General features: G+C 42.8%; 2 protein-coding genes across 3 annotated transcripts; one reads left to right on the plus strand and one right to left on the minus strand.

The window, feature by feature from the left end:
• Positions 1 to 21140: 21140 nt before the first annotated feature.
• Positions 21141 to 44755, plus strand: FBXL20 (F-box and leucine rich repeat protein 20). 2 transcript variants are annotated; one of them, XM_063459102.1, is made up of 15 exons: positions 21141 to 21457; positions 32235 to 32296; positions 32512 to 32566; positions 32653 to 32727; positions 32902 to 32996; positions 33925 to 33993; positions 34180 to 34275; positions 34610 to 34736; positions 37184 to 37258; positions 39037 to 39170; positions 43086 to 43146; positions 43238 to 43282; positions 43477 to 43533; positions 43877 to 44089; positions 44237 to 44755. In XM_063459102.1, the coding sequence occupies exons 1-15, from the start codon at positions 21416 to 21418 to the stop codon at positions 44342 to 44344; spliced, it is 1314 nt and encodes a 437-aa protein (XP_063315172.1). In that variant the 5' UTR covers positions 21141 to 21415; the 3' UTR covers positions 44345 to 44755. The 2 variants fall into 2 exon arrangements, with proteins under 2 accessions (XP_063315172.1, XP_063315171.1); XM_063459101.1 differs by having other exon boundaries at positions 21342 to 21457; positions 39040 to 39170.
• Positions 44756 to 49853: 5098 nt separating this feature from the next.
• LOC134565804 (transcription factor CP2-like protein 1) lies at positions 49854 to 79703 on the minus strand. The gene is made up of 15 exons (XM_063425461.1): positions 79544 to 79703; positions 74564 to 74706; positions 72575 to 72651; positions 72079 to 72184; positions 71374 to 71480; positions 71009 to 71161; positions 70756 to 70866; positions 60309 to 60400; positions 58869 to 58923; positions 58134 to 58227; positions 57145 to 57235; positions 55977 to 56056; positions 55442 to 55587; positions 54269 to 54320; positions 49854 to 50403 (listed from the first exon to the last, which is right to left on the minus strand). Exons 1-15 carry the CDS (start codon positions 79624 to 79626, stop codon positions 50366 to 50368), a joined length of 1428 nt encoding a protein of 475 aa, XP_063281531.1. The 5' UTR covers positions 79627 to 79703; the 3' UTR covers positions 49854 to 50365.
• Positions 79704 to 144179: the final 64476 nt, after the last annotated feature.

Raw genomic sequence — 144179 nt, forward strand, 5'->3', positions numbered from 1 at the left:
TGAAATTGACAATAACACCTCTACCAGGCAGCCAGTTCATATATGCACGAACATAACTTTTGTTTTACTGAACCGATCTGAGCGCTTTTTGGATATGTTGTGCGCTCAGTTCAAATTTTTGTGCGGTTCTGATGCTGTTGTCACGTATTTTGTGATATGTATAAATAGTATGTAAGTTTTCCTATTTGAGAGATAATTGGATTAGCGTAATTGGAGCTCAATTATCTCTCAAACACAATGGCTTGTGGGAAGGAAACCCCTGTGATTTTGTATTAGAAACCTCATGCTAGGTGGTAGACCGCATCATGGCAGCGGCAGAGAGAGAACGAGCCGACGAATTGGCCATTAGCAGAGTCACAGCTACGGCCAGCATACCAGATTAGGTGTGATCCCGCAGAAGTTCCGGCTCCCACAGCAGCATCAAGGTCACACAACAGTCCTTTAAGACCTTCAACGACCAAGCGGGGGACATCGATGGGTTCGTACAGGACTTCGAACAGCAATGCCAGCTACACCAAGTGGAGCTTCATGAATGGGTCCCCATCCTGGTAGGGAAACTGACTGGCAGAACGGCAGAGACATACCGGGCAATACCAGAGGAATGGAGCCGAGATTACCTGGAGGTAAAGTGACGACTACTGGCACGGTATACCATCACCCCAGACACGTATCGCCAAAGTTCTTAGAAGCCAGGCTAGGGCCAAGAGACACTCACACTGAATGGGCTCACCGAATGAACTGAGCCGCCCACAATTGGCTCCAGGGGTGCGAGGCAAAGACCCTGGAAGACAGGCACCAGCAAATACTACTGGAACAATTTTTTGCCAACAACGCCCAGGATGTACGGGACTGGGTAAGAGATCACGAACCCCGCACCCTAGAAGCCGCTGCTCAACTTGCAGACCGGTTTGTAGATACCAGGCGACCCACAAACATCCACTCAGGAGCACCACCCGCCTATTCTCCCTGAACCATTCCGTTGGTTACCCAGCCACTGCGTCAATCTGCAGGACCCCCAGCCAGAGCACCACACACCAGTGGCGTACTAAGGGAAGGGTGGGGGGCGGTCCGCCCTGGGTGCCACTCACAAGGGTTGTGCCACGACCAGGGCCGACTTTAGGATGTGTGAGCTGTGTCGGCCACACAGGTTGCCATGGCAGCCGACACAGCTCACACACACAGAGGGGCCGCCGAACTTTAAAACCAGCCAGCCGCACGTAAGAAAAGTGGGGGCGGAGCTAATCAGCATGTATTGGAAACCCCATGCTAGGGGCACTGTGTAATAAATTCTGCTTCTTTCTGTGTCTTTTTCCAGTTGCTTGAAATTATTTTATGTATATTTCTTCTTGGGTACAATGCTCGCCATGTTAATATATGTCTATATTAACCAAAAATACCAATATGCAATCTAACTTACGGTTTCTTCAGGTTTATTCTAAGAGTTACTGATACTTAATAAAACAACAAAGGATGTTACAGGTTGATGGATGTTCAACAGCAGATGGTAATTGCTGGACTCCTGAAGGGAGAGTTAGTCTCTACATAGTTAGACAGCTGGGCAAGAAGAACAACCTCGTGCAGCAAGCAACAGCAAGACCTCATGGTCCTTTGTAACCTATTAGATATGACCATAACGACGTCAGAGTATAACCCTAGCCATTTAAGGACAAGACCCCCAATCTACATTCCAGAGTTCTCAGATAAAGAAAGCCTTGTTACTGTAAAACCATGTTACTTATGTCAATCCAGACATCCATACATAATCATGACATTTGCACCGTCGTTATTCAGCATGTGCTATAAACTTTAAATTTAAATAATACACGGACACGTTTTATACTGTTGGAGTATAAAGTCCACAGCTTTATTAATTATTAAATATATGAATAAATTAACATATTTAGGGTCATTGTCATAACTGACATTATTTTACTATCCCCCTGCACAATACCCCTGACAATGACCCTACCACATGAACAATAAAGAACATCCAATTAACAATAAACTTGAAACACCCGGCCTACCAAAGAGGCCCCATATCATAATGATAACTGTAGGGGTGTACCCAGACACCCCTACACCCCCAGGTTCGTCGCCACCGAAGAGCTAGAACCTACCAACACTTGATTCCGTCCGGCCTACTCCAGCCTAGACCCTGGCCTGTCCAGTTCCAATTCCACGAGATCTTCCAACTTAACTACGCACTGTTCCGCAACAGCACCTGGCTTGACTCCCTTAAGACCATGTGCGACCCCCACCACACTGAAACAGGGCTTGGGCTATGCCCTCCTGAAACCCTAAGTTCAGTAGGTCACTTCCTACATCCGATAAATGCACTCCGTCCCTGCTAAAGTAACCTGGCAACATGCCCTCCAACTCCCAGTGCCTCACCACTAACCCCCCTCAACCGTCTGATAAAAACTGCCATTGTCCTATTGACTTTACCCCTACATCGGGCTACTGCAGTAAAACGAGGCATCATCTCCGACCATGCCAGGGACCAGCTCCCGCAGCCGATCCACGGCCCTCTTCATTCTCCGTACCAGTTCTCGTTGGGGGATCAACCTGAGGTCGTTCCCCCCGCCGTGAACTAAAACTACATCTGGGACTGGTCCGTCCACTACCTTTCTAAACAACATACTACTTAAACTCTGCCAACTAAACCATGATAAGGCCACCCGCTCCAGAGGAAAGCCCAGCTGTGCTCCTTTATTCCGAACTGCAGCCCTCTTCTGTGCCCAGTAAACGTACGATCAGCCAAACCTTGCAACCTGAAAAGAGACAAAATTAGTTACACAGCAGTGCCAACTTCCACCTTTCCTGGCCCCCTGTCCCTTCCAAGTTCCACCAACACGTCGGGCCTCATGTACGAGCGGAATCGCATGGATTCCCACTTCCCAATTCTCTTAATCCGCTCGTCCCCCAAACCTAAATGTGCTGCCTCCGTTGCCGCCCCGATACGGAACGAGTGCGACCCAAACTGCATGGGCTGCAAACCCAGCCTCACTAAACCTAAACGAAAAATCCGAATGAACTGAAACCAGGACAGCGCCGTGCCGTCGGCGTGTAAGAAAAAACAACCGTTGACGCTTGGACGGATGCCCAAGTACCCCGCGCCGCAAGCCACCGGGCACGTCCCTGACCCCGGTAACTCGTACAGCCCCACTGAGCAGCCTTTGCCAAAAACATCCGTTTTAGATCGGCCCAGCCTGATCCGCACGCTGTCGCTACCTACCTCCACATCGTCGAGCTGTAAGCCGCCAACCCCTGCCTTGTTAGCACTGACCAACTCCCCAATCCTAAACACCCCAAAAAACGCCCATACAAATGCTCCCGAAAACAGTGCCACCTCAAAAGGTGAAGTACATAACCCAAGCAACGTTCCCACTAACCCTTGTAGTACCGCGAACGACACCGGTCTCCTAGTGTTCGCCGACTTCTTCCCCCTCCGAAAACCCCGTACCGCTTGTCGTACCAAGAAATGCTTTGTTATGTCTTCCCACCCATGAAACTTAAACAAAAAGGCCAAGGCGGACATATGTCTGTCCACCATAGCCGGTGATGCACGTTTTGCAAACAAACGGTACAGTAACCACAAAAACACGTCCAACCTACGACCCGCCGAAAGATCACCACCAACCTGCTCTACGGTTTCCTCCCACTCCTTCCAAACCTTAACATAAGATGACCAAGTGCTCGGCACCAACAAATTCCTTATATATTCCCCAAGCACGACGTCCCGAGTTGCCACATCTCATCCAGGCAGGCCTGCCCCGGTTCCCGTGCGTCTGGTGCTGCTTCCCAAAAACGTTCCCACTGAAAACGAGAGAGCGCATCAGCCACCACATTCAAAAATCCCGGGATGTGCCTAGCCCTGAATACTAAATTGAAAGACATGCATAGAAGTACCAACTGCCGTAGTAAGCATAAGACCGGGAGTGAAGATGCCGACAAACTGTTGATTGCCTGCACCACAGCCATGTTTTCCGAATAGAACACGACTTGTTAGTTCACCAACTCCGATCCCCATAACGCCACCGCAACCACAACAGGGAAGAATTCTAAAAACGCCAGATTTTTGATCAATGGGCTCACTTTCCATGCCTCAGGCCACGCCTCAGCGCAACATTGACCCGACAAATATGCCCCGAATCCGACGCTGCCAGAAGCGTCCGTAAACAATCCTACGGTTTCCGAAGACACTACCCGCTCCCGGAAAAACACCCTGCCATTGAAGTCCATCAGAAACCGATCCCACACCACTAAGTCCGCCCTCATGTCTGCCGAAACCCTGATGTAATGCGACGGCACCCGCACCCCGCTCGTTGCTTGCGCCAACCGTCTGCAGAAAACCCTCCCCATGGGTATAACCCGACATGCAAAGTTCAAGCTCCCCACCAAAGACTGTAGCCCCCGCAGTGTCATTTTCTTAGCCCTCCCGACTGTGGCTACCAGCTCCCTCAAAGTCTGCAATTTGTCCATCGGTAATCTACATTCCCCGTTCTCGGAATCTATTTCTAAACCCAAAAAGCTGAGGCACGTGGTGGGCCCCACGGTCTTGTCCTCAGCTAAGGGAACCCCTATAGACTGCGCCACCCATTGGAATACCTCCAATATCTGCTTGCATCGGTCCGAGTCCCGTGGGCCAACGCATAGAAAATCGTCCAGGTAGTGCACTACCGCGCCCCCTACCGATTCCCGCCGTACTACCCATTTCAAAAATGTGCTAAACTTTTCAAAATAAGCGCATGATATGGAACAGCCCATTGGTAAGCACAGGTCCACGAAGAATCCCCCCTCAAAACGACACCCCAAGAGGTGATAACACTTCGGGTGTATGAGAAGCAGCCGGAAATCTGCTTCCACATCTACCTTTGCCATCAACGCCCCTCGCCCCGTTCTCCGGACCAACTCGACTGCTCTGTCGAATGATGTATAGGATACCGAGCATAGGGCCGCGTCAATGTCATCGTTTACCGAGGCCCCTTTAGGGTACGATAAGTGATGTATCAACCTAAATTTACCCGCCTCCTTTTTGGGGACCACTCAGAGCATGGATATCCGCAAATCCGCCAGTGGCGGGGATGGGAAAGGTCCCGCCATCCTCCCCAGTTGGACTTCTTTGTTTAGCTTTTCCCGCACCACCTCTGGGCGTTCCAGGACGGACTTAAAGGACCACTCTAGGCACCCAGACCACTTCAGCTTAATGAGGTGGTCTGGGTGCCAGGTCCTTCTAGGGTTAACCCATTTTTTCATAAACATAGCAGTTTCAGAGAAACTGCTATGTTTATGAATGGGTTAAGCCTTCCCCCTATGTCCTCTAGTGGCTGTCTCATTGACAGCCGCTAGAGGCGCTTGCGTGCTTCTCACTGTGATTTTCACAGTGAGAGCACGCCAGCGTCCATAGGAAAGCATTATGAATGCTTTCCTATGTGACCGGCTGAATGCGCGCGCAGCTCTTGCCGCGCGTGCGCATTCAGCCGACGGGGAGGAGAAGAGGAGGATCGGAGGAGGAGAGCAGGAGGAGATCTCTCCGCCCAGCGCTGGAAAAAGGTAAGATTTAACCCCTTTCCCCTTTCCAGAGCCGGGCGGGAGGGGGTCCCTGAGGGTGGGGGCACCCTCAGGGCACTCTAGTGCCAGGAAAACGAGTATGCTTTCCTGGCACTAGAGTGGTCCTTTAAGGTTAGCGCACATCGCACCCGGTTTCTCTGGCTATAAAGGGGATCGTGAAGCCCTCCCTAAACCCCCGCCATAAGAATGCCGCATCGTCCTGGTTAGCGTATTGCCTTAGCCAAGGCAACATCGCGCCTATTTTCACTGGGGACACCCACAGCTGCAACCGTGGTGGCCGTAGCCCCTGCATTTCCCCCACCGGCATTAGGCTTACCTTTCTTGAAGCATCTGCTGGCGCCGTGATTTCCCTCGCAGCCTGAACATTTGTGCCGAAATCGGCATGAATTTCCCCACTTGCATTGGCCTTCGTTATACATCCAACAGAAGCCCTTCTTTTGTCCCGCCGGCACAGCACCTCCTGAGACTGTCCCGGCTGTCCCAGAAAGGGCGCAGCTTTCTGTGCCATCATAATCCTCATCCATAGCGGCAGGTGCATCTGGTCCTGTTATGGTACTTTTTGAAAGTAAACCAAAATGTTCAAAGTCTATCTGTTCCTGTCCAAATCAATAAAATTAAATTGCGTATATACGCTGAAGTAATTAAGTCTGACACACGAGGTTCAGGTTAAAATAACTTCGAGAAAGTTTATTGGCAAGTGAAGAAAAAGCGGGCGCGCAGGCCCTTTTAAGAGGCATTTTGCGTCATCATTGATTATTAGAATATCAGCAAATAAACATCATCAATTGGATTAATTGTTAAGTGACGGAGTTAGTGTCTTACCTATTGGTTAGTAAAATTAAGAGGTTAGTCCCGTGCCCACCCATCAGAGGTGGGATTATTCTGGACACGGGTGGGGGACAAGGGGGTCCTAAGCGTCATTTTACACGGTCAGTGATATCAGGCTTTATGTCCAGGTGCAAGGTCTCTTATGAATAGAACATTTCATTACTACTGTGTTCTGTGGCCTTCAAACTGTACTATCTTACAAGCTCTTAAGGAGTAGCCAGCAAGTCTTGAGGAGTAGCCAGCACCTCCTGGTACTTGTCCTTGAAGGAAACACGGTCTTTGTCTACTGTATTAATTGGGTTGAGAAGTTCAGTCACGTAATGTAGTTTTAAAATGAACAAGTTAAGTCATGAGGACAAAATGGAGGATTGAAGAAGTCAGGTTAGGAGGACAAAATGGAGGACGAAGTCACAGTATAAAGTTAAAATGGAGTTAGTACAATAATTCAATACAAGTACAATAAAGATTTTTAATAATTCCACATCAGTCCCCCCTATGAAATGTTAGATTCTAAGAGATAAAACTTTATTATGTTAGTATCAGAAGACGTGTTAACCCAAAGGCACAGAAACCCCGTGGCTGCTAGCTAGATGTTAATGCAAAGTGCAAGGCTGTCCCTAGATCTGACCCTAATAGGCTAACCATCCGTCAGTATGGCTCTCGAACGCTTCACACCCAAGGGTATCCCATGGCAGCTAACCCACCACTTCTCCACATGGGGCCTTTACCATTCACTGACAGATGCTGTCCCTAATCTAGTCCCTTCCTAGAATTCCTGCACTTTATCAACAAAGGGGATAATTTGCAGCGGCAGACAGGGTGAGTTGATGTCTTGGAATTCTTGGTCATCAACTTCGAGATGGGTCAAAGTGGGTGCTGCTTGGTCAACAGTCTTCATGAGGGATTTTCTCAGACATGGGAGGACACAACAAAAGAGAAGAGCAAAAATAAAAAGAAAAATTAGTATAGCCATACCAATCTGCATTAAAGCCTTTTGCCATCCTGTCATCCAACCAAACCATCTTTCCCAGGGATCTTTTATCCCAGAATTCCTTTTTAACTCTTCAGACAGGTCATTTAATTTTTCTATAGCTAGTGTGACTTTACCATTAGGGCCTGTGTTTTCTGGGATGTAGGTACAACATGTCATAGTGTCGGGCAAAATCTTACAAACCCCTCCTTTTTCGGCTAAGATCATATCTAGGGCCATTCTATTCTGGAAAGTCATTTGGGATGTGGCCTGCAACTGTTCGGCCAACCCCTGGAGGGCGTCTCTGGTGTAATTGACAAAACGCTGTTGATTATAATAAATGTAATTTATCCAATTTAGATTCTTGTTTGCGGTAACTATGGTAAAAATTGATTCAAATCCTGCAGCAACTTCATCCCTAGCTTTAAACTCATTGGGCACCCCCCTGGGCACTCCAATGGCATCAATATATACATGAGGATCAAAACTTCCTTTCACTGGGGCATCACGTTTAACCTTAGTGTGGCTGAACTCATGGGTGTTGAGGTGTGTGTCAGAAATAATATGTATAGGCATAATGGCCTTAGTCAAAGTACACTCTCCCCACCATTCTGTGTCCATTCTGGATCTTAGCTGTAAATCCCCACACAACCAATAAATGTCCCCTAGTGACCTAGTGTGATGTTGCAACAAACGTACAGGGACAGTTCTATATGTAGCACAATAGCCTTTGGAAAAGTTACCTACAAATTTACCAATACCATCGTACATGGCATAGCAAGTGTAATTACCTTTATATACGGTAATACCATCAGGGGGTTTGACGTCTTTGGCTAGAAGAGGATACTCCTTTGTCCATGCAATACATATGGACCTGTTAAAATTATAGTGATAGGCAAAAAGGCTTAAAACACATTCTTCTATATCTACGGGTAGGATTAAAGGTACGGTACCCAGGTGAGGCCGGGCACCTCCACACACATAACATGCGGTTCTATTATGCTTATTAGCATTATATTTCATCCATTCTAACCATAAATTTACATCATTAAAACCTGTTTCAGCGGCCATGGTATCTTCAAAAGTGGGGTTAGCAATGGCCATCATGTCCTGAAAGGTCTGGATATGGGGTTTTAATGGGTTAGGGACCATATGGGTGGCCCCTTGCCACTCAGAAGAGTTGCACATATCTTTGAGGTAGAAATGCCCTAATTTCTGGTAGGAACCCTTTTTCCAGTACATTCCCATCACATACTGGTCTGCATCTGTTGGGCTTGGGCGCTCAATGTTAAGGATTAATTTCATTGGTGTGCTCCCCCCAGGCTTTCTCAAAGTCATTCTCTGGAGAAGCGATCTACCATGATCATCTACTTTAGCTACGGCACTTTTTGGTTTGTAACCCCAGGCAGGCCCAGCATTCCATCCTGCCGCCCCCCAGTGATCACAATTGTGCCCCCATTGTTTGTCAACTACACAAACATATGGGTCTTTCGAATGAGGGATATCTCTATAGATGCTCTGGATTTGTGGTGTGGGAAAAGGGCATTCTACAATATCACAGTAGTCAAAGGTATAAGTAGCCACCTGGGTGCATGATGAATTATACCAGAAGGTGTACCCACTAATGTCTTTGGTAATGGCTACTTGCTGGGCCTTCATAAGGCTAATTAAGGAGAAGATGTACCAGAGATACATGTTTGTGCGATATTCGCTTCCTCTGGGGCAGGAGATTTCTTGCAGTGGGAAGCGTGGATCCAATTTGGCCTACCGGCCAATTTGACGGAGGTTGCGGTAATCAGGAGAACTTGGAATGGACCGTCAAATCTTGGTTCCAGGGTATTTTTCCGCACAAACTTCTTGACCAGGACCCAATCTCCGGGAAGTAGGTTATGGGAACCTGTATCCAATTCGGGATCTGGAATTGAAGAGAAAACTTGGGCATGTATTTTGTTTAGGACATTTGCAAGTTCAGTTACATAGTCTACTAAAACATCTGATTGGAGTTGCAACTGCTGCGGATAATAACAACCTAACCTGGGTGCTGTCCCAAATAGAACTTCATATGGGGACAGTGAATGCTTCCCTCTAGGTGTGTGCCTAACACTAAATAAAGCTATTGGCAGGCTTTCTGGCCAGGGCATCTTTGTTTCTTGTGACATTTTTAACATTCTGGTTTTTAGGGTGCCATTCATGCGCTCCACTTTACCACTACTTTGTGGGTGGTAAGGGGTATGGAAGGCCAGAGTCACCCCTAGAGCAGTCCAAATTTCTTTAGTCACAGTTGCTGTAAAGGCTGGGCCTTGATCACTCTCAATGACTTCTGGGAGTCCGAATCTGCATACAATATCTGTAATTAGGCGCTTTGCAGTTGTCTTTGCAGTGATATTGGCCACTGGGTAGGCTTCTGGCCAGCCTGAGAACATGTCCACTATTACTAGTGCATATTCATGGGGCCCACTCTTGGGCATTTGGATGTGGTCAATTTGAATTCGCTGGAAGGGGTACATGGGCTTTGCCAGGTGTTTCGCAGGCACCTTAATTGGTCTTCCTGGATTGCATTTTGCACAGATGACACAGGCCTTGCAAAAGCTATTGATCAATGTTGTGATTCCAGGTGCTTCATAATACTTCTGTATGAGGGCGGCCATCAATTCTTTTGACAGGTGCGCAGGCCCATGTGCCCATTGGACCACTGCTGGGTATAAATTTCTGGGAAGACAAAATTTGAAGTTGTTGTAATATATTCCGTCCTTTTGGACAGCTCCTTTCTTTTTCCATTTCTGGATTTCCTCAGGAGTGACTGCAGCTTGTTGTTCTTGTAAGATTCGCAAATCAGTAGGAAGAGTTTGCAAAGCAAAAATAGGGACTTCTTCTTCTTCTTCTTGTCCGGACACTTCTTCATCCACTTCCTGCAGATCCCTGGCCGCTAACTTAGCAGCTTGATCAGCCAAATGGTTGCCCTTTGCTTCATCTGTATCCAATTTCCCATGGGCTTTGACTTTCAAAACGGCCACCTCTTTGGGGAGTAGGAGGGCATCCATTAGCTCCTTGATTGCAGTGCTGTGTTTGACTGGTGTACCGGCGGTGGTAAGAAATCCTCTAGTCTTCCAAATGAGGCCGAAGTCATGTGCCACACCCAGAGCATATCTTGAATCTGTATAGATGTTGGCACGTTTTCCTTCGGAAATTTTGCATGCTGAAGTCAGAGCCTGTAATTCAGCTTCTTGCGCAGACATTGCTGGCGGTAAGGATGATGATTTAATGACTTCATCTGTTGTGGTTACGGCATATCCTGTGTGATATGTTCCTCCTTCATCGGCATATCTCGATCCGTCCACAAACAGGGTAAAATCCGGATCTGGTAATGGGTTCTCATGCACAGTTGGTAAGTGCACTGTTTCCATTTTCATCTGTTCAAAACAGTCATGAGGTGTTTCTGGGTCATAATCATTCTTTATGACCAGGTCTTGAAATTCCTTTTCCAGGAAATGGCGTGGCCATGCTTCTAGAAGGTCAGTTGTTGGGTATTTGGCAATACCGTTTTCCTGTAGCTGTTCTTCATTCATGGTGGCCCATAGTTTTGCCATGGGCCCAAGGTCATTCCATGACTTTGTCTTCAACTTGGTAACAGGAATATGTGGGATAGCGGTATCCCAATGGCGGTAGAGGTAGTTAAGTTGTTGAGGTAGTTGGACCAAGACCATGCTATTACCTTCAGAGTCGCAATAAAAGTCTTGTGCAGTGAGCTTTACATCGGTCCAGTGGTAAAGCTCATCTTCATAGCAAGGTTCGGGAGTAATATTTGGCTTGTACCACATGGTACAGAAGGCGTAATCCGGGCCTTCACAAAGAGGTGTCTCATCTTCATGAAATGACAAATGTGGATGCATGACTTTCTTGATACATCCACAGAGCAGGTAGATGTAGGTTTCATCTGTGATAAATCCATAATAGATACCCCCCTCAGGGAGTGGAAGAAGAGTGGACGGATTAAGCACTTGACATCTTTGGATGGAAATGTTGTCAGGCAAAAGAAGATGACACTGTAGGCGCAGGTGTCTGGCTGGAGACACGTGCTTGAGCTGGACTTGGTTGACGATGGCAGAGATGTCATGAGGGGCCAAAACAACCAGAGGGTGGCCAAGGACCAGGTCTGAGGTCCTCTCTATGAGTTCTCTTGCAGCAAAAACAGCCCTGAGACAGGAAGGAGTCCCTCTGGCCACAATGTCCAGTTGACATGAGAAATATCCAATAGGCCTCTGGCGGCCTCTTAAGTCATTAGTTTGGGTGAGTACTCCTGTTGCGTGGCCTTGTCTTTCAGAGACAAACAATTTAAAGGGTTTGGAGTAGTCAGGTAGGCCCAAGGCAGGAGCAGAAGCAATGGCCCGTTTTAAAGCATCGAAATTGGCCAGGGCTTCATTGGTCAGACAGAACGGGTCAGACTTAAGAGCATCATAGAGAGGTTGCATAAGCAGAGAGGCTTCTGGGATCCATGCTCTGCAGTAGGAAATGAGGCCTAGGAAGGCATGAAGAGACTTTGAAGTCCTTGGAGGTGGAATGTCCAAAACAGCTCTTACCCGGTCCCGAGTAAGATGTCTGGTACCTTGAGATAGGCAATGTCCAAGGAAGATCACTGAAGATTGACAGAATTGTAGCTTGATGAGTGAAGCTTTGCATCCTTGTTCTGCCAAATAGCAAAGGAGACTAAGTGAACACCTTTTAGTAGTGGGTACATCATCTCCACATAGCAATAGATCATCCACATACTGAAGCAGGACAACTTCTGGGTGCTCAGCTTGCCATGGGTCAAGGATGGTGCCCATGGCCTTAGCAAATTGACTTGGAGAATTTTGTGCCCCTTGGGGCATGACAGTCCAGGTATACTGTTGCATTTCATGAGTGAAAGCAAACAGGTATTGACAGGATGGGTCCAGTGGGACACTGAAAAAGGCATTGGCCAAGTCAATAACTGTAAAGAATTTTGCAGATGGTGGGACTCCAGAGAGCAGAGTATGAGGATTTGGTACAAGAGGGGTGTCCAGGACGGTAGCTTCATTAACAGCACGGAGGTCCTGGACCATCCTGTACTTCTCTGGTTCACCCTTTGGAGTTTTCTTTTTCACAGGAAATAACGGGGTATTGCATTCAGATTTACATTTTACCAGGGCACCCTTCTCCAAGAGTGCCTTGATGTGGACAGAAATTGCAGCGGACTGTGCTGGTTTTAATGGATATTGTGGTTTTCTTGGTAACTTAGCTCCTGGAATAAGCTTTACCACCACAGGGGGAACATTTAGGTGACCTATGTCCTCTGGGCCTGAGGACCATAACTTAGCGGGCACCTGTGTTTTTAATTCCTCTGGGAAATTGGACCTTAATTCTGCTGCCCCCTCACGGGGCTTTTCTAAATGCAGCATCAGAGGCAAAGAGCATAGGGCTGAAGTGTCTGATACAGACAGAGGTGTAAACATTTCTACCTGCCCATCCGGGGTAAAAGTGATGGATGCTTGCAGGCGTGAGAGGACATCAGCACCTAACAGGTTAATGGGGCATGTGGAGGATACTACAAAGCGAGCGAGCAGGCTAGAACCAACTCGCAGCGGAGTTGTTAAAGGGCTACGTCTTGGCTGGCCATCCACTCCAACACAAGAGACATCAATACTGGACAGGAAGGATGGGTCTGGCAGGTCTTGTTCTCGTAGAACACTACGGGCTGCACCTGTGTCAACTAGAAATGTGGTGGGGTGGCCTTCAATGGGTAAAGTCACTGTGGCAAGTGGCCCCCCTTTGTCCCCTGTAGACACTGCCATGACAGGGGTCACAGACACAGGCTTGCCAATTTCCTATTCATCGGGTTCCTCAACTATTGGAACCTGTTTGGTGGCTTTGGGAGCCGGGGCAGGCTTGGGTAGTTTTCTGGGTTCCCTTTGCTCCCTTTTAGGTTCTGGACAGTCATTCCTAAAGTGACCCTTTGCTCCACAATTAAAGCAATGTCCCCCCTCCTCCGGTCTGGGACCTCTTGGGGCTGGAGCGGAGCGGGATACCATGAGAGGAGCTGAAGTAGGTCTCCTTGGGGTCTGAACGGATTCCAAACCTCTAGCAACTAAAAGCAGGGTATCCAGGGGAACAACCTTATATTCAGGGCGTGCGGCAATGATTCCCTTGCGTATAGAGTCTTTAACACCTTGGACAAACGCACCTGACAGCATTTGTGAATGAATCTTATCTGTAAGATCAAACCCCAAATCTGTGAACATTTGATACAGTCTTGCATGAAACCTTTCCACTGATTCTCCTTTATCTTGAATAACATCAGTAAGGCCAGCAGCCTGATCCGCAAGTTTGTCCTTAGCCCATTCTCTTAATTGGGTGCAAAAAGTTACTCCAGAGGGGTAATCAACATCACTGCTGAGCAAATCTGTACTGAGGTGTCGGGCCATACTTGGCCAATATGCATCCCCTGCTTTGATAGCACAAATGCTCAGCAAATCACGCCATGCGGCGGAATAAGTCTTTTGAATTTGAACTATCCCTCGGTAGAAGGGCATAGGCTGTTTTTCTGGGTCAGGGAGTGATTTCATTAGAGCACTAGCTTGAGTGGGATTGAAAGCAACATATTTAGGAGGGGCCTGTTCTCCCCGACCCTTGTGGCCAAAAGGGTCATCGATAGAACGGTGAGTTGGGGCTCCCGCGGCAAGCTCCGATGAGACATGGGACACCCTGTCCATCTCGTCATCATCGAATTCTATGATATTGGCTCTTTTGCGTGGTGCAGGGCCCGAATGAGGTGAAAGGATCGGTGGTTGGGAACGAGCCCCAGATGCAGGGGTGGCTAGTGAGTCATAACCTGGGGATAGGTAGTCACCGGGGATTACCGGCATCAGGGCCGAACTGGGGGCCGCCATATTGGTGGCCGGAAAAGGTGTTACATTAGGGGTAAGGGAAGGGGTGGCGGCCATGTTAGATGTGGGCACACCCGGAGCAACCTGTGCCGGACTGGGCATAACCGGAACCTGGGGAGTGGCTTGGGGAAGGGGTAGTGGATATCCGGGATAGGGCAGGGCCATGGGATATGGGAAGGGGTAGGGCCAGGCTGGGGAGGGAAAGGAGGTGGGGTATTGGACTGGGGCGGAGATGGGAGGGGACGGAGAGGGATTGGTAGGGGTGGGTGTAGAGGGAGGAGCCGGGGTGAGTGTGGAAGAGGTGGTTAGCTGGGCGGATGAAGAGGGGAGGGGATCACTAATGGAGAGGGAGTGTGGGGAAGGAATGGCAGATGAAATGTTAGGGGAAGGTATAGCAGGTAGCGTAGGGATGGATGAGGATGATGGGAATGTTAAAGATGGGGCAGGGGAAAAGAAAGATCCATCAGAATTCAGGACCGGGCAGACAGGGGAGGTAATGGGATGGGTATTGGGAGTGGGGAACATAGTCAGCTGGCTATCACTTATTGCTGACTGAACCTTGGGGATAGACATTCCCTGGGCGCCGGTTTTGGGCGCTGGCTGGGGGTAGACCCCAGCAACACAATTATTATGATACACAAACAATTTCACACCTTTGTGATTTATCTCTTCCTCAACCCAACCTTCTAGCTGAATAGCCTTCGCTACTCTATACCATGCTTCAGCAGTCTTTAATAAACCATTATCTGTAAGCTTGCCTTTCTTTTCTGTCAGTAACCTACGCCAACTTTCTGGTTGCAATCTTCCACATGTCGGTACAGCAATTCTACATACTTTTGCAATTTTTTCAACACCTTTAACCATTTCCTCACCCTCTCTGTCTTCGACTAAATCACATGCTAACCAGCCCTTACTGGGCTTGCTTAAATCCTGTCCCATAATCCCTTTACCCCTATACCAGCGTCCTAGATATAGGGAGAGAGAGGGAAAACTGAACAAGAACGTCTACAATGCTCGACTGCCACCCGAGAATCGTGGGATTTTCTCAGCTGCGTCTTCCCAAAACGTAGACTAGTCACTGAATCCGCCTACCCGGGGTGGTAGACACGGATTGGAGCGAAGTGAGAAGTGTGTGACCAATCACTTCTCTTTTTAAGAGGAATGGGAGTGGATAGTATAATAATATAGGAAGTATAGAAAAGATGAAAGACAAGGAAAATCCTTAGAGACAGACACAGGAGTTCATGAGACTCCTAATTAGACAAACAAGACAACAATACAATTGAAATACAGTGCATGCATCACAGTTCAAATGAAATCAACAATAATCCCTTTCCTTTACTCGTGTGCTTACTCCAAAGTCACCTCCCTCAACCCCGTAGTGTCTCCGCTCGGAGAACGACTTTCGTAAGTCTCACTACCAGCGGCCACGGAAAACAACTGACACCGGTCCGAGTTCCGTCAGCCTCTCTCTACTCTGCAGTCCACAAGAATGTGGCCACGTCTATCCTCACTCCCGTAGTGCCCCTATAAAACCCACTTATAAGTCTCACTACCACGTGATGCGGAAAACAAGCAATGCCTACTTGAATCCCCCCAGGAAACAAAGTCCTCTGCCACAAGACTAAGCCCCCTCACAAATAAACCGAAATACCATGTGCACAAAGAAGCTAGCTAGGCTCTCAAAGTGACACAAGAAGGATCACAGGAAATTATGAGTCTACACAAAATCCACAGTTCCAACACCCCTCTTTTTCCTTACAGCCACAGCCACGAGGCTCCTAAAAGAGGTAAACAGGTAAAGAAGACCCCCAGGAACGCATCCGCAGGTCAACCCCTCTTTTTCCTTACAACCACAATACCGTGGTTCCTAAAAGAGGTGAAACAGGCAACAGAGACCCCCAGGAACGCATCCGCAGGTCACCCCCCTTTTTCCTTACAGCCACAGCCACGAGGCTCCTAAAAGAGGTAAACAGGCAAAGAAGACCCCCAGGAACGCATCCGCAGGTCAACCCCCCTTTTTCCTTACAACCACAACACCGTGGTTCCTAAAAGAGGTAAAACAGGCAACAGAAGACCCCCAGGAACGAATCCGCAGGTCCACCCCCCTTTATCCCAAAAGGGGTAAAATACAAACAGATAGACACACACACTGAAGACCCAGGCAAGTCCCCTCAGGTCCACCCCCCTTTATCCCAAAAAGGGGAAAACAAGCAAGACAGAACCCCAGGCAAATCCCCTGTAGGTCCACCCCCCCTTTATCTCAAAATGGGGAAACAGGCAAACGATTCAAACACACCCAGGCAACAGATAGACTAAAATGCAGGTAAACAAGTGAGTAACGAGACACCGGGCAAGATATTACCTGTCTTTGATGTCCTCCCGGGAAGCAGTCACAGACACGTGGACGGGTCAATCAAAGGGGCCGGAACGTACCGGTGGCTCTGCAGAAGTCTCTACCGTGTATCTGGAGGTGATCAGTCTCCCTTCCTTCCCCCTGGATTCCTCCGTCCACCCTTGTCTTCCTTAGGACGGCTCACCGGCCGGACATAGCCCGATGCCCCACGTTGGGCGCCAAGTTGTTATGGTACTTTTTGAAAGTAAACCAAAATGTTCAAAGTCTATCTGTTCCTGTCCAAATCAATAAAATTAAATTGCGTATATACGCTGAAGTAATTAAGTCTGACACACGAGGTTCAGGTTAAAATAACTTCGAGAAAGTTTATTGGCAAGTGAAGAAAAAGCGGGCGCGCAGGCCCTTTTAAGAGGCATTTTGCGTCATCATTGATTATTAGAATATCAGCAAATAAACATCATCAATTGGATTAATTGTTAAGTGACGGAGTTAGTGTCTTACCTATTGGTTAGTAAAATTAAGAGGTTAGTCCCGTGCCCACCCATCAGAGGTGGGATTATTCTGGACACGGGTGGGGGACAAGGGGGTCCTAAGCGTCATTTTACACGGTCAGTGATATCAGGCTTTATGTCCAGGTGCAAGGTCTCTTATGAATAGAACATTTCATTACTACTGTGTTCTGTGGCCTTCAAACTGTACTATCTTACAAGCTCTTAAGGAGTAGCCAGCAAGTCTTGAGGAGTAGCCAGCACCTCCTGGTACTTGTCCTTGAAGGAAACACGGTCTTTGTCTACTGTATTAATTGGGTTGAGAAGTTCAGTCACGTAATGTAGTTTTAAAATGAACAAGTTAAGTCATGAGGACAAAATGGAGGATTGAAGAAGTCAGGTTAGGAGGACAAAATGGAGGACGAAGTCACAGTATAAAGTTAAAATGGAGTTAGTACAATAATTCAATACAAGTACAATAAAGATTTTTAATAATTCCACATCAGTCCCACCGCATGCTAGTGTAAGCCGCTAAGCGTTGACGAAACTGCTTGTCATACCTCCACCATGCCAAGCCCCCATATGTCCAATACGCATCCCCTATCCCTTCTAAGTAGCAGAAAAGCTGCGAATAGCTCCCTGGGCTCCTTTCCCCGATTACGCTAGCTAGGATACAAAATGCCCTCAGCCAATTCCCAAAGGTCTTTGGTATCTTACGATACCTCCACCGTTTCTCCTCTTCCTCCTTCTTGGCGTCTTTCTTGTCCTCTTCCTTTAAGTCTAGGAATTCCTCCAGGGGAAGCAGGGAAAAGATTTCCCCCCCCAACCATGACTCCAAAAGTGTTTTTAAATAGCCTAGCAATTGTCCAGAGTGTTGTGTAGACATGGACTCACCGCTGGAGACCCCGGCCCCGCCAGGCCGCGGGGTTGCTGACCTTCCGTCCACCTTTTCAGGCCCTGGAGTATCCCGTTGACGCCGACTCCCATCCGCCTGATCCCGCCTCAGGACCGCAGGGGTATTGCTCCGTGACCTGTAGGGAGAAGACAACCTGGATAGTCTGTTCAGTTGCGTCCCTACCCGCCCTTCCTCCCTACACTCCTTTCCGCTGCCCCAATCTTCGCTTCGCCGTGCTGGCCTAATATCCCTGCCCCTTGTGGTCTGCTGCTGTCCCTGCAAACTCCCTCCTGATGACCCAGATGCGCTGCGCCGACTCCTCATCCTCCTGTCCGTCGAACTGGACCTCCTCCTCCTCACCCTGTAACTGGACCTGGAACCGCTGCGCCTGCTGTGGGATGGGCTCCTGTCCCTGCTCCACTGCCTCTCCGTCGTCCTCCTGACGCTGCTGAGCCTGGCGCCAACACTGCACCACTCACTTCTGTAATCCCTCCTGTCCGCATTCCTGCTTCTGTGCCCCCCGTGAGAGAAGCCTGAGGGGCCCTCCCTCCCGCTGCTGCCGCTCCTATCATCCCCTTCCTGTGCTGCACCCTGTGTCTCACCCCTGTCCGCTGCGCCTGGCCTGCCTCTGGCCGCCTTGCCTGGCCATAGTTCCTCCAGCACCCCCTAGCAGCTTGTGTGTACACCTGCCGTCCCACGTATGTCCCTGCTGCCCTTGCCTCGCCCGTCTGTCCCCTCCCTGGCAGTATCTCCATTCCCGGACACTTGCAAGGCCGCCTCAGAACTAGTCCTGCTGCCTGGGCCACCCCTAAGTGGCTGGGGGGCCGCCTGCGCGGAGCCGCTCCTTGTCCCACCACTCCCCTGTCCCACAGTGTCATCAACGGACTCACCGGGATGCCTCATGGTACTGCCGCCATCCACGTGTTCCGCCGCCTTCCCGTCCGCCATCCCTGCCGTGCCGGATTCCGCCTCATGCGCCGGTTCCCATCTTGCGTGGGGCGCTCTTTACAGCAGGCACCCGCTTTGTGGCCGTCCGCGCCCGACCGGCACCGCGTCGCACTCCGCCGGTCGCACTCCTGCTACACAGAAAGGAATACTTTCACTATATTCAGCACATCTGGAATTAGGACTAGTGGATGATTGAAGGAATAACAGCAATAGACGAACCCGTGACACTAACAATAATCCCATCCCTAGTGTGCTTTATATATGAAGACTCCTTTCTAATAATAATAATTAATATTAATCCCACCCCTAGTCTGTTTCCAATATAAAGACTCCTGTTTTATAATAAATAATAATCCCACCCTTAGTCTGCTTCCTATATAAAGAATCCTGTCTAACAATAGCAATTAATAATAATAATTACACCCCTAGTCTGCTATCTATATAAAGACACCTTTCTAATAATAATAATCCCACCCCCCATTCTGCTTCCTATATGAAGGCTCCTGCCTAATAATAATTAATATTAATAATCCCATCCCTAGTCTGCTTCCTATATGAAGGCTCCTGTCTAATAAAAATAATAATAATAATAATGGGTGCCCAGTCTGCTTCCTATATGAAGACTCATGTCTAATAATAAAAATAATAATAATACTGGGTACCCAGTTTGATTCCTATATGAAGACTCATGTCTAATAATAAAAATAATAATAATAATAATAATGAGTGCCCAGTCTGCTTCCTATATGAAGACTCCTGTCTAATAATAATAATAATAATACTGGGTGCCCAGTTTGATTCCTATATGAAGACTCCTGTCTAATAATACTGGGTGCCCAGTTTGATTCCTATATGAAGGCTCCTGTCTAATAATAATAATAATAATACTGGGTGCCCAGTTTGCTTGCTATAGGAGGGTTCCTGTCTAATAATAATAATAATAATAATAATAATAATACTGGGTGCCCAGTTTGATTCCTATATGAAGGCTCCTGTTTAATAATAATAATACTGGGTGCCCAGTCTGCTTGCTATATGAAGGCTCCTGTTTAATAATAATAATAATAATAATAATAATAATAATAATAATACTGGGTGCCCAGTCTGCTTGCTATATGAAGGCTCCTGTTTAATAATAATAATAATACTGGGTGCCCAGTCTGCTTCCTATATGAAGGCTCCTGTCTAATAATAATAATACTGGGTGCCCAGTCTGCTTCCTATATGAAGGCTCCTGTCTAATAATAATAATACACCCAGTATTATTATTTAGCCCAGTTTGCTTGCTATAGGAGGGCTCCTGTCTAATAATAATAATAATAATACTGGGTGCCCAGTCTGCTTCCTATATGAAGGCTCCTGTTTAATAATAATAATAATAATAATAATAATAATAATAATACTGGGTGCCCAGTCTGCTTCCTATATGAAGACTCCTGTTTAATAATAATAATAATAATAATACTGGGTGCCCAGTCTGCTTCCTATATGAAGGCTCCTGTTTAATAATAATAATAATAATAATACTGGGTGCCCAGTCTGCTTCCTATATGAAGACTCCTGTTTAATAATAATAATAATAATAATACTGGGTGCCCAGTCTGCTTCCTATATGAAGACTCCTGTTTAATAATAATAATAATAATAATAATACTGGGTGCCCAGTCTGCTTCCTATATGAAGACTCCTGTCTAATAATAATAATAATACTGGGTGCGCAGCCTGCTTCCTATATAAAGATCTCCTGTCTATGTACTAACCCTCCCTCCCCTCTCACAGTGTTTTATCCAGCAGGTGACTGTTTTCCCTGTTAAATCCCTCATTGATCCCCTTGGTGACGTGCTGAGCGGATTACCCCGTTATACCGCCCTGCTCGCTGGCCGGCTGACTGTCACTGGCCCTTTAAATCCCTGGCTGGCCCTTTTCTAAGGTTTCCCGCGGTAGTGACGTCACGTTTAAATGCCCCAAGCGGCGCGCTGATTTGCCAGGCTCCTGAACAAAAGGGGGAGGGGCGTGCCGGGGGGGGCCCCTGAGGGCCCCGTGGTCGGCGCCTGCGCGCGCTCAGTGGGAGGAGCCGGGTGCAGGGGGATCCCGGACTGGCTCGCGGGCTCCGGTGTCGGCTCCCAGCGGCTCCCACGGGCCCCGATCAGCTGTCAGGCTGCAAGCCCCGCCCCCTCCCGCCCCCTCCAGCCCCGGCCGGCCAATCGCAGGCGTCGATGCTGGCAGGTGCGGGTGTTATTGTTTTGGGCTAAAGTTAAAGGCCCCGAGACGGGAGAAGGAGTCCCGGTGTGTCCGGTGATCAGAGCCCGAGAGACAGCGCGGCAGCCGGGGCCTCCCTCCCCCTCCCCCCGCTCACAGCAGCCCGATCTACTGACACCACCCGGGGCCAGCGGGGACCCCCCCGGCCAGTCCGTGTCACCCGGGATACACAGGGGGACCTCGCCCCCAGCCGCCCCCATGAGGAGAGAGATGAACGGGGTGACCAAGGGCCGGTTTGAGGTGAGTGATTGGGGGGGCGGGATGGAGGGTCTGCATCCGGGGAGAGGGGCGCAGGGTATCCCCCCCTATAATGGCTCTAGTCTAGGTTTATGGGGGGGTATATTGACAGGCAGGGCGAGGACCCCCATAGTATACCCCACACCATGAGGACCCTCAGTGTATCCCCCCTATATGTCTATAGTTCTGTTAGGGGGCTGTATTAAAAGGAGTGAGTGCCCCTTAGTTGATCCCCCCCCCCTCCCCTATGTATATCTTGTTATAGATAATCCCCCCCCCCCTATATATGTCTATAGTTGTGTTGGGGGGCTGTATTACAAGGAGTGAGTACCCTTTAGTGTCATTGCTCCCCCCCCTCCCTATACATGTCTAGTTATGATCTGGGTTTATTTTGGTGGGGAGCTGGGGAGAATTATTTATATTATTGAAGTTGAGCTTCTTTAGGTGTTTGGGTAGAGAGAGGGTGGTCTGTTTTTTTTTAAGGGTGTCTGTGACCATCAGCTGTTGTGAGTGGAAGGGTAATCTCTTTGTGCTTGTATGTCTGACTTGTTAGGAAGGGGGGGCGGCTGTGTGTCTTTGTGCTGAAAAAAAGCTTCGTGCCACAAACTCATTAAGGAATAGGGGGGGGAATCTGTGTGTGACAATCAACAGGTATCTGGGAAGCGTGCTACTGGTGTGTATGTGTCTGACTTCCATTTTTGTTTTCCTTTTTTTAGAAGGGGGAATTATGTTTTATGTCTGACTGTTGTTCTTTTTGTGTCTGACAATCATCTGTTGGAGAGGAGGTTGCTATGTGAGTCTTTGTGTTCATGGGGAGTGTCTGTGATATTCGGGGGGAGGGGGATGTTTTCATACTGAGCTGTTTTTGTAGGGAGTTGTGTGTCTTTGTGCTAAAGTTGTTAGTGACACTCAGCTGTTAAGGAGGAGGAGTTTCTGTATGTGTATGTCACACTCAGCTGGTATGGATGTGAGTTATGTGGATCTTTGTGCAGATGAGGAAGTTGAAAATGACACTCAGCTGTTAACGAGAAGAGGATGTTTTGTGTGATTGTGACACTTAGCTGTTCTGGATCAGTGGGTAGACAGGCACAGGCTAGTCTTAGAATAGAAGCTGGATTATTTTCAACAGGGCCTGCAGTATAAAATTTACTCATCCTATAGAACAAAGTTATGTTAAGCAAGCTTTCAATTTATTGCTCAAACTCTGAGTTGTCAGTGGAGAATTGTGACAATCCGTTATTCACTAAAGGCCAATTTTTAATTTTTTTTTGTACATTTAAACATGAAAAAATTTTTTAGCATAAAGTAGTAAATATAGCTTAGTTGGAGAATTTTACAATTTTTGCCTATATTTTTTGGGCACGCCGCTTTAATTTACGAAAATGCAGTGTTTTGTGAATAACCCTGAATATGAACTACATTTAAGGTTTTTGTATTCTCTGTGTGACCATTAGCTGATGTATGCGATAGCGTTTAGTAATCTATAATTATTTTTTATTTTGAGGGTGGACCAGGTTGACATTTGGCTATTAAATGCTGGGAGTGTATGTCTGACACAGAGCTATTATATGCATGAATCTGATGTCTTAACACGGAGCTATTTATAAAAGTTCAGTGATGTACATTTACAGTCTTCCATAGAGATGGTCTGGAAATGTGGCACTACTACAAACCAGTAGATAAAGATCTTTAAAGGGACACTGTAGGAACTATAACAATTTTATCTCATGGTATTCTGTCTGCTATCCTCTGCCGCTGTCCTTCCTTCATTCAATGCTAAGCCATTTCCAAGCAGGGACCCTGGTCACCAACCACTCATCACTATTCAAGGAATGGCTAATACACTCTTCCAGCTATATTAAGTAATACAAGCAATGGGGTTCTGTGAAAGGATGAAAGCAATCTGTTCATAGTCTCAGCCAATCACGGCCACTCATTGCTGCTTAGGCTAAAGCTTCCTCATTAGTCCTTGCATCGCAAAAGGGGTAGGCCGCCAGAGACTCTTGTTAAACAATAAAGGAAAACTAGAAACAGGAATACATACATGAATTCCTGTCACTATAGCTGTGAAAACCTAGTTTAGGTTACTGGCCCCCTGTCAACAAAGTAAAAGGTGTGTTACTCTCTTTTATTACAGCGTCTCTTTGCGGCTGGTCCCTCCCCTGCTCCGCCTCCTTGGCTGAGGTCATGAAACTTGACCATGTCAGCCAATCCAACGCTTTTTATAGCAAACTATTGGGAGGGTATTGCAAAGGTGTCAAAATGCTGTGCCAATCAACATCTCCTCATTTCTATGAGGAACGTAAAGGCCACTAGAGGTGTTACTCGGCAGTAATATTAAAAAGCCTGCAGGGATATACTATATACAAACTCTTCGGCTATGGAATCAGCAAAACATTGGCAACTTCTACGCACCATGTGCCTCAACACTCGCTAACCCCACTCTTTGACTTTATGTGGTCTTCCGCTTCCCAGCTGAATTGCTGCTCTTCCTAAACTCTCTCCCTTTCTAATATTACTACTTACAGTTGATTGCGGAATACATAGCAGGGATGAAATATCACAAACGGATTTATTCCAAAGGTGGCATCCCATCACAGTACCACACTTAAATTCAATGAGCTCTTACCTGAACCTGTCCCTCGTGGGTGCCACCATCCTTTTTCAGGCAGTTCTCTTCTGCTCTTAGTGCATGCGTGAGAATACAGTAGGTTTATGGAGGGTCCTGCAAGTCTACGGGATCTTCCATAGAAAGACATAAAACACATGCAGGGAAGGGTGACAGGAGAAATAGAAATATTCAGGATTATTCATCAAAGTGAGAATTGCTGGCAATTCAAAGTGAATTTCAAATTTAAGACCAAAATAGCTGAACTAAATACAGAATTATCATGGCGAATTTTTTTATTTGGCACTTTTGACTTAAGTGAATGTTTGATTTTTTAATTTTTTTTTTAATGCCAACAGTTATGTGCAAAGAGCATAGCTGATAACAATGAAAGAAAGGGAGCTAACACGGAGGCACCCATTGCCAGGATAGAAAATTAAAGCAACACTATCGAACTAGGAATGCAAACCTGTATTCCTAACACTATAGTGTCACTGTTCCTAACTTTAAATGTCCGATGATGACCATGGCGTGTTTTTTTTTCTCCTCTTTCCAGTGTTGAGGCTCCATAGGCGATGGCCAGGTCTCTTCCTCCAGCGACATCACGCTCATAGTGGTATCTAATATGAATGTTTTGCACTTGATGTGCACACATTAAGCCCCCCACCCATAGGGAATCCATTGAATCTGTGCTTTCCTGTGTTAAATATGTACATTTTTAGAGATCCTCTTGAAAAGCGTTAGTATGTCCAGTGTGGTTTAGAGGAAATAAACAGCCACAAGAGGTGGAGTAAAACAAAGACTTTTATGATAGTTTCTAAAAAAACGGCAATAGTTTACATTGCAGGGTTAAACAGACATCGATGAAGTGATCTGGGTGCCCATTGTGTCCCTTTAATTGCTCAAATTAACACACGTATTGGTTAAATATAGGGATACATAAACAGAATATTAAAAAATACAAAACCTGGGAAGTTGCAGTTCTCCTTTAATATTGTTGTCCACGTGCTTGCAGTTTCTCTTAAGGTCATGACACATTATTTCAGTGTGATATCATTTTAATTAAAACGTGTGTCAAAGTGCAACAAGCAAAATTCAGTTATGTGCTTGATAGTGTGTTCATGACGAGGGGGCGCTCACGAAACCACTGTGATTCGAGTGAAAGTTTATGGATGCCAAGGGTGGAGAGTGCTGTGCTTGTGATGTGTCAGCAACTGTTATGCACTGCAATATGTCCCAGACAGGAACTGCTGTTCTAATAATTGCTAATACTCACTTCTGTCTAATGCACAATCTGCTTTGACAGCAGCAGGAAGCTTCAAATTGCCTTAAACACAAAACCTGAAACTGTTGTATTAAGCTGTTTAATGCATTTTTTTTTTATTTATAAAATATATATTTTCAATTTCTACAGCAATATTGGTGCCAAATAACAAGGGTGTTGCAGTATGCGGTGATACCCTTTTCATTCCTGAAAGTAGTAGGGTGTTTTTTCTTTTTTTGTTTTTTTTTGTTTTGTTCTGGTTAATATAAATATATGTAATTGTTCATTAAAAGAATAGTTACTAGAAATTGCAGGGCCCCACTGCAAGAATCAATGCACCCTCCATATCATTCATGCCACACAGTCGCCTTATGTGTGGTGGTTGATTGTGTGTGTGCTTATAATTAAACTCCCCATTTTGCTTATCTTTATGCAGGTAGGGAGTCTAATACCTGGTGATCCAGTGGGTTCTGCAAGGATACACAAAGAGGTAAAGCCCCTCTAAAGTGAATGTCAAAATAGTGAATAATACATCTGTGCTTAAAGGGACACTAAAGTCACCCAGACCACTTCAGCTCAATGAAGTGGTCTGGGTGCCAGGCCCCTCGGGTTTTAACCCTTCAGATGTAAACATAGCAGTTTCAGAGAAACTGCTGTGTTTACATTGCAGCGTTAAGCCAGCTTCTAGTGGCTGTGTTCCGGACAGCCACTAGAGGCGCATCTGCGACGCTGGAGGCATATTATGCCTACATCGTGCAGAGCTTCCATAGGAAAGCATTGAGAAATGCTTTCCTATGGACACTTTGAATGCGCGCGCGGCACTTGCCGCGCATGCGCATTCGGTTCTGCGGGGAGGAGAGGTCACCAGCGCTGAGGGAGCCCGGCGCTGGAATAAGGTAAGTGACTGAAGGTGACTTAAGCTCTACATAAAAATACTTTTATACACTCTACCTAGAAGTAAGGGAAAGCATTAAAAAGAAGTGCCACTTTAACTCAACCAATGCTATAATATTTGGGAAAGATTCCTTTATTAGTTGCTTGGATAGGTACAAAGTGGTGTATCTCCTAAATGTTTACCATAATCCAGGGAACATCAACTGGATACCTAAAGTGGAAAGGATCAAGATGTGTCTAGGGTAATATAGGGATCTAGAGGATAATTCTTTGCTGTGTCCTTTTTAGAGGGGCTGTACCTCTTTCTTTGTGTGTATATATTTACCACGGTTAAGCCCTAGGGGAGAATTATCCTTAGGGGGACCTCTCTATTTTTTTTGGTGCTGCAAGGATCTCCGGTGGTCTAGTGGAGTGGGTGCAGACTACTGTACATGCTCCTTCTAGTTGACACTCATTCAGTGTATAAGGGCTTTCCCGTGGCAACCTGGTGGTAACGCTCTGATTTATTGAATCCGTGTTGGGATTGCAAGGGAGCGCTTACCTAACGCTCCCGCACAAACTTTAAAAGATATTGAACATGTTGCCAAGATGGCAGTATATTAAATGACTGATTTTACATAAGGCCCAAGCCAACATATGGAACTCCAGGGCCCGGTTGCCATAGTGACCCTGGTAGTTCTGCCACTGCTCTATGACAATGTCTCCTATGAATGGAAATGTTAGGGGCTTTGCTTGTTTGTATTTTACTGCCCAACACGCCACATGTTTAAGAAAGGGGGGAACCATTCTGGTGGTCTAAATATTGCTGTTAATCAAACCACTGCCAATAATGCCAAAATGTTCTAATGGCAGGTTACGGTCCGCTTTAAAATGCAGATGTTGTGGGACAATAAACAAAACATTTTGTAAACTACACTAAATTTGATGTATTAGGGCTTAGGCCTACTTCAAAAAGGCTAAAAAGCTCATTTAAAAAGTCTGCATGCATTTTGCTTTTTTCCAGTAAGTGAAAGCCAGTGACATAACGGAGATACTCCTCAAACCAGACAATGTTTTGCAGTCTTCTACTGTTCTGTTTAATGTGTGTTTGTGTAAGCCTCCATTTCATGTTCTCATTTGACTAGAGTGGAGATCAGTTTGAAGTGGACTGAATACAAAAGCAGAAGACCAGAGTTTGACTTTCAGAGTTTCTTCCCTGTGCCACTGTTTTAAATTGTGGTTACTTCTGTTCGTCTTAATCTGGTCAGCGAGAACCAGTCTAGCCTTTCTGTCTGACCTGACCTTTTTGCCCACAAGTTGCTCATTGGGTTTGCCTTTATTTATTTTTTTTGGACTGTTTCCTGTAAACTGTAGATACTATTGTGAAAATCCCAGGAGTTAAGCAGATTCTGCGACACTCAAACCATCACATCTGGTACTGTCATTCCACGGTCAAAGTAACTTAGATAAACAACCAAACATCTTGACCATGTCTGCATGCTTTTATCCACTGAATAGCTGCCACATTATTTAACTTTTCAGAGCACAATGATTTTTATACATAACTTTACATTTTTCTGCTACTTGAAACCTCTTAAGCCAAGCGGTCACATGTGGTTTTACGTAAAGATCTTAAAGGAACACTCCAGGCACAATAACAACTTTATCTAAATTATGTTATGGTGCCTTCAGGGGAATCATCCGTTCTTCCATGGGGGGGAATGAGATTGGTGCTGGAGGCAACCTTGAAGTTAAAATATTTGAGAACGGTTCAACCCCTGACGGTAAAAATGTGTCTGGGGCACCTTCGGGCACCATAACTTAATTTAGATTAAGTTGTTTTGGTGCATGGAGTGTTCCTTTAAAATCTTATTGTAAAACCACAAGTGAATGCTAGGATTAAGAGGTTTCTCGTAGCGGAAAAATGCAATGTAGGAAAGTTGTATAACTTGTATATTTTGTATTGTTTTTTTTTTCCCACTTTTTTTTGTTTCATGGAAAAAATACATGTATCTTTAGGCATTATTGACCTCTTTAATTAGGCATCTAAATTCTGGCCCTCAGATGTTGCTAATCAAGCACATGATTATGTGGCTGTCTACTGCAAACAATTTTGAGAGTCGTAGGCCATCAATATGTGCGGGTCAGTGCTTGAAGACCCTGTCTTAAAAAGACAGCATTTGTGTGTACACATTGCCAATCTCTTTAGATTTGTATAGCTCGGAAGAGACCAGCATTAACAACGATTACATATACCTTTTTACCATAAACATCCGTGATTATTACTTGGACAATGACTTGAGATCCCTCCCTGTAAAAATGTTGCCCAACCACATACCTCCCTACATTCCACATTTTAGGATCTGTCTTGCAGCATCCTAGGCTCTTATTATCTTTGGTGTCCTGCTTTTGGAACACTTGGAAATGCAGAATGAACTCATGCACATGACTTCTGGAACTCTGTTCATGCTCAGGACAACTGGCCAGGTGCATGATGGATCAGTGAGTACGTATACTCGAACACCCTTTTAGTTGTTTTCCACTGTTACATTAGTGATGTTTGCTGCATCATTGGTACCCTAACTTTTTATGCTGCTTCCTCATCTTGGTTTTGTAATCTTTGATTTATACCTCCCAATACTAGGAGAGTTGCAACCAGATTTTGGATGACAATGGTAGTGTGCCACCTCTTGAACCACCCTTAATTAGAGTAAGTAAGTGCTATTCTATTATAATACCTTTTATTCTTTCTCATTAATCAGCATCTAAGAATTTGGGAGAGCATTGACACCTGTAGCATATTTTACATAAGGCCCAAGCCAACATATGGAACTCCAGGGCCCGGTTGCCATAGTGACCCTGGTAGTTCTGCCACTGCTCTATGAAAATGTCTCCTATGAATGGAAATGTTAGGGGCTTTGCTTGTTTGTATTTTACTGCCCAACAAGCCATATGTTTAAGAAAGGGGGAAACCATTCTGGTGGTCTAAATATTGCTGTTAATCAAACCACTGCCAATAATGCCAAAATGTTCTAATGGCCGGTTACGGTCCGCTTTAAAATGCAGATGTTGTGGGACAATAAACAGAACATTTTGTAAACTACACTAAATTTGAAGTATTAGGGCTTAGGCCCTTGGCAGCACTTGGGTTAACTATATCCTCTGGTGTGTCAGCTGATTGCGCTCAGCCAGTGAGCTAAGGCATGAACTGCAGAGAATAGCTGAGGACTTTGGCTGGTAGTGTAGGCGAGAGCAGACTCTGGTTGAGGGCTACAACATGCTTGGAGCATTCTTTTAACTGGATGTTGCAGACATTTCTATGACTATACCCAAGTCCCCATTTAAGTGATCAATTGTTGGCATATATAAACACATTATTGCATTCACATCTGCACACTGGATAGATCAGTCCTATATAAGCCGGTCAGCACGTGATGTCTTTAGTGTTGTTTTGCTGCTCTGTCTAGCCAGGTTTATTCACCCTTCCTCCCACATACAATAGGGAGTGGATTCAATATACTGCAAAATATAGAGCATTGAAACTTAAATGGGAAAATGTTGGGTAACCACTTCTGAGTAGTCATTGCTTGGCTACTTTAGTCTAAAATTTGCAATTTCAGTTTGCCACAGCTTGGTGGTCCAGAACTTAACACGACCTCTGAACATGTCCTGTGGTATCTTGCACCAAGACATTAGCAGGAGATTCTTTAAGTCCTGCAAGTTACAAGGACCTCCATAGATCGGATTTGTTGTTCCAGCAAATCCCACAGATGATCAATCAGATTGAGATATAGGGGAATTTGAGGCCATTTGTCATGTTCCTCAAACCTTTCCTAAACAATTTTTGCAGTGTTCATTATCCTGCTGAAAGAGGCCACTGCCATCAGAAAACACTGTTGCCATGAAGGGATGTACGTGGTCTGCAACAGTCTCTAGATAGTTGGCACGTGTCAGAGTAACATCCATGTTAATGCCTGGACACAAGGTTTTCCAGCAAAAGATTGCCCAGAGCATAACACTCCCTCCGCCTGCCTTCTTCACATAGTGCATCCTGCTGCTATCTCTACAGGGGTCACCAGGAGCACTGTAACTGGTCTTCAGCAACGCAAACCTGTAGGCCACAAACTGCTATGCACTGCGTGTTCTGACACATTTTTATCATGGACAGCATTAACTTTTTCAGCAATTTAAGCTATGTGAGCAGACCAGACAGGCTAGGCTTCGTGCCCCACTGGGCGTTCGTGATCCTGATGCAGATTGACTGGTTGTGCTTCCTTGCACCACTTTTGGTAAAAACGTATCTCTACATTCTGGGAATACCCCACAAGACTTGCCACTTTTCAGATGTAATATCCCAGTACACCCTGCACACTACTGGGGGCTCTGTAGTGTCCCTGCACACTACTGGGGGGCAGTGTGGGGGTAGTGAGTTTATTTTTCTTGCTGACTGTAGAAGAGCAGTGTGTGAGATTGTGACAGTGTGGGGGTGTGCAAGGTAACACTATATAAAAGGGTTGCGGGGTGGGGGTGGAGGGGGTTGTGTGAAAAGGCTGGGCACTAAAAGTCATTCCCTGGTGGACAGCTTTCCAGTCTCTCTGCTGGGTGCAGAGCTGCAGGCCATGTGATAGAGGTCTTGCGAGCTCCCGGTGCGTTGCCGCGGGTTACTGGGAGTCTGCAAGCTGCATGGTGGCAGTTTCCACGGGCAGACTGATCTGAGGGGCCCCCTCCTGTTGTCAGCCCACGGTCATGGACCTGACTGGACAGTCTGCAGCCACCTCGGGGCCTATTTTATGATGGCAGGGGCGGCAAAACACCGCCCATGTCAGAGTGCCTGGGCTTGCCCTGTTAACAAAAGCAAGTTATGATGTATTTGTCTCAGCTTGTCACCCAATACAGTTACTTTGTCTTCCAACTCTCATCATACTCAGTCAGATTCAGACTTCGCATGATGACCGTTGTAGATCACAGTGGGGGGGCCTAAAATGTTAAAGTGGAGGGGAAATGTAGTGTGTAATAGTTATTTTCCCAACTTACCATGGGGTATCTGTATGACTCCTCCATGCAGCCTCATTCTTAAAAGCGCTCAGATTGGCTGCATAGCAAAGACCGAAAGGATTGGTGGCACACCAAAGCATGCATTATGCAGGAATGGTGCTGCCGCAGTGACCAATATTCACACATAATACAAATTAAGAAACCTAAAAATACAATTATCAAACTGCCTATCTAAGAAAACAAATATGGGCATTCAGTTCTACCATATGGCCATATTGTGTTAAGCTCACCACTACTTTACAGTACCCCAATAACTGTGGGTCCTATAACAATTCTAAATGTAAGAGACAAATTAAATAGTGCTAATAAGCTGATTGGCTGCATACCTGCACTTTTGTACCTAGGACTTGTCCTGGCACACGTGGTTTAGGCAGCCTTGAACTCTGTTTCGTGTTGCCTATTGTTAAAGCGGCACTGTCATGCCGAACTTACCTTTCTTTAATCGATTCCTCTTCTCTCCCTCTCTCAGGATCTGTTCTTCATCTCTTCTTATCTGCTCTAGTTTTCTTAAAAACATAAGACAAAGTAGGGACTACTTTGTATTATGGAGGTTTCCTACACTTGACCAACGGAGGAACAAAAGTGTGCCCGGTTTCCTGTGGTCAAAGCAATTTTAATACAATTCTTACCTTTCCTCTGTGATCTTACGATGCTTCCTGTCAGTATTCCCGAATGGCCTGTCATTTAGACAGGACGCCGGCGAAACTACCGAATTTCGTCCTAACAGAATGAGCGGCGGGTGGGGGCCCTAAATTATAGTGTGTGTGTGTGTGTGTGTGTGTGTGTGTATATGTATATATGTATGTGTATATATATATATATATATTTATTTATTTCAAGAATATGCACAGTGACTATAGCATGTAATCTTTTATTTTGGAAAATAATTAAAAACAAGAAATCCTGCCAATATGGGCAGGGGGAGGGGGGGTAACAATGTACAAGAATTGATTCATTCAAAGCTTTCTGTTCCTATTTAGATGTTCTCAAACAATGATGAGGCTCAGATTAATAAGAAGCTTCCCAAGGAGCTTTTGCTAAGGTAAATACACGGTAGAGATGTACATGTGTTTAAAAAAAAAAAAAAATGAAAAGCACACCAACATTCAACTGTCTCTCCAAAAGCATGGTAATTGGTGACTCTCTTTAAATGAAGACAAGCCTTTAATACCAGGAGGAATGTGTTGAAAAGGCCTTCGTGTCTGCGGTTGCTAACCTGACTTCTTTTTCTTTGTGTGTTTTTTATTTTTTTTGCAGGATTTTCTCCTTCTTAGATGTTGTGACCTTATGTCGGTGTGCTCAAGTGTCAAGGGTAAGTGAAGAGGATGGAATGGTGTGTGTAGGATGTGTATGTTGCTTTCAAGGAGCATACTACTAATGCCATTGATTTGGTTTCAGGCTTGGAATGTCCTGGCTCTTGATGGCAGCAACTGGCAGCGAATTGACTTGTTTGATTTTCAGAGAGACATTGAGGTACTGTTGGGGCTGGCAACTTCCTCTCCCTTTCTCCACTACCCTAGCAACATCCCCGTCAATTGTCCTTGATATATATTCTTCTCATGTGCTTGCATTTTTTATTTTCCTTTTTTCTTTTGTGTATTATCTCTATAATTTTTTTTGTCATCTTTTTTTCGTTTGGTATTGCAGGGTCGTGTAGTAGAAAATATCTCTAAGCGTTGTGGGGGTTTTCTACGCAAACTTAGCTTGCGGGGATGCCTTGGTGTGGGAGATAATGCACTCAGGTAAGAAGTAGAAGAAATCCTACTTGTTTCAGCGATACTCCCCCTCCTTATTTCCTTGCCTTTAAAAGAATAAAAAAAAAAATTGTTTTCAAATCTGTTGTGTGACGGGCTAACCGCCAAAGAGCGCTCTCTCCGGTGCTACCCAAGTGGAGATATCCACCGGAGAGACGCGAGCTGCCTGGAAGGCTTTGCCAGCCAATAGATGGGCTACCATTCAAACTGGTTTTGCGCCCTTTCTCCCGACTGGCTGGCAAAACACCTCCCTGAGCGCCGATTACTGCAAATTGGTTTGCCCCCTTTTTCCTGATTGGCGGGAAATTTGAATCACTGGCCGAAACAAAGTGTTTCTGTGGAGCTATTTTCGGGTATGTACAGAGCCTCCAGCCCAAACGACGATTTCTCGAGCTCTGAACATCTGATGGCTCTGCAATTTGCTGGGACCAAGAGCTATTTGGGATGTATGGCATGTGTGGTTACGTTACTGTATTGTGTGTAATTTTGTGGTTTTTGTGTGTTCGGCTTCCTGTGTCCGGAATATGCCATTATCTCCCAGACACAGCGGCGTCGAGGTGGGCTGATGTTTTGTATTGCTGTAAATGGAGTCCCCCTGTGGGGGTCTGGGCATAAATACTGTATATCTTGATGCAATAAACCGTTCTTGTTCACCCTTCACAAAGACTCAACTAGTGTTTGGGTGATAACATGATTGCCCTTCTGAAAGCGGCTGTAATCACTCTAGGGGCTGGGCACAACTAAGAAGGGGCGACCACAGGTGGTAGTAACCCATCCTTGAGATGGAATACCGCCACATGTTGTCATACATTTACTGCAGAAATAGTTTATTTCTGATAAAAGCTCTGACTCTAAAAATAAGTCTGTGTAATATTTTTTTCCTATTTGCATACTAACTTTTCTTTCTCTCTAACAGAACCTTTGCGCAGAACTGTAGGAACATAGAGGTTTTAAATTTGAATGGCTGCACCAAGATTACAGATACGTGAGTGAGCTTTAGATGTCTGATCTTTATATGCGAGTGAGTGATCAGAGCAAGTACTTGAGTGAAATATTTCCTCTACAGATCATATAAAATGTAATGACTTAATGGATTATTGTATTGTGCACTAGGAGGTGTGAGCGATGGCTTTGACTTTTTTTTTTTTGTCTTTTGTGATCTTCCTTGTAGAACCTCCTCGAGTCTCAGTAAATTTTGCTGTAAACTGAGGCACCTGGATCTGGCGTCTTGCACATCCATCACTAACCTGTCCCTCAAGGCACTCAGGTGAGGGAGGAGTTAAATGGAAATACGGGTAGTTGATGAGCACACACAGGGGAGATGGAGAGGGAAATGTAGTAGAACCATGAGGAGATTGTCAACTTTCTAGTTGTAGGAAGACCTAGATGATTGAATCCCATTATTTGTCTCCTTGCATAACTAGAGGAGAGTTTGTAGTTACAAAAACTAGTGTTTTAACAGGCAAAGTTATACACGGGACATGTTAATATTTTTATTTATATATATATATATATATATATATACATATATATATTTATTCTCCATCTATCCTGACATCTGCAAGTTTCTCACTTTTTTTTTCATTTTTTATTTTTTTTAGCGAGGGCTGCCCCCTCCTGGAGCAGTTGAACATATCTTGGTGTGATCAGATAAGCAAAGATGGGATCCAGGCTTTGGTGAAAGGCTGTGGTGGGCTACGATTCTTATCGCTTAAGGGTTGCACCCAGGTATTCAGCCGTATTCTATTTTTGGTTTCAGTCTACCTAGTTTGATTTCAAAATAGCTATCGTTTCGTTGGATTGTATGGGGGTGAAAACACAAGATTAAAAGATACCGATTTGTTGTAAAAACAAGGCTTTTCTTGTTTTTGTTTTGTTTTTTGCTTTTTTGTTTATACTTGGCTTTTGCAGGGTGTTTGTTTGTGTATCTGTGTGTATAAAGCCATTTATCTCAAAAGTCATCATTTAACCAAAACATTAAACACACAGTAAACAGTAAGTCATTCTGAGAACTTGTTTTGCTGTGTCACAGCAAAGTTTGTACATATAAAATTTGTAGGGACACCCTTTTTTCACTTTTTTAATGTATTTTTTTTTTTTTCTTTCTGAACTAGATTTATGAAATGCTAATGTATGTCCTAAACTTGACTATTTACAAGCTCATACAATCTGTCCAAATATGCTACTAAACTCCCTTCAAACATCACTCACTCGCACACACCTACCTCCCAGGCATTACACACACCACACTTTTTCATGTCCTTTCACTTCCCCCACTTCCAACCAACTCTGCTTTTGGCCTCAGGCCGATCTCTTCTTGACTTTAATAGCGCCCTTCATTTGCTGTATGTAGGATTGAATACTTTTATTCAGGCAGCAACTTGAAGGTCTGGGATTCATGAATGTAATCGAAGAGGAGCCTGGGGGTTCTCTGCCTCTTCTGGAACAGATCTCCCTCTGCTCCATAACAAAGTGCAATGTAGTTAGGTAACCTCTTGTCTGTACACTGGCTGCAATATAATATTGATACTGTACAGCAAGATAGCCGTGTCTGGCCTGATCAGGAAGATCTTAACCACATGATCCCTAGCAATATGGCTTAGCACCACAAGGTGATATTACACAGTTGGCTTAGGATATGCATGTATATAACATATTTAAAAATACATATTAAAAGATAACCATTAATTAGCTCTGTGAGGGTGTCTGTTCCCCTGCCCATGGAATGTCATGCATATACAATAATCTAATATGATATCAAGCTATAAATTAGCATTGTTTAGAAGAGGGACATGTCTGTTTTATATTGATGCATTGATTCTGTGTTTTTATCTTCTGTAGATTAAACTAAAAACAAAGATTTTGTGACACTACATCTTAAAACCTAGTAGTTTTTTTTTTTGTTTTTTTTGTTTTTTTTTTTATTTATTTTATATATATATATATATAAGTTTAAATTTGCTCCTTGCTCTGCATGCCTAATTATATAATGTTGGGATCAATTTTGTTTAGGTAAGATCATTTTAATACTAAACTGATCAATGTAAAGGAAATTGCAGGGTCAAAGCTCCGTAAACCTAAAATGCCATTAAATAATCTGGCATGAAAGCGGAGGACAATTTAAATGTGGTAATCCTACCTATTTGCTTGTCCTAAAAATGATTTGTTGTTATATATTTCATAGGACATTATTGTATTTGTTTAAAACAAGGCTGAGCGAAATTGGAATGTGTTGCCCCCTATGTGATGATCAAAAACACAAAACAACCTATAACCCTGTGTGATATGGCAAATACAAACCATGTTTGTATATCCATGGAAACTGATTGGTGCAGACCAGGCAGCCGTTGGCACTTTAGATGTTATGGGCTACTTATCCCCTGATGCTCTGCCAGCATTATTGCTGTAAGAGCATTATGGGAGATGTAGTCTACATTATTTGGCGTGCCTAAGGTTGCCTTCCCCTAATATAGATGCTCAAAAGGCAAAGTTTTGGAAGGCAGGTTTTACGTCTATAAGAACACATGGTTACATGGACCCGGTGCGAAAATTGCCCTGGGCTTCCCCTCACTTGCTATCTCATTCCCTTTCCCTCCCCAGCCCCTCCATGTGTCTCATTCCCTTCCCCTCCATGTGTCTCATTCCCTTCCCCTCCATGTGTCTCATTCCCTTCCCCTCCATGTGTCTCATTCCCTTCCCCTCCATGTGTCTCATTCCCTTCCCCTCCATGTGTCTCATTCCCTTCCCCTCCATGTGTCTCATTCCCTTCCCCTCCATGTGTCTCATTCCCTTCCCCTCCATGTGTCTCATTCCCTTCCCCTCCATGTGTCTCATTCCCTTCCCCTCCCCTCAGTAAATAATTGCACTGTGATGTATGTAAAATTGGAAGAAACAAACTTGAGCCAGCAAGCGTTTTCTTACATAATAAGAAATACTAAAACATAATGTTATAATTCAAAGTAGGAACAAACTAGAAAAATGTAATGAAAGTCAATTTCAGACTGGGCAATAGATGCTTGTGGTGGTCTTCAAGTGGAAAGCTAAATCAAACCATACACAAATTCCTTGGTTGTATATGTAAACAGGCTTGATGGCATATTCATTACTTGTCACATATAATCTTTCTGTGTTTGTCATTCTGTCCCTAACATGCTCTTGATTTTGTCTTTCTGTAGTTGGAAGATGAGGCTCTTAAATTTATTGGGTCCCATTGTCCAGAGCTTGTAACGTTAAATCTACAGGCGTGTTCAGTAAGTTCCCACTGGATCATGTATGTATTAAGTAAACTTTATATATTTATGAAAGCTGGGTTTCCAGTGCTTTGAGTTAATTCTGTAAACACAGAGTTGTGCTAATTATCTGGAAGCCAGACTCTTCTCAACTGGGGATTTAAGCAAAACAATACCAGAACCAACCCGTGAGGATTCTTGTTAAATACTGATACTTTAAGAGTGTGATGTAGAATGCGTTGGCACATCCCCAGAGCTACTCTTCTCTGTTAAACTAGCAATCACTTTAACAAAGTAAATGAGGTTTTACAATTAAAACGTACACTTGGAAATTCTAACACTGGAAATTTTTATTCTCTCCTGGACCGGAGTGTCTCCATATGTGCTCCCTCGATAGGTCTGCTTATTGTACCTGTCATTCAGGAGGATGAACTGAAAAAATGTTTTTGGCTTTCCTTCTCCAGTGCAAGCCTGGTTGTGCCAAGACTGAACCGGATTGTTGTACCAATTGCTTAATTTTTAAAGTAACATTCAGACGTTCTAAACCTATTTCTGCCCACTTCTTAAATTCAGATTCAGGGGGGGGGGGGGGAGGGGAGGGGAGGATAAGAGCTACCTGCTCTGCTCTCCCTGCCTGCACCCTGTCTTATCAGAAAGTCCAGGAGTCAGCCTGGAGCAGAAGCGGCACAGTGATACACACATGGTGTCCTATTCCCTGTGTCTCTACCACTGCACTTCTTCTGCATAAGTATGAGCCTCGCTGAGGAGACCAGGAACAGAGAGCAGAGCAAAGGCGACAAAGCACAGGGCCAGTGGAGTACTCTCGGTACAGAAGTCTTGCAACCTCTGATCCTGTTAAAACGCTGGCTAGCTGCCTGTCTTCCCCCTTAACCAACCTCCAAGGTACAGGGCCACAAGGCCTGTGTGTTCCTGTATGTTCAGTGTGATGGTACCTGCTTGCGTGACTGTCAGTAAGCAACTAAATACTGATTAAGGAACAACACACACAAAAGTACAGTTTTACATTTTACAAAACTACTTTAGATTACATATTTTGGCAAACAAATATGGGGATTCAGTTCCACCATGTGGCTATAGTGTGTTAATCTCACCACTGTCACAGAACCCAATATTTGGGTTCAATGATGTAGTGTTGGGCTTCACAATAGTCACAAAGCCACTACGTTAAGATGTGTTATTGATGCCTAGTGTCCCTTTAATGTACATTTAAAAAAAAAAAAAACTTAGCGTAACATCAAATAGGTGATTTTCTGTATTTTTCTGAAATAGTGTAACTTCCATAAAGATGACTATTCCTCTTTAAAGGAACACTACAGTGTTAGAAATACAATATTTAATTCTTGTTGTTGGATCATGCTCCTCCTTCTCCGCCATCAGCGCACATTTGGCCTTCCTTATAGGAACGCATTGAGCCAATGCTATCCCATGGGGTGTGTATGTGTGTGTGTATATATATATATATATATATATATAATGTTTAACACCGTGAAAGTGACTATCTGGTAGAAAACAGTATCTATTAAACTGCAATGTTTTACATGGACACAGGGACACAGCACCCTGACCACTTCAATTAGATGAAGTGGTCTTCGTATCTGTAATGTCCATTTAAAGGTAAAGTGGTTTCTGCATTAGCACATTGCACTAGACTTTACACAAGTTCTTAGAACCTAACTAATTCCATTCTGTTCAGTTTTATGAATGTTTCTTTACTTTTGTCCCAGCCCTGATGGGCACAGCTGTCGCTTCTGTCCCAGCTTTCATTGCCTCTGTCTTAGCAGCAGATCACGGACGATGGTCTCATTACGATTTGCCGTGGATGTCACAAACTCCAATCTCTCTGTGCCTCCGGTTGTTCCAATATCACAGACTCCATTCTCAATGCACTGGGGCAAAACTGCCCCCGTCTCAGGTAACTGCCCATGTCCTAGTACCGTATAGAATGTAGTCTTACAGGCAAATATTCAAGTTTTTTTTTTTTTTTTTTTAAACTTTACTTACAGTAGTGCAATAGACCTGTGTATATAAAAATCTCCCTCCCCTGTATTGGTCCTCATTTTATGTATTCAATGCATTTTGATATTTTAATTGACTTTTGTGGTGTCGCTCGCTCTCGCACTCTCTCCCCCTCCCTCCCCCCCCTTCTCTCCTCTTTATCAGTCGCCACACCCTCCTAGTGTTATGATTAAGTCATTTTAAATGTTTGTAAACTTTAGGTATGTTAAGCTAGTTTTCAATAGGTTGATCTATATTCCTAGTTTGAGTTCTGTATGAAAAGACCGCTCTTTGTTTTATCAAGAATAGTCAGTTCCAGTGTTGGCTATAGACCAGACTTTAATAGGGTTTTGGGGAGGTTTGGAAAATGGGGTATTTTGTTTGTGAAAACACAAACTATTGGACCTTCTCAAGGGTCACTGTAAGCACCATAACCGGTTCAGGCTGCCATCTCCTTGCACCTTCCCACTGCGAAGTCACTTATTTTTCAAAACATTTTTTTTTAAAAATACTTTAATGCCATTTGAATGTCATGAAATTGATCTCTAATGCAGAAGTTAGAGCTTCCACTCTAGTAATACCTGTATTGGGGCACCGGATCGTAGAGCATAGAATCATCCGGTATGAAGTCTCCATTTACTACAATGTCAATAGTGGTGTACAGTTGTCCTAAAATGTTACCGTGTGCACTAGAAACCATTTTTAAAATGCTACTGCTTTCAATGACTGAGACACTTGATCTAACAAATGGATTTACCCATACCCAGTATACTAAACCGATTAAAGAGTTATTTAAAATCTTGTGCAAGATCCCAAAAGTGAAGCTATTTTCATAGGAGTAGGGGAAACGTGAAAGGCTCTTGTTGTTCCCTCAAGTTTTAGAACTTTGCATTTTATAAATGTTCCCATTGTTCTAGCTTTTTGTACATGGTACCATACGATCAGATAGTCTGCCTGATAATGATCATTCAGCTGTGGTGGTTTTTGTTTTAGTGCAAATTATCCACTGTGTGTTCAAACAATATATCTGTCTGCTCGGACAGGCTGTATACTATGTGCTTAAAATCAAGACAGCAAGGTACAAATCACTCAAACTGTAAAATATTTTTCAGAGAAAGCTGCTAACTACATTTCCAATTATTACTTTGGCACGGATTTTGACAGTACTGGAAAGTCTAGGAAAATTCACTACAACCCATTTCATTTTCTTATGCCAATAAGTTATTTCTGTGTGTGGGGGTGTGTTTTTTTTTTTTATTTTTTTTTTTTTTATTCATTTATTTTTATTTGGATTTTAATAGTCTTGTTTGTTCTGTGTTTTTGGTTTTTTTTTTTTTCCTATGTGCAACACATTTTTCTGAGTTTAAACTCAGTAAGTAAGCACTGGCTCTTATAAAATTGTTTATTCAAGTCTTTTGTCCATATAGTGTGTGTGTGTGTGTGTGTGTGTGTGTGTGTGTATATACGCATAGCCTTTTGAATGTAATGTGTATTATTATTTTATTTTTTTTCAATTTAATTTTTTATTATACTTTGGAAGATTAAACCAGTATTAAACAGTTATAGTCGTTTAATCATAAGATAAACATCAAAATATGAATATTACATTACAGTGCATACAAAGCTACATAAAAAGACATACAACATAAAAAAGATATCGGGTTAGCCATCGGGATCTGGGAGGTGGACAGAGTCAGTGTCGCTTCTTTAAAATAATCATTTAGAGCTAGAGCCACTTTCGGAATGGTATTATCTGTGTTTTATCTTACAAATGCATCTATGCCAGGGTTATTAATTTAAATAAGGCATAGATAGTTTATTCTTTGTAGTAGTCAAACCATTTCCCCCAAATCTTACTGTAGGAACTGATATTGTTATCCTTAAAATACACCGCCTTTTACATTAGACCATGATATTAAATCTGGGTTTTGATCTCTGTTATAAGAGGGAGATATATTTTGTTTCCATTTTCTGGCAATGCTCAGTTTGACAGCCATCAAGACATGTATAGTCAAATATTGGGAGAATTTATCAATTTTTGGGGAAGTCTAAATGGAATAAGAATCTTTCTGGAGATAGCGTAATATTCAATTTTAAATCAATAAAAAGTTTAGATATTTCCAATTTAAGAATATCTATCTAATCCTGTCCCAGCACACATGTTTGAATGAGCCACATTCCCTATTACAACACCAACAGATATTTGAGGAGTTGGCTTGGAACTTACATATTTTCGTAAGGACCATATACCCTCTATGGATAAGTTTAAGGTATGTTTCCTGAATGTAAAGTATCTTAAATAGAAAAGCAATGGGAAAAAAAAAACCTCACCCCCTTTCTACCCCCCCCCCCCCTTTCATCACAATAATTCTTATCTACCTCCTTCCTTCACACTGATTGTTAACCACCCTGATTGCATGTGTCCTAATGCCTATTGTAAAAGCAGTATGTCCCTCTCGGTAGGTTAACTAATTCTGGTTTGGTGATCACTGGTCTGTGGAATATATGAAAGGTCAGCCTCTCACATGCCCATACTTAATAAGCCACACACACCTACTCTTAACCACTCACACAAAAATATGTAGCTAAATAAATGCATATGGAATCCCAAATAAGCAGTGTTTTTGAAATACAAACTTATAGCAGCCAAGTGTACCCTCAAGTTCATTACTCCCTCCTCTTGTCTCCTTACCCCACATTTCATTGCCCTGCCCAGCCATCTCTTTTCACACATAGATTACACCTTTCTCTTGCCCCCTTACCCTGGTAACGTAATAAAATGAGGGTTCCGTGTGCGAGCCTTTTTAGATATTTCATTTATTCTTTGTATTTTTAAAAACTCTCTGGTTGAGGGAAGAGGAGTGGATATCTTGTCCTATCCTCTTGGCTTCCTTTAGTTGGTACTACAAAGTAGAAGTCAGAGCTGTATATGGTGATAGATGCTTCTGTTCCTATGCTGACTGCGCATCCAGTTCTCCGGCTAGAAATGGAACTGTACAAAATACACACTCGTTGCTTTTCAGGAGCCCACTTGGGGCTATAACCAGGGTAAAGCTCCCCAAGTGATATGCCCTGTCTCTGAGTGCTGACACATTGTGTGTGTTAAATTGCTTTTTCTTATGCACATTGGGGAAGTGCATTGTTTTCACTGCTCTACACTGATATGGTTTTTAAGGTGATTGTAACCTATTTTGGTTTTATTTCTACACTATCTTTTTGCTTTGTAAATGCAATTTTGTTATTTACTTTAGAGATTGATTAATTACAGGAAACCTTTGTTGTAGACCGGATTAGGCAGGTTACAGAGCGAAGCTTACATTTTGTTTCACTGGATTTGTACATTTATGAGTTAACAGAATTTGAAACCCTTCTCTGCTTTTTCTGTAGGACAAGGATAACTGATTTTCCTGTGCTGTCTTCACTATTGCTTCTTAGGAAGTCTGGTACTTTCTTCTTATCAAAAGTAATGGAGTGCAGAGGGAAAATTGCTCTGCCTCTGGCTTGCTGAAATAGGCCATGTGTGCTTTCACTATCTTCTATGTTTTTCTGATGGGTTCTAATGACCATCATTTAACTCCACTGAAAGAGTCAGGGCTACATTGTAAAGGGTGCTTTCAATTTAAAAGCTATAGTATAGACATTGTGTAGTTCAGATGTATAAACTAGTTTCCCAGAGATCTGATCAGGTCCTGCATCGTGAAAGAGAATGAGTGCTATATACCAGTGAAAGCTCGTCTTGTGAATGCCGAGATTATTATTTAAATAGTGCCAGGTTTTTTTTTCTCTTCTGAAAAAAAGTTATTTAAAGTGAAAATATTTACTCTTATAACAGAATACTTGAAGTGGCACGATGTTCACAACTGACAGATCTGGGATTCACCACTCTAGCCAAAGTAAGACTTGTGCTTCTTTTTTTTTTTTTATTTTCTTTCTAAATACCCCCTCCAACTCCATTCCAGATCATCATTCTCATTTTTCCTGTAGAATTGCCATGAGCTGGAGAAAATGGATCTTGAAGAGTGTGTCCAGGTGAGATGGGCTGAATTAGATAATGGAGGGTTTACTCAAGGTAAAATATTGACCACTCCCCTGCCCCCCCACCCCCCCTGCCTATGTAGTAGACCCTGGATATACTTGATAACTGGCTTTTGACATCCCAGTTGTAGTATATGGAGATGGTGGTGGGTTGTCTCTTTTGTTCTTAACCAGTTCTTCTATTGTAGATCACAGACAGCACTCTCATCCAGCTCTCCATACACTGTCCCAGACTGCAGGTCTTGGTGAGTATCGATCTGTGGATGGAGCATGAGGCTGGTGAGGTGCATGAGGATGAGTGAGAAGAGTGGCAATGCCACAGAGGACTAGATACTGTGATTGCCTTGATTACATGGGTTTTATGAAGCTGGGAAGGACACAGGAGATAACTGGCATCAAATTGTTGGTAAGGGTGACACTAATACAGTGGAAGAATTGAAGGGAGGTTGGGGACGACACAAGGTAAAAGGGACGCTTGGTGAATGTTTGGTAGAGTAGGCTAAGATGAAGAACAGATGGTTATTGTAGGCTCAAGGAGGGTCAAATGTGTTGGCACAGTATTTTATTGTTTCCCTTTTATGCCTACAGAGTCTCTCGCACTGTGAGTTGATCACGGATGATGGAATCCGCCACCTGGGCAATGGAGCATGTGCCCATGATCGACTGGAGGTCATAGAGCTAGATAATTGCCCTCTAATTACCGATGCATCCCTGGAACACCTAAAGAGTTGCCAGAGCCTCGAACGAATTGAGTTATATGATTGCCAACAGATAACACGAGCTGGAATCAAGAGGCTACGGGTAAGGGGGGAATAAATTGCTTGTCAAATGCTCCCACTTAGTGTTGGGTGCTAGGAGATGTTTGTGTTTTTTGTTTGGTGTTTCTATTTGGGGGGAGGAGGGGGGGGACTCTTTTAAATCTCATCCTTACAACCATTTCTCTTTCAGACACATCTACCAAATATTAAAGTTCATGCCTACTTTGCTCCAGTCACTCCTCCTCCCTCAGTAGGAGGCAGCAGGCAGCGGTTTTGCAGATGCTGTGCCATCCTATGAGAGACAAATCTTGGGAACCTTCTCCCATCCCTTCCCATTTGGGATTCCAGGTGGACTCATTCACAAGAGAATGCGCCAGCTGTTGTGGCTGGGGAGGGGAGCGAAAAAAGCATTCCCTCCAGAAAATACCCACCACCCCGATGAGATGAGGTGGTGTCAAGCAAACCCCCCTGGGTTTTTTTATTTTTTTCTTTTTTTTTATTTTTTTATTTTCTGGTGGAATAGTAACTTGAGTCCTGAACAGCTGGAGAATCCCACAGCACTCCGGGAGTAAAGTCCTCATCAAAGCAAGGGATCAGCTGCTACATTTAGGAGAAGTGAGAGATTATCAATGTTGCTGTTTAGGGCTCTGTCCCGACCTCTTTGTTGCCCGTTCAAATCAGGCGTATTTATAAAGAGGAGGCAAGCTGTGTTCTGTTGTACTTTTTTGAAGGGGCAGGTATCCTGTTTCTGTGCTCCTAAATATGACCAGGGTGAGATGGTACACGGTAACCCTTTTTGGTGTGGTTCAACTGGAGAAAGGGATGGACGCAGGAAATCACATTTCTCTGCTATCGAAGGACCTGATACACACCACCCCTTTTGACATCCCATGTCCCTGTCACCTCTGGCTATGTAAGAGGCAGTATCGGGGGCCCACTCATCTACTCTTGTAATCCAGGGTTGTACATCTCTGTACACTCTCCAAATTCACATAACGCATTCCCAGCAAATAGAAAAAAAACCCACAAAATAAAAAAATTATATATTATATAAATATATATAAATATAGACTTTGTACAATATAATTTTAATGATATTGCGGGTTGCTGCCTCCTCAAACTCGCGTGGATGTGATAATGATGCCAATTATATGAGTAAAAAATTAAAAAAAAACCTACAAATGCTGTGTATCAGGATATAACTGAACGCTGGGCTAAGTATTGTTTACACAGTGTGTTTAGATGTCTGAGAATGTGTGGGTGTGCTTGTTGATAACTTAAAGGTGTGTATCTGTCAAAGGGCATGTAAACCAATAAGAACACCATTGCTGTTGATGTATGCATTTCCGATCTTTTAATCTATATTGGCAAAGTAACCAAACTAAATGGCTCCGGCATCAGAAATCTTGCTTTGCACGGTTATGTAGCACTTAAAAAAAACAAAACAAAAAAAAACTGCCTATGCCTTGTGTGATGATTTTTAAATCTGTTCAACAGCTTCTTATAAAAACTGAATAAAAGATTTCTAGATAACTAGACATCTTATGGGCACACTGGGCATTCTGTTTCATGGCTTTCCTCTTTTCTGCACAGTGGAATGGTGGGAACCAAGTGGCTTAACTGTGAGAGAACCAGTTTGATTGGCAGCTGTCATCACATGACCTCAGTATATGTATTTGCCACATGCAGTGTGAAGATTGTACGTTGTTGTTCTGTATAACGTCATAAGCATCGTCCTCTGTACACTGTGCTTGCCAAATTGATGCAGTTTAATGCTACCTCTGTCATTCGTATAGAGTTAAGACTGCATTCACCTATGGTTGCCAACATTTGTAGACATCTGCCCATCTCACAAATAATGCTCATTGTGTCTTGGAGCTGGAAGAAGAAGAACTTCATATGGGTATATCTGTTAATCTATGCAGTTGTTGATCTTTTTTTAATAGGGCAGTGTATAGATAGATCATGGGTAGACAACCTTTGGCACTCTAGATGTTGTGGGCTAGATCAGCCATAATTCTGGCAAAGGATTGGTGGAGATGTAGTTCTACAACAGGCGTGCCAAAGGTTCCCTACCCCTGATATAGATTAATTGTAGATGTGCCTAAAACCAAATTTGTCTGTGCAGTTTGTATAACTTTAAACCATTTTTATTTTAATAGGCCTTCCTTAAACTTTTTTTTTTTTGGGGGGAGATCTTGCCACTATAGGCACCCAGACCACTTCATCTCAACGAAGTGGTCTGGGTGCCAGGTCCATCTAGGGTTAACCCTGCGGCTGTAAACATAACGGTTTCAGAGACAGCCACTAGAGGCGCTTCTCACTGTGAAAATCTGTGAGAAGACGCTGCCGTCCATAGGAAAGCATTGAGAAATGCTTTCATATGGACTGATTGAATGCGCGCGTGGCTCTTGCTGCGCATGCACAGTCAGCGGATGACTTCGGAAGAGGGAGGAGAGTCCCCAGCGCCAAGGGAGCCTGGCGCTGGAGAAAGGCTAGTGTTTGTTTAACCTCTTCAGCTCCTTAGAACCCAGCGGGACCCTGAGGGTGGGGGGAACCTAAAGATCCTATAGTGCCAGGAAAACGAGTTTGTTTTTTTGGTACTATAGTGGTCCTTTAACATTCTATATCACTGCTGACCTATAAGCAGAACTTTATGGCCACGGGAGCGTTTCTGGGAGCTGTAGATCAATTTGTTTGATTTCTACTATTGAAAGCTTAGTCATGCCATCCTGTAGAGCAGTACCTTTTGGTACAGAAAGGAAAAAAATGCACTTTAGGGTTCCAAGGGGGAGAAAAGTAGTGTGAGATCATGGAGCAACACACATTTACAATCTGTAACCTAATCTACATGTGGAACCTCTATTACCCCTTTAATTTAGCATTGATATGCTGCAGATTCTTAGTTTAAAATAGAGGGGGGGGGGGGGGGGGGGAGAAGGGAAATAATTAATCCTGTTACATTTTAGAAAAGATATACAGCAAACAATGGCAATCTAGCTGTAACCCCGTGGGAAACAAAGATGGTTGCCTCCACGCTACCGTGCCTATTCTTGACAATTTTTATTTAGATCATAAGGTTATCCGTGATTGCTCCTTACAAATGTGCAATTTATATAAAAGCCCTCCATTTTCCACTGTTTATAAAGAGTTTTTTTTTTTCTTTTCTTTTTTACGTTGAAATATTTTAAGTAGCATGTTGCTTGTCTGGTACCGCTTCGAAGTCTATTTGGGTTAATGGCAGAAGGAGGAAAAAAGTATTGCCAATTCTATGCTCCATTCCTTTCTCTTGTGCTTGAAATTGTACTAATTCTTAATAATTACATACAAATTTACACAACCCCATCTCTACATTTCTTTTCTTCTCATGGTGAAAACAACCAACCAAGTTGGTTAAATTCCACTGTTAAGGCATTGTGGCAAGGAAACAACTATCTGTAGAGTAGTGTGCAAAACATTTTTACACAGATGTAGGGTACTTAAGTTTCAATTTGTTCGTAGCAACATGGTTTTCAGGTCGTATTAAGATTGAATTTTTCTTAAATTTAATATGCACTGTACAATGCTATGGAATTTGCTGGCACTATATAAATATAAAAAAAAAAATAATAGTATGCAACTCTTTTCCTAATACAGCAAGTCGTGAGCGCCCTCTAGTGAAGTTACTCTAGTACAGGGACATAGGAAGAGAGAGGTTTTAAATACCGATACATTTTTCCCCTCTCTCCACATTCAGAAACCAAATTATTATGCTCGTGTTCTATTGCACAGACATCATTACATACGATAGAGTTGCAATATGACCTATTCATATTGGATCCATTGCTAAATTAAACTTATTAACTTTTTATTTATTATAATAAAAAAAGGTTGTGTAATTGTGTCCTGTCCAGTTAAACACTTGCTTTATGCAAATCTGTTTGTTCAGGCAATAATGGCTGCAGCTACAAAACCAATCTCACCTCTATAATATCTACAACAACCTTCAGATATGAAGTGCTGACTACATGGTTAAAACAATAAAATAAACATGTGATATCTGATGAGTAAGTACAGTTCAAGGTAGGTGCCAAAGAACCTATTTGCTTGGCCGGTGCGATTGGACTGTTCTTTATTTCAAGTGTTTACGTCTATCAGAATATACTCTGTAAAATGAAGCTGACATAGAAAAATAGCAGGTTGGAAGAATAAAGACCAAGAAAAATATGGATCATTGGGTTCTAAAAATACAGATGAATTGGCCAATACGAAGTTGAATTTCTTATTCGAAAAGGCAAGGTGTGAGCAGGTTTTTTATGAGAGGAAAAGCACATTAACATAATACCAGTCCTATCCCCTATGTAAGTGAGAAAATAAATGCAATCTGAGAAGAAGGGTATTATTCTCAGACAATACAGCAGCATTGCATGACTGTTCCGGGTTCTCTCCAAATGTTTGTTTTGGCTTGACCTATTTTAGGTGTACTGTGGATGACTGGTAAGTGCTCATGGCCAATCAAGATTGTTGTAGAAGTCTATTATCTGCAAATTCAAAAACCCTCTAGATTTGCCTGACTATGACACAATTTTCTTGTTAGGGAGTTGTTCACAAAATTGGAAAGAATTGTGCAGTAAATTGAAAATGTAGGGTCAAATTAGTAAGGCTGTAACTTTAGTCATGTTTAGCAATTCAAGTGAATTTCAAATTTTAAGGCCAAAGTAGCTGAAGTTGAAGGACGGCTGAGTTAAAAAGGTTTGGCTATTTTGACCTTAAATTTTAATATGTCACAATTGTGTTTAGTTTTACTATGTGTGTTTAACTTACTGGGTTGTTAAAGGGACACTATATTCACCAAAACAACTTAAGCTTAATGAAGTAGTTTTGGTGTAATAGAGCATGCCCCTGCAGTCTCACTGTTCAATTCTTTGCCATATAGGAGTTACATCATTTTATTTATGCAACCCTAGTCACACCTTCCTGCATGTGACTTGCACAGCCTTTCTAAACACTTCCTGTAAAGAGTCATCTAATGTTTACACTTCCTTGATTGCGAATTCTGTTTAATTTACAATTTCTTATCTCCTGCTTTGGTCCTAGCTTGCAGAAGCCTCCTGTATGTAATTGAAGTTCAATTTACAGAGCAGGAGATAAGAACTTTAAATAAGTTACATCTGATTAAAATGAAACCATTTTGTTTTCATGCAGGATGTGTCAGTCACTGTTAGAGGAGGTGTAGCTAGAAACTAAAGTTATTTAACACCTAAATGGCAGTGAATTAAACCGTTACATTTCAGAGGCATGATCTATAAACTAAAACCGCTTCATAATGCTAAAGTTGTTTTTGTGACAATATTTTCACTTTCATATTAAGGCCAAGGTTGGTAGGCATCCTCTGGGCCAGAGATCACTCCCCTAAGTTGTTTATGCCTCCTCCCACCACTGTTATCTCATATTATATAGGTTAGGTGGTGGAGAGTAGGCTAGGGCTCATTGCCCATACCTTGTATCTTCTTTCATCCTCACACAGGTTAGAGCAAAGTTAATGGTACATATGCCATTGGTTTGATGTCAGGGAGAGACCTTTTAAAGAAACTGTCCATGTATGTACGTGGATGTAAAAGTTTGAAGTGCAATAGCTGAACATATGTAGGTTTTCATAGAAAATACTTTAATTTATTGTAATTGTATATACAGAAATATAAAAATACAAAGCATTACTGCATTATAAGCTGGCTGACACTCGCCCCATTAGTGGATTATACAGGTTTGTAAAAGCAGCTGTGTATATCTTTTGAATCCGTCTTGCCTCATTATACAGATAGACTGCTTAAGGCTTTACTACTGTACTAGATAGGCTGCTACATTGTTTTGAAATAATTTTAGATCTCATGCATTGCAATGGAGCTATCCAAGCAACAACAAAAAAATAAGGTGAGTAGAAAAACGTGAAGCCCCTGTTCCAATGAGCTTACAATCTAGAATTGGAAATCGGTCAGAGAAATATTAATACTAGGAAATGTAAACGCTCCTTTATAGCAAAATATTATAAAGAATATGGACTTTGCACAGGGCCAGATTAGTCGCCTACATTTCACTTTCCTTGTTTACAAAAAAAAGATTATTTGTAGTGTGCGCACGTTTTGTACAAGTAGGCTGGGGTACCCCAGAAATACAATATCAGAATATGTTGCAGGCCGATAGTTTTTCTAAGGATGTTGAAATGCCTGTTTCGTACAATAGGTATCCGTATCAGTGCGATTTTGCAGGTTTCCCCCTCTTTGGGTTCGCAGTGACCCTCTAAGGAGGATCTAGAAAAGCACAGTAGTGTAGAATATGCAGGTTACCGCAGGATGCAGTGATAGCCATCTTGATTTTGCACTAGGGGAGGAAGAAAGAGATAGGATGTCAGATGCTTTGCGGAGACCAGCACTATAAATAGTACCTCTCTGGATTAAATCCAAAACAGTGCATATTCAACTCTATTATAGTCCAACTCCAGTACCAGATCTCCACCTATAAGTTAGTTTTGGTATAGGCTGGCTGAGATTGTGCAGTCATTAGAGACCATTATGAATCTACCTATTTAAGTAGGACAGTCCTGATTTTCATCTCCTAGTCAGACTTGGTTCCCTGGTTTCCTGATTTTGGGGACAGTGGGAAACTGTCCCCATCAAGCATAGCGCAAGTGATTCATTAGATGTTCAGGGCACTAGGACCCCCAAATAGAGAAATAGTGCTCTGTGTAGGGTCTTCCCTCAGTGGGTCGGCCTGTCCTGCCCTTATTTCAGATTGTGTCACTAGCACTAAACCTCCACCAGCATCCTCATTATCTGGACACTGGAGTAGGACAATATGGATGTGTGCTAAGTCAAATTCCCTTGGCCCACATTTAAAGGGACACTTAAAACTTCTAAAGCATTTTAGCTTGTTGTGCTTAGAGGGTTAACAAGAATTTCCCCTTGTCACAATTCATACATTTAGAACTCCCCTGGCAGTCGAACTGACAATTAGGAGGGGTTTCTGAAAGTGTTTTAGGGTTGTGCTTTATGTCTGGATGGTTTGAATGGTGGTGTGTTTCTTTAATAAAGGCCTGCTAAATCTGTTAAAAAAAAAAAAAAAAGGTCTTGGATCAGAGGCGTAACTAGAAACCACAGGGACACAGTGCAAAACAAAAAGTGCCCTGGGCCCCCCCCCCCCACGCATCTTCCCCAACACCCCCCTCTCTTTGTATAACACATAGAGATACATACACGGACACACATGCTTATACACAGAATGACACTTCTACAGATTCAAACACTGACATACAGACACACTGACACATACGAATACACAGACACACATGCAGATGCAAATACACAGAATGGCACTCATACAGATATAAACATTGACATACAGATACATAAGGGCACACTACCAGTAAACTGTAAACGGAGCACTCCTTAGGAAATGTTTAAGCCGTGTATTTTACAAATAATCAACGTTTGGACCCTCCTGGGTCTTTATCAAAATGGTCTTGATAAAGACCCAGGAGGGTCGAAACGTTGATTATTTGTAAAATACACGGCTGAAGCATTTCCTAAGGAGAGCTCCGTTTACGGTTTATCTATCTATATATCTATCTATAAAATTCTCTCTCTCACACCCCCCAGGAAATCCGGTTTCCATCGGGTGGAGCATGTGCCACCCGATGGGCTCCTTCAATGTGGCCCCGGCGTTTTTTCCACGTGGTCGGGGCTGCACCAAAATGCTGGCGGGCCCCCCAGTTTCTGGGGTCAGCAGGACACATGCGACCGCGGTAGTTCCTGCCAGTGTCTTGGATAGTTTATTTTCTGAGCTGATGAGCAGTGTTTGCATTTTCAGGCAGGCTGGAAATCATTGAAATAATGCATTCTAGATGAAATCCTTAATGGACCAATGACTGACTGTGCCACCACAACAATCTGATTCTGCGAGGAATGACTCCATCACAAAGCCCTGCAGCCATTAACTTACAATGCAAAATCAATGGAACATTCCATACTGCCATAACCTATTTATGGACCAGTTTGTGATAAAGGCTAAGTATAAAATTTGGTCCTTCAAGGGTCAATGAATGTATTTCCTTCTTGCATATCGGTTCTGCATTCTACATGCCAGCAAATTTAATAGATTGTGTGATAGCTGAAAATGGCTTTCAAAACATGTCAAGAATCCTAGGTTGAATATTAGTTTAGTTCCTTTTATAGAAGTTTCTCTTAACGGGATTCTATAGTGTTAGAAATATAAATCTGTATTCTTAACCCTATAGTGCTGTCGTGGCCTAATGCGCCTGTGTGAACGCATTAGGTCCTTCCCATAGGAAAGTATTGCAGCAATACCTCAATGCTTTCCTGTCAGTTTTTTTTTACTGACGCAGAATGTCCTCATGCAGAGCGTGAGGATCTCCAGTATCATTTAACGAAGTCAAAAGCAGCAGGGACGGACTGACAGCCTTCTGGGCCCCTGGTCAAAATTATATCATGGGCCCTTTAAAGACCAAATATTAAGTATTAAATGCGACTCTATAGTCACCAGAACAACTGAAGCTTAATTTTTAGAGAAAAGGCAGTGTTCACATTACTGCCTAGGAACACCTTTAGTGGGAGGCACTGATGTTCAACGTCTCCACGCTCTGCCTGTAGACTTGAACACTTCCCATAGTTTCATTTATTTAATGCAACTCTATGAGGAGATGCTGATTAGTGTAGCGTGGTGTTTTGCTGTGCATGCGCAATAGCCTCTCAATGCTTTCCTGTAGTAAAGCATTGGATTGGCCGATATCCTCAAATATGGATGGAACCAGCTGCAACGAGATTGGCACGGCACTGGAATCAAGGTGAGTAAAAACACCTTTTACTTCCCTGACAGGGGGCTGGCAACCGAAAAAAAATGCTTTCAAAACTAGTGTGAACACAGGGGAGTGTTGGTGTGTGAATGCCAGTGTGTTTGAGCAGTGTTTATGTGAATGCTGGAGTGTATTTGTGCAGCGTTTAAGCGCGCGCGCGCGTGCGTGTGTGTGTGTGTGTGTGTGTATGTGTGAATGAGAGGTGTATCTAAAATCTGTGTCAGAGTGTGTGAATGAAAGTTGCTTTTGAAACTTGAATCAGTGTGTATGTGAATGAGGAGTACATCTGAAATCAGTGTCAGCATGTGTGTAATGAGGTATATTGATATGCTACACGTGTTTTTGTGACTCTCCACCTTCTTCTGAGTTTGTCTCTCTCGATCTTCATCAATCTGTATGTGTGTCTTCCCATTGACTTCCTCTTTTATGTGTCACTACTTGTGACTCTGTTGTTACTCTCTAACACCACTTGTCACCCACTTTGTCCCCCTCATAACCCACTCAGTTGTGCCTGTGCTGCACCTCACACTTCTCCTACCCAAATAACCCACATTTGTCTTCCATCTCACTTAAAGGGACCCAGACCGCTTCAGCTTATTGAAGTGGTCGGGGTGCACTGTCCCAGGTCCCTTAAAGGGACACTATAGTCACCTGAACAACCTTAGCTTAATGAAGCAGTTTTGGTGTATAGAATATGCCCCTGCAGCCTCACTGCTCAATCCCCTGCCATTTAGGAGTTAAATCCCTTTGTTTATGAATCCTAGTCACACCTCCCTGCATGTGACTTGCACAGCCTTCCATAAACACTTCCTGTAAAGAGAGCCTTTATTGCAAGTTCTGTTTTATTAAGATTTTCTTATCCCCTGCTATGTTAATAGCTTGCTAGACCCTGCAAGAGCCTCCTGTATGTGATTAAAGTTCAATTTAGAGATTGAGATACAATTATTTAAGGTAAATTACATCTGATTGAAAGTGAAACCAGTTTTTTTTTTCATGCAGGCTCTGTCAGTCATAGCCAGGGGAGGTGTGGCTAGGGCTGCATAAACAGAAACAAAGTGATTTAACTCCTAAATGACAGTGAATTGAGCAGTGAAATTGCAGGGGAATGATCTATACACTAAAACGGCTTTATTTAGCTAAAGTAATTTAGGTGACTATAGTGTTCCTTTAACCCTGCAAAGGTAATTATTGCAGTATTTAAGAACAATTACCTTGATCTCTCGATCAAAAACTGCAATGTTTTACATTGCATGCCTAATGGACAGTGCGCCCATATGAGATGAAGTGGTCTGGGTGCCTGTAGTGTCATGTTAAGCTGTCATGCTGTTAATGACTGGTCTACACTCCTTCCATTAATTCAACAATAATGGCACTCACATTTCTGTAACGTTGCTGTGAAGCAGGATTCATCTTCCATATTTCTGACCATCTGTGGAGAGAGCAAGACACATTGTGATCTATGATTGAAGAAAAGAATTATACCTTTGTAAATACAGCATCAAAAGAGGTTGTTATTTCTACCAGAGGGGCTACATCAATTTAAATGGAAATTAAATGTACAGTGTACATCAATGGCAGCTGTCATCAGAAGGATGCATGCCTTCCTCTTGCATGTGGGGTCTGGCTGGGGACAATTGAACCCCCTCCCTCCCCCTCCAACCAGGGGAAGATTAGTAAGATGAGTGTGGACTACAGCCTTGAGCCATTCTTATGAGAAGTGTGGGAGGTGTGTTGGGATGTCTGTTTACACAATACTAGGAGTTGTGCAGGGCTGTGGCTAGCTTGGCACTGTGTGCGTTAGTTCATGGGCTGGCATGCCTCCCAACTTTTCAAATGACACTTTTATTTTAGGGGTGTGAGTGGGGGGTGTCCTGTCCAGAGGCAGGGGAGGGCTGTTCTGAGAAATGTTAGGCGACTTACTAATAACAATTTATACAACGAAAATATTATTTAGAACAAGAACAGTGTATTTTATTCACACAGTCTGATTTCTGAACACATTTATTGTAATTTAAAGACACATTACTCGGAGTATTATTGCTGCGAAGCTCTGTTATACACTCAGACACACCAACAATATGGAGCTCATAGAAAAGAGGGACAGAGGTTTTGTGACAAATGTAGGGAATGTCCATCCTAAATAGGGACACTTGGGAGGTATGCACTGGTGGTCACTAATCTATGTGCTCCGCAGGCCTTGACTGTCCCACTGGGATATTTCTCAATGATTGCAGTATCTGAGGCTGACCCAGCTGCCAGCGTACAATGAGTATGTATGGTGGTGAAATTTTGGCCAATGACCGCAGGGAGGGATAAGACCATGATCATGACATTCAAAACACACTGTTTGTCATTGATGGCACTAAATTTCATAAACAGAGTCTGAATGCAAAGATCTCTGTACTTGTACTTGTCCCAGGGCAAATGTGTGTGTGTGTGTGTGTGTGTGTGTGTGAGAGAGTGTTTTCCAGCTTTTTAACACCGGCCTAAGACTCCCTTTAGTGGACTGGCCTGAGTAATGAACAGGCAGCTTGGGTTGTATTCACTCACCGTGTCACTGAGTACAACGTGGATCCCATGTGGGCCGCTTCTGGAGATCTGCTGTATGTGGTTAGCTGGGACACTGAGCAAATCCGCCAGTTTGTTTGTCAGCTCAGCTGCAGACACCTCCTCTAGATAAACCTCTTGATAAAGACCTACTTTGGAAGACAACATTAAGATGATTGACACTTCTTCATTGTAACAGATCCACATTATTAAACTGAGCAGAACTGGATGATTAGATATATATATATATATATACATATACTGTAAACATTTGCTTGTATTATCCTTGTCTCCTTCCCTGTAACTGGCCCATAGCAATATAGTTTATTAAAATTGAACCGACCATTTTCACGAACACCTTGTTGGCCACTGTCGCATGATCATAAACTTTCTACAGTCTTTGCATAAGGTTGCCTAGCTCTTAAACTTTCTCATGAATTATCTGCTTAGTTCTACTATCATTTGACTATAAAATAATATCTTTCTGTATTGTATTTGACTTCCAAGTTCTAAGACTGGAACACTCAAGAAATCCCACCTGTTTGATCAGAGTCAGCAGTAGCCTTTTTCACTGGAGATTCCGTGGTGATGTACAGCGTGAGACGTGGACGTACAGACCTGTGTGTGAAGGAGGAGCATACAAATATATTAGTCTCACATACGTGTCTTCTTCCACTATTGTTATAGCTAAATATACACTATATGTACACTGATCAGCCATAACATTAAAACCACTGACAAGTAAAGCAAATAACATTGATTATATCGTTCAAGGGGTGGAGTGAACAGTCAGTTCTTGAATTTCATGTGCGGGAAGCAGGGTACATGGGCAAGCGAACAAATCTGAGTGACTTTGACAAGTGCCAAATAATCATTGCTAGAAGACTGGGTCAGAGCATCTCCAAAACGACGAGTATTGTGGGGTGTTCCTGGGTACTTTGTAATTGTACCAGTGGTTAGTACTTATGAAAGGTGATGCTAGGAAGGATAAACGGTGAACTGGCATCAGGATTGCTAGGGCTGATGAATCATGTTTTCTTTTAGATTAGGTGGATGGCTTGGTTCGTGTGCATCGTTTACCTAGGAAAGAGATGGCCGTAGGATGTACTACGCAGAGGAGGCAGTATGAGCGATGTTCTGTTGGGAAACCTTGGGTCCTGCAGTCATGTGGATGTAACTTTGACATGTACCAACTAGGTAGAGACTTTTCCAGACCACGTACATCGCTTGTGGGCAATGGTGTTCCCTGATGGTAGTGGACTCTTTTAGCAGGATAATGCACCCTGCCACACTTCAAAAATTGGTCAGAAACGGTTTAAGGAACAATGTTGCATTGGCCTCCAAACTCCCCAGATCTCAGTCCGATTGCGCATCTGTGAGATATGCCCGACAAATCAGATCTTTGGAAGTCCAACCTCGCAACTTGCAGGACTTAAAAGATCTGTTGCTCATGTCATGGTGCCAGATACAACAGGACACATTCAGAGGTCTTGTGGAGTCCATCACAAGTGTGACCTACATGATATTGGGCATGATATATATGTACAGAGGTAAGTCTATGTGATACTCTGAACAGTTGGAAACAGGAGAGGAAGGGTTACTCAAACGCCAAAGCAGTGGTTTTTTTTTTTTTTAAAAACACAGTTTTTTGATTGGAGTAATATTTTAATTATAAGTCTGTTTGCTTACACCCTCAATAGACATACCTTGCTTTCAGTGCATGAGTCAGACGGATGCCATCGGCCACTCCACAGATCTGAGTGAGGTCCTTCCTTGTCATCTTAAGAAGGTCTGCTCCTGGTGGACAAACATAGCCTCATTAAATCTGTAACCAATACAAAGCATCAAAGTATCAAAGTATCTCAAGGCAAGGATTTTGATTATATCTTCAAAGTAGGACTAGATAGGGCTCTCAAAATTCTGTTTGATTATATGAATTAGGAAACATATACCATTCATTCTGTTGATTGCTAGTATTTGAATGGTGTACTGGGTGGTCTTTGATCCAAGTTTAAGATCCTAATCCAATAAATAGAACTGGTATGGGCTATACATGGGACTAGGCACTTGGCCAGAAAGACATCAACAGTTTCACTTGGTTGAGCTACATGTATTTTGATATTACGACTCAGAGTACGGGGTCCTAATATGGGGTACAAGTATATACACAACATTTCCAACTGCGGTGCAGGAGAGGCCACAGAAGCAAAGTCTTTTTGCAAGCAGGCTAGGCAAATTGTAGTCCTTAGAATACAAAAAACACAAATTTAAATATTGTATTTAGGCCCATTGACAATTTCAGCTCCAGACATGAAGCCTCTAATCCAGTACTGGCTATAAATTATGTAATTCGTCATAAGAAAACTCTGATTTTGCTAATTTATTTGGGCATTCCATCAGGGTTTTTCCGCAAGCCGTGAATTGTAAAGAATTCAAAAATTAATCTAAAATTTTACAACAGAATAGTCAAGCTGGAAAAATGATTCAGTGTTGACTTAATACTTACAGTGATATTGTCACTGCTCTGAAATTCCCAGCTAAGTAAATAAACACCACTTATCTCCTGGTAAGTAATTGTGTTCATTACATCTCAGAACAGAGCCTCAAATGACATGATTAAGGTGTTACATCTTGTCTTCTCAAAAGAAAAAGGAGCTTACAAAATCAATTAACCCTATCCGTCAGGCTTCATTACCTGTAAAATTAGAGAACATTCGGCAGTAATTGGAGAAGCGGTTTCTCGACAGCCACTGCCGGGTATCCAAGATGGAGGCAGAAGGACTTAGACCCTGGGGGTAGAGAACATGAAAATAAGACTCGTATATGGAATGCATATATTATCTGTCATGGTAATAAATAATATCTATTTTATTAAAACAGAATTTGATTGTGTTGTACTTTTCATTCTCTGGTGGGATGGTGTGATCACTAGAAACAATATCTCAAAGAGCCTTGTTCTAAGTGTATTATCACTTATATGCATCTGACTAAATAAATTCAGTATATTTATTTATTACTGGCATTTCTAAAGCGCCAACATATTCCGCAGCGGTGTACAATTGGGAAAAATAAAAATTGTGCAATATACACAGATCAATACAAAAGATAAACAGGGCCATGCCCCTTAGCCGAGGTATAGTTACTGAAGCTCTTTTATATAAAGTCCCCACTTAGATAGATTTGAGTTTATAATCTAAAGAATATAATGGGGATTTGAGACAAAAGGAAGTAAAGGGAATTTGCAAGTGATGGTCAGAGAAAATTAAAGGAAAGTTGCAGTTAGAGTTAATTTGTAAAGAGAATGAGGGGCTGTTTGACAGTGACAGGATGAACATCGATAAGACATTCCACATAGGATATATTTCTGTTGCGGATATACAGAGGTTTCCTTGATAGCGAGCTCTTGAGTCTATCGGTAACTCACACTTACCTCCCCAGCACATTCTGTAGAGCTATCTGAGGCACAAACAGGAGAAGCACAGATCCTGGGAGTAAACAAAAAAGTATATACCGTAGTTTAATGTTTATCATAAAGTCTGTATATTTAGTTTCAGCATTTCCATTTAGCACTGTGGGTTTTTTTGTGTTTTTTTTTTTTTTATGTTCAAGGGTCCATACGCTATACACTAAATGGCAGAAAATTAAAATCCAGCTGCAAAATGTAGCCTAAAATAGTTTAGCTGTAACTATAGCTGGTTTGGAGAAATTTCTCAAATCAGCTATTTTTGGCCCAAGATTACAATCGAATAAACCTCTCATTTACACAGCAGCTGGGGATGGAACTTCTGGATATCCCCGATGATACTATATCGCCGTTTTAGTTAATAAGGCTTATGAAGAAAAATACGTAAATATTTCAGGGCTCCTTAGATACAATATTGTCTGTTTAAAGGGACACTCCACACACCTAAAGCACTTTGAAGGGTGTCCTCTTTTTTTTTCATTTGACACAAAGTGCAGATTTCAGTAGAAATTAGCATTTTTTTTTTTATGAAATTCACCTTGGTAAACCCTTTTCTTGTCAGTCAGACAACTGATCCTCTTACTTCCAGGTTTGTTTAGCTTAGTGCAGATGAACTCAAGAGGCAGGCAGTTGCTGAGAGCACGGGCTTTGCAAAGATTTCTCATGGAGTTGCTTTGGGTAGTCTGTGATTAGACAGCCGAAGAAAGTCTAAAGTCTAGAAGGGGAGTTCTTGCAAACACTGCAGACAAGAGATCTACAGCTTTTGCAAACTGTTTTTAGATATACCCCGATGAAAAAATGCAAATAAATGCTACATGTCTTCATTTATATCAAGTAAATAGTTTATATATATATATATATATATATATACTGGAATCCCTTGCACTCAGGCTGCATATAGACAAGGTGGCCGGGTGCACTACCAGGGCTCCAACATCCAATCTGTATGTCTATGATCCTGAGGAAAGTCCCTATTTGGGACTGAAACGTTCATCCTGTTTTTAACCATTGTGGAATAAAAGTTTTTTTTTTTATATAGTTATTAATTTGTGAATAACACTCTCTGATATATATATATATATATATATATATATATATATATATATATATATATATAAGCAGGGCTACCAATACTTGGGCCTCTTTACACAGTTCGAAGCCTGGGCCCCCATGGCTTGCCCCCGAGTGCGCCCACAAGGATAAGTAAAGTTGATGCAGTGTGTCTTTATAGTGGATGCAAGGTGTGTGTGCGTGTATAGTGGATATAGAGAGAGTGTGCGAGGAAAGTGAATGCAGTGTGTGTAGTGGATGCAGTGTCTGTGTTTGTGTAGTGGATGCATCTGCCAATCACACTAAAAATCTGGACATATCACAAGTCGTTGATAACTTCTCTCAATTTTGACTTACCTCTCTGGGGTAATTTTGAAGTTATTTGGGGAGTTCAGTCCAGGGGTACTGCAGGGACTCCTAGATGTATCAATTTCTGGCCAAGGAGTACACTGCAAAAGGTAGGAGTTTGCCTTAGAACACGTCAAGTGGAATTTGTGTCATATGAACGGCAGCCATTTTGGAGATATGTCCATCTTCCCTACTGTATGTTCAGCAAAAATATTATTACTCTTTCCTGTCATCAGGTTGGTTTTCCAAGCCTAGATAGTTAAGCATGTCTAAGGGACAGCCACTTGTGGAAAAGAATTGTGGCTGAACAAAACACAATATAAAAGACAGCATTTGTAGTGCTTGGTCAGATCGAAAGAAAAGATAGGAAAGCGTGTGATTTAATGTGCGTCGTTTAAATAAAAATTTGCTATGTATTTTTAAATCTGGCCTTTAACCAAGCATCGATGAACTCTCGATAAACTGGAAAATAGGTACAATTCAAGATGTGATATTTTCCCTGTTAATGTTGATTGCGTCAGTGGATATGTCACATTTAACACCGTAAGGAACAATGGTATTCTGTGTTGCTATATGGATTTTTACTATCCAGACACAAAGTCAAGATGAAATACCGTGTTTATCCACCATTAGCAGCTCTGTAGAGTCTTGTTGATACCAACATGTGAGACATTCCATAACAGAGTAGAATCATGGAAGCAAGATAGAACCAGATTGTTCAGGAACTAAAATGTGATTGTTTTGCTTAAGGGGTTAAAATAAAAGCTGTCTAATTGCAAGGACTTTCTATAGGGCAAGGGAAAAGGCTGCCAAACCAGCATTTTTTTTATAACATAAGACCACCAGGCAGGCTGTTATTATTAGTATTATTATTATTATTGCCATTTATATAGCGCCAACAGATTCCGTAGCGCTTTACAATATTAGAAGAGGGGGGATTTAACTATAAATAGGACAATTACAAGAAAACTTACAGGAACGATAGTTTGAAGAGGGCCCTGCTCAAATGAGCTTACAGTCTACAGGTTATCAACCGAAAAGTGTTGCTCAACAGAATATAGACAGCCTATGTTGCTTGAGGGAAATTAAATAAATCTAATTTAATATTTATGCAATCTAAAATTCCAAGATTAATTAATTGATAGTTCTTCAGCAACAAAGGGATTTTTACATATTTTGATGTTACACCTGACTGCAAAGTGAACTGACATGTAGAAGGAAAAAAAACAAAACAAAAATAGCTGACTTGGCAATCCTGCCTGATGCAGCCATTTTAAAGATGTTTCAAAGAGGATCATGGGAAATGAATTGTCGGTAACCTGGGGGGGGGTCACAGGCAGCCCTCACAATTACAATTATTTATAAAGCGCCAACAAATTTCGCAGCACTGTACAAAAGATAAACCAAGACAAACAATTAATTCTGACAAAACACATTTGACATACGGGAAGCGTAGGTGAAGAGGTCCTTGCCCAAATGAGCTTGCAATCTAAACTATGCTCTTATTAGTGTATCGCATTCAATTGTATTTTTTTTTTGTATCCTCTTATTTGCACTTGAACTGCAAAGTTTTAACTGATGTGAATTTTTGGGGGAAATCAAAGTCAATTTTTTTTTTTTCTAAATTAGGGCCCCAGTACCTGAACCGGTAGTATTGTTTAGATTGGACGTTTGTTTGGGCAGAATCCTCTTCACCTGCTGTTTCCCATATTTCAGACATGTTTTTTTAAATGTTTGTCTTGTTTACTTATTGTACAGCACTGTGGAATATGTTGCCGCTATATAATAATTGTAATAATAGTCAACATTGATCATTTTTCCCTGCTTCTTTTGTTTTGTCCTTTAAAGTAAAACCCCTTTAAATTCTCTTCAAAATCCCTACGCTCCCCTTAGTAAATAACTATGGCAGAGTTGAACTTTCATGATGAGAGTTATTCCTTGTATTATTGTCTGGCACAACAGAGACTTTTTTTTTTTTTACATTCAAATGAACATTGTCAGCCTACATCAAAAGGTAAATTAAATAAACATCTCTGCTGTGCATGACAAAAAAAAGACTAAACTCAGACAATGAATAGGTTTGAAATACTAAAGGTAAATAATGCCCCAATAGTGGGGAAATCTGTACAATTGGGATTTTACATGAATAGTGTTGTTTTAACGCTTTTGGCTGTTTTTCTAGTCCTTTTCCTCTTTGTTCATATTTATTCACTTTTTTATTCCTTACTGCACCTCATTTTATTTTCCGGTATAATTTTGTTTCTTTTTTGGTTCAATCGAAGTTACAAATATGAAGCTTCCATTGCATAAAAAAATAAATGCAAATATGTGCCTGTTGTTTCTAACCAATTTTGCCACCAATGTCAGAATGGCAGATTTTGGCAGAGGTAAAAAAAAAAAATATTACGTTATTTTTTTTTGTCTAGACTAGAAATGATCCTTCAAATTGCGAAATCTTATTTTTTCCCTTACTAATCATAGGCGTGTGCACAGGGTGTGCCTGGGATCTCAGGATCTCCCCTGTCCGCTCATGCAGAGGCGGCGCTATCCGAGTGCCGGCTCTGCTCTAAGCCTCCCCTCACCGACCCACAGGCAGTGAGGGAGGCAGGAGAGGACCAGGGGAGCTATTGCCGGCAGCTCCGCCGGGTTCCTCTCGCGAGATCTGAGGGTTGCCGCGGCAACGCTCAGATTTTGCGAGAGTGAACTCTAGCCCCGCAGGCTAGAGTTCACTCACCACTGGACCACCAAGGAAGGCAGAAAGGATCCCCCCTCCCTACATAATGTAAGAAGGGAGGGGGGATCTTTATTAACTAATCTGACCCCACCTCCACCTCCACAAATCACCCAAACATACAGCACACACACACGTACATCACACAAACAGCACACACATACAGCACCCCCACACACAGCACACACACACACAGCACCCCCACACACACACATCACCCTCACACATACATCACACACATACATCACACACAGCACCCTCACACACACAGCACCCACCCACACACATACGTCACACAAACAGCACACACATACAGCACCCCCCCCACACACAGCACTCTTACACACACAGCACCCCACACACAGCACCCCCCCCACACACACACATACAGCACACAAACAGCACACACACACACTCCACCCACACACACATACAGCACCCCCCACACACAGCACCCACACATACACAGCACCCACACACACACACAGTACACTAACAGCACCCTCACACACACAGCACACAAACAGCACACTCACAAACAAACACACAACACTCACACACAGCACACTAACAGTACCCTCACAAACACACAACACCCACACACAGCACACATACAGCACCCATCACAAACACAGAACACCCACACACAGCACACAAACAGCACCCACACACAGCACACTAACAGGACCCTAACAAACACACACACAGCACACTACCAGTACCCTTACACACAGCACACACACACACGCACACACACACAGCACACACACACACACACAGCACCCACACACAGCGCACACACACACAGCACCCACACACACACACAGCACCCACATACACACACACAGTACACTAACAGCACCCCCCCACAGACAGTACACTAACAGCACCCTCACACACACAGCACAAAAACAGCACCCTCACACACAGCACACTAACAGTACCCTCACAAACACACAACACCCACACACAGCACACTAACAGTACCATCACAAACACACAACACCCACACACATTACAATAACAGGACCCTAACAACACACACACACAGCACATTACCAGTACCCTCACACACAGCACACAAACAGCACTCTCACACACAAACAGCACCCTCAAACACAGTACACTAACATCACCCTCACAAACACACACAAGCACCCTCACACACAAATCACACTACCAGCACCCTCACACCACCCTCACACAGCACACACAGCAGTGTATGTATGTGTGTGTGTGTATATATATACAGGGGCGTATTACCCGCGAGGCAAACAAGGCATTTGCCTTGGGCGGCATTTTCCAGGGGGCGGCAAAAAAAGCCGCCCCCCAAATGCCCAAGGCAAATGTCTTGTTAGCCTTGCGGCTAACAGACATGCTGGGCTGCTGCTTGGCGGTCGGGCGGCGCTGCTGGGCGGGCGGCGAGGGAGCACTTCCTTTGAGCTGTCTGCTCAGCTCCCTCGCGCGCCGCACAGTGAGGCTGGGAGCCGGAATATGACGTCATATTCCGGCTCCGCCTCCCAGCCTCACTGTGCGGCGCGCGAGGGAGCTGAGCAGACAGCTCAAAGGAAGTGCTCCCTCGCCGCCCGCCCAGCAGCGCCGCCCGACCGCCCAGCAGCCACTGGACCACCAGGGAAAAAAGAAGGTCCCCCCCCCAGCATTCCCAAAGGTAAGGAGGCTGGGGGGGTTAAAGTAAAAAAAAAAAGCCACTGGACCACCAGGGAAAAAAGAAGCCCCCCCCCCCCAGCATTCCCAAAGGTAAGGAGGCTGGGGGGTTAAAGTAAAAAAAAAAAAAGTGTTAATGTGAGTGTCTGTGAGTGTGTGTGTGTGTCTGTTAGTGAGTGTGAGTGTGTGAGTGTGTGTGTCTGTTAGTGAGTGTGAGTGTGTGTGTCTGTTAGTGAGTGTGTGTGTGTCTGTTAGTGTGTGTGTGTGTGTCTGTTAGTGTGTGTCTGTTAGTGTGTTTGCCTGTGAGTGTGTGTGTGTCTGACTGTGTGTGTGTGTTTGCCTGTGAGTGTGTGTGTATGTTAGTGAGTGTGTGTGTCTGCTAGTTTGTGTCTGCTAGTGAGTGAGTGTGTGTCTGTTAGTGTGTGTCTGTTAGTGAGTGTCTGTTAGTGAGTGAGTTTGTCTGTTACTGAGTGTGAGTTTGTCTATTAGTGTGTGTGTTTCTGTTAGCAAGTGTGTGTTTCTGTTAGCTAGTGTATGCGTATCTGTCAGTGAATGTGTGTGTGTGTATTTAGAATGCGGGGCGGGGTAAAGGTTGGGTGGGGGTGGCGCGCGGGGGGGGGGGGGGGCGCCTGAGTTTTGTTCTGCCTAGGGCAGCACAAAACCAGGATACACCACTGTATATATATATATATATATAGAAGGCGTTATGCCTGAAATTGTGGGAGGGATTTCATGCCTATTTAAACCCTGCGTTCCCCCCACTCACCTGTCTGCGACGATTTCGGAAATTCGCTTTCATTTCCGTTTTCACAGACCTCCGACGTCATTCTGCCGCGACGCGCGTGCACGGGCCGCCGGGTTTTTCGTGAGTATCTTTTCACACGTGCGGAAGCCATTCGTCGATCTCATACAAACCGTAAGTCTATTCGAAATATCTTCCTTTTGCGCATACGTTCCGTTACAACCGCTAACTGTTTCCAGTTAATACTCGGCAGCATCGTGCAACTACCATTACGCTCAGCCAGCATCGTGCACCTATCGTTACACTCAGCCAGCGTTGTGCAACTATCATCACACTCACATGTACATATAGTTATGTATATATTTGGCTTCATGTATTTCTATTAGCAGAGATTGTATGCCTGAATGGGATAAGAGTGTTGTATTTTCCGGCCACTTTCTCGCGAGTGCCATAAAGTTTAATGTTCGGGTCATGTAGTGGCAAATATTTTTCAAAGAATATTCTCCATTTCATCTGCCTTTTTCCCGTTGTGATAACGTGACACACCTGTGGCTTGAACCCCGGGGGAACAGCAGAAGCAGTATACGTTACCCATTAACGTCTGAGTCCCCTCCTGTTTGCACTACAGCCCAAACTTTTTCAGCAATTATTTCATGGTCTCTCAAAGCTAATTTATTCGGTATTCATTTGTAATAAATGCCTTATGTTTCCCTTTCTGAAGCGCGCACATTTAAATACTTATACTGTTTGTCTGGTAATCTGTGGGCTATAAGATTGCAAATGAGGAAGGCCGTTCTGCTTCTATGTCTCTCTCACTGTTTTTGATACATCCCATGTCTCTCTCTCGCTATTTTCGATCCCCCCCCCCCCCCCCCAATCCATCGTCTGTTAGGTTTTTCATTATCCAACAGCTGGATATGTTGATACATTCATTTGAACTCGGGCAGTCATACAGCGCTCTTCTACTTGGCAGAGTTTATGGCTGTTCTCTTCCCGTCGAGATACTTTTATGGACACGTGTTTTTATTTCTGGTTATCGCAAATGTGGATGTGTATATATATATATATATATATGATTCTTACGAATCACAGCAGTTCTAGACCGCTTTCTGACCCGAGTACAACCTAATGTTGCTCTGAGCACATCACTAGTTCTGGATTCACGGTGGAATTATTTGTATCCCAGCTGCATGAAAGAATATCAGCAGAACGGGTAACAATAATGACTGTGAGGCCTCAAGTAAAATGAGTTGCAAAGTTATGATGGTGCGTGGGATGGGCCGTCTAGGTCATTACTACCACGTTACATAGCCAACAGGGCTGCAGGTAATTTGTCAAGTTCGGTTTTTCAGCCCATCTGCTGTCCTTTCGCAGGATATATATTAACCCTTGCAGTGCTGGTACTGTTTCCACAGTTGTTTCCATGAAGCTGATATGTTGAATCCTGTGCAGCGTTTTTTTTTTTTTTTTTTGTTTTTTTTATAGGGACTAAGTCACTATGCTCTTAAGGTCCGAATACGTTTGGAGAATTCAAGTGAGTTTGAGTTGGTGTGAAAGTCAGATCTCTTTCAAATGAATGGGTAGGGCACTCTCAGGGTCATCTTTGTTGTTGGTCGTCCTCAGTATAATCGCAGATGCTCTGACTGTCATGCACGCCTTACACTCATCAACACGCACTTGTAGACGCACAGCTTTGCATACTCGACAGTTATGCCGCGCATTATATTACTTCCCTATTTATTGATCCTTTCACATTCAGCGTTGCATTAAGTCCTATCATTGTCTGATTACCCTGCCTTGTTCACCTACGCTGGCGGGCACACATGTTACTAGACGAGTGAGTTTAGGTTGGTATAGCAGTTCTGGCGAACAGGCCTCAGCACAGGCAGGTTCGCGTTTTACTGGTACCATGACCATGATCCGCGCCCCAAAAAAAAAAAAAAAAATCTATATAAATATATGTATACTTGAATGATCTCGTATCGCATTGCACTACAAGGCCACGACATGGCACCACGAGCCCCGAGGGCCATACCTACGTTTATACGCACATTCTAGTTTAAACGTCCCGACCGTCTGGACTCTGTCACGCTCACAGGGCGCTCCAGTATCGGGCAAGCAGTACGATCCTAACTCATTACCACCCACGTTTCGTTCACTGGTATGTCCTCTCTCCCTGTCTTCCCATCCGTCTTAGTTAGCAACCGCTGGCCGTTAGGTTCCTAGATGCCCACTAGTCGTTATTTCCCCTGGCTTCTTTGCCATAGGTTAGTGGTCCCGCGAGGCCAACACCCATCCTCATACTCGGAGGTACTTTGCCCCCCGGGCCAAATCATAGTTAGTCGCCTCGCATTGTGGCATAGAGAGGGCCTCATCTGTCACTCCCATTCTATCTTGTGTTTAACTGTCACCGAGAGGCCGTCACCCCGCCACCTCATTCAGTGGCCACGCTACCCCCTCACGCCAACGCATAGATAGAGCCTCTCAAGCCGCTTGGCAACTAGCAGGGCCTCACCTGTCACCAACCTAGTGTAATCGTTTCGCCGCATCGCGGCACTAGCTAGTCGGCCAGCACACACACGCGCTTGCGCTCCTAGTCAGCTGGGAGGGGGGCGGCACACCCCGGACCCGTCAAGCATACTCACTGTTCTAGATCCCATAACCACTTCAGGTATCCTAGCGCTTTTTTCCCGCCTTAGTTTCGTTCGCGCATGTCATTCTCCTACATTGATGCAAACGGTATTTCTGAACTATCGTACTCGGCTACTCCGACGCTTTCAATGCGTTATCTCTTACGGGCAATGGGTCTGCTAGATGCTTAGTTCTTGCAGTACGTGGATACCTACACGTATTTTACCCAACCTATCGCTCACTGGCGATCCTTAGGTACCACGTACGCTACGCGTCCAAACCAAGCTAGGAGACTCCAAGTCCAGCGGTTCCTCCAACAACTTGTTTCAGGCATTTCTTTCTTATATTTAGTCGACTTGGTTTGTTGGGTCTCACGTTGCCCTCCACTTTGCACGTTGTTCGGATTTGGCCTCGTATTGGGCCATCGTCGGGTCCTCCAGGCGCTGACGTGACGCACAGTGTCTGCTTCCGGTCTCATGTATTACGGATTTACCGTTTATTTCTTCACGACGTTTTGGGGGGCACTTTGGTATATTGAGTTCTGATTTACCGTTTATCGATTCATACTATCACTCAATTTCCACGTCGGCGTCGCTTATACAAGCAATGCAGGATAAGCTCTAGCGATCTGATGGGACCGGGTGCTCAGTATTCCCACTTGTTTCATGTCGAACATCGAGGCATCACCCAGCCTCCATTTTTGGCCAGACAAATACCTTTCGAATCCTTAATCTACTAATTGGGACTTGTCTGCACGCCTGACATTCACAGGGTCCTCCATGCGCAACCAATTCACTTGTCACGCATTTGTCGTTGTTCACGCTTCTCTTTATGTAGGCTTAAGCAGTCCATCGGGAGTTACTTTCGGTCATGCTGGATGTTTTAATTTAAGGCGTCACACCTCATGCATCCTGTTGTACAATCTTTCACGATCTCATGCCTACCAAGTAACTGCTATAGGGTACTCGCTATACGAACACATATCGTCTTCAAATCTCGTCAAAGCTCCTCTTCAGGTTCCTCTCTCGTGCAAACATTTCCCTACGGTGGGTCACGGCTTTGCACTCTATTCTTCGATTCACGTCACGGCAGTTTCATCAGGCGCCCGTTACAGTCCTTTTTCGCTATGGTTTAATGCAGGCAATCGCACGTGTTCGGTTAGGTTAACGCTTCTCCACAAGAGGTTAATACCCTGCCGCGCTTAGATGGTACAAGTCCACATGGCCTAAGTCGTAGGTAGGGCTTCTCTCAAACACAGGGCTACCGGCACGGCCTCAACTCTTACGGGATAGTCCTTATCTTCACCTATTGGTTCCCATTAGCTAGCAGCTCTACTACACGAGAAAGCTCAATGAGCCTCTGAGTTTTGCATTATTTCAAACTTATTACGTTTCCTTCATCCTCACAGCATGCTACAAGAACTAGCTCCAGGTATCGTATTTTCTTTAATAAACGCTAACCCTGACGTCCCAAGTTCCCCTGCAGTTTCCTCCGCTTTAGCCACTTCCGAAGTCCTGAAGTCGGACCTTGCTTAAACGTAACGGTTGAGATAAAAGAACTCGCAGTCCAGATTGCCTCTGCCGGTCAAAAAAGGTATCAATCATGCCTGAAGTTAGAGTCTATGCAGGTAAGATTTGTCCACTAATACTAAGCAAACGTACTCTACGGCTTACGATATGTGTAAGTATTGTATGCGGTTCAAGATGCTAAATGCGTTCCGATTATAATGGTTGCTCGTACAATTTTGCCACATCTCTCAAACAGTTCATGCCATACATTCGCTCCTCGTTTGTTAGTCTTGGCCTCAATCCAAAATTCCTTCTCGATACATTCATTCCGTGTTAGGGCCGCCACAGCAGCCTCAAGTTATCCAGTTCCAACTCGTCTCGTAGAGAAGATAGGTCGCTGGAAGTCCTCGGCATACAACCGGTACATTCCAAATCCAGAAAGAAATCAGGCTCGCTTTCTATAATATGTCTAAGTGATTTGTTATGTCTAATAAATGTCACACACTTTTTGGCCCTCTTTTGCAGGCCTAACCTCACGTCGGTTTCGGCACACCTCAACCGACTCTCATATATTAAAATTACACACAGTTTTAATGTGCGCCCCTTCCATAATCCCGTACACAAATAGAAGGCGTTATGCCTGAAATTGTGGGAGGGATTTCATGCCTATTTAAACCCTGCGTTCCCCCCACTCACCTGTCTGCGACGATTTCGGAAATTCCCTCCCACCACACCCTTTTCATATATCATTATACCTGGGTGGGCCCTCTTTTGCAGGCCTAACCTCACGTCGGTTTCGGCACACCTCAACCGACTCTCATATATTAAAATTACACACAGTTTTAATGTGCGCCCCTTCCATAATCCCGTACACAAATATATATATATATATACATACACACACACACACACATATATATACATATACAATAGGCTGCGCACGCCTATGTTACTAATATTAGTATTTTTTCCTTGTTTTGTGAATGCAATCAATGGTAAAATCATCAGGGAAAAAAGGAGCAAAAAATTCAAAAGATGAATACTTGACATAAGTGGCAGGAAGACAGATTATTTTGGAACACTACAAAAAGGGCAGAAAAAAGGCACCAGTGTTTAATGTGTGAAAAATCAGTGTTACATGCAAGAAAATGGCGTATGCTTGAAATGTCCCCCATGTACCTCAGTCATAATGGTAGTTTCACAAGGTGTTTGGTACTTCTCGCGATCTAGAGCAGAGCGCTTCTCCACCTTCTCACGGTCTGTCTTCAGCTTGCGATCTGCACCCTTTGGCTAGCAAAGAAAAGAGAGAGAGTTAATAGGTGGAGAGGGCTGTATAATAGGACAGTTAGATGGGAGAGAAGAAGAAATATAAATGGAAATGATGTGAGTGAGGTTTCGAAAAATATATAATATCACTTTATCATTAACATACCGTAAACACTTTGACTTGGCAGCTTGCTGAATAGAGATGTTCTGTAAAGCTACCCTCGGACTCTCCCCTGAAGGTGTCCAACTGGATCCGGAAAGGGGCCCCTTTTTCACCTCCATTCTTTTTCTGTGTAAACTCTGTGCTGATGCAGTTAACCTGAAGTAGAGAGAGTGATAGATGCCCACTATCACATATATATCGAGATCCCAACAAACACAGGGTTCTAACAATACAATTCTAACTATGGCATTCTGGTCTACTTTCTTCTTGAGAAAGCTTTTTTTTTTTACACCTTTGGGTGTTTTCAAAGACTTCTACCACCCTCCACAACACATGTCACTTCCTACCAAAGCTTTGCCCCAAGTTACCTGGATAAATACAGATGTTCTTTTGCTTGGGTCCCACAGGAACTCAATGGTGTTCAGGGTACTTGGATTTACCAGTGGATCTATCACACCTACCGACAGCGGGACATCTGCAAGAAACAACAAAGTGTAAAGCTCAGTATGCCATAAATATGGAAACTAGTCATTAGCCATTATTCTTTGCATGCTGAAATCTTTATGGTTTTTGCATTAGATAAATAAATGTTTTGCATAATGCTGCATGATAAGTCTGCCTCTTTAGCCACGCCCCCTCACTCCAGAAAAAGACTTCCTTATCAAGTGTATGTACACAGCTCAGCTAATGACAGTATTGAATAATCTAAACTACAAAGGAACCTGCATTAGAAGGAGAGGACACCCAGAAATACATATAGTTAGGCGATCACTACCTGTTTCCAAGTTTCTCTGACTGTCTGCAACCAGGTTGTGAATTAAAAGCAGTTCACTCAGTGCTGTTGGTGCTAAGGAATAAAAGGTTAAAAAAGGGGGGGGGGGACCGGATGCCCAAGCAATATATTGGGGGGACATTGAGGCCTCAGAGACTTGGGGAATAGTGGAAAAATATGTAGTTGCATTTTAAGTGGTCATTTTCTCTTTAATAAACTGGTGTAAATAGCAGTCACAGGATGATATAGGTGTCACTCTCTTTTCTTAAATCTGTTTTTCATCGAAGCACTATATATGTACCTATGTCCAAGATTCGATCCCCTGGATGACTCCACTGCCATCTCTCCAGCTGCTGTTTCTCACTATATTGTAGGCGTCTGTCATGAAAAATCACTCGAGCCACAGTCTGTGAAGTGGAAAAAGAGGTGAGAGAGTTACACAGGTAGTTTTCTATGAAATCCAAATTGTTTTAATAACATTATGCACGGCAATGACAGCGTTTACCAGGTATGTGAATTGTTTTATTCATTTAGAACCTTCTTCTACTGATAATAGCTGTACAGCATTGAAAGGGACATGAGGTCTGCCCTTTGCTTGCTCCCTCTCTCTAGAACATGGTAAGGGCAACGAGGTAGGATGGCACTGCCCATTATTTGATTAACTCTGATCATCTATATTGATACATTACAGCTATATGCCTTAAAAATAAACATGGCCAGAAACCCCATGCCTGTAAATAATGTTAAATGAACACATCTAAGTAAAACACAGTATAAATAATACATGAAGTCCTCACCTTGAGAAACCTACGGCTCTCTGGCATATCTCCAACTCCTTTCCAGTTACTTAACATGCGGATCTCATACGACTGACCTGCAGCCAATCAAAGCAAAGCAAAATGATTGGTCAGTACAATATGTAAACATGTAAAAATTAAAGCCGGCACAAAACGTCTGTCCTACTACCATGATAAATCCAAATGCCACATATACTTGAGCATTATTGTGTGTACTAACGTAGGGCTGATTTCTGGGTAAAGTGTGCCCACAATGTTTGCTTTAATACACTACCTTGACTCTAACAACAAATGGCTCCCCCCCACCCCCCCTTTCTTATTTAACCATCATAATCATAAGTCAATGTAGCCTGTTTTGTTCCACCGCGCCTATATTACTTTTGAATGGGATGCTTCCGCCATTTTGAGAAAGTTGATCAACAGTGACCTAAGAGATATGAGTCCAGTTCTCCACCTCAAATGTTTTGGTACAGACAAAGACTTGTGAGATATTGAGTCTGTTTCTCCCTCTGATGTTTGACACAGACAGAAACAGTTTGACGATAAACACAATCTATTTAGGTAATCCAGATTTTTTTTTCTTTTGATGTCTGATCCTAAAACCTATTATGAAATAGGACCCTGTTTTACCCCCTAAGGGTCACAACACCAGAACTGATCTAAGGCACAGTATTACTGAGGATATTCATTTTTGTTTTTCAAAAGCTTTAGAATACAGATTTGTGTTTTTAGGTAATGGTGTAAAATGAAGTACTGTACTTGAAATTAGGTAATAGTGTAACATGATTTTTGTGTAAAATGCAGAATATCAAGATTGGAGTTCATTGGCAATATGTTGTGTAAACATAGAGCTAATGCATATCAATGTTTATCTAGTGTATACAAAACTTTAGAATGTTTGTACTAACGCTGGCTCCGGTAAGGACCGGTCACAAAATCTAGATGGTGTTTTCATTCACTTAATTTAGAGCATGATAGCATTGCAATTTTATTTATTAGAATTCAAATCTGTTTATTATACAGGTATAAATGGCTGGCACCAACATATGTATCAGATACATTAATAGGTCTTTATTTAACCCTTTTAGTACATTGCACACGTGTTACACTCTGTTAATGTGTAACTTCTTCCAAAATCGACAAGGAGATTGCTATGCATGTTTTGGAGAATCTATTGTGAAAGTTCCTTAATTAAAATTTAGCATAACTTTAACCCCTTAAGGACACATGACATGTCTGACACGTCATGATTCCCTTTTATTCCAGAAGTTTGGTCCTTAAGGGGTTAATAACACTCCATAAATAGGGACAAGATGGAGTCCAAGTTTAATGGCATCCATTTATCCACTTCAGTTTGCGATAGACTGACCCATAATTCTCCCATGTCTGTGTTGACTTTCAGAGGCAACGATAGCACCCATCTTTGTATCTTTGAGTCTATCCGGAGTGATTATGATGGATTGACTTCCATGTTTTGACAGTATGGAAGCTTTTTATATAAATATATATATATATATTACTGACTAAAGTTATGGAATATACCTGTTGAATATGTTACAGCTGCTGAAAGCCTTACTTTTCTGAGATAAAGTAAGCTAATATTCTGATTGGTGGAAAATGCAAAGCAGCCAATCAGAACACAGATATTTCATATCGTAATCAAAGGCCTCAAAACGCACAGGTTACAGTGAAATAATGGCAGCCCCTGGTCTGCTGTAAAATGCACACACTGCATGGAACCTTTATATTTAGACTTAATAATGCTATTTTAGTTTAATGCAATGTACATTAGCATTACGGTGTAAATATATTTATTATATTTGACAGATTATATAAAGTGGGGGAAAAAAATATCAAAATGTAAACTTCACAGCGTTGAGGTTTCATTACTAAGCTTGTAATAACTTGTTTAAATTTCCTGCCAGTGTGCTTTATCAATAGATATTATAATTACATGACTGTCAAGACAGATGACAAAATGTAAGTTACCCTGGTTGAGGTAGGTGAGTGTCTCCTCATGTATTTTGACAGCAGGAGAGCTGGGTGCACAGAGGACACATTGAAATGCTGGGAACACTGGAGTACTTTGTGCTTGCTCTTCCTGCTTCAGAAATGGGAGCTGCAGTGAATCCCTGCGACGGAAAAGACAATAATTAGTATTATTAATAATATATATATAATGTATCTATAGTATAATGCAGCTCACGGAAGGAGCCACATACCTCTAAACTTATCAAATGGACAAAAACGTACACTTCAATTTTAGGGGTGTGGCTGGGGTATGGCTGTAGGGGCTGTTCTAAATTTTTTTAGGTCACTTAGTGATAACAATTTATGCAACTAAAATGTTAATTATAACAAGAACAATGTATCGTATTTACACAGACTGATTTTGAAACCCATTTATTGTAGTTGAAAGACACATTACTGTGACGTGTGGAGTTCATAGAATCATAGAATCATAGAAACATAGAATGTGACGGCAGATAAGAACCATTCGGCCCATCTAGTCTGCCCAGTTTTATAAATACTTTCATTAGTCCCTGGCCTTATCTTATAGTTAGGATAGCCTTATGCCTATCCCACGCATGCTTAAACTCCTTTACTGTGTTAACCTCTACCACTTCAGCTGGAAGGCTATTCCATGCATCCACTACCCTCTCAGTAAAGTAATACTTCCTGATATTATTTTTAAACCTTTGTCCCTCTAATTTAAGACTATGTCCTCTTGTTGTGGTAGTTTTTCTTCTTTTAAATATAGTCTCCTCCTTTACTGTGTTGATTCCCTTTATGTATTTAAATGTTTCTATCATATCCCCCCTGTCTCGTCTTTCCTCCAAGCTATACATGTTAAGATCCTTTAACCTTTCCTGGTAAGTTTTATCCTGCAATCCATGAACCAGTTTAGTAGCCCTTCTTTGAACTCTCTCTAAGGTATCAATATCCTTCTGACGATAGGGTCTCCAGTACTGTGTACAGTACTCCAAGTGAGGTCTCACCAGTGTTCTGTACAATGGCATGAGCACTTCCCTCTTTCTACTGCTAATACCTCTCCCTATACAACCCAGCATTCTGCTAGCATTTCCTGCTGCTCTATTACATTGTCTCCCTACCTTTAAGTCATCAGAAATAATCACCCCTAAATCCCTTTCCTCAGATGTTGAGGTTAGGACTCTATCAAATATTCTGTACTCTGCCCTTGGGTTTTTACGTCCAAGATGCATTATTGTGTTATACAATACACTCACACACCAACAACATGGAAATCCTAAAAAAGAGGAACAATACGAGAAAAAAGAGGGACAGAAGGTTTTTTTTTTTGTCCAAAATAAGGACTTTTCCTCCTTAATAGAGATACTTGGGAGGTATGGAGCCATGCAGTGGAGGCTCGTCCATAGGGAAACTTGGAAATTTTGAAGTAGTAAACAGTAGTTTAGAAACACTAAGGGAGCCTGTGTGTGTCTGAGTGATTGTGTGTGTCTGTCAGTATGTGTCTGTGAGTGAGTTTGTCTGTCAGTGAATGTGTGTGTGTCTGAGTGATTGTGTATGCCTATCAGTGTGTGTGTCTGTGAGTGTGTGTGTGTCAGTGAGTGAGTGTGTGTCTGCGTCATTGTGTGTGTATGTCAGTGATTATGTGTCTGTCAGTGATTGTGTGTCTGTCAGTGTGTGTCTGTGAGTGAGTCACTGATTGTATGTGTCTGTCAGTTTGTGTCAAATCAGTGTGTGTGTGTCTGTCAGTCAAAGTGTGTGTGCACTAATGTAAATTAGGGGGTGCCCAATTTCCGTCATGCCTAGGGCAGCACAGATCCAAAATACACCACTGCACCCTTTAACATCAGCGATAGACAGAAGTACACAAAAAAATAGATGAGTTGATAGACGATATCGAAGATAATTGAATAGACATAATTAAAGTTCTATGCACTTGGGCATTTAGAGGTGAAAAGTGGTTAGAGAACAACCCAGGGAGCTACGGTCCTGCCTATTTGACACTTGGACATCACTAATCAATAGGGGAGATCTTCCCGATCAGGCAAGCATTTAGTGAAAGGAGTTCTGAAGGATTCCCTAGTAAGGGAATGCTAATAATGCATTAATTGCATAGACCTTGTATATCATGCCAATGAAAAGTAAATGCACAAACTTGGTATTCCATGCCAATAAACAGTAAGTACAAAAACTTGATATATCATGCCAATTACATTTAAATGTGTAAAATTGGTATATCATGTTAATGAGTAGTTAAGGGCAGGCATACATCTTATATGTATATCATGTCAAAAAGCATTACTTTTGTAAACTAGGTTTATCGTGCCAATGACATTTAAATGCATAAACCCTGTATATCATGCCAAAGAGCAGTATATTCATAAAATGTGTATATTGTGCCAATAAGCCATATGTGCCTCCAAAAAGTGTGCCAGTGCCATATATGCCCCCAAACATCCTGCCAGTGAGTGCAATCTCTCTGCCCCCCAGCAACTTGCTCAGGCACCTTGATTGTATTGCCAGCACTTGCTCTGCACCCAGATACCTTGCACTTACCCATGGACCCAGATAGTAACCCCTTTACTTACCCCTGGATCTAGATGGTTTCCCCTGCACTTACCCCAGGACCCAGATGGTATCCCTTGCACTTACCCCAGGACCCAGATGGTATCCCCTGCACTTACCCCAGGACCCAGATGGTATCCCTTGCACTTACCCCAGGACCCAGATGGTATCCCCTGCACTTACCCCAGGACCCAGATGGTATCCCCTGCACTTACCCCAGGACTCAGGTGGCACCCCTGCACTTACCCCAGAATCCAGATGGCACCCTCTGCACTTACCCCAGGACCCAGATGGCATCCCCTGCACTTACCGCAGAACCCAGATGGTATCTCCTGCACTTACCCCAGAACCCAGATGGCACCCCTGCACTTACCCCAGTACCCAGATGGAATCACCTGCACTTACCCTAGGCCTCAGATGGTATCCCCTGCACTTACCCCGGCTGACATTGGGGATCCCATAATTAAAGGGACAGTCTTAGCACCACAATCACTTCATGTTCATGAACTGATTTAGACCCACCGATGCTGCCCTTGCAATTTTGCAAACTAAAACAGTACCATTTCTGAGAAACAGCTATGTTTCTCTTTTACAGTTTCTGTACCTATAGTTGGAAGGGGGAGGAAGGCAGAACAATCCTGTCTGTCTGCCTCTCGCCCTCCCCTTGCAACTCGGGAACTCAGATGTCGCGAGTTACATGACCCGTGACCTCGGACTTCACCAAACGTGAGGAGAGTGCAAGGGGCAGGCACTCAGGATGTCTGTGCCCATACACAGTGCAGAGGCACAGTGTGTGCACCCACTAGACACCAGGGAAGTCCTGAGGATGCCATCTGTAGTAGCGCATGGATTAGTATTTCCTCCATAGGAAAACATTATACATGACGCTGGATGTCCTCATGCATTGCGTGAGGACATCCAGCATCAGTTAGGCGTCCAAAGGAGGTGGAGTTAACCCTCAAAGTAATTATTGCAGTTTATAAAAAAACTGCAATTATTATCTTTGCAGGGTTAAGGGGCCTGGGACTATGCACCCAGACCACTTCAATGAGCAGAAGTGGTCTGGGTGCCTATATTGTCACTTTAAATATCTCTGTACTTTTGCTTTATAGAGGATGAGATGGACAACATATGACCTGAATGTTCAAACATAGCTAAGGCTATAATTGTGATCATTAGTTATTACTGACGCGGTTTCTGCTCATTTTAAGTCATATCATTGCTTTATATGATTTTTCCAGTATTAAGACCTTTTGAAAGGATACTACTGATTGAATCACATAACAAAACAACCTTTCATTTCATAAAATAACAAATAATGAAAAAAATAGAGAAATGTAACACTCAGATATAAATGGCATGTTCACAAAACCTGGAGAACTGAAAGGAAAATTATTTTATGGTAAAATAGCTAGTTTGAAAACTAGATGAATTGTCCAATTATTTGTTTCCAGCCTATTTTGGGCAAATATTTATTTAGGGCTATTTATAGGATCCTTGCTCTGCCTTTAAATGCAACACAAAATATCTAACATTTGTAAAATGAATTCACGTTTTCGGATGAATTATGGAAAGAATCACATTTCTAGTGCTATTTGACATATACAAATTAATAATCATTATGAATTTCAACAAACAAATGTTAATGAATTAATTAGAATGTAGGAATTTAAGACATTTATTAGCTTCAAAACATTTTATCTAAGTCTGCAAGGCCACAATACCCAAACTATGAACTGAATGGACAAAATGTATCAAAATGTTCTGTTCCAAAAAATGGTACCAAAATTAAAAAGAGGAGGAGTCACAAATGGAATGTACCCAGTTTCCAGTTTCTACTGGTTTCCAAGGTGACTGCCCCACTTTTAGTCCTTTGGTGTCTCTGTGTATAAGGCATTCACTATAAGATATAGGAATGAATACAAAACATTCATAAAAATATCTTTCGGGTGTTCAAGTGTACAAAGTTCAGTCATTATGGTACTTCTATATTATAATCCCAAAACTCAGAGCCGGCCTGGGTCCAAGGATGAAATGCTGCCCCCCCCCAACATATATGCGTCTGCAATGGTAGTGTGTATATGTGTGTGTGCTGGTGATGAAGTGTGTGTCTCTGTGTGTGCTGGGGATGAAGTGTGTGTCTATGTGTGTGCTGGTGATCTCCTGAGTGTGTGTGTGCTTGGGAACTACTGAGTGTCTGTGTGTGTGTATCTATTATAATAGAATCAACCCTATAGTTTCAGATCCATGGTTTGGTCCAAAGGCAACATCAAGCATAAAGAATGGGCTGTCTGCATGAGTACCCATAAGGATGGAGGGATGGCTTGATGAAGAATGGAGGGATGCTTCATGTTGTGCTCCATAGACCCTCTACTATATCAATTTTAGTCCTATTGTGGGTTGCACTTATCTCACCTGTAGACAGAGCTGGTTGGGCTCTGGTAATGTTCAGCTGGTGTAGGCCAGTAATGGTCAGGTTGGCTGTGCCAAAACAGCATGGTGACTTCTCAGATCCTAGAAGTACAATAATTCTTGTGAACAAATCCCTGGTAAGTCAGGACGTAGTAGTGTAATATTCCTAGAAGGGTAAATACTGTGACACCTGGATGCGTAGACACTTTTTATACAGCAAATGAAAGACATTTAATTTTCTGTGATTGGTTGAAACTCACCTGGGATTCTATTTCTCTTACCTCTAATTGGCTGTTCAGGTTGTCTTTGTCCTGAGTTCAGGTTTAGTAATTGTGTGTATAAATGTGTGACGGTGTGTATACATACACAAACAAAGAGACATCACAAAGTGAATGGTGTTTACATGTAAACAAGAACACACTTACAGGGGCAAACCTGCAATCACTAAACTTTAAAGTACACTATGTACATACTTCACACATTCCCACTGGATGTGAGATGCTGGTTGTTTAATCCTATCATTGCCAGGGTTCTGCGAAACACCAATTTAATGAATCTATGATTATTATTATCACTATAATCATTATTATATCTTTTGCATGTAGTATTGTACAGTTGCAAATTTATTTTATTGAGATATGATAATATTGCATACACACACACACACACACACACACACACATATATATGCAGAGTTGTTATTTTTTATTCTATTATATTAAGTATTAAATGAACAAATCTATTTATTGTTTTGCTAGAATGCATTACAGACATGGTTATTCACACAACTCTGAATTGGAGTGAATTAAAAACCAAATGGCAGAAGTTTATTAGAAAATAGCCTAATTGTGACTAATGGTGAATAGTTTGTGACATTTGGTTTGAGCTTGTTACATTTCCAAGTTTAGTTTGGATAACCCTGAAAGAAACATTTGTGTGTCAGATAGCAGGCTTGTTGGTTAATGTAGAGGATTGTCGACAGAGAACACATCAGTATGAACCAGTTTTACAAGAAATGTTTTAGGATAAACTTCAGGTTCATTATCCTGCATGCACAGCAAGTGATATGACTTACATCTTTCTTTAGTCGTTGTATTGGATTTAAGATACCAGATAGAGCTGCATATAGCAGGCTTGTACAGCTTCCAATGCCAAATCAGATTTCATTAGCTCGCCGAAGGCTAGTCACCGTATTAAATAACGTAAGATATTCAAATTCAGCTGATTGTGTCAAAACATCTGTTTCCTTGTTCTTCTTAATATACCTACTTAATAACAAACAAAAAACTAAATCCTTTACTCCTATTAATATATTATATCTTCTCTCTATAACTCCTCCTATTACTCCATCTAACCTCTCCCTATAACTCCACTATTACTCCATATAACCTCTCCCTATAACTCCTCCTATTACTCCATATAACCTCTCTATAACTCCTCCTATTACTCCATTAACCTCTCCCTATAACTCCCCCTATTACTCCATATAACCTCTCCCTATAACTCCTCCTATTACTCCATATAACCTCTCTCTATAACTCCTCCTATTACTCCATATAACTTCTCCCTATAACTCCTCCTATTACTCCATATAACCTCTCCATATAACTCCCCCTATTACTCCATATAACCTCTCTCTATAACTCCTCCTATTACTCCATATAATCTCTCCCTATAACTCCTCCCATTACTCCATATAACCTCTCACTACAACTCATCCTATTACTCCATATAACTTCTCCCTATAACTCCTCCTATTACTCCATATAACCTCTCCCTATAACTCCTCCTATTACACCATATAACCTTCTACCTATAGCTCCTCCAATTACTCCATATAACCTCTCTATAACTCCTCCTATTACTCCATATAACCTCTCCCTATAACTCCTTCTATTACTCCATATAACCTCTCCTTATACCTCCTCCTATTACTCCATATACTCTCTCCCTATAACTCCTCCCATTACTCCATATAACCTCTCACTATAACGCCTCCTATTACTCAATATAACCTCTCACTATAACTCCCCCTATTACTCCATATAACCTCTCCTTATACCTCCTCCTATTACTCCATATAATCTCTCCCTATAACTCCCCCTATTACTCCATATAACCTCTCTCTATAACTCCTCCTATTACTCCATATAATCTCTCCCTATAACTCCTCCCATTACTCCATATAACCTCTCACTATAACTCATCCTATTACTCCATATCACTTCTCCCTATAACTCCTCCTATTACTCCATATAACCTCTCCCTATAACTCCTCATATTACTCCATATAACCTCTCCCTATAACTCCTCCTATTACTCCATATAACCTTCTACCTATAGCTCCTCCAATTACTCCATATAACCTCTCTATAACTCCTCCTATTACTCCATATAACCTCTCCCTATAACTCCTTCTATTACTCCATATAACCTCTCCTTATACCTCCTCCTATTACTCCATATAATCTCTCCCTATAACTCCTCCCATTACTCCATATAACCTCTCACTATAACGCCTCCTATTACTCAATATAACCTCTCACTATAACTCCCCCTATTACTCCATATAACCTCTCCTTATACCTCCTCCTATTACTCCATATAATCTCTCCCTATAACTCCTCCCATTACTCCATATAACCTCTCCCTATAACTCCTCTTATTACTCCATATAACCTCTCCCTATAACTCATCCTATTACTCCATATATCCTCTCCCTATAACTCCTCCTATTACTCCATATAACCTCTCTCTATAACTCCTCCTATTACTCCATATAACCTCTCCCTATAACTCCTTCTATTACTCCATATAACCTCTATCTAAAACTCCTCCTATTACTCCATATAACCTCTCTCTATAACTCCCCCTATTACTCCATATAACCTCTCTCTATAACTCCTCCTATTACTCCATATAACATCTCTATAACTCCACTATTACTCCATATAAACTCTCCCTATAACTCCTCCTGTTACTCCATATAACCTCTCTCTATAACTCCTCCTATTACTCCATATAACCGCTATCTAAAACTCCTCCTATTACTCCATATAACCTCTCTCTATAACTCCACTATTACTCCATATAACCTCTCCCTATAACTCCTCCCATTACTCCATATAACCTCTCCCTATAACTCCTCCTATTACTCCATATAACCTCTCTCTATAACTCCTCCTATTACTCCATATAACATCTATCTATAACTCCTCCTATTACTCCATATAACCTCTCTCTATAACTCATCCTATTACTCCATATAACCTCTCCCTATAACTGATCCTATTACTCCATATAACCTCTCTTTATAACTCCTCCTATTACTCCATATAACCTCTCTCTATAACTCATCCTATTACTCCATATAACATCTATCTATAACTCCTCCTATTACTCCATATTACCTCTCCCTATAACTCCTCCTATTACGCCATATAACCTCTCTCTATAACTCCTCCTATTACTCCATATATCCTCTCCCTATAACTGATCCTATTACTCCATATAACCTCTCTATATAACTCCTCTTATTACTCCATATAACCTCTCCCTATAACTCCTCCTATTATTCCATATAACCTCTCTCTATAACTCCTCCTATTACTCCATATAACCTCTCTCTATAACTCCTTCTATTACTCCAAATAACCTCTCTCTATAACTCCTCCTATTACTCCATATAACATCTCTATAACTCCACTATTACTCCATATAAACTCTCCCTATAACTCCTCCTGTTACTCCATATAACCTCTCTCTATAACTCCTCCTATTACTCCATTTAACCTCTCTCTATAACTCCTCCTATTACTCCATTTAACCTCTCCTGTAAAAAGCTAGTATTGCTTTGTATTCAATTCTTTCTAGAGCCTGTCATTTTTGCTGCAGTTTTGGTTTTGTGCACTGTTGGAGGGAGATTCTGTTTGGGTTTGAGGCTCTGTGTTTGTTGTTTGTGGATAAACAATGAAATCTGTCCGTGTCTATTTGATAGACTAGTACACCACACCCTGAGCTCCTGTATGTAGTGTCCACAAACACACACAGTCTGCACTGTTTACTGTAAACAGGTATATTATGATGGAATGATCAGGTATTGTGTAACGGCTCAGATACACTAACATTAAAGCTCTGTGCATCTTTATTAAAGGAACTGTGTGTGATACAAATATGGCTCTACATTAATCATGGACTAATTTGTGCATATTAGAGGGGTGCAATGTATAAATAGAAGTGGAGCAATGTTTATCAGTTAATATCAATAGGTTGAGCACTTTATATTCTGCAATATTAATATGTGTGCATTTATGAGAGAATGCTATATTTTGTGCTCATTCTGTAAGGATAACGGGAGCAGTGTATAATATTTATTGCAGAACTCTGTATTTTCTTTAATATGAATGGACACAGAGTGTATTGTGTATTGTGAATAGGAGTTGCATTTGTTTATTTATAGGGAAGCAGCAGGGCTCACCCAAGAACAAATTCCTCTTTCTCCCCTCCTTGCATGTTCGCCCCACATGCCACCTCGCATACCCTAACTTCAGTTCTCACACACAATCAATTTACCAAAATCACATATTATTATTATTATTATTATTATTGCCCTTTATAAAGCGCCAACAGATTCCGCAGTGCTTTACAATATTATGAGAGGGGGGATTTACCTTTAAATAGGACATTTACAAAAAAACTTAAAGGAACGATAGGTTGAAGAGGACCATGCTCAAACGAGCTTACAGTCTATATAAAATAAAAAATGATACACACATGTACTCACATATATAACTTCCTCAAAGACACACCTATTTAGCAACACATATACATGCACACACAGACACATTCTTTCACGCGGACAGTCACATACACATACAGTCACTACATGACTTTCATGCATTTAACTCACCTGCCACCTCTTCCAGGCGAAAAGAAGGCAAATGGAATTAAAAGCAGTTGAAATGGAATGTACAGTGTTTGTAAATGTTGTAAAAAAAAAGAAAAAGCAAAAAAAAAAAAAAGCAATATGTATATATATATTTGCACTTCTTATTGGGGGGGTCTTCCAGGCGCTGCTTCCTGCTCCTTCTAAGCAGGAAGTGAGAGCTGGAAGCTCCTGCAAGCGTCCATTAGCTCTTGTAACCAAGACCTAGAATTACAATTATTTATATAGCACCAACATGTTCTGCAGGTCTGTATAATAGGTAAACAAGACAAACATTAAATTCTTACAAAACATGTTTGACTGACTTGAATAGTAGGTGAAGGGGGCTCTAACCAAATTAATTTACAATGTAAAGGAACAGCACTGATCAGTAACTGATCACTCAACAAATGAGCTAAGACCTGCACTGCTGGGCTTACTCAGACAGAGAACTTCCGGCTAGAGAGGTGGCAGGGCTTGGCATACGGTGGACGAGGGTGCTCCTATGACCATGCCCAAATTACAGGGGAGAGCTATATCCAAGTGACCTCTTTTGGTCTAGGGCTAGTGTAGGCAACCTTCTGCACTACAGATGTTGTGGACTACATCTCCCTATATGCTTTGCCAGCATTATGGCTGTACAAGCATTATGGGAGATATGGTTCATCTGGGGTGCCAAACGTTGCCTACCTCTGGTGTAGTAGATGTCCTTTCCAATGTTGTAGCTCTTATTTCTTAGTAGTATGCACTGATCAGCCACAACATTAAAACCATCTGCATAATATCATGTAGGTCCCCTCCTGCTGCCAAAACAGCACTCATGAGTCCAGGCATGGACTCCACAAGACCTCTGAATTTGTCCTGAGGTATCTGGCACCAAGACCTTAGCTGCAGATCCTTTAAGTCCTTCAAGTTATGACATGGTGAAACCATGAATTGGATTTGTTGTTCCAGCACATCCCACAGATACTGAATCAGATTGAGATCTGGGGAATTTGGAAGCCAAGGCAACCCCTTAAACTCTGTCATATTCCTCAAACTATTCATAAACAATTTTTGCAGTGTGGCAGGACCCAATATTCCTCAGCAGAACATTGCTGAGAGCACAACACTTTATAGGCAGAAGGCAGGAAGGCTGAGGCAACCTGCCACCTCTTCCCCAAGTAAACAACACACACACACACACAGCCATCCACCTGCTCTAAAAGAAAACATGACTCATCAATTCAGACAACCTTCTTCCATTGGCCCATGGACCAGTACTCAATGAAAACGCTTTTGTCTATGGACAGGAATCATCTTGGGCACTCTTACTGGTCTGCGACTACGCAGCCCCCTATGCAGCAAACTGCAATGCACAGTGTGTTCTGACTCAATTTTATCATGGCCAGCAAGTTTTTCAGCAATCTGAGTTACAGTAGCTCTTCTGTGTGATCGGACCAGATGCCTTGCCTTACCGGTTGTCCTACTTGGTTCTCACACTGGAAGCTCCTCTAGTGGTTGTCAGGAGGACAGACACTAGAGGCAAGCATAAGCTAGAGATAAGCATCACTTTATCTACTACATGGCATGGTTAAAACTGAAGGACCATCTGCACCCAGTTTGGCGGAATTCCAGACGTCCCCAAAATCACAATGAGTATGTTTAGTTTGCTTTATAAAAAAATAAAAAGATTAAAACAAATAGGAGACCAGCCCTTGAAATTGGAGCTACAACATGCCGCATCTACCTAAATAAATTGGGCAGCCCTCTTACACAAGACGAATTTTGAACTAAGTAAGGCCTGACACATGTATAATAAATATATTGAAAGTGTAACTTACCCAGATCAGAGCATGCCAGCCATATCGTCTCATAAAACTCTGACAACTGTGTGTCTATAGTCTGGAATCCATAGCAACAATGACAGAGCATAGTGCACATGACATAAAGATACAAATATAGCATTTCCATTTATATCTCTTACACAGAGGCGTACCTAGAAACCACCAGGCTCCGGTGTGAAAACTGCCCTTGGGCCCCCGCATGTGTCTCATTCCCCCCCAGACCCTCCATGTGTTTCTCACCCCCCCTCCCCAAGTCCCTCCATGTGTCTTATTTCTCTCCAGTCCCTTCATGTCTCATTCCACACAAGACCCTACATGTGTCTCATTACCCCCCAGACCCTCCATGTGTCTCTCACACCCCTTCTCCCCAGTTCATCCATGTGTCTCATTCTTCCCCCTTAAGCCCTCCATGTTTCACATTCTCCCCCAATGTGTCTCATTTCCCCTCCCAATCCCACGATTATCATTCTCCCCCCACATTCCCTCCATGTGTCTCTCCCATCCCCCTGCCCCTCCATGTGTCTCATTCCCCCAGCCCCACCATGTGTCTCTCGACAATCCCCCTTTCCTCCTGTACCTGTTCACCATAACCGAGTGGACCCACGGTACTCATTGCTCTCAGTGAGCACTTCCTGTCAGACCACGATCTGCTCAGCCTCTCCCCTCCTACCAGTCACCTGGCTACTTTACGCCTTGGGCCAATACGGCTGTGCACCGTCCCTGAAGTTATGCTGGCCCACAGTCGCAGCGGTCGGCAGGGCGACTACTCGGACCCCTGGAGTGATGGGCCCACTTGCAGCTGCAAGCCCTGGGACCATGGTAGTTACGCCACTGCCCTTTTGAGAAAGCAGCTCTCTATTACATAGCACATTAGCCTGGTATCGAAAATACACATAGATAAATATAAATCAGTATGGAGTGCAAAACTTATTTTTTATAATAATAATAATAATAATAATATAACAGTTAATCTCAAATTGCATGGCCAGACAAACAAAATAATATAGTGAAAACTATGTACAAATAAACTATGTACAAACCAAGTGTATACATTCTTGTTACAAGTGTCAATATAGACAAAGTATCAATGGAGGGGTAACAAAGGCTCACACTTGATTTGCTATTGGGTATCAGGCTACATGAGCAACTATCTGATATAAAGCTCAGTGCGCTATCCATTAGTAGGGTGAAGCTTGTCCTGAATTGATAAAGCCGACACTTTGTGTCATTTCCATAGGTATAAGTTCATTACATTGTTCTCTTACCCACTAGGAATATCCACGCATTAGGCTTGGTTTTGTACATAGTTTTCACTATATTATTTTGTTAGCCTTACATATTATTTATTGAGTATTAACTCATTTGTGGGTACCTACTGATCGATTTTAGCTATACCATTAAAGGTTATATTTTAATTTTATTAGGGCACTCATTTACTCCTTTTCCTTCTACTACCTCTGTAGTCTCTTCTGGGTTAACCCCTATACGAGTGTATCCCCTAAGCTTCCATCCTACTACTTTTGTTCTATGGCCAGACCGGATCAAATCTATAAAAGAAGGACAGAACCCAATCTTTGCAGAACTGGACCCAGGAAGTCCCTCGATTGGCTGTCGGAGTGACAACAAAAAGAAGTGATCATAGGCAACCATGTAAACACTTCCAGACTCTGCAGAGACAGGCTATATGCCCCAGAACCATTACAATACGCTGTAGTGGTTCTGGTGACTAGAGTGTTCTTTTATATAGCGTCCCCCTCCCACCCTGTAATATGAGTATTTCATACAGATAACATTTTTATGAAATACTCATTATGACTGTTTTGGAATTTCACTGAATTCCACTTTGTCTCGGTATTTTTCCTACACCCGACACTTCTAGATACGGGGCAGGGGTACAGCCATCTAGAAGCATCTATCCCACAGCCATCACCAGTGATGGCTGCAGGGAATTGGCTCTGTCTATGGAAGATCCCGTGGTCTCACAGGACCCTCCACAGACCTCAATGCTGTACTATTGTGTAGAAGAGAACCAGGACAGTCCCAATTTTGGGTTCTGATCCCGCTTCAGTGTCCCCGGGCTGCTGGCATGATAACCATGCAGGCAGCACTACTGAGGCTCTCCATGCATTGTCCTAAAGGCTGGTACCTGGCTTAAGGACTGTCTGTGGGCAAGCCCGCTGCTTTCTTGGGTGAGTGACACCCATTATGGACCTTGCCCATCCCGATTACATACCTTTCATTTTTGGGAGCTATGGTTTGAGCTAAGCCTGGCTGATGCCTTTAGCCACTGACATAGGTCTGAGGGGAACTAATGGGACCCCTGGGGGAACTAATGGGACACATGGGGGCTGGGGGGGGGGGACTAATGGGACACATGGGGGCTGTGGGGGGAATAATGGGACACATGGGCGTGGGGGGAAACTAATGGGACACATGGGGGGCTGGGGGTGGAGGGGGTATAGGAACGCATGGTGGGCTGGAAGGGGCTATAAGGACCTATGGAGGGACAAAGGGAGATAATAAGGCACATGGAAATCTGGGGGGGGGGGCTAATGGGACACATGGAGGGCTGGGGGGGTGGAATGAGACACATGGAGGGCTGTGAGGGGGGCTATAGGGACACATGGGGGGCTAATAAGACACATGGAGGGCTGGGGGTCTAATAAGACACATGGAGTGACTGAAGGAGCTAATGAGACACATGGATGTCTGGGGGGATGGATTTAGAAGCATGGAGGGGGTAATGATACACATGGATGGGTCTGGGGAGAAAGAGACAGAGGGACTGGGAAAGGGGAACAGGAGACACACAGAGGAGCTGGGGAAGGGGATAATGAGACACACAGAGGAGCTGTGGGGAAAGAGACGCACAGAGGTGCTGAGGCCTGGGAAAGAGACTCACAGAAGGGCTGGGGAAGGGGAGAAAGAGACAAAGGGGCTGGGGCTAAGAGACACATGAAAGGGGCTTGGGGGAGAAAGAAACAAACAAAATGCATCTTTACTTGTGTCTCCTGCTCTCCCTGTAATTTAGAGTGGACCAGTGAGAGAAAGACTTAGTTTTAAAGGGACAATATAGTCACCAGAACTTCTACAGTTTAATGTAGTGGTTTTGGTGTCTATAGCCTGTCCCTGTATGCTGAGCACTGTAAATGCTACCTTTTCAAAGAAAAGGCAGTGTTTACATTGCTGCCTAGGACGGCCACTAGAGCTGCTTCCTAGTCCAAAGCTGTACAGTGTGCGTTGTTGAGCATTTCCACACTCTGCATGGAGGTTCTAAACGCTTCCCATAAAGATGCATTGATTCATTTGCCACACATGCGCAATAGCCTCCCAATGCTTTCCTACTGAAATTGAATTGGCGTTGAGTGAGATCATCCAGTTGACAGCCAAAGTGAAGAGCACACTCTTGTTACTCTTGTTAATTTGCTTGTTACGAGTAAAATAACGTCATTTTTTACTGCTGTGCAATAACATACATTTACATTTTCAGTCCAATTACGAAACTTAATACTCCTTAATATGTCAAGGTCATTGGACTGAAACATTGATTATTTGCAAATGCACGTCTGCTTACAACAAATCCGCTCTTTTATTTTGAAGCCCTATGAGTGCTTTCACGTTTGAGTGATAGTTTTCAGGTTTTTTTCCCCCTGCTTTCATATCTGCACACAATGCTGACGCGATGCATTATGGGGCTGGTATAGAATTATTTTCCAGGGCTGCTTTTCATTCCCAGTCCGGCCATGCCTGGTGGACCCCAGATAAGAAGTCACACTGCACTACAGCAGGAGCAGTGTTAACGCCCCGATCTACATCAGGGCAGGCACCCTTGGGCGCAAACTATTCATCAATCGTGTGAGTTATATTCTACACAGCGCACTTATACTTTATTATACAGTGTTGCACTATTGTTTTATTTTGTCTTTTGTAGATCCACAGCTGAATCCTCATTTTTGTATATATCTAAGAAGTCACACTGTCCTAAATTGGTTTGACTACTTCCAGTGGGAGGGTTGCCAGACCACTCCTGGCATCATAAATAGCATATACCAAAGTCCACTGTAGTGGTTATAATACTTGTATGGTACCAACAATAAGCATTTACAGCAGGAAAACCTGATGTCCATTGTGTAGCGGAAAGCGTTAGTTTCCCTACTTACATCCGCAGAGCACAGTGAAGTGAATATATCCTTTAGCACCATACAATAGTCGAGACTTAGTGAGGGTAAAACTAAGTGCACTGTATTGAACCAACGCACACATATATATACAGCATTGATGTCAAACTGGCGGCCCTTTGCGGCCCAGCCAAGATATTCATTGCTACAGGGATCTAGAAGTGCATGGAAGCGGGTGGAGGCAGGCCGGAGGCACATGGAGGTGGGAGGAGGTGTGCAACGTCATGTTATGTTCTCACGTGACGTCTACATGCTCCGCCTTCAAGAGGTTTCAGCTCTAGCACAGAATGCGGACGGCACCATTGAGGGTATAGACGCAGGACTTCGGATTCGGATATACAATAGTCTGGAGGCTAATATTGTTTTTTATTTTTTCTTAAAACAAGGACAGTGGTTTAGTAGAGGGGTGTATAGGGTTTAGTAGAGGGGGGCCTAGGGTTTAGTAGAGGGGGGCCTGGGGTTTAGTAGAAGGGGGGCTGGAGTTTAGTAGAGGGATGGATTGGGTTTGTAGAGGGGGCGGAGATTAGTAGAAAATATACATTTTATCTTTGTTATTTTTTTTTTATACTGTACTTTTTAATGAAAATGTGTTTTTATTTTTTGCGGCCAACATAAACTTAAACCTTGTTTATTTGGCTCATGTTAGCCTTTGAGTTTGATATGTTTGATATACAGTGAATGTGTATTGTACCTGCAGGGGGTGATTAGGTGAACAAAAGGGGTGAGTCCAGGCACCATCCAGTCTGTGGATAATATGATCAGTTTCGGAGGTAACAAGATCTCTCACCCACTTGGATCTAAAGTGCCTGGCGCCTGGATGACTGGGGCTCCTGCTCCCCTTTAGTTCACCGTACCCCCTGTAGCCATCCTACCCTTGGACAGTTTGCCTGCCCAGCTACGCTCTGTATAAATATCACCCTGCTAGTCCACATGGCGTTCAATCTCCACCCTTTTGAAGGTTTACCGGCTGCGGCAACGTTCTGGTCTGTGGAACAGTTTCAGACAGATTTAGTTTTCAGTCCTTGATCGGAGGCTGTACCTGGGACATTTTGTTACCAGGTGGCTGACGGTGAGTGCCCTTGGCTCGGCCAGGTCTGCCAGTGCCACGGGAGACCATAAGAGGTGCAACAGTCCTTATTTAACTCATTGTAACACACTGTAAGAGATATTAAGTGTAGAATGTAAGATAAGCTTGCAGTGAAATCGGTGCGTTCATACAAGGTGTATTCTTATAGCTCTTAAAGGGAAATGACTATAGAAACAAAGGGAACAGATTTTAATCAAAGGTTAACAGGGCACCAGACAGATAAAGGGAAACACCTGTTTAAACCTGTCACATACCATACTTCAGGCTTTCTGTTTGTATGACAACTGTATCTTTTAAAGTTTATATACATTTGTTTAAATTTCATACATAAAACTGGTTAAACCACGTTTGTAGTGAAAATATAATAAAATCAACTCTCTCAACTAACCCCAAGGAAAGGGCACTATATTTGCACAAAGATAAGAGTGAATAGGACTCTCCTTTAACCAAGATAAAGGATTAATGCATACGAGAGTTTCATTTTAACCACTCAGAGAGCTTCTTTTAACATTTAACAAGAATTATCAAGGTCAAAATTCTCTCCTTTGTTTTCACAATAAAAAGTAGCTAAAATAGAAAAGTATACATATTTTGATTATTTATATGCATGCACACACTTTATGTGTATGTGTGTGTGTGTGTGTATATATATATATATATATATATATATATATATATATATATATATTTAAAAGTTGTTAAAATGAGAGGTCACGTGATGGTAGATTTAAACTTTCACCACAACCACGTGTGTGGCACACGTGCATGAACAGAGAACTGTAGACAGTGCACACGCTAGACTCTTGTTAAATTTTATCTGGTGTCCCCACGTGGATGAATAACGAAAGTATGGTAGGACATTGGTCCCATATTGGGGTTATTCCACCTGATCAGGACAGTTGCTAGATATACTTAACACAAACAATTCTAATAATATCTAAATAGCCTGCATCCAACACATATAGAGCTTCCATCAACCACTTACAACCCGCAGTAGATCTTGCTTGTTTCATATGCTATTTAAAGCCATAGATATACTGCACAGACATTCAATTAACACCATACACATGTACAACTCCAATCACATACATGACATACATGACATATGCATAGTCGCCTTTTCGGCATATGCGTTATTAACCCCCCAAAAACCCCAAGGATACTCAGACACCTTCTTTTGGGAAAATTATCACAGCTTTATTAATACATAAACAAATAAATTATTAAAGGTCATTGTCAACATATGTTAACATAGTATGCAAAAATTGATTCAGGCACTCCAAGTTCCAGAAATGGCAAATTTATTGACGCCCAAAGTGACACAACGTTTCAACCTTTGCAGTCTTTATCAAGCTATCAAATACATGTATCACAGACATTTTATAAGCACATCAATTCATTCAATTAAACATCAATTCATTCAATTAAACAATTAAGTACATAAGTGGAAATTTTAAAAAAATGTGACAGCTGTATCAAAAAATCTCAAAACAGCTGTTACAGCTGTCACCGTCTTTTTAATTTTCACTTATGTACATAATTGTTTAATTGAATGAACGTTTAATTAAGTGAATAACAACCCAATTATGTCAATGCTCCACCTCCGACCACCGTAGACCCCCATCACCCGCACAGTTGCTGCTGGCCAACTCACTAATTCGGAATGCCCCAAAGAAATCCCAACTAAATGCCACAGAAAACAGCAAAACCTCATACTCTGGAAAACAAACGCCCGGAAAGGGACCCCAGCAAACCCTGCAAAATTTCAAATGAGACCGACCGGCGTGAATCCTGCAACAACCTCCCCTTCCGAATCCCCTTGATATCCTGTCATACCAGGAAATGCTTAGTTATATCCTCTCAACCATTGAGTTTAAACAAGAAGGCCAACGCCGTCATATTCCGCCCGATCTCCGATGGGGATGTCCCCGCAGCGAATAACCGGCACAAGAACCATAACAGCATGTCAAAACGCGCTGCCTCCAATTCCTGAACCCCCACACATTCCACATCCTCGTCCCAGTTTTTCTAAACCTTTTCGTACGCCGTAGACGGCGCCAGCGACCCCTTTATGAGTCCTCCAAGCAAGAGGTTCCAAACCGCCACACCTCCTCCGGACATTGCATACCTTCCTCCTGTGCGCCCGGAGCCGCTTCCTGGAACCGTTCCTACTTAAAACGAGAAAGCGAATCAGCCACAATAATCCGCAACCCTAGAACGTGCCGTGCGTGGAACACCACATTGAACTGCATGCAAACCAATACGAAGCAGCGAAGAAGCCAAATGACAGGGATAGAAGAAGCAGACAATCCATTAACTGCCTCCACCACCGACATGTTGTCAGTGAAGAAGATAACCTTTTTGTCGTGCAACAGGCGATCCCATAACACCAAGGCCACCACCAAGGGGAAGAACTCCAAGAATGACCAATTTACAAATGAGGGGACTGGCCACTCCTCTGGCCATGGTTCCGCACACCAGCGCCCCCCCAAAAATGCTCCAAACCCAACACAACGCATCTGTGAACAGTTCCAATTTGGACGAAGAAAACGCCGGTTCCCGAAAGTACACCTATCCATTAAAATCCTGGAGAAAAAACACCTAGACATCCAAATCAGCCTTCATGGATGCCGACACCCGTATGAAATGATGGGGGGAACCGACCCTGCTAGTCGCTTTTACCAGGAACCTGTTAAACAACTCACTGGGATAATCCGACATGCAAAGTTAAGCCAGCCCACCAATGATTGAAGGGCCCTCAAGGTAACTTTCTTGGCTGCGTGCACCTCCGTCACCACCTGCCTGAGAGCTATCAACTTATCGTCCGGCAACCGACACTCACCTCGGACTCAATATCTCTCCAAACCCAGGAAGGACAGGCAGGTAGTCGGGCCAACCATCTTATTGCCCACCAGCGGAATCCCGAACACACTAGCCATCAATTACAACATACCAAATACTATCCGACACCCCTCTGAACCCGCTGGCCCTACACAAAGGAAATCATCAAGGTAATGGACCACGATCTTGGTGCCTACCTCCACTTTGGCCACCCATTCCAGGAAAGTACTGAATTTCTCAAAGTATGCACATGAGATAGACCACCCCATGGGAAGACAGAGATCAATAAAATATTGTCCCTCGAAAAAACTGCCTAGTGGATAGTGACAGTCCGGGTGAATGGGCAACAGCCGAAAGGCTGCTTCCACATCCGCCTTAGCCAGTAATGGCCCTTTTCCTGCATGCCGAGCCAACTCGACCACTTGGTTGAATGATGCATACGACACCGAGCAAAGGGCCTTGTCAATATCATCGTTCACTGACGAACTCTGCGGATACGATAAATGGTGTATAAGCTGGTACTTACTGAGTTCCTTCTTGGGCACCACCCCCAACAGTGATACCTGAAGATTGCACAATGGAGGTTCCCAAAATGGCCCTGCCATCCTCCCCAGCTGCACTTCCTTAAGAAGCTTGTCCCGCACAATGTCAGGAAATTCCCCCACCGACTTCAAATTACGGAGATGACGAACAACCACCCAATCCTGATAAGGAATGCCAAAAAAAAGAAAAGCAATAGACTTACTGCATTTGAAATATCTACTGTATCCATGCACACCCCCGCATCCGGAACATTCGTGCTTGTAACGGCAAGCTCATACTCTGGCTATCATTTAAGAGCCAGCAGAGCCCTTTTTTGTGAACGGCCGACGAGGTAGAAGACGTTCCCACGCCGGTCCCGGACTGAAAGAGTGACGCCTTCTGCACTATCATAAGTTTCATCCACAACGGCAGGTCCATTTGGTCCCACCGCATCCCTGGATTGACCGACAGACATTGCCTAAACTGCTCGTAGTACCGCCACCACGCCAAGCCCCCGTACATACGATACGCTTCACAAACACCGTCCAAATAACAAAATAGCTGCCAGCAACGGTCAAGGGCTTTTTCCCCAATGACTGGTTAGAGATGCAAGTAGGGAGAGTGTGTCAGGTTGCTAATAGTTAATGGGGGTTAACGCCTAGAGGAAATGTATAGGAAAGCAAGAACAAAAGGCAAGGTCAGAGATAGATAAATCGTTAAATCCCTGGACCTAACCCTTACGTGTGCTAAAGCAACCCATATAGACTGTAATAAATCAAAACATAACCTTTAATACATAATTATAAAACATAGAAGTCTAATGGCTGTCAATACAATAAAATAAAAGGGTGTTGGGTTTTTTTGGCTAAAAGGTACAAAACGTGTACAGTACCTGGGACCATGGAGGATAATCCTTAAATAATCTAAAGAATCAAAAGAACCAAATAGGTGCTAATCAAATTTCCAATTGCATGTCTCCAACCCCCATCACACATTGCCGAAATATCGTCAGACCCCTTCCCCTTGCTAAAAGTATAGCCGTAACTAACTAATAGCTAAATATCGATGAACGATATTTCAAGTTAAAATTTATAGCGAGGTGGCTAATCTACGAGATATTAAGTGTTAATTAGCTGCATCATCATCCTTTATCTACCCATGACACCCACTGCTCTAGTAATCCCGACACGCCTTTTGCTGAATACCGGTCACAGTATGTTGGTAGTTTAAAATATACCGTCCCCAGTGCCGATTGGATAACCATTCCTCCAACCGGATCTAAGGGCGAAAAATGACGTAAGTCATAAATATTAACCCTTTGTAAGCAGGGTAAAATCAAATGCTGGTATAATGTCCTGTATCAATTTCATAAGTGCATATAACACAAGGCAAGGACATATGCAGAGTGGTGTTTCACCCTTAATATGGGCTATATATGAGGAAGTATAACATCTCATATATCACAGTTTTTAGCCGAGTAAGATTACCAGTCAATCTCAATCATGATGAGAACGCATACAGGTGATACTCGAAAAATTAGAATATCGTGCAAAACTTCATTTATTTCAGTAATGCAACGTAAAAGGGGAAACTAATATATGAGATAGACGCATTACATGCAAAGCAAGATAGTTCAAGCCGTGATTTGTCATAAATGCGATGATTATGGCTTACAGCTCATGAAAACTCCAAATCCACAATCTCAGTAAATTAGAATATTGTGAAAAGGTGCAATATTCTAGGCTCACAGCAGTGGCGTACATACCGGGGTCGCAGGGGTCGCGGCTGCGACCGGGCCCGGCCCACCAGGGGGCCCGGCCACCCTGCGACCCAGGTATGTGCCCACTGGGCCAGCCTCTTCTCCTGGGGGGCCCAAGAGCCGGCCACCTCAGGGCCCCCCGAGGCTGGCCCTGCTGTCACCAGGCTGGCGGGCGCGCGAGGGAGCACTCTCCCCTGGGTGCTCCCTCTTCAGCTCCCTCGCGCACCACACTGATACCGGAGCCGGAAGATGACATCATCTTCGGGCTCCGGTATCAGTATGCGGCGCGCAAGGGAGCTGAAGAGGAAGCACACAGGGGAGAGTGCTCCCTCGCACGCCCGCAGGACCAGACAGCCGGGTGACACCACTGGACCCCAGGGAATTCCCTCAGCTCTCCCACAGGTAAGGAGGCTGGGGGGATTAAATAAATAAAAAAAAAACATGTGTGTGTGTGTGAGTGTATGTTAGTGAGTGTACGTTAGTGTGAGTGTATCTTAGTGTGAGTGTATGTTAGTGTGAGTGTATCTTAGTGTGAGTGTATGTTAGTGAGTGTGTGTTAGTGTGAGTGTATGTTAGTTACTGAGTGTGTGTTAGTGTGTGTGAGTGTATGTTAGTGAGTGTGTGTGTGCTAGTGTGTGTGAGTGTGTGTTAGTGTGTGTGTGTGAGTGTATGTTAGTGAGTGTGTGTGTGTTAGTGTGTGTGTTAGTGAGTGTGTGTGTGTTAGTGTTAGAGTGTGTGTGTGTTAGTGTTAGAGTGTGTGTGAGTGTGTGTGAGCGTGTGTTAGAGTGTGTTAGTGTTAGAGTGTGTGTGTGTTAGTATTAGAGTGTGTGTGTGTTAGTGAGTGTGTGTGTGTGAGTGTATGTTAGTGAGTGTATGTTAGTGTGAGTGTATCTTAGTGTGAGTGTGTGTTAGTGTGTGTGTGAGTGTATGTTAGTGTGTGTGTGTGTGTGTGAGTGTATGTTAGTGAGTGTGTGTGTGCTAGTGTGTGTTAGTGTGTGTGTGAGTGTATGTTAGTGAGTGTGTGTGAGTTAGTGTGTGTGTGTTAGTGAGTGTGTGTGTGTGTGTGTTAGTGTTAGAGTGTGTGTGTTAGTGTTAGAGTGTGTGTGAGCGTGTGTTAGAGTGTGTTAGTGTTAGAGTGTGTGTGTTAGTGTGTGTGTGTGAGTGTATGTTAGTGAGTGTATGTTAGTGTGAGCGTATCTTAGTGTGAGTGTATCTTAGTGTGAGTGTATCTTAGTGTGAGTGTATGTTAGTTAGTGAGTGTGTTAGTGTGTGTGTGAGTGTGTTAGTGTATGTTAGTGTGTGTGTGTGGGGGCCCACGGATCAGTTTTCGCACCGGGGCCCCATGGGTTGTGTGTACGCCACTGGCTCACAGTGTCCCACTCTAATCAGCTAAGTAAGCCATAACACATGCAAATGGTTTCTGAGCCTTTACATGGTCTCTCAGTCTGGTTCAGTAGGAATCACAATCATGGGGAAGACTGCTGACCTGACAGTTGTGCAGAAAACCATCATTGACACCTTCCATAAGGAGGGGAAGCCTCAAAAGGTAATTGCGAAGGAAGTTGGATGTTCCCAAAGTGCTGTATCAAAGCACATTAATAGAAAGTTATGTGGAAGGGAAAAGTGTGGAAGAAAAAGGTGCACAAGCAGCAAGGATGACTGCAGCCTGGAGAGGATTGGCAGGAAGAGGCCATTCAAAAGTGTTGGGGGCTTTCACAAGGAACGCAGCCGTCTACCAGGAGATTTTGGAGCACTTCATGCTTCCTTCTGCAGACGAGCTTTATGGGGATGCTGACTTCATTTTCCAGCAGGACTTGGCACCTGCCCACACTGCCAAAAGCACCAAAGCGTGGTTCAATGACTGTGGGATTACTGTGCTTGAAGGGCCACCAAACTCGCCTGACCTGAACCCCATAGAGAATCTATGGGGGATTGCCAAGAGAAAGATGAGAGACATGAGACCGAACAATGCAGAAGAGCTGAAGGCCACTATTGAAGCATCCTGGTCTTCCATAACACCTCAGCAGTGCCACAGGCTGATAGCTTCCATGTCACGCCGCATTGAGGCAGTAATTGCTGCAAAAGGGGCCCAAACCAAGTACTGAGTCCATATGCATGCTTCTACTTTTCAGAGGTCCGATATTGTTCTATGTACACTCCTTGTTTTATTGATTGAATGTAATATTCTAATTTACTGAGATTGTGGATTTGGGGTTTTCATGAGCTATAAACCATAATCATCGCACTTATGACAAATCACGGCTTGAACTATCTTGCTTTGCATTTAATGCGTCTCTCTCATTTATTAGTTTCCCCTTCTACGTTGCATTACTGAAATAAATGATCTTTTACACAATATTCTAATTTTTCGAGTATCACCTGTATATCAGTCTGTAAATTAGAGATGCCTCTTGCAACAAAAGTTGCTGTTCTAAGTACTGATACATACATTTATAATCACCAGTAGCTAACTGTGTGTGTATCCTAATAATATTTATTGTATCTTATGATCTCTGAATCAATATAGTGAGACTGCCCTGCAATGGGGGGGATAAACCAAAAAAAAAGAAGAAACAATATATGCATAATAACCCATTTTAGAAAAAGTGGTAGCCCCATTTAATGTATTAATGGGGGTATAGTTGGTACATATTGGCGTTGTCATCTTGTCTTCAACTCAGATTTATTGAGAGTAACATATACAAGTGAAATAAATTAATAAAATAAAATATGGAGAATTAAACGAATAAACCTTCTGTTGACAGTCAGGGTGGTCAAAAGGATAAATTGTAAGCCTATATAATAATATATAATAAAATATATAGTAATACTAAGAACCATAAATATTGCCTGTATGTACATGTTGTCCAATATATATATATATTATTATATTAGTTTGTTGATGGTTGTCTTGATGAAATCACATGAGAAAGAGATCATGCTAGTGGCCCAAAATTGACAAGCCCTTATCAGGAGTGCTTTTAATTTGAAGATCTCCTCCTTGATTGGTTTGTTTTTATTATTCTTTATACTAAACTATTAATTTTTTGTCCCTACAGGCTTTTCTATGGCCTTGCTCGGTTAGGTTCTTTTCTTTCTTTTCACCCTTTTGAGAGACCTCCTTCTGATCATCTGTTGGTCGTGAAGAAGTTACACATCTGCTGATCAACCAATTATGTTATTAGGATTCCATTTATATCAAATATCACTTCACGGATAGGTTACTTTATATGTGTTATATTTATCACATTCTTCATAGAAATCAACATAAATGAACTGACCACTTAAAGTATTTTTATTATATATGTTTAGTCACTTTAGGTATGTGATATGTACCACTATTGAATTATGGCATTTTTGCCACTATATATACTTTACTATTTGCCTATGAATTTTTTGTTTAATGTATTACATTGATTATTGATACACTTTTGTGTGCATTTTTTATTAACTCGTTGCATGTTTTGTGGCACTTTGTTTTGCACTTAGTGTGTTGTACTTATGTATACACCTTTAATATATGTATACATCTGTATAACCTTCCTTTTACAGTAATCCGTTGAATATACTTTTTTGGAATATCTATATGTAATAATGAATCATCTTATTAAGGTTTTGTATATGGACCCTATACAGTCTGATCAGTTTGGATTGTTGTATCTTAGGTCTCCTATTATTTTATATTTTGTATCTTTTATGTCTTGTGATACATATTATGTCCTAGGTTACATGCTAAAAAACCTATGTGTACTTTTCTGAGGACATATACACATATATGTTTTTGCGTGTATACGTATTTATAACTGAGTGTCAGGATATTTATCCCCTTTTTTTAGTGGTATATGCTATAATATCTGGCTGATCTGTACTCTTTATTCTATTACCTTTCACTATTGCTTTTTTTGATTCATATTTTTCCTTCTTGGCTGATTTCTATTATTCTTTATTATTACTGCCTTTTGATTCAATCTTTTCTTCTCTTCTTCTTCTTAATTCTTAATTCTACATTTTTTCCTTACTCTTATATTCATTTTCACTATTTTTTATTTATTTTTTATTATTTTTTATTATTATTATTATTTCTATTATTATTTTTTGTTTTATTTACTTTTATTTTTTCTGTATTTCTATTTTTATTTTTATTTATCTTTATTCATTACTTCATTTTATTTTTATTTTTATCATCATTATTATTTTTATTTTTCTATTTTTATTTTTCCTTATATCCACTGTTTCTTTCACTTATACTATTAATCTTATCTTTTTATTTCCCCTTCTATTATTCTTTTCTCCTTCCCTCCTTCGTTGGTGCTAGTTATCTATGATACCTTATTGCTCGTTTAACCTGGGGATTTGTACCAGTTGCGCACAGGATTCTATGTTACAATTTTTGCCGTTCTGAGACATATGGTGGTTACGCGCATGCGCGACTGATTCTCGTTTTGCGCACATGCGTCGTGAACACCCTCTGCGGCCACCATACCCTGCTCGTTACGGAGCGAGTGACGCTGCCACGTTGTTACGTGGATTAGGCGTTCCACTCTCTTCCGGTTTGGGCGATTCATTGATTGTCTCCCAGGTATAACTGCATTAATCTTATTATTAATTACATATACTTGATATGCATCAACCTAGCGTTATTTGAGGGACCTGTGTACTAATTACTATGTGTGTGATTATCTCCAAAACCCGGATTTATTTTTGTGATTACTACTACCCTCAACAGCCATTTATTTATCCACTCCAGAACATATTTTTATCTTTCTGTGTATATTAAATTGATTAACTCATTGAATAATTTTTAACATATGTGTGTCCTATAAAATTTGTAATTGATCATTTAATCAATTAATTGTTTGTTCATTAATTTGTGTGTGTATATAAACACGATTTTGTCACAGTGGTGTTAGCTTGAAAAAGACCTCATTGAGGTCGAAACGTTGCAATAAACCTGCTTGAAGAACAATCACAGTGAGTGCCTGAGATTCTTTTTATTCTACTTATCAGGAGTGCTGTCATGGGGGGAAGAAACAAGGGGTCTTTTTGTGGTCCCCAATAGTAAAAAAGAAGAAGAACTAAAACCCCAATGGAATAGCCAAATATTGTGTTAAGACGACTCTCCAGACTCTCCACGTATCTATTCTATGAATGAATGAATGAATGGAGTAAAATTAAATTCCTCATTCGGTCCTTTTGGGTATAGTGTTCTGAACTGATAAATCCAATGGGATTCAGCCTTGAGTAGTGCTATGCTAATATCTCCTTTTCGATGGTTTTGAGATATTTGTTGGATCACTTAAAATTTGAGTGCACTAGACTTTGCTGCATAGTTTTGTCGTACGTGTCTGGCCACTGGGGTGTCAACATGTAAATTGGTTATGGAATTGATATGTTGTAGTATTCTTCGGTGTAATTGTTGGTACATTTTACCGATATATTGTAAACCGCACTCACATGTTATAAGATAAATAACATTCCCCCATGAGACTCTCCAAGATGCAAAAAGCCTGCAACCATTTCCGAAACGTTTTGGGAATTTTGCGGTAGCGGCGTCGTTTCTCCTTCTCCTCTTTCTTAGCATACTTTTTGTCCTCCTCCTTCGTGTCCAAATAGTCATCAAGGGGGAGAAGAGAAAAGATTTTGTGGAGTTCCCATTCCAAATCTGCTCCTTCACCTTGGGCTCGAGGTGACAACGGCCCCGCAAAGGAGAAATGGTCATTTTGACGAGCTGCGTCTGGAATCCTCCCAACCAGGTCTGCCCTTTCACTCCCTAACTCAGATAACGCCTCCGCCATCGCCAGTGTTCCCGAATGCCCAGTGCCCTGCTTACCACCCACCGGGACCGCCTCTGCACCTGCACTCTCCTGCCCTGGAGCCCACACCTGACCAAAACTAGCACTCCTACCCGAACTCCCACTCCAAGACTCCAGCAAATATTTGAGACCCTCGAAAAGATCCCCAGACTAACAGAAGACAAGATTAATGGAAGACAACTCACCATCCGAACCCCAGGCTGTCGAATGCCTCAAGGCTGCATCCCGATGTCCGATGTCCAAGTCCAGGTGTGACAGCGCCTCCAGCCGTAGGTCCACTTCCCAAGGTCTCACCCGGACCGAGGGCGAACATCTTGGTGACCTGGAACGAGAAAGCACAGTGGGTGACTGATTCCTGACCTGCCTGCTCTCACGCCTTGCCCTGCTCGACAAATCCCTGCTGCGTCCGTCGTCCTGACTTCTATGTCCATGACCGCCCTCCTCGCTTGCTCCCTGTAGCCCCTGGGGGAACTCTGCAAACTGCAAACCCGCCTTGTCTTAATCCACTTTTGCTTGCTTCTCATAAAAGTCACTTTTATGAGAATCAGGCTCTTTTATGAAATAGTTTAGGCACCGCCTTTTGGCAGTCAAGCTGACAGCCAGGCTGACAGCCAGGAGTGTTTCCCGGTTCACTCGGCTTGATCGATCAAGTAAGCAGAAGTGGTAGCTTCCATCGGGAAGCATCAGTCTAGTGCTTCCCAAAGAGAAGCATTCTATTGGATAATTGCTGAGATCGCTGCCTTTGATTGGTGTATTTGCAGCAACTGCCGAATTGATGGTCTCCTGGGATTTTAGAAGAAAATTATTTTTTTTGTTGTATGGTGGTTGGCTTGACGTAGATAGGGCTAAATGAAAACAACAGACATTAAAGCATTTTTTAATTTTTTACTTTTTAATGTTCCTTTAATGTATCACTGGTAAAGAGCAAGAAAATGTACTTATGTAAACCTGGTTACCGCTTACGGTAATTAAAAACTGGAATTTTGTGATATATATATATATATATATATATATATATATATATATATTTAAACATTTCTGTATTGATTAAAATGCTAGCTGGAATTTATTAACCTTTTTAGTAGCCAAGTGTTGTCCAAGATTCCGTGTCTTCGTGTCTGAGACTGTTTACGCACTATTTTCATATATTTGTTCTACCATAATTTATGTATTCTCATTTAATACACTCATACATGTTAGATGTCATTTTTTTTAAAGGGTACATAAAGATTTATTTTGCTGCCCTTTTTAGAAAATAAATGAATAATACAGTATTAGGTGTGAATAAAATATTCACTAATATGAAAAATGTTTTGCGAGTTTTTTTTCCAATTCTTTTTTGTTATAGCTGCAAATAAAATAACAAGACACAATTGGTGTACATTTGGCTAAGCCACATTTTCACTAAACATGGACAAGGGCAGAAAGCCGAGATATATTTATACAGAGAGAACCATAAGTTAAACATTGAATAATATATAAAAGATGTAACTGAGTCCGCAGCTGATGAATTTACTCATTAGAGATAGATATCACCATCACGGGATATGCATGCAATCTTAAACTAAAGAGGAATTAACTGTTATCTCTTTCGGACAAAATACATTAATATTGTATTTCTCCTTCTCGGAGCATGACATTGTTTAAATATCAAGAATGCTACTGTGTTTATACAAAAACAACAAATTATATTGCAAATAAAAAATTAAAGGATCACTATAGTGTCAGGAAAACAAACTCATTTTCCTGACCCTTTATAACCCTTAGGTCTCCCCCACCCTCAGGGCCTCCCTCCCTTGGCATGCGTCGACATATCGAAGATTTAGACAACAGTGGGTGGCGCTGCAACATCTGAATCCGCGGAGTACCCGAGTCTGAAGGGAAGAAAACGCAGAAGCAGTCCTCACCGAGCTGTTCAACACGCTGCTGCAAGTGGCGACCCCCCAATGCTTCGAATTCGAGAGGGCACACAGAGCGCTGAGGCCGAGGTCATTAGAGGAAGGCCCCAGAGACCTGGTGTGCTGTCTACACTCCTTCCCCGTAAAGGAGGCCATCATGCGTAAGGCCCGCGAAAGACCAACATGGTCTTACAGGGGAGCACAAGTATCTCTATATAACGACCTCTCCCCCATCACGCTGGAAGCACGCCGGGCACTAAGACCAGTGACGGCCACCCTGCGAGACCGCAACATTACCTACAAGTGGGGCTTCCCGTTTGCCTTACTGGCACGCCACCGTAATGGATGGGTATCATTGCGCTGGCCTGAAGAGGTTCCACGATTTATGGAAGAGCTAGGCCTCACGCCTTTACAGGTCACCAACTGGATCCTGGGACCCCTAGGTCCACCGCCCAGGCCTCAAAGATCGAACCAGAGAAGAGAAGCGGGTTCACCGGCAGGACACTCATCCCAGAGGCGCAGACACCCAGCGGCACCGGAGGAATGAATGAGTACCCCAGGCTAAACGTAGCCTCCCCGCGCTGCCCGCACACCCCGGGGACACTGACTAACACCCTCCCCTGTATTCCCCGTGCGCCGCTGCTGACCCCTCCGGTTGAGCACTCATGGCACGATCATGGCACGGTGGCCCGGGAAGTACCGCATCACGAGACCTAGTGCTGCGAACCAGGCAAAATCACCCCATGCAAGGAGGTAAGACAGACGGAACTCACATGCTCGGACACCCGCATGGCCTCCTCCCGGGACAAAACGTGACTCTCACTCAGGCAGGGGATCACACCTGACCTGCCTCCTCCTGCTGGTGTATACATGTAATAGGCCTATCTTACAATTTTGCCACACACTAACGCACTATATACTAATGCTCAAAACTGCATATTGGCTGTTCAAATTCTGGAGTGTTGGGACCGCGGGGGGCGGCGGGTGGGGGGACACTCTCTGTTTCTAGGGCAGTGGAGGGGGTATGGGGGTAACTCAAATGCGCACTGCCCCTGAAACATAGCAAACATAGCAAACCTACCATAGCAGAGGCCATCATAGCAGAGGAGATGACGGGGGTGGTGGGATGGCAACGGGTCTCCCCCCTCGCGGCCTCACCCATGTGTGAACGCTCTTCAAGAACATAGACTGGGAATGGGAGAGGAGGCACAGAATGGGGAGGTATAGAGCTCTGGGTTATCACCCCAGTTATAGGGTACATAGAGATGGGCCCCCCTAGGCACTGACAGCCCGGGGAGAGGGACAAAATACACAGAGCAGGAACGTCACACCACTACGCGAACACCACATAGGCAAGAGACAGGAAGCTTAAAGTAGGAGGGCACAGAGCAAGACTTACTCGGGAGAAGGAGGACCTCACAGGGAGGTAACCGACAGCGTAATAATAGTGCACTCTACTGACATCCATGGAGGGCAACAACCACTGGCAGGGAGGTGATGGGGATGTAGACCCGGGGGGGGGGGGGGGGCAGGTAAATGGAACAAAAGATAATTTGAGGTGCCTGGGGGGTGTGGGGAGGTGGAGGGAAGGGGGGACTCCGGGAATGTTGGTATCAGTTCTGTTTACTTAATTTCACAAAGTTATGATCGTTTTTTTATGACTTCTTACGTATATATATTAATTGAAAATGTAACGGTGCGATACTTGTCATGTTACGAGAGGGGCATGGTGGGGCGGACGGACTCACCTCTCATCTGTTGACTTATCTTTGGGCGGAGCTAGAGTTGCGTATCCCAACACACACTCGTGCTAAATCTCTTGCAACTAGACCGTGGGGGACCAACACAGTTGGACGGAGGAGGGGGACCCTGACGACTCTAGTTGCTGCACGAGTATCCTCCTGATAAGAGGGGGTAGACACGGGATTTATACAATCCCAGGGGTGGTCTTCACCTGACTGGTGTACCACCCACTAACACGTACACACACCACACACACCACACTGCCTTCACTAACACAGCCCATTCCACTCTTACCTACTTCCCTCTACTTCCAACCTTTCACCCAACCCCCTTCTCTCTTGGTCTGTGACGGGGGTGCAGGGCCCGGGGCAGCCGCCGTAAAACCGGGGGTCTCCAAACGCCCGAACTTGTGGGAAAATACCAACTGCCCGTAGGTGGGAATGGCATACAGCAGCACGCCACTGTCTGTCCTCACACTTAACTGTAGGGGCCTGAATATCCCAGAACGCAGAACACACCTATTACGGGAACTGAAGAGGAAACACATCGCGGTGGCGATGCTTCAGGAAACACACTTTAAAGAAGGCGCAGCCCCCCAGTTGCTTGACAGATCTTACCCGAGCAACTATTTCTGCAACCATCCCACAGCCCGCAAATCCGGAGTGGCCATCGTAATAGCGGCAGATCTAGAACTCCAGGAACTGGACCGAGTCCAAGACACACAAGGGCGCTTCCTATTCCTGAAGGGGATTATAGCAGACAAAATATACACGCTTGCAACTATCTATGTCACCAACAGGCACCAAGCCTCATTTCTCAAAGGTGCTTTAGCTAAACTAAGGGCAGAGGGCAGAGGGCACTTTGCAGAGGGCGTGCTAATAGTGGGGGGTAACTTTAACGCACCCCTAGATCCATCGCTGACCTCGGGACATAGCTGTATCCCCCAGAGATGCATCAGATCTATTCGACGCGCGCTGAACGGGCTAGGGCTGGTTGACTGCTGGAGGACCCTCAACCCGTCTGGTAAAGATTACACACATTATTCCGCTCTCCATAACTGTTATGCACGGTTTGACTACCTCTTCGTCAAACAGGAGGGCCTTTCTCACCTTTCTCATTAAAGGCTACCATTGAACCAGCTACGTGGTCGGACCACGGCCCAGTCAGAATAGACTTGGAATCACCTCTGTTCCGACCCTCCACCTGGACCTGGAGGCTGAACGAAGCACTGCTCCTGGACCCGTTGACACGGGAACAGATTGATCAAGATCTTGATCTCGATTTCCAAGAAAATGACCTAGCAGAAACCTCACCTATCACATTGTGGGAGGCCCACAAGAGCGCAATTCATGGAACGCTCATACGTATTGCATCTCAGAAAAAGAAGGCAGCAACCCAGGAGATTGCGAATCTCCATAAATCTATCTCGACGCTGGAGCAACAACACAAAAGATCCCACCTCAACGTGATATACGGCGAACTCACGGAGGCCAGAAGAACATTGAGGGACCTCATACTGAAAAAACACCTTCGCTCGTTACAACACTCCAAAGGCTTTTACTATGCCCATGCTAACAAAGGAGGTAAACATCTGGCACGCCTCCTGAAGGGCACGGTGCCCCGCACCCAGATACGTAAAGTACGTCTTACACCGGGCGCCATCTCCCCCTTCCCACATGAGATAGCGGAGGAGTTCAAGAACTTTTACCAAACCCTCTATAATCTCACCACACCCGGAGGGAACGACCGCAACCTGAACAGAACCACAGCAATGAACAACTATCTACACACTAATGTCACGGAGAAAGTCCGCGACCATAACCGTACTACTCAAGCCGGGAAAAGACCCAATGAATTGCGGCAGCTATCACCCAATCTCCCTCATAAACGTCGACACAAAACTATTCACGAAAGTACTTGCTACCAGACTGCAGCCTCTCCTCCCGTCCCTGATCCACGCAGACCAGACGGGCTTCATACCTGGACGCAAGGCGAGGGATAGCACTCTGCGTCTCTTTTCCATCCAACATCAGGCGAGGAAAACGGGAGAGCGCCTTCTACTGCTATCAACCGACGCGGAGAAGGCGTTCGACCGAGTCGATTGGCAGTACATGACATCCACGCTGAGGGATATCCGCCATATACAGCAACCCGAGGGCAGCGGTGAAGGTCAACGGGGCACGGACAGACGACTTTGAGATTAGAAACGGAATGTGACAGGGGTGTCCACTCTCCCCACTGCTGTTCGCACTGTCTCTTGAACCACTCCTGCAGGCGATCCGCCTGAACCCAGATATCCGGGGTTATGAGGGACAGGGAACGACCCATAAAGTTGCGGCTTACGCAGACGATCTGCTTTTTTTCATCAAACAACCACGTCTAACTCTGCCAAACCTCCTCGCGGAGTTCAAACGCTTCGGTAACCTGTCCAGGTTCAAGTTAAATCTGACGAAATGTGAAGTACTGAACCTAATGATGCCCACTGACGAATATATGGCCCTAGAATCACAATTCGAGTTTCGATGGAGTCATGGTAAAATGAAATATCTGGGCATATGGTTGCCTACGGATCCCAGACAACTATATGAGCATAATTTTCAACCTCTACTACAGTCAATCACTGCAGACCTGACTAGATGGGCTCTCCCTCACATAACCTGGCACGGGCGCATAGCGGTGCTTACAATGAATGTGCTCCCTAGAGTCCTATATCTTATGCAAACCATACCTCTCACGCCACCAGCAACATTCTTTTTCTCCCTGAAAACAGCAGTCATACGCTACATGTGGCGAGGCGAACGATCTAGATTGCGGCACGACATACTCTGCCTCCCCAGACCCAACGGGGGACTGGCATTGCCGGATTTTAAAAAGTATAATCAAGCCACTGTGATGCAACGCATTCTTGACTGGCATACGGAACCCACACAGAAGCAATGGGTATTCTTAGACAAAACAATTAACAAAAAGACACTGGAAAATGTGATCGGGGGGGGGGGGGGGGGAACAGGGCAGAGAGAACGAGCAGTGGGTGACGTACCGGTGGCACAAACGTTACGCAGCTGGAAATCACTAAAGGAACAGCCACACATCTAACCAACACCCAGCCCCCTTCTACCGGTGATGCACAATAGCAGAATAGGCGGAGGCTTACCAGCTAGGGCGTGGAGCTTCCTGGGCGACGGAGAATATCTTCCCATACGAAGGGCCCTAGGAGATGGTGGGCTCCGAGATCTGAATGCGTTGCTGGAGGGTAGACCGCGGACCGTACTCACTACACTCTGATACATGCAACTAAAACAATACTATACTACCCTCACACATAGAGAATTACTAAATAGGGAGCTAACGTGGTTCGAGGAGCTCTGTGAGCAAGGATCTGGACTGGACCACGCAGTATCCATACTATACCAACATCTAGTCATGAATGACCGCACGGACAATAACACATTCCGAAGGCAGTGGGAGGAATCGCTCGGTAGAACATTCACTCCACCACAATGGGACAAGACACTCCTGTGGCAACATAAGAGCTTAATGAGCTCCCACTACCAGGAGGTTAACTATAAATTGATTTCCTTCTGGTATAGAATGCCAACCGTCCAGGGAGGGGCAGTCCTTCACTATTCTCGGAAGAAGGGGCACATACTGCGCCCACATCTTCAGTTCTTTCAAAATAGGGCTTGAGCATATTTACATGAAAAGCTTTGGTCAGCCTTTCATCTGAACACTTGCTCACAATATAGGTGTTATCGCTTATGCGCTCCACTACCTTAAAGGGTCCCTGCCAGGCCGCCTGTAGCTTGTCCTTCTTCACGGGCCTCAGTGCCAACACCTTGTTGGCACTTGTGTCCTATTTCTAGTACCCTATCTCTGGCGCCCCTATAGTACCACTTCTTCTGGCATTCCTGGGCCACCTGTAGGTTCTCCCGAACTGATTCGGTGAGAGCCCGTAGTCGGTCCCGGAACTCCAGAACATACTGGACGATGGGGATTCCCCCCTCATCTGTGTTGCACTCCCAGTGCTCCCGTACGAGATCCAATGTGCCCCGAACATTTCTCCCGAACAGGAGTTTGAAGGGGGAAAACCCAGTGGATGTCTGGGGCACTTTGCGGTAGGCAAACAGAAGATGGGGTAGATACTTCTCCCAATTCCTGCAGGAATCTGTGAAGGTCTTTAGCATCTGCTTGAGCATGCCATTAAAACGTTCACAGAGCCCATTGGTCTAGGGGTGATAGGGGCGCTGAATAGGGGTTTTACTCCACAGCTCTGCCACAATTGCTGTGTCAGGATTGCCGTGAACTGCATTCCCCTATCGGACAGGATCTCCTGGGGAAAACCTACCCGGGAGAAAATTTTCACTAGGGCCTCAGCTACAGTCTCTGCCTCTATGTTCGAGAAGGCTACTGCTTCCGGGTATCTAGTGGCGTAGTCCACTACAGTTAGGATGAACTTATACCACTTAAACCTTTCGTGAGTGCTGTCCCCCCAGGGAACCTCTACTGCCTTTCTATACCCTTCTAGTGTGGGGTCTGTTCTCTGTTCCTGTTCAAAACCCTGTGAAGTATCCCAGAAAGTGGAAGGGGGGTTGGGCAAAGGGGCTATTTCAACTCCTACCTGGTTTTCCTCAGAGTGCAGCGGGGGAACACACAGAAACCAGTACAGAAACTGAGTGTGATAGTATGTGTGTCTGTTAGTGAGTGTGTTACTATGTGTGTGTCTGATAGTGTGTGTGTGTCTCTGTTAGTGAGTGTGTTAGTATGCATGTCTGTTAGTCAGAGTGTATGCGTGTCTGTTAGTAAGTGTGACTCTGTTAGTGACTGTGTGTGACTGTCAGTAAGTGTGTGTGTCTGTTAGTGAGTGTGTATGTTGTCTGTTAGTGAGTGTGTATGTGTGACTGACACTGAGCGTAAATGTGTCTGTCAGTGAGTGTGTATGTGTATTTAGAAGGCGGGGTGGGGGGGGAATGCCTGAGTTTTGTCATGCCTAGGGCAGCACAAAACCAGGATACACCACTGAATATAGCAAGAAACAAGATCAAGAATAAATCAAGGTCAGGAATACAAAAAATACACAAAGTGGGGCCAGAGAGGGGGTGTTTTGTCATCACAAATGACAAGCATGCCCCTCTTTAAAGTGAGTTGGTTGGTTTAATGCTCTTCCAGGGCAGCACATGCGGAGAGGCCCGCTGAAGAGCTCTCACGTGAGAAAAAGGCCATGTGTTTGCTCTGTACAAGCAAATTTACTGACACGTTTGCTCTAAGTTTGCTTGTGACTTGTCTCTGGTGTATCACGGGAGTCATACCCCAACATGCAGGAAAGTGGAAACCCACAAAAGGTGGATCCAAAAGACCTATTACTGAGCCTTAGAATGACCAGACTTAACATATTAATATAGCCAGGGGTATATTTGTCCTTGGGGGCCCAGGAGCTGGCCGGCTGGCAACCTCAGGGCCCTCTGAGGCTGGCAGCAGCGGCACTTTCCAGGCGGACGGCTGGAATATGACGTCACTCCGTCCCCGGCATCACTATGCAGCGTGCGAGGGAGCTGAACAGGAGGATCAGTGCTCCATTGCTGACTGCAGTGACCGGCCGGCCGCCCAGCAGCCCCACTGGACACCAGGGAAAGCGAGAATCAACCCCAGCACTCCGAAAGGTAGGGAGGCTGGGGGTATTGAATTTAAAAAAAATAAAATAAATGTGAGTGTGTTTGTGTGTGTGTGTGTCTGTTAGTGAGTGTCTGTGTGTCTGCTAGTGTGTGTGTGTCTGTTAGGGAGTGTGTACTATGTGTGTGTCTGTTAGTGTGTGTGTGTCTGTTAGTGAGCGTGTTACTATGTGTGTGTCTGTTAGTGTGTGTGTGTCTGTTAGCGAATGTGCTAGTATGTGTGTCTGTTAGTGAGTGTGTTAGTGTGTGTGTATCTGGTAGAGAGTGTGTTAGTGTGTGTGTGTCTGTTAGTGAGTGTGTTAGTATGTGTGTGTCTGTTAGTGAGAGTGTTAGTGTGTGTGTCTGTTAGTGTGTATGCATGTCTGTTAGTGAGTGTGTATGCGTGTCTGTTAGTGAGAGCGTATGCATGTCTGTTAGTGAGTGTGTGTCTATTAGTAACTGTGTGTGTGTGTGTCTGTTAGTGACTGTGTGTGTCTGTTAGTGTGTGTGTGTCTGTTAGTGAGTGTGTTAGTATGTGTGTCTATTAGTGAGTATGTATGCATGTCTGTTAGTGAGAGTGTATGTGTCTCTGTCAGTAAGTGTGACTCTGTTAGTGACTGTGTGTGTCTGTTAGTAAGTGTGTGTGTCTGTTAGTGAGAGTGTGTGTGTGTCTGTTAGTGAGTGTGTTACTATGTGTGTGTGTCTGTTAGTGTGTGTGTGTCTGTTAGTGAGTGTGTTAGTATGTGTGTCTATTAGTGAGTGTGTATGCATGTCTGTTAGTGAGAGTGTATGCGTCTCCGTCAGTAAGTGTGACTCTGTTAGTGACTGTGTGTGTCTGTTAGTAAGTGTGTGTGTCTGTTAGTGAGTGTGTATGTGTGTCTGACACTGAATGTATATGTGTATGTGTATTTAGAAGGCGGGGGGGAGGGGCCTAGGGCAGCACAAAACCAGGATACACCACTGAATATAGCAAGAAACAAGATCAAGAATAATCAAGGTCAGGAATACAGAAATACACAAAGTATAACAAAACCGGATTGGGACACCAGAAAAATCACGAGTCAAATGCGAATCAGGATCAGGATACCAGAAATCACAATTTCAATATGAAGCCGAGGTCAAACACAGGAAATCATAAGGGAATCTATAGGAGCACTAAACGAGGATCTAACAAGAAACCCCGATAGGGCAAAGAATAGGGGCCAAAGCAAGCCTTGAAAAGGCTTACCTGTGTTCTGATTGGCCCACGTCATCATTGCGACTCAAAACAGATTAGGATCACAATGATGACGTGGGCACTTTACGAATGAACGTGACATGATGCCTAAACTCTATTTAAGGACGCGCACTGGAGGCAGGCAGCGTATAAAGTTTTGATTGTTGCGCCTGGACGCCGGTGAATGTAGGGGAGCGAATCGCTGGCACCTTAAGGGTAAGTATTCTATTTACAGATGCCATGCTGCGCAGGAGGAGGGCTGCACAGCTTGAGGGAGGTGAGTACACACTACATGGTGTCTCCATAAGTGGGATACCAGAGGACATAAGGGTTAGGAAAGATTATTGCGCATGTTTTTGGAGGCAGCTTGTCGGACTACATGTGTGTAGAATGAGCTGATTGTGGTGTGGTGTTTTGTGTAAATAGGTCGGTTTGTGTTGTGTTTGTTGTGTAATATGTGTGGCTAGGGGCTGCACAGAGTAAGAGACTATGTGCATAGGAGACATAGTGTGTGTATAGGGAATGTAGTGAGATGTGCATAGTACCGTGGGGTTGGCCAGTCTGGCGGCAGCCAGGGGCGCATGCCGAGGGGGGGTGCAAAAATCACTTGTCAGACTGACAAGTGATTTTTGCGCCCCCACAGCCTGTGCTCCCGGCGCCACCAATGCTGCGTGCGGCCCCATAAGGAAACCACACGCACTGTAGACAGGGCGGGGGGCCAACACTGTGTGGGACACAGAGTCTGTGCTTGGTGCATATGAGGTCGCAGAACGAAGGCATATGGGCCATCCCTTTGTCCCCAGAACTCCAAATGCTTGATTCTCCAGAATCCATCAGTGAAGTCATAGAATTCCCGTTCTGTAGAATGCAAACTTGGTAAGTCTTTCCCCATCTCCTCTTGGCAAGTTAATGCAAGTTTGTACAGTACATCATTCTGTGCAACACTCACCAAATGCAAAAGCTTTTCACGGTTGTCCCATCACAGTCTCTGTAACGTGTCCATGGCTGGAGAACTGATGTCAATTGCTTTTACTTGACAATCCAAAAGTGTGGAGTCAGGTTCCAGCGAATTATTATTATTGTTTTTCAATTTGACAATTTTTATTTGTTTTTAACAACATGAATACTAGTCAGTATTTCAATTAGATATCAATAGATATCAATTTGGTATCTTAGATACATTAGAACAGCATATTTTTTTTATCGTAATTCAATGACAGGTTAGTGTATCAGTACTGACAGTAGATAATGGGTTACATGTTAATATCACTAACATTCTAGAAAGCTATATCCATTGTTTCTGTATTTGCACCCATGTGGGGTTATTGTAGTATTTCCACATTACATACCACCTTGTCTATTCATATCAGAAATAAACATTGGGTATCAGGATAATAGAACTGTAGTTCAACATATGTAGGCGTTAGAATAGTAATGTTAGAAATCTGTAGATATATAGTTATATGTTCAAGTTGGGACTTTATATATAAGGGTTTCCAACTTCGGTAGGCTATTTTTCCCATCTATAGAATATCTGAAGATTTGTATGGGTTGTAGTATCCCCAATCGGAGAGAGGAAATCTGATTAATAATTTCTGTAGCTATTGGTCAATCGTCTGTTTGCTGTCTTTGTTTGTCTTCATCAGATTCCTGAGAGTCCAGTGAATTCTTATTGATTAGCACACTCCACAGGATGTTGTTATTAACAGACAAGCTCTCAAATTATTACCCCACTGTCAAGCAAGATGTGCTGGAGCTTGAGTTATCTGTAAAATGACAAATATTCAGACACCATTGTGTGTGTGCATGTTCTGTTACATCGTTATATGGTTTATTGACTTTCAGAATCATAAACCCTGAATCATCGGGACAAATGTGGAGTGCCTGAATGCAGTACGACTTACTGTCTAGGCCAGTGATGGTTAACCTTGACACCATAAATTGTTTCTGGACTACATTTCCCATGATGCTCAGCTAGCTTTTAGACTCTTAAAGTCAGTGTGTGTGTGTATGTCTGTCAGTGTGTGTCTGAGTAATTGTGTGTGTCTGTGAGTGAGAGAGAGTGTGTGTGTGTGTATGTCTGTCTGCCAGTGTGTGTCTGTGAGGGAGCCTTTGTGTCTGAGTGACTGTATGTGTCTGTGAGTGTGTGTCTGTCAGTGAATGTGTGTTTGTGTCTGAGTGATTGTGTGTGTCTGTCAGTGTGTGTCTCTAAGTGTGTCTGTATGTCTGTCAGTGTGTGTCTGGGAGGGCGCCTGTGTGAATGATTGTGTGTATGTCTGTCAGTGTGTGTCTGTGAGGGAGCCTGTGTGTCTGAGTGATTGTGTGTGTCTGTGAGTGAGTGTGTGTGTCTGACAGTGAATGTGTGTGTGTCTGAGTGATTGTGTTTGACTGTCAGTGTGTGTGTCTGTGAATGGGTGTGTGTCTGCGTGATTGTGTGTGTATGTCAGTGATTGTGTGTATCTGTCAGTGTGTGTCTGTGAGTGAGTCAGTGATTGTGTGTGTCTGTCAGATTGTATCATATCAGTGTGTGAGTATGTCAGTGTATCTGAGAGTGTGTCTGTCAGTAAAAGTGTGTGTGTTAGTCTTTAACAGAAATAGGCATGGTATTGACAGGAAGGGGTGGGGCAAATGTAAATTAGGGGGTGACCGAGTTTTGTCATGCCTAGGGCAGCACAGATCCAAAATACACCCATGGCTACACACACAATGATAACTAACTGTTCTCTGGTTATTTTTAATCTTTATATGGACACTGTGTGCACTGTGACTGCTTCATTTCATTTAAGTGGTTATGGTGCCTGAAGTCCTTCTATTCAGCGTTAAACCTTTTTTTAATGTTTTAATGCTGAATGAAGCCATACAGTGGTTTACTACAAAACATGGAGGGGGAGGGGGAGATGGGATAACAAAATTCACTCCCTCTAAAAAAAATCATCTATCCATGCTTTGTAGAGTTACTTTGCTTGTTAGTTTGTGTGGTTGTTTCGTTATTGATTTGTTATGTTTTTTTTGTAGGTGTTTTTTTTTTCTTTTTTTTTTTTTTTCAAACAGCTGTGGTTAGACGTAGTTAACATCCTTGCATCGGATTTAACATTTTATAACTAAAAATAAACAAAATAAAAATTCAAGGACAAATCGGAAATGATCGAATGCTTTTTTTGCTATAGATTATTTTATTTTCTCCAGAAAGGTGATATTTAAAGAGAAATAAACCTCCCCCAATATGTTGCTGTTTGGAGGAGTTTGGAGAATTGCCAGCTGAGCTACATTTAGCAAATTGCTGACTTGGACAAAGACACATTGCACAGAGATTTATTATTGGCTACGCTAGAGATAAGAACAGCAAACGGCAAGAATTGATTGCAAGGATGCAATTTTCTGGCATCTCTTTGAAGCAGAAACAACTACTACATCCTTAAGACTACACTATTGCAAATTATATTTTAGATGTTAAAATACATTTATTGAACTGTCAAAGCATTCTTTAAAGGCAGGATCTCAATATCTGACATTCATTAAAAAAAAAAAAAAAAAGGATATCGCCACAAATAGATATGCTATTAAAATGAGCAAAGTCAGGGATTTCAAGGTGATTATACAATTAATATTTTGCTGTGTGATTTGGGAATAGACATGATTCCTCGGGGATCCGATCCTCGTTGACTTCGGTGTAATGCATTTTATAAGTCTAGGATTGTGCTGATTACAGAAAAAGGCACGGTGCTCCGTTAGGAATTAGAAATAGCTCTGTCATCAAAAATGTTCATTGGAAAATCATACAGTACTTTAAAAAAAAAACTCAAATATAGCTTGTGTTGATCTTTCTTTTACATTTTTTTAACAAAACAATTTTTATTGTGAATATAAGATACAAAAATATAGCACAAATGATATCAACACCTTTAAAGCAAACATGGGTCATTGACAGTCAGAAAGCGATATTTAAAGGGACACTCCAGGCACCCAGACCACTTCTGCTCATTGGAGTGGTCTGGGTTCCAACTCCCACTACCCTTAACCCTGCAACTGTAATTATTGCAGTTTTTCATAAACTGCAATAATTACATTGCAGAGTTAACTCCACCTCTAGTGGCTGTCTACTAGACACCCACTAGAGGTCACTTCCTAGTTTCTAGCACAGGAAACCTGTGCTAGAGCGTCGCTGGACGTCCTCACGCTGTGTGAGGACCTCCAGCGTCGCTCAAAACCCCATAGGAAAGCATTGAAATGATTTTTCAATGCTTTCCTATGGGGAGACGTAATGCGCATGCGCGGCATTTCCGCGCATGTGCATTAGGTCTCCTCGGCCGGTGGGCGAGATTAGTCTCGCCCACCGTCGACGCAATCACAAGGAGGAGCGTCGCGGAGGAGGAGACAGCGGCGAGGGACATCGCCGCTGCCTCAGGTAAGTTACTGAAGGTAACCGGGGATTGGTGGGAGGCAGGGCCGGTGCTTGGATTTTTAGGTACATAGGCGAAGATGCATTTTTCCGCCCTCCCCTCCCCCCCAAAAAAAACATCTTCACCTATGTGCCTCTTAACCAGCCCCTCTCCCTTCCCTGCCCATTAATGGTCCCTTCCCTGTCCCTTAGTGTTCTTCTCCCCTACCCCCTCTTTTCCCTGTCTCTTGGTGTTTCTCTCCCATTCCCTCCCTGTCCCTTGGTGCACCCCACACCCCTTTAGTGGTCACACTCCCCTTCCTGGTGTGTCAGTGTGTACAGAGTGGAGCGGAGCGGAGCGCGGTACAGGAGCTTCAGTTTTCTGTACCCGGCCGAACTGACAGGGAGTGCTCTCTCTGTGAGCACCTCCTGTCAGTCTGGCCAGGTACAGGAAACAGAAGCTCCTGTACTGCGCTCCACTACACTCTGTACACACTGACAGTCACACACTCAATGACAAACACACAGACACAGACTCATTGATCTGACACACACTCATTCATTGACACTGACAGACCCACACTGATTGACACTCATTGACAGACACACTGATAGTCACACACAGACTCAATGACAAACATACTCTCACTGATTTGACAGACACACACTCATACACTGACAAACACACTCATCATACACTGACAGACACACTCATACACTCACATGCACACACACAGACGCACTCACACACACACGCTGTCACTCACAGATGCACACACTCTGTCACTCACAGACGCACACGCTGTCACTCACAGACGCACACGCTGTCACTCACAGACGCACACGCTGTCACTCACAGACGCACACGCTGTCACTCACAGACGCACACTGTCACTCACAGACGCACACACTGTCACTCACAGACGCACACGCTGTCACTCACAGACGCAAACGCTGTCACTCACAGACGCACACGCTGTCACTCACAGAAGCACACGCTGTCACTCACAGAAGCACACACTCTGTCACTCACAGACGCACACTGTCACTCACAGACGCACACTGTCACTCACAGACGCACACTCTGTCACTCACAGACGCACACTGTCACTCACAGACGCACACTGTCACTCACAGACGCACACTCTGTCACTCACAGACACACACTCTGTCACTCACAGACACACACTGTCACTCACAGACACATACACTCACACACAGACACATATACTCACACACACAGACACATACACTCACACACACACACAGACACATACACTCACACACACACATACACTCACACACACACATACACTCACACACTCACACACACACAGACACATACACTCACACACACACACAGACACTCACACACACACATACACTCACACACTCACACACACACAGACACATACACTCACACACACACACACACACACACACACACACACACACACACACACACACACACACACACAGACACATACAGACACATACACTCACACACAGACACATACACTCACACACACACACACACACACACACACACACACTCACACACTCACACACACACACACATACACTCACTAATTATTTTATAAATAAATATTTTCCACCCAGCCTCCCTACCTGGAGAGCTGGTGTGGATGATGAATCCTTCCCTGGGGTCCAGTGGGGCTGCTGGGCGGCGTGCGGCTGTGCTGAGATCAGACGCGGCGAGGGAGCTCTAACCTCTCTGCTCTGCTCCCTCGCGCGCTGCCTGTCTGCTGATACCGCGGGAGCCGGAATATGACGTCATATTCCGGCTCCCGCGGTATCAGCAGACAGGCAGCGCGTGAGGGAGCAGAGCAGAGAGGTTAGAGCTCCCTCGCCGCGTCTGATCTCAGCACAGCCGCACACAGCACCGGGGGCCGAGATGGTGGCCCGGCAGGAGGGAGAGCTTCCCTCCTGCCGGTCACTGAAATCTTGCGCCCCCAGAGCCCGTGCGCCCTAAGGCGGCCGCCTGTGCCGCCTTATTGACGCGCCGGCCCTGGTGGGAGGAAGAGGGACCCTCCAGTGCCAGAAAAACGGATAGTTTTTCTGGCACTGGAGTTTCCCTTTAATCAGTTACATTTACAATTTGTAGTTTCCTCAGCATAGTAGATCTTTTTTAAAAAACAATTTTTAAACAATTATTTATTTTGTCAGGGGCAGATATATATATATATATATATATATATATATATATATATATAAAAGAAAGCATACCATTACGAGTATATATACAACTATGTCAGAAGCAGTATACGAAAAGTTAAGAGGTATGCACTGAGCAGCCACAACATTAAAGGGACACTATAGTCACCAGAGCAACTACAGCCTAATGTATTTGTTCTGGTCAGTAGAATCATTCCCTTCAGGCTTTTTGCTGTGAACACTATTTTCAGAGAATAGGCAGTGTTTACATTACAGCCTAGGGATACCTCCACAGGCCACTCCTCGGATGGATATTAAAAGTGCTTCCTGGGACAGTGTGGCACACTGTGCAGCACTGCCATTCAGTGTCTCCACTGCATGGAGACACTGAACTCTCTTCATAGAGATGCATTGATTCAACAAATCCAATCTTTGAAATTCAGAGTGAAGGGGAAAAAGTTAACTCCATTTGATTACGATGCTCAACTTTTCAATCAAATAAAAAATGGGCTTAATCTCTTATTGGTTTTGTGATTTGCAGTAACTCTACACTGTGATTGGATTATTCAATTATTGATCCCCTATATATAGCTTTGTATAATATGTATATGGCTTGTCGAAATATTGCCAAATCACAATTATACCACATTGCTCTGTGCTCAGAGCTCAATCTTCAAAGTATCGCAACACTGGTCTGGTGAACGAAATCTTTTCCTACAAATTTGGTTTGCCACCAACTCAGTGTTTCCTAATCTAATTTTATTGGGTGTGTGTCAGACAGTGCACTGCTCCTGTCACCATAACCACTACAGTGGGCTATAGTGGTTATGATACTTGGATTAGTGTATTTTCCTCATTCAATTGCACGGTGCAAGTCATGTACAAAAAATAATGCAACATTTTGTTAAACAATACATAACATAGTATAAGAACAATCTACGCACCATAGACACTACAGCTTGGCTGAGCCACCCTCTAGTGGTACAGATAGTTCCATTCTATGGTGGCACTGAATCCCAGTGCAAATTGGCAAACTATAGCAAAACATAGTTTGACAACTTACCTGGGATCCTCTCTCTACTCTCGTTAACAGCTCCTAAAAATTTAAAGACTGAGAAGGAGCAACCAGTTGTCTGGTTGAATTAGTGAACGCAGGGAATGGTGCCTATCAGACCATGTCAAGCTAATATTAGTAATTGTGGTTGGACTCCTTCCTGAAAATGAGAGAATGGACAGAAGTGTAACCTTTCCTGCACCATAAGTACTACAGCAAGCCTTAGTAGTTATGATGCTGCTCTGTCTGTCTAATCTGTTGGAAAAGCAGAAAAATCAAGTCTTGAGAACACGGAATTTAAATTTGTCCAAATTAAAAAACAAAATGAAAATATTGGATGAGGTTTGGAATGCTCAATGGACGAGCCGAATGTTAACGCCACACACAAGTTTTGTCTACACTGCTTAGTTGCTATACTGTGTTCTTCAACAAAGTTAACTTTCCTTGACCACCCCCTGGCTGATCTCATGGCTCCACAACCGCTGCTATTAAATCTCAACCTTGCGGTTTGGGACTTCTGCTGCTCTACATCAGATGGATTTTAAGGTTAACAGATTAAGGTTTTGAACTCAGAACATGCTCATCTATTTCACCCTGCAGTTAAGATGCATCAAACTTATCCGGATTGATTGTAAATTATCTGATTTGGATTAGTATTTCTGACCTATCTTCTGTCCCTCCTCTGATTAATCTGCCTCAGTAAACGGACTGATTGCCCGCTGAGAAGCCACATACTTCAAACATAGTCCTCACCTCTCTAACCCTTCTCTCACTATGTTTTCAGACAGAATCCACAGTTACCAGACTCGGAATACTGTGATGGACTTTGTTTATTATTATGCTCAGCTACACTTACCTGTGAATCCATAAGCAAGTCTAGTTAATAAGGAGTCCTATTAACATATCATTACTGCTTCTCCAAGTCCTCGTTATTTTAAGGTATTTAAAGTTAAAGGATCCCTATAGGGTCAGGAACACAAACATGTATTGCTGACCCTATAGTGTTAACACCACCATCTAGCCCCCCTGGGCCCCTCATGCCTCCATAAATATAGTAAAAATCTTACTGTATTCAAGCCAGATGCTGTAACTCTGCATGCTGTTTGCCTAAAAAAAAAAAAAAAAAAAGCAGTCTGCTGACATCATCAGAAGTGGTAGCCTGATCCAATCACAATGCTTCTCCATAGGATTGGCTGAGACTGACAAAGAGGCAAATTAAGGGCAGAGTCAGCATGATTCAAACACAGCCCTGGCCAATCAGCATCTTCTCATAGAGATGAATTGAATCAATTAATCTCTATGAGGAAAGTTCAGTGTCTGCATACAGAGGGAGGAGATACTGAATCACAGGATGCTGTGCACAGTGCTGCCCTGTGCTCTGCTGACAGCAGATCTGAGTGGATGGAGGCATTTTATGCCTCCATCAACTCCGAAGTCCCTCTGGTTCACTCTGAGTGACTGCAACTGTAGGTGTTCCTAGCTTCCAATGTAAACACTGTATTTTCTCAGAAAATACAGTGTTTACATGAGAAAGGCTGCAGGGAGCTGTAGTTCTCACCTGAACAACCTCATTAAGCTGAAGTTGTTCAGGTGACTATAGTGTCCCTTTAATTATATTTCTATGTTCCTTTTTTCTTCCCTTAATGGGCTCATGCAAATTTGTATACGATACAATGTTCGGAGTAAATCTTAAAACCTACTAACTTCTGCTAAATGTATTTTGTCTATTGTGATACCTTTTAAATCAAATGTTTTTTATGTCCATGATACTAAGATATCCATGTTCCAGTATAGCCTGAGATCAGAGGGAGTTACAGTCCTGGGAGGTAGCTATTTAAGCAGCCAGTAGGAAGTGTAACTTTTGCTAGTTTAGAGCGGATCACGACATACAGACTACATGTAGCCTATCCAGGCATTTTTCTCGGTCACTACAAAGAATAATTGCACAATGACAGATGACATCACCATAGTAATTCTAACACATGATTTAACAGATTATGTATATATTTATTTTTTCAACAGAAATTCGGAATAGGATGTCCAGACAAACTGTAAATTATTGATAACTTCTCCTCCACCCATTCCAACATACTACAAAGAATCTTATGCATGCCAAAAATCTAAATAATCAAGCAAACTGTTATTAACGATTCAGACGATGTCTGAAAGTATGCACTCTAAATTCAAGTTCATTATATCCAGGGGCAGAATTAATGTAGAGTGGGCCCTAGAGAAGAAATTCTCTTGGGCCCCACTCTGGCGCAAGGGTGACCAAAAGTAGATCTCCCTCTGTTGTAGAAGTCCAATGATGCTATGCCAGCCTTGGGGTCTACCATTTATCCATCCTTGCAGGGTTGTATCCGTGAGCTGTGTTTTTGTGTTTAAATGTAAGCATGTTTTTGTATACAGTATGTGTGAGCATGTGAACGTGTATTTGTATGTACAGTTGCTATTGGAATGCAGTAGTGTACTTGTATGTAGTGTTTGCGATTGAATGCAGTGTTTGTATGTAGTGTTGGCTTTTAAATGCATGTGTGCTTCTGTGTGTAGTGTTTGAGTGAAAGGTTGTTTACGTATAAACACACCCTTGTATTAAAACGCTAAAATTACATACAATATATGGGTTTGATTGCAGGGGTGTGTTTGGAGTGTAGGCTTTTAAATGTGGGTGCACATTTGTGTTTACTATTGGTGTTTGAATGAAGGGGTGCTTATATATCATTTTGGAGTTTGAATGCAGGGTGTGTGTATGTGAAGTCTGTATTTGATTGCAGGTGTGTATTTGCATGTTGTGATGGGTGTTTGGGATGTATGTACAGACTTTTCTACATACATACGTACACAGATATATACACACATTAATACACACAGATACAAACATACAAACATATAAACTTACTGATACACACACACATTCAGATTCACACTGACACATACGCACACTGAGACATACAATCACACACAGATACACACACTGACATATACGCACACCTTGTCACACACACTGACACACAGATACACCCTCCTGTTAATATACTTTTTACATACATGCTTGGTGTCCTGCTGCTGGCTGAGGCTGATGAGAGTTTGGGGTCTAGAGCAGCTCTCTCATTGATTCTCTCCCCCTTATTGCCTGTGCCATCTTCTCCTATTCTGTCTCCCACAGCTGCTCTCTCCATAGTTGTTAGGAAGTTACAGGAACTAACTTCCTCCCAGTATCACCAGTGTGAAGGGGGCCCTATTGCGCTGTTAAAGGACTGCAGCACCTGAATAGGCCCCTGTTCAGCAATACCCATTGGGTGGCCCTAAGTGCATGGGCCCTCCAATAGGCCCCCCAGTTTGGGGGCCCATGTGCATCTGCACAGGCAGTAGTTCTGCTGCTCAATATATCTTTTGATAAGCTCGTATTGGTCTAAGAGGTTCAGTTTTTACCAAAATAGCGCAGTGCTTGTTAGAGGCATATATCTATCCAATAACTTTAATATGAATCAGTAATCATACATCTTCAATCTCCAACCTCCCTTTTATATGGGAGGTAATCAGGAAATAAACTGCGACACATATCAATCTGGTTTTAGAGGATGACATAGCGTCTGAGATAGCAGTAAAACATGTGATTAACAAACTACAGGAGGACAAGACATGGTTGACTGTTCAGATTTAATCCTCCTTTACTGATTTGTAGCTTTTGACACATTGGACCGTAGGATTTGTCTTTAACTGTCCAAAGACATTCTAAGATAATTCTGACATAATCCTTTGCTGGCACAAATACCTCTTTGACAGAACACAGTATGTGTCCTCAGAAGTACTCTCCTATACAATTATAAAAATGGGGTATTATGTGCATCAGGAATACACTTTATTTCTTATGTTATCTGCACTGTGCATACTCGTAGTGGGTGAAATTAAAGGAAAAATTGGTCGATGCAGCTATTCTCCCGGTGATACCAAATTACACAAACCAAGTACAAACATCCAGTAGCAATGATTAATGACTGTCTTGCGATCTCCAAGGGTGGGTGAGCATCAACAAGTTGAACCTGTATAAATCAGAAGGTAATTATAGTCAGGAAATCGTCACAAGACAACAAGCCGGCCACAAGATCACTGCACCGGCCTCCAATATGGACAATTTTATTACTGTTATTATTTGTATTGTTGCAGCTGATTAGAACTCTAAATTGCAAAATGTAGAGATAATATCTGAATTTGACTGAAAATTGCAATTTGTGTATTTGGGAAACTCCCAACGCCCTAACTTAAGCAAGGTACATAAGTATGTTCTATGTTTCCTGTTAAAGGGACACTATCGTCAACAAAACAACTTTAGCTTAACAAAGCAGTTTTGATGTACAGATTATGCCCCTGAAGTCTCACTGCTCAATTATCTGCCATTTAGGAGTTAAATCACTTTTGTTCCTGTCCATCCATCCCTAGTCACACCTCCCCTGGCTGTGACTGACACAGCCTGCATGAAAAAAGTTTTTCAATTTAATCACGTTAACTTACTTTAAAAGTTTTTATCTCCTACTCTATAAATGTAACTTTAAATCACATACAGGAGGCTCATGCAAGGTCTAGCAAGGCATTAACAAAGCATGAGATAGGAAAATCTAAATTAAACAGCATTTTCAGAAATGGAAGTTTAAACGTTAGATAACTCTTTACAGGAAGTGTTTAGGGAGGTTTTGCAAGTCACATGCAGAGAGGTTGTGACTAGGGCTGCGTGAACAAACTGATTTATATCCGAAATGGCAGAGAATTGGGCAGTGATACTGCAAAAACATGATCTATACATCAAAACTGTTTTATTAAGCTAAAGTTGTTTTGGTGACTATAGTGTGCTTTTAATTTATATATTTTACCTTGGCTTTTGCTTTCAGGCCTTGTATAGCTGGTAAGATATCCACTGTGTGGCATGTCAAACGTCGTGATAAATGGAAATGGTGTAAGAAAATATATAGTGTGTAAATTAAACATATCTTCAAAAGTGTGTGAATATTTTTGTATGACAACTTATTTCTTGTATTCTGATGGGGTTCATATTCTTTTAACCTTTGCTGATGAGCTGAACTATGATGGATCGCCTCTGTAACAAGTCATCAATGGTATTCATGACCCAGATTCCGACCATGACTGGTTTGACCATGAGAACAATTGGTTGTTTACAGTTATTGAGTCAAAGAACATGAAGGCAACTTAAAGTCGTGCAAAGGAACTACAAATATCACTTTGCTTAATAATACAGCAGGGTTGTGACCATCTATTCAGTCTGTATACCACCTTTGGGTATAGACATTTTTTTTTATAATTGTACCGAATACATTAATCCACAATAAGAACAACTGAAAAACTGACATTCAATTTTTATTCAGCACAAACATTATTCTCCCTTAAGTTTATTGAGGCACATGGAAATCTGACCCACAAATTAAATTTTTAGATCTCCACTGCTTTCCTTAGCTCTGGTATGTTATATATTTATATTTGTTAGGTTTGTAAAAGAGACAGAAAGTGCTCCAGGTTGAGAGAGAGTGGCCACCATTTACAGTTCTCTGTACCTCGTGGTGGAATAAAAATAGAAACATAAAAACATTGAATGTGACGGCAGATAAGAACCATTCGGCCCATCTAGTCTACCCATGTTTGTGTCAAGTTACTGGACAAGACAAACCACTGAAGTCTTAAAGGAAGCATCGCAAACTCTGGTTCCTTGGATGTTGCAAACCTATCTCCTGCTGGCCACTTATTGCATTCAAAGAATTCTGGGAGTTGTAGGCTATCAACATCTGAGACCAAAGTTTGAGATTCTTGTTTTTAATGATATTCTTACATTTGGAAAAAAATCTCAACACTCAAATGGTGGTAAGTGGATGGTCGGTAGTGAGATCACCGGGCCTAACCCTACAGAATTAAATTAAAAACTGAACACGGAGAGGTAAAGCACACAAAAGTTCAACCCTTTAAAATAAAATTGCCTTTATTAGGTAATTAAAATCACTTTGATGCATATATAGTACATCACATTTTAGGTATTGTGTGAAAACCAGCAGGTGGAAACGAAAAAAACATGAACATAATCACAAATCTGAAAGGGCTATATGTAAGCACAAAGCCATCAATGAACTTGTACACATTCAATAGAATAGTTGTGTATTTGCTTTGAGCAAAACACTTATGACAAATCAGCTTTTTAGTATGTAGTGACTAAATTCACCTGCTTACCAGAGACAAGAAGATACAAAAACAAAACAAAAAAACAGGCTGGGAAAGAGGTAGCACTCGATGTATAGAATAAAATGTATCTACAGTATTTGTATCCAACTGTATCTGTAACAGACTATCTCTCTGACTGTATAGCAATCTGTATAATCACAACAGAGACACTTGAGAGCTCTCTCTTTGGCACTTGGCAAACTAAATCCAATGGCGATAGATTCTGAGATTGCTGTGTAGGGGGATACTTTATATAGGGTGAGGTAGAGGCAAAAAATGCCTGAAAAATTCAAAGTATAAACAAAGAAAATTAGACCTGTGCTGCAGATACGCCACACTGAAGTCCCAACAGCGTATATACAACCAAAAAACAAACAAGAGTCCTGCGCATCCAGTATAGGTGTGCACACCCAAGTGCTACTACAATTTAGTATTATAATAATAATAATAATGATAATAATAATAATAATAATAATGGATGCGCAGGACTCTTGTTTGTTTTTTGGTTGTGTAGGGGATACAAGTTAGACACAATGTTTTACATCAGGGCATGAAAGCCATGGCCCCACATTCCAAATGTGCACATATATAGTGATTATCGCTATATATGTGTGCCCTGTGCATTGGGATCGCATGCTAAGGGGACTAATGAAGTGGCTATGCACTTAGGGCCTCCCAATTGACATATGTTTTCAGGGCCCGGTTGTGCGCTTTAACTCTCCAATAGCGGGACCGATCCTTTTTAAAAAGGGCAGCTAGTGTTGGGAGGAAGGGAGCGTTGGTCACTTCCTACTGTGTAACACCCGTGCCGGAGGGAGGAGGCACAGGGAAATCAGAGAGACTCACATCAACCCCAGCCAAATTGTAGATCTGGAATCGTACGACAGATGGGGATCTAGATATTGGCCATCCTAGTGCTAGAGGGGGGGCCCAAAAAAAAATTGCAGTAATTTTCTAGGTTGGTTTCACCATTGCCCCTGCAGGATCCCAGCCGCCTCTATAGTTAAGAGGGGGCACAGCACATGCATCTTCAGCTGTCAGTAGCTCTTTCGAATCCCCAGCCTCTGGGCCCTTTGGACGGACTCTCAGTGAGCCCCGGGCTCCCAGACCTTGAGCTGTGTCAGGGGCTCAAAAATTTCTAATGGCAAAATTTCAAGGAAATATGAAGGAAAAAAAAAAATCATATTTACTTTTGAATGAGACCGTTGTCTCAAATACTTTTAACTGCATTAGGCTTATGTGCCAAAAAAGTTACAGTTCGGCAGGGTACATTATGGTTATATGATTTAACAGTCACATACACATTCACTTTGTCCACAAGGCTTCTTAATTAGGAAGCCTCTGATTAGAACGGCAGGAAAGGTATGCTGAACAAAAAGAGATGTCTTACAGAATCTGCAAAAGCACGCTAATGTAAGCTAGTGGTTTGAAAACCCTTAAAAAAAAAAAAAAATACGCAAAAATATCAAACATGTTTTTTTAAGGGTGGTATATTAGTTTAAATTGTTTTCTGTGGAGTGTTCCTTTAAATGCAAACACCAAATTTTGTAAAAATCTACATATGATCACCAGAGGGGGCAAGAGAACCACAAATTCTCCTTTGTATTAAGTAACAGACAATAAATCAATATAAAAACCCTGGTAATAAACAAAGAATTGCAAATTGAGCACAGATCAAGGTTCAGACAGTTGTTGTCCTACTTCTTTAATCTGCTCCTATCTGCAAAAATTACATAGTGTTGTTTTATAGATTTATATAACATTTAACCTTTATTTTGTGCTATACAGTGATCACGTTGTATATTTTTTTTATAAACTCTATTGTATTCATATAATGTATGGTATCTAAAATAGTAAAATAAAATGTTACAGTAATTCTTATTTTATTTTTGGGGGGTTCACACCTGTGCCATAGAAATAGAGGTAAAAACAAACAAAACAAAATATCTACAGCTGCCACAATAAATGCAGGCATTGTTTTTTTCATAAAATTCCTTTTCCAGTATCCCATAATTCTCAGTTTGAGACAGCATGCTTTGAGCTTTTCTCTCTCTGTAAGACCCAGACTATGAAGGAAGGAACGATACACCATGTTATTTCTCTGTACTCTATCCGAGAGAGATAGCATGCTGGGTAATGTAAGTGAGGGGGCCAATCACAAGTGCTCTGGTCTTTAGGCAGTAGGATCGGAGTTTACCTAGCAACTGCGGCATACGTATTGGCATGACATGATAATTAAGGTAATGTAAGTGAGGGGGCCAATCACAAGTGCTCTGGTCTTTAGGCAGTAGGATCGGAGTTTACCTAGCAACTGCGGCATACGTATTGGCATGACATGATATTTATACTGCTACTCATCGCAAAGGGGTTAAACCTTTGGAAATGATTTATTTTTATTTTTTTTTTAAATCATAGTTATTTACTAATGTGAGAATTAGTGGGAATTCAAACTGATTTCCAAATTTAAGGCCAAAGTAGCCAAAATGGAAAAATTCTTCCTTAAATTCCAAACAATTTTTACTTGGTTTGTGTATTCAGTATTAAACGAGTTGCAATTTGTCATATTTTTTGCCAATTTGCGTGTCATTCCAATTCCAGAACTCCGATGCGCCATATGGATGGAGAGATGATTGATGGCTAGGGGACTGACACAAAATTTTAATGGATAGGTAAATAATTATTAATCATCATTAATAATAAATTAATAAACCAGGGATTAGCCAGACTGAATGCTTAAACTTAATAACAGAATGCTCAAAATCTCAAATATTGACCAGTTGTGGACCAAATTTGAGTAGTTAAATACCATTCTATTTGGTTGGTTGAATTCCAACTGGAATTAACTTAATTAAAAAGGGCACAAAAATATTATTATATATATATATATTGGAGAACAGTGAGACTTATTTTGTTTGCCATCTTAGTTTGCGTTGATAGGTTTTCCTGAATCTTTTGCATGTCTGATATTTGTCGAACCAAAATGCTGCTTCAAATAAATACGTGTAAAATAAATAATTTTTAAAACTTTTTTTTGTTCGATTAAGCTAAACAAAATTTTGCTGCTGTGCAGAACTTTAATTCTCACGTTTGTAAATAACCTTGATAATGTTTATCATCCTATCAACCTAAGCAAGTTAAAAGTAACCACAATGTATGACATTAAACACTATAAGCACCCAGATCACTTCAGCTCATTGAAGTGGTCTGGGTGCAATGTCCCATGTCCCTTAACCCTACAGTGGTGGTTATTTCATGGGAAATTCAATATGTGAGTGCGGCCATTGCCGAACATGCGTATTATGTCTGATGTCAGCGGGGGAGCATGGGCGGAGCCTGACTGGGCGTTGAGGGACAGCGACGCTGAATTTAGGTAAGTGGCTGAATGGGTCTTAACCCCTTCACCCCCAGGGAGGGGAGACCGAGGGAGGTTGGCACTGTAGGATTCTCTAGTGCCAGGAAAACGGCCCTGTTTTCTTAGCACTATGGAATTGCTTTAAAAGTAATAAAAATCTATCCTGCGCACCCACCCACCATGGGATGTTATGAGCAAGACAGCTAAATTTCATAACAAACATCCTCATGAACAAAGCATTCTTGGAACCATGGAAACAGTACTGTCATAGATTTCGATGTGTTAAGCAGTATATTTTAGTGCTGGAGTCTAGGCCAATCCACAATCAGAGAGAGATGAAACACGCTTTCCTGCCATTCTCAGAATTTAGTCATTGTAGCTGGTGGCCAGGTGTCTGAACATGTGCCTTCTATATTTAACAGGAAGTTTTGATCTCGTTTAAAATTGCTGCCACAGAGAATATATACGTACGGCTTTGCTGAATTCAATTTACCTCAGCAAAATTCATTTCCAGCAAACTGTTAACAGTAAACACTAGAAATCCTCTATTAACCCCTTAAATACTAAACGTTAACTTTGCTGTCATGACAATCTGGTCGCGAATGATTTTATGCCAGTATGCCAGATGCTGTGACATGTGCATTTAGCTCTGTAGTGAATATCGTTTTTCTCTTATTTTTTTTATTTTTTAGAATTGGATGTTTTAAGTAGCAGAACTAACAGGGACCTGGAGTTCCACCTGTCAGGGGGTATTAGCCAAGCGATTTATTAAATAACATTGAAATCCTGCTAGGGAAAGTGCAGCCTGCAACTTAGGCAGGTGCAGACCATTTTAAGTGCTCCCTCGTGGTCCCGGCTCTCCGTAATGAGTAAGACTGCTAAAGCCAGGTTACCATCACAAGACCCTCCCCACTGGACCACAAGGGATACTACAGGAGCCTGAGCTGGACTATGATGGATTAAAACCCCTTTCTGCAAAATTGTAAGCAGGTGGGAGGTATAAAAAAGTTGCTATTCTTTTATTTTGATAAAGAATTAGAAAGAAAATATATGCAGGAGTCAGCTACACCTTCCACTCAGCCAAACCTCCCATACACTTCACTCTTACCTAACTCCACACATCCAACTTCGCCATTTCCACACACATATCACACTTTGCTAACTCCCTCTATGCTCACAGCATTCAGAGATAGGAGTGGGCTTGTTCCTCGCCTTATCATACACACAACTGGTGTTTTGGGCCTTTCTTGGTTTATGGTTGATGCTCACTTGATGGGCGATCTGACAATGCAGGATCTGTCTGGTATCGCACACCGAAGGGTCTTCACAGAGTAAGAGCTTAGGAAGTCTAAGGGAAACAACATCAGTGATAATACCAGCGAGAAACAAGCCAAAGCCTTCTCCTCAGATTCCACATACAAGTACAAAAACCAAGTAATGGGGAACAAAGACACACTATTTATTTCAGACAATTGGCAGATTTACGTACATGGTAGTTTATAAAAATGGGGGATATGCAGACAGAAGGTTTGCATCAGGAACCAAAGACATTGACAATGGAAGTTTCTATTCAAACTCTATTCAAACATGGGACAAGCATAGCAGTACCCTAGAGGGTCAGATTTCTAAAAAACTAAAAGTTGTCATAGGATATAGGATGCACCTGCTAACCCATTACTGCCATTAGGGAGTGCTGTGCTGACCTGCAGTAGGAAGGCTGTTAGCGCGGCATAGCACACCCTAATGATTAAGCCCTCCTTCCAGTCCACCACCCTTCTGATGCTGCAGATTGCGCTTGGTGGTCTTGGTAGTAACCCTGCATCTAATTGTGGTGATCTGCAGCACATGTTTGCAGTGATGAGGTAAATTATGGTTAAACAAACATATAGCTCAAACTCAGTTTTGTTTTGGTCCGAACTTGTACAATTGCCTCGGTCCTTAAAGGGTTAAATTACAATTTACACTGTTTTGCCACAATATTAAAACCACCTGCTTAATATGGTGCAGGTCCCCTACGTGCTACCAAAACTGCTCTGATGCACTGAAGCATGGACTCCACAAGGCATCTGAACACGTTCTGTGGTATCCGGCATTAAAACATTAGCAGCAGATCCTTTAAGTTCTGCAAGTTGCGAAGTGGAGCCTCCATGGATCAGATTTCTTTTCCAGCACATCCCACAGATGCTCAATCGGATTGAGATCTGGGGAATTTGGAGGCCAAGGTAACACCTTGTACTCTTTGTCATGTTCCTCAAACATTTGTAAAAAAGTTTTACAGTGTGTATTAACCTGCTAAAAGAGTCCACTGCCATCAGAACACAACATTGCCATGAAGGGTTGTACGGGGTCTGCAACAGTCTCTAGGTAGATAGTACGGGTCAAAGTAACAGTCACATGAATGCCAGGACTCAAGGTTTCCCAGCAGAACTTTGCCATGTGCATAATAGTGCCTCCACTGGCCAGCCTTCTCCCCATTGTACATCCTGCTGCCAACTCTACACCAGGTAAACAACACAAAGCACCAGCCATCCACCTGCTCTAAAAGAAAATGTGATTCATAGACCAGGCAACTTTCTTCGATTGCTCCATGGTCTAGATCGAATGCTCACATTGAAGGCACTTTCGGTGGTGGACAGGAGTCATCATGGACACTTTGACTGGTCTGCGATTCTGCTGCCCCATATACAGCAAGCCGCGATGCACTATGTGACAAATTTCAATCATGGCCAACATTACGTTTTAAAGCTAGCTTTTGTTTCCCACATTAATCAATGAACCACGTGCCATTTCTCTGGTTGACCTTACTTACAGCACTTTTGGTAGGTACTAATCACTGCTTCAGGGACCACCCCACACAATTTTCTGTTTTGGAGATGCTCTGACCCACGCATCTAGCCATCATTATTTGGCCCTTGTTAAAGTTACTCCGAACTTTCCACTTGCCCATTTTCCCGCTTCCAACACATAATGTCAAAGAATGGACTGTTCACTTGCTGCTTAATATATCCCACCCCTTGACAGGTGCCATGGTAACGATATAATCAATGTGATTCACTTCACCTGTCAGTGATTTAATGTTGATTTTAATGTGGCGGATAAGTATACTTCTAATAGCTAGGCAAAGCATCTTTTAGATTCCCAGATCAACACTTAAAAAAACAAAAACATAATTTTCTAAAAGATAATACATATTATTTACAATGGATGAGACATAGGCTGCACTACTTATTTCACATTTAGCACATACTGCCTTGAACAATGTAATTTTAAAAAAATGTAATTGATTCAGTTGGTGATTTGGCAACCAGCCTCTTGCTGGATCTAAATGAATGCCCTGGGTAAGCTGAGCTCTACAGTTAAAACATCTGTTTAACGAGGCACAGGTGAACTAATTAAGAGAGTTGAACATTTAAAATACCTGGACTGGAGTTTAGACCTCGGGGATTCCCTCAAGTTTGGCATTGAGCGTATGTGTTTCCAGCTCTGTCTATACTCTGCACCAGGAACTCTAAACATCCACTGAAGAAGATTCAGGATAGATACCACTCAACTCCCTGGGGCTATACAATCTACAGGGAACAAACTGTGCTAAATTCAAGGTTCAACTAATTTCCCACTGCCACAAAACTCAGAATTCTGTCACAATATGCATTGTATTTCATAGAGTGTGTATAATTTAATGACACACAGATGTTCCCTGCAAGGGTTATTGTAATTTAGTGCACCAAAATATCTTGGTGGACAAAGATGTTGGCTGGTAAGTCTAGGTTGGAGATGTCTCCCATTTTACAGGAATAACTCATTCAAAATGTAAATTTTTTTTTTCTGGAGAACACAATTTCACTGCTCCAAAGTTACATGTTTACCCCATTTACCCCAGTCCAGCCAATGTTTGTCAGTGTCTATGGTGATTGTAGACTTTTGTGTGATTGTCTGTCTATAGATCCTTTCTCACGAAGAACCTAGCACACTGTTCTTGTGCTGACCTAGAAGTTAAATCTCGAATAACAATGTTTCAAACCAAATCAGATGATTTTTATCCAACGTATGTCTACACACCCTGTTCCACGTCCTACCAATTATTGGATGAGCCATTTTTCTTCCAAGACATCCTACTTCACAATTATAACACTTACAGTTGACAAATACCATTATAGAAGAGCAGGATTCTGATAAAAGTGGTGACATGGTACCTATGAGAGTGCCAAGTTGAACGCCAGAGAGCTTTACAGAATATGTCACTGAACTGTCAACGGATGTCTAAAGGAGATTTCATGGGTATGTTATTTTTCTTACACTGGTCAGCAATGTGTTTGGAGACAACTACAATAATAGGTGTCCATTTACTTTTGCCATATGGTCTTGTATTTGGCTTAAACATTGGAAGAGTTTTATCCAAATTGTATATCTAGTTTAGTTCCTATAATAGCAACACTAATTCTGTAATGGTACTTTATATGCATGTTCTCCATAAATCCATCTCAAGAATTTTAACACTTGCTTTGTTCTACAATGTATCTACATTATCCACCTCTGGGCTTGTTTCCAATGAACTTGCCAAAGGGGCTGTCATCAACATTAGCGACTATTAAATCATATCACAAGTGACCTGTAAATGCTGACTGTCGAGACTTTTAACTGTTCTCAGAAAATAAGAGAAGATGATAAATGCTATGTATTGACTGGTTTCCATGCTTTTTGCTAAATTTATTAGCCGACATTATCTCTTCAAATTTAAAACTTACCTCTTCTTGTTTTAAAACCTTGACAAAGACCAAAGAAGACCAAATAGTGATGGCTAGACAACTGGGTCAAACAGGCCACCATCAACGGGGTGACAACCATGACGGTTGTCACGGGTCTGGTGGTCCTGGGGCACCCAGGTGCCTGGGCCCTACATTTTCAAAATAGAGTGCACAGTGCATAGGCGGAACTACCATCGGTGAGGCTCCACCCAGGCCCTCGGACATTGTGAGCCTATCAGGAAGCCCATGCACTTAGCGTAGCTGCAGACTGGTCAGAATGTCTATAATGACCCCTGTCCACCGCTGAAAGCGTCTTTAATGAGGATGTGAGCTCCAGAACTGGAACATAGAGCAGTGGAAGAAAGTTGCCTGGTCTGACGAATCAAGTTTTATTTTAGATTAGGTGGAAGACTGGGTGCGTGTGCATCATTCACCTGCGAAAGAGAAGGCAGCAGGATGCACTGTGGAAAGAAGGCTGGCTGGCAGACGTGGTGTTATGCTCTGGGCATGTTCTGCTGGGAAACCTTGGGTCCTGGAATGCATATGGATATTACTTTCACATGTAGCACCTACCTAGAGATTGATGCAGACCCCGTACACCCCTTCATGGCAATTGTATTCTCTGATGGCAGTGGCCACTTTCAGCAGGATAATGCACCCTGCCACACTGCAAAATTGCTCAGGAATAGTTTGAGGAACATCACAAAGAGTTCAAGGTGTTGCAAGGTGCTCCAAATTCCCCAGATCTCAATCCAATTCAGCATTTGTGGGATGTGCTGGAACAACAAATCCAATCCATGGAGGTCCCACCTCACAACTTGCAGGACATAAAGGATCTGATAATGTCTTGATGCCAAATACCGCAGGACACGCTCAGATGTGGGGCCCATGCCTTGACGCATTAGAGCTATTTTGGCAGCACAAGGATGAACTACATGATAAAATCCTACCCATGTAGGACCCCCTGACAGCCCGTGACGTCCTTGCATGCTTAGAGTCATAGGCTCCAGCCTCTGAACACTGGCTGCCAGGCGGTGTACATGTACACATCCAGATTTATTTGATAAAGTGAGAAGCCAAAGTGTATTCTCACTATAGTGAATAACTGTGATTGTCAGCCAATTACACAAAACATGGAAACCTATCCGCCAACCAACCAGCCCAAGTTAGATTGCACTGACTTGCAGACAACACAAGGTGCTGAGTGATGACATCACCGCCCTGCGCTCTCAGTGAGGCAGGACATAGCATAGAAAATAAACTGTTGCTGCAAGTTTCTATTGCAAATATACTGGTTCTCTCCGTATCAAGCTTTTGTCCCAAAGTGATTTTAGGTAAGAGTTGACCTTTAAAGAAACACTGCAAACACCATAACCACTACAGCCCCCTAGTTATGAGGTGGTCAATTCAGAGAGTAGCCAGTCATTGATAACATATTTATTGTCAGTGTACTGTTAGTAGACATTTGCATTACTTACCTTGCATTTGTCTTACATATCACGTGTTATAAAAAACCCACTCCATGCACTATAACCACAACAGCATCATTTTACTACTTCCCTGGCAGACAGCCTTTAGAGAAGGTCCAGGACAATGGCTGAGAGCATTAGCTGATCTCCTCAATGGTGCTTCTGGCTCTCTGTCAGAATTAGTGGTGGTGGCACCATGTGAGTGCAATACCCTGCTGACTTCTCTTTCGCAGGTGAATGGCGCACATGCACCCGGTCTTCCACCTAATCTAAAAGAAAACTTGATTCATCAGACCAGGCAACTTTCTTCCACTGCTCTATGTTCCAGTTCTGGAGCCCACATCCCCATTAAAGATGCTTTCAGCTGTGGACAGGGGTCATTTGTAGACATTCTGACCAGTCTGCAGCTATACTAAGTGCGTGGGCTTCCTGATGGGCCCACAATGTCCGCGGGCCTGGGTGCAGCCTCACCGACGGTAGTTCCGCCTATGCATTGTACACTCTCTTTTGAAAATGTGTGAAAATGTGGGGCCCGGGCACCTGGGTGCCCCAGGACCAACAGATGACTTAAAGGTAGGAAGACAATGTAATAGAGCAGCAGGAAATGCTAGCAGAATGCTGGGTTGTATAGGGAGAGGTATTAGCAGTAGAAAGAGGGCTCATGCCATTGTACAGAATACTGGTAAGACCTCACTTGTATTGTACGCAGTACTCATGCCATTGTACAGAATACTGGTAAGACCTCACTTGTATTGTACGCAGTACTGGAGATCATATCTCCAGAAGGATATTGATACTTTAGAGAGAGTTCAGAGAAGGGCTACTAAACTGGTTCATGGATTACAGGATAAAACGTACAAGGAAAGGTTAAAGGATCTTAACATGTATAGCTTGGAGGAAAGACGAGACGGGGGATATGATAGAAACATTTAAATACATAAAGGGAATCAACACAGTAAACTACCACAACAAGAGGACATATTCTTAAATTAGAGGGGCAAAGGTCTAAAAATAATATCAGGAAGTATTACTTTACTGAGAGGGTAGTGGATGCATGGAATAGCCTTCCAGCTGAAGTGGTAGAGGTTAACACAGTAAAGGAGTTTAAGCATGCGTGGGATAGACATAAGGCTATCCTAACTCTAAGATAAAGCCAGGGACTAATGAAAGTATTTAGAAAATTGGGCAGACTAGATGGGCCAAATGGTTCTTATCTGCTGTCACATTCTATGTTTCTATGTTACCCAGGTTATCATTTTTAGTTTAACATTTTAGTTCTTATACAACAATACAGTTTTCGTCCTGTGTGAGAAATGGATTAAGCTGTACAAGGGTACTTATGTCTAAGTTTGCTAGCCCAAACAGGCTAATTCCATACTGATTCTAAATAACCTTGCTTCACCACTGTAATGATTTGTTTCGTAAATGAATATTCCCCATGGAAATACAAGACAGCTAACTAAATTTGTTCACAGAGCCACATTGGAGGCCACAGCTGCATTTGGTATATTTCAGACATATAGTTGAAGGTCACAATGACCACTAAAGTGATTTATTTTACTTTATGTCATCCCATCGATTCTTATCAATCTCACCCTGTGCATAATATTGGCAAAACCAAGAAAGATGTCTGGACTTGTACTGTCAATCATGGCCACCATCAGGGTGCTACAGCTGTAAGGGGCCTAGGAAGCCCAGGTCTTGTGTTTCTAATGTGTGTGTGTATGTATGTATATTATATGTTGTATAAACACACATACACAGCTATGTCCCCATGGGCCATGACTGTCTTGTATAGTGAAGGGGGGCCTGGGAGACTCCAGCTTCCACCTCCTGCAGGTCAACCCCTGGCTGAATGCTGCTGCAGGTTACCACGACAATGCACAAGGCCAGGGCTCGTGAGAGAGGAAGAGTACCTGCTGCTGGTGGAAGATGGAGTCTCCCATGACCCCCCCCCCCCACCATCCCCCTTCACTATACAAAATATATATTTAAAGAAAAAACAAATCTATAATGAAATAAAAAACTGCACACTCCCCACAGAACACAGATCAGGCGTGGGGACTGGGGACCGAGGCTTAGAGCTGTGTGAGGGGTCCCAATATTTCTGTTTGTAGCCCAACTTCCCATATTTAACAACTATAAAATGGCTTACTATTTCAAGGTTGTTCAAGCTTTTTTGAGTTCTACAAAGCAAGCACTAATTTAAAGGGTTACTTCAACCATCATAACCATTACAGTACAATGTAGCGGCTATGAAGGCAAGAGTGTATTGTCGCTTTTCTCTGGTAATGGGGCAAACAGCGGGAATCCCCACAAGCAGGCTTATGAGAATCCTGCCACTCCTTCATTAGCAGAGAGAATCAGCGGATCGCTCTCAACCTATGAATGCCACTGAACGGAACTGACATTAGTCAGTCAAGGACGCCCCAATGCTGTTGCCAGGGGTGGAGTTACAGCTCCGGCAACCATGTGTCACATGGACATTACCCAACTTACAGGAATGAAGAATCCCACAAACAGAGGTATTAGATAGATGTATTACCAGGCCTTACAGTGGCCGGACTTAACGTAAAAAAATAAAATAAAAAATAAAAGACAAAGTCAGTAATAACCAAGATCAGGAATATAGAAATACGGATAAACTGAATGACAAACCGGGTCAGGATACCAGACATACACAAACTCAACAAGCCAAGGTCAATATCAGAATTTCAAGAGAGATTTACTATAAGCACTAACCTGTATCACAGCAGAATCCACAGAGACTCTGTCTCTAGGGTACCTAAAAATCCATACAGGACACAAGTTCCAAAAGGAACTGACATACAAAACTTTATTTTTCTCGGGACTAGCCCATAGACACATTACATGTAGATTTCTGTGACAACTTAAATAAAATACAAATAACCAAATCATAGCCTTTAGATTGTAAGCTCACGGGCCATCTAGCCAAGCACTTTGTATAAAAGAGCTTCAATGGCTAGATACCAGCTTACGGGCAGGGCTCTCTCTACCTCTTGTATTTGTCTGTGTATATTGTACGTTTCTCCACTAATTGTACAGCGCTGCGGAAACTGTGTGCGCTTTATAAATAGCAGTAATAAATAAATAAATAGCAGACAACATACAGCAGAAAACAAGTCTTGGTATTCAGGTAGTGCATATATCTGTTGCTGCAACCAACAGAGGGCGCTATACAGGCTCCATAGCCAAATCCTCCTAGTTGGTAGCAAGCATCAGGAGGCGAAACATGTCAGACCAAATTTCCTTTTATTGTCTTTTTATATACAAATAAAGCCTCTTTTCTACTCATCTACCTGTCGGAGTCCTGCATGGTTCCTGATATTGGGTGATACCAGCATCTAAGAGGGAAATACTATCCCCCCAAAAGATTTGAGCGCATATGCGTCCAACATCCTGTGAGTGCAATCTTTAGCAGGGAATATTATATTTCCATTAACTGTATTATGCTATGTTCTATTTTTATTTTATTTTTTAGATTTATCAGCTTAATCCCATGTGTTTTGTATCTTTTTGACACATATATATATATAGATGTAGCAAAAAGAACCGCACACCAAAGTCTTTGTTGAAGTTTTCAAGTAAAACTTAACTTTTATTTAATCCATATAAAAGTGTCAACGTTTCAGCTCCCACATGGAGCTTTCATCAGGACAAATAATAAAATGCAATCACAAACATGATAGAGACAATCAACAGATCACCCACACCAGTCAAACTAACCATGACGACCAGCCTGGAGGGGGTGGATTTCTTGGAAGTCCATATCTTTAAGAAAGGGATGAAACTCGGCTATACATTATTCACAAAGACAACAGACCGAAACACCTTACTCCAAGCAAATAGCTTCCACCCGAGACACCTTAAAAAATCATTACCACTCTCTCAGTTCTTAAGGGTTACAAGGAACAACTGAGAACATATGAAAGCACATCAACAAATTAAAGAGACTTGACATACATTCAAGCTGCGAGGCTATAAAGACACCACTCTCCAGAAAGCATTAGACCAGTGGTTCTCAAACCAGTCCTCAAGACCCACCAACAGTCTAGGTTTTGTTAGTATCTCCATTGGAATAAAACTGGGAAATAAATAAATTCTGGACTGTTGGTGGGCCACGAGGACTGGTTTGAGAACCACTGCATTAGACAAAAGCCAATAGCCCATGAGATAGAACAAGGAGGATATACCAAGTCTTGTCTTCCCTACTACTTACAACACTGCATCTCATAATTTAAAAACAGTTCTAAACTTAAACTGGTGTCTCCTATCAAAAGATCCGACACTACCCAAGATTTTCCAGAATCCACCTATGCTGTGCTACAAACGTGGAAGAAACCTACGGGACCTTTCGGAATGCTATCGTTGTCTTGACTGTGTAACTTGCAGCCACATGATACCTGGAAAATTCTTTTTGCACCCCCACACTGGGCGAAAATAACCAATCAGACATAGATTGACCTGGACATCGGACTTTGCCATTTATACACTCCAATGCCCATGCGGACTCTACTATGTGGGTAAAACTGAGCTCCCACTCAGGGAACGGATTCGAAACCATAGATCCAACATCCGTATTGCATACAGGGACAATATAGCTGAACTTCCAGTGGCAAAACATTTTCTGTCACATGGCCACACACTGCCCACCCTAATGTTTATGGCCATTGACCACACTCCCCCCCCCCTCCGACGAAGTGGTGATCGGAAAAAACTCCTCCTACAATGAGAGGCATTCTGGATAAAGACTTTGGACACAGTATGGCCTAAGGGTCTTAAACGAGAAATATACATTTTCTATATTTTTATACCACCCTGATGTGGTATTTATACCACCCTGATGTGTTGATTTATACCACCCTGATGTGTTGATTGACTGAATTAGATGATGTCCAATCAAGCCTATGGTTGCAGGAATAACTGTCCACACAACAGAGTCTGTATGTCGACACAATTTTGTTATATATTACATTGCTTTTGTCTACATAGGCTATGTATTACCCTAACTTAAACATACTTAGCTATATACTACATATATAGCATTTCACATATATTGGACGTATATACAGTCCACTATATGAATGTATAATCTCTACATTGCCACACTTTAATTCTGAGCATTATTAGCTCACAGACAAACCTTTTTGACACACCTAAAATACTTATTTATAACCAATTCACATAGGTATTGCAAATAGTCTGTCCCCATATTGATAGTTTGTACTTCCAAACTTGCTACATTCAGACCAATGGTCTTTAATATGATATAATGTAACTGTGTATCATTTTTCCTTGTATTATTGTTTCTTTTTCATAGTCCCATATGTATAATGCCTTTTAAATAACTACTTATATTTAGTTGTAGTCTTCCCTGCTCTGATCAATTGTTTTTAATATACTTCCCCCTGCAATCTTTTTTTTGGAAGTATATATGTTTTTAATTATGTTCACTTATGCTTATTCCGAACCATGAAACATGTCCGCTGAGCAGATCCCGAACGGAGCATTAACCCCTTAAGGACCAAACTTCTGGAATAAAAGGGGATCATGACATGTCACACATGTCATGTGTCCTTAAGGGGTTAAAGGGACACTACAGTCACCAAAACAACTTTAGCTTAATGAAGCAGTTTTGGTGTATAGAACATGCCCCTGCAGCCTCACTGCTCAATCCTCTGCCATTTAGGAGTTAAATCACTTTGTTTATTAACCCTAGTCACACCTCCCTGCACATGACTTGCACAGCCTTCCTAAACACTTCCTGTAAAGAGTCATTTAATGTTTATCCTTCCTTTATTGCAAGTTCTATTTAATTTAGATTGTCTTATCCCCTGCTATATTAATAGCTTGCTGGACCCTGCAAGAGCCTCCTGTATGTGATTAAAGTTCAATTTACAGAGCAAGAGATACAATTGTTTAAGGTAAATTACATCTGATTGAAAGTGAAACCTGTTTTTTTCATGTATCAATCGGAGCCAGGGGAGGCGTGGCAAGGGCTGCATAAACAGAAACAAAGTGATTTAACTCCTAAATTGCAGTGAATTGAGCAGTGAAACCTGAGAGGCATGATCAATACACTAAAACTGCATCATTAAGCTAAAGTTGTTTAGGTGACTATAGTGTTCCTTTAAATATCCGATACATAGCCCTATTCCTCCCCCAGAGTAAAACATGACAGCAGTATTACCCCTTCAATGCCGCATGGCTCAACTCACTCTAGCACTCAACAGGTTGCTAAGAGACCACCCGCAGCGCTGGTTATACCTCCGAAAACATATTTTGTTTATTTACATAGTAACTTAATCTGCAGATGGCAGTACACCACCTATAGTATTACACATTACAGATCTTCATTCTGGAAGTATACCATGTCTTTATACTTTGTTATTTCACCCTTATTGCTCCAGCGGATGCTAAGTTACAACCTGGAACGCAAACACATCCTCTGACTACTTGCTCAGTATTCCTCAGTCACTCCCCCTTTTGTGGCCCTATACACGAGGACACCACACTAAGACACACATTACTACACAAATGAAGGGCAGGCTTTTCATGGCATCGGTGAGTACACAATTAAGGTATAATTAGTTTAAAGGTTGTGGATATATATTCTTATGTTTGTACACTTGCATTTTATTATTTGTCCTGATGAAAGCTCCATGTGGGAGCTGAAACGTTGACACTTTTATATGGATTAAATAAAAGTTACGTTTTACTTGAAAACTTCAACAAAGACCTTGGAGTGCGGTTCTTTTTGCTACATCTACATGATCTTGCCAGACCAGCACCGGGCATTATAGAAGATTACCAGGAGTAAAAGCCCTTGCTATATATATATATATATATACACACACACACACGCAAGCACACACGCACACGCACGCACACACATACACACACACGTAGAATCTGCCGAATTTCCCGAAAGCTTGTCATTCCAATCTGTTATTCTATAACAGAGTGGTATTATGAGATACTAATAAAATAGGTTGCAGATTAAATAAATTGTGAGGTCCACATCTGTGCACCAGCAGTGATATACCCAATTCTTGGTGAGCTACTGCCTGCAAATGATGCCAGGGTGCATTGTGATAATGATTAGGGAGACGTACAGGAGCAGGTTAAATTTCAGTTCAGGATAACTTTAGAAGAGTGATCGTCTAACCTTACAATTGAAACCAATGCTATGCATGCTGATGTAGAAAGCTATATCTTAAGATGAGCTCATTGTCTCTCGTACCACTGTGAAACTTCTGATATTGGGATAGCTGCAGTTGTTCTGGTGACTGTAATGTCCCTTTAACTCTTCGTGTTACACGGAAGACCTTCGCATAACATTTCAATAAATTGCCCAGTCATCTAGCGTACAGAGGTATTAAGCTCTACTAGACCGTCTATAAAACGGATATCTTTTCCCCTTTAAGGGTTTAAACTGACAGACCGTGTTATCGCTTGTTAGAGAGGTTTCTCCTGATTACTTTGCTTGTGTGCAGATGTTGGGAATGAGCAGTGAGGCAGATACACAGATTAAACAGAAGCTGCTTACACATTCAGTACCGGGAAATAAACTGCTTAAGCAGCAGTCGGACAGATTTATCCCATGTAACAGAGAGAGAGAGAGAGACAGAGAGAAAAGAGAGGCGGGTCAGAATTAAAGAGATGGCGAGCTATCGAGTCTGGCGAGACACTTTAATAAACAAGGCGGTATATAATGTGCAACTAATGTGCAAGCAGAGCCCCCATGATGCTTTGCCAGGCTACGGTGGACACC

This window comes from Pelobates fuscus, chromosome 6 (assembly GCF_036172605.1).
Source record: "Pelobates fuscus isolate aPelFus1 chromosome 6, aPelFus1.pri, whole genome shotgun sequence".
NCBI lineage: Eukaryota > Metazoa > Chordata > Amphibia > Anura > Pelobatidae > Pelobates > Pelobates fuscus.

Bases quoted from the DNA above. Each gene is read 5' to 3' on its own strand.
- FBXL20 (XM_063459102.1), top strand. From the start codon at position 21,416: ATGAGGAGAGAGATGAACGGGGTGACCAAGGGCCGGTTTGAG. The intron at 43,147-43,237 runs GTAAGACTTGTG...TTTTTCCTGTAG, and splicing joins GATTCACCACTCTAGCCAAA to AATTGCCATGAGCTGGAGAA. The intron at 44,090-44,236 runs GTAAGGGGGGAA...TTTCTCTTTCAG, and splicing joins CTGGAATCAAGAGGCTACGG to ACACATCTACCAAATATTAA.
- LOC134565804 (XM_063425461.1), bottom strand. From the start codon at position 79,626: ATGCTGTTTTGGCACAGCCAACCTGACCATTACTGGCCTACACCAGCT. The intron at 72,652-74,563 runs GTAACTTACATT...GATTGGCTGCAG, and splicing joins ACTCACCTACCTCAACCAGG to GTCAGTCGTATGAGATCCGC. The intron at 60,401-70,755 runs GTACATGGGGGA...TACCTTTTGCAG, and splicing joins AAACTACCATTATGACTGAG to TGTACTCCTTGGCCAGAAAT.